We start from the raw sequence: 130,342 nt of genomic DNA on the forward strand, positions 1-130,342 counted from the left end.
TCTGCTCAGCAGGCAGTTATGTTTGATTTATTTTTGATTTGATTTTCAAAAAACAAAAGTAGTAATGTCTTCAAGGGTAAGATGGTGATGGTTACAGTAAAACTCTGTAGCACATTATTTACCATGGTCTTGCAGTTAGGCAAACTGTAGCTTGTTTCTAATGCATATGCTATCAGAAAGAATTAATTCATTTCATTTCAGGCATTTAGCTGATTCTTTTATCCAAAGCAACTTACAATTATGACTGAGCACAATTTGAGAAATTGAGGGTTAAGTGTTTTGCTCAGGAGCCCAACAGTAGCAGCTTGGTTGTGTGGCTTCAACTGGCAACCTTCTGATTACTAGTCAAATACTTTAACCACCAAGACACTGACATTTGTGTGCTTGAGCCCTCGTAGCTAGCTAAATGTTCTCAATTGGTATAATGCTTATCTAGCAGTATTCACTACAGGTTTTGTTATCAAACAAATATATGCACTGAAATACATATGCCCTAGTTCTTTTATCAAATAGATATTGCTGTATATTACTTTTAATGTCTAAAAGATTTATTTCAGTATGTTTTTTCGCCAGCAGTATTTTGACATTTCACAACATGCACGGCAGCCTCATCTGCAGGGAGGGGCTGTGGAGGCGGGGCTATGGATGTGGGGGAGGGGAGGGGCGTTTGCTCAGTCTTTCTGACTGCAGCTTTAAACAGTATGCAATTTATTATACACTGTTAACCTGCGTACCCTGAAGTTCTTCTATGCTGTAGAGCCTTTTTAGTGTGCCACCCCAAGATTTCCACTGACCACATCATCTAGACCCCCCCCCCCCCCAACTAAAGATTTTCTGTATGTGCCACTGATAGAAACATCCAAAGCAATGAATATGAAAGTTGGAGTAATACCAAGGTTTGTATGAGGAAATAGGGAAAACTCCCAGGCCTCTGGTGGAATGCCTGAGTGTCAGTAAAAATAAGATGACCACCAACTTGGGGAGTTATCTATATTACATATGGCTATATTATTCTATATATCTGTTTAAAATAAACATTCACATATTAAAGGTTACTATAAATGAGAAATATCTCGTGTTTTCTTTTACCACTTTAATCAGAATTTGTAGGCCTACACATGCTTACTTCACCATCTGTCAGAGTGGAGCACATCAATGATGACCCCGTGTAAAAAATACAGGCCTGAACTGAAAGTAATTAATGGCAATTACACGCCTATGCAGTCGCTGTTCCTGTACTTTATGTTAATCATAATTACTCTTCCTGATGAAGCGCGAGATACAGCCGTAAAAGTCCTTGGAGAGTGCACAAAACAACACGGCCCAAGCTGGCTTTCATTTCTCTTTATGCACAGATTTCTGAATATGACTAATTTGAAAGTAATGCTGAGAATGGCACCTACATGTTAATTTCACAATATAGCTGTATGGTTAATTGCCTTCTTGTAATTGGTATTCCAGCTCTGTTTGCAATGCTAATGACTGCATATTTTCAAGGATAATTTACAATTAGATCAGTTTCTAAGAGACAAATGATAATAACCAATTGATAGCAGTTGCTAGAGTATAACGTTATTAAACTGAGCAGTCTGTCTCAACGATGCTACTGAGCTTCGATCAGAGTGGCTGCAAGATCCCCCCCCCCCACCCACCTCCGCCCAGTCTGCACAGACTGTGTGGTGTCGTTAGCATCAGATGTGCTCCGCCGTGAAGAGAATAACAATATAGCATGAACTCTCAGGTCAATACTTCTCTGTGGCGTTTCTGACATCAGCGGCATAGCACACAGTGCTTCATGTCATGTGGAGAGGCTATAGAGACTGCCCACACGGGGAGACCACTTTAGTAGCAGAGAACATACGGAACAAGAGCCTTCATGCTTAGGGCTGTTTTTTCGTTTTATAATTTCTGAGAAGTTCCATTATTGCTGCTAATGTGGATGCCGGTGTCAAATGAGTGTTTACGTTGTCCCTAGTTCAGCTGTGGCTTGCTGAGTTTAAGTAGCCCAACAGATGTTTTTTAAGGCTTTGCACTAGCCTAAAGTAAACTTAAAGTAACTGGAAAAAAGTCACTGTATATAAAAAACCATTAATAAATATGTAAACTGTGGTCCTTAGTTATGTTTAATGAACCAGTAGCATATTAATAATACATAAAGGACTTTGGCTTGTCTTGTGTGAAAATTGTATCAAATAACATATCAAGTAGCAACAAGAGTCAGAATAGGGTCAAATGCTATATAGATCCATTTTCTTTTCCATGAAGGACTATTTCTCTAGTGTGTGTTTATAACAATGCACAGATGATTCAGGTGACTGTTAATTATAAACAGCAATCTGCAAACTGCTATATTATAATGCACTGTAAGTTATATGAGGAGCTAAAATAGTCAATGAATCAGGCTTCTGTACTTTGCGCATAGTCTACACTCACACACCACAGTGATCTCTCAAGTTGCCTGGTATTACCTGAGCGAGTGGATGACTTTTTCATTAGCTCCGAGTGATTTTAGTAGTAATGTACAGTGAAATGCACTATGCAGCCTTGACCACGGAATGAGAAATACTCCACCGGGCCATCAGCACTCCTGCACAGTCCATTCAGGCTTGTGATGAAGCTGATGCTCCTCGTGAATGGCCGCAGTTTTCTTGATATGACCCTTAGGATTCGACTGGAGGAAGATATGCACATTAGAAGAGCTTCACTTCATCTTAAAGCCCAAGCAGTGAAAGTGTCCCTGAACGTGGAATCAGCAGACATGTAGCCACAGCTCTCATCGTGATGGATGTGTGTACTGTACGTTAACCCAGCAGTAGTGTAAAACCCAGAGGGACGGCGCTGGGGATGCATTGATTTGTTTGTGCTGCAGATTGAGTGTGCCGAGTGCCATTAAATCAGTCATGCAGATAACCAAGCTTGTCTGCGTGCAGCTCCGTCTCCATACACACACACACACACACACACACACACACACACACACACACACACACACTCACACACTCTCACTCCCACACCCACGTGCATGTGACCTAATGTGTCAGTGGCTCCACCGGACGTGCCACCGTCTACACTCAACTGTGCGCCCATATCTCTCCATCCAAGGATCCCGCGGGATCCATCATGGCGTCCCGACACCCAGCAGGCTGTGCTCATCTCCACCCTGCAGACGCCGTTATCTTTCGCCCGCTCTCGGAATCGGACCTCCATCTTTATTGCCAATGGGCAGAACTTAACAGTGAGGCATAGAGAAGACGTGTAAAAGCTCAGTTCTCACATGGCAGTCCATTATACAAATGCAGATGGATTGAGGGATAGAACACAGTTTCAGCAATCTCTTCCACATCGCCTGCCTGTGGACCTGCATCTGGGCATGCTGTGTGCACACACCCCATTTCATTTGTACAATTTATTGCTTTTTGTGCACTGGTATGGGGTCTGCTGAAGAGATAAACAAGAGGGTTTTAAGAAGTTTTTCCTCATTTGCAGAATACCAGGAATGCAAACACATGCACTTCCTTGTTCACGATAACACCTGTGACCCTGACAATCCATTTGCACTCTCGTGACCTGTGACCTGTGGCTGTAACACCATTTTCTCTTTATATAACCATGTAAATCCTAATATAGGAGCTTTGTTTTAAGAGATTGTTTTAAATCCCCAAATAGAAGCGTCTCACATATTAGAAGTAGACTCCAAGGTCCTGTTCTCATCTGGTGCAGCTGCAAACCTCGGAATGTTAAACAGTGGCTGGCCAAGCTCTTCCTGTTGAAATATCACAACATACGAAACAAGCGCTCTCATTTGTTTCGTGCCACTCATATTGTCTGCAGTAATTTGCAATGCGGCTCATTCAGAAACCTGCTTATTCAAAACAAAAGTCAATTTGCATCACATTGCATTATACTACTTTCCCATGTATTGACTTTTGTTGCAGTGCTACTTGCATTGAGAAGAAATCCCACAATGCATCTCCAGTTCCAACTTGCATTATGCATGGGCACACCTGTCAGCTTCACCCAATCACTACACTGTAATTGACTGTGAGTGCAGGAAGTGTCTATATACACTGGAGGCACCTGTGCTGACTCAAACCTAAAAGCATAGTTGATAAATCAATCAAAGTATGTCTCAGCTGACTGGTCATACTCAGTGTAAATGGAAAATCGTGCAAATTAGACTGTCATCAGTCATCCTCACGCGTCTCTAATTTGTTTGGAGATTTTTGAAATGTGTGAATATTTGGATTAGGTCTAATTGTACAAATTAATCGAGGCCTAGTAGCAGCATGTCATATGGCATGTCTTAAATCATGACCAAGAAGAGTAGGACTAAACCGAGCAACATATGGGCGTGCAGCCTGTTTAAAATCTATATCCGAGGCAAATGTTTCACATAAAATGCAGCGACTGAGGAAGACTATGCATAGTGACATCAGTCACTAGCAAATCAAATCAAATTTATTTATATAGTGCTTTTTACAACAGATGTTGTCACAAAGCAGCTTTACAAGTGTCCAAATCCAAGCCCCCAGTGAGCAAGCCAAGGGCGACAGTGGCAAGGAAAAACCCCCCAGAACATGAGGAAGAAACCTGGAGAGGAACCAAGACTCAATTTGGGGGACCTGTACTCCTCTGGCTGACATAAAACAGTTCTGAAAACCAGGCTTTAGTGATTAAAGGAAAGAACCATACAGACAAGTAGAAATCCTACACCAGTTCTAAGTGTTTATCATAGCCAAAGTGTGCCTTGTCTTAATGAGGCACAAGCTGCGAATGAGGGAAAACGGCAACAGCATTTTAATTGCATCACTATTGATCCTCGTTCATACCACCAGGTACTGCCTGATCTGAACACAACGGCGTTATTTGGAACCAAAGCGCTCCCTTATGCTGAGCTATAGAAGAGGGAGCGTTTGGCATCTACCCAAAGCCCCTGCTGTGAGGCTGTCAAACTATGACAGACAAGAAAACGTTACCTTTTCTGTACTCTGGCAGGTCAGAGCAACCAGCACGGCCCCGGAGATCCCACACCTCGCCAGCTGCCTCACCTCTCCAAGCAAGGATTTCATATTCATACTAATACTCAACCAATTTGCAGAGCTAATGAAATACAAAATTATGAGAAAATTATAAATTTCTGATGCCATGATAGAAACTTGATGTAAGTATTAAATTGAATCATCAAAATAACTCATATTAAGAAGCACAGGAAATATGGGATATTGGGAAGTCCAAAAAAGTTTAGCTTGTGAATTTTCATGGGCCTTCATTAGAGCATTAAATTAAGTTTTTATTGTTTTTCACACAGTAAAATGCTGGCACAATAATACACACTTGTAGAAGAGGAAGGAAAGAAGTCACACAAAGATGTGACACTTTCTCCAAAATAAGTCTTCACACCCTTCCTAATGTTTGTAGCTCACCCTTAACTTTGCTAACATTTTTCCACAGGAGGCACAGTCAGTTTAAGAATCTATCCATATTGTAAATGTACAGGTTTGTGACTTCTTCCAGCACCTAGGAATCTGGCATGTTGCTGTGACAGTTCTCAGCATTATGAGAGAGAATTCTCGTATTAATTTTAGGGATTTCAGTTTTGTCTTCTAGACGACAGTGTCTTGGTGAAACTGGAACATCATAACCAAGCCAGTTCCCAAGAAGCTTTAGCACTACTTTTCTGAAAGCTTTTTGCATCCCGGTAATACAAGAAAATATCAAAAATACCAGTGTCTTGTTTACATTTCCAACACATATTATCATTCAGTACTCTTATTTTATAAAATGTAATGTCGACATAGCACTTTATATTGCTCCTTGCTTGTCTTATGTGTGTCCCATTATTAAATAAACCTCTACCTCAATTGTCTTCATCAATAGCACAGTCGAGATCCCTTTGTCATATTAACCTTTCACAGCCCCTTTTCAATGACTCTGGAATACTGTCCACTGAACATAGATGCCTTCTGGAAGTGGGCTGGGTCACTCACAGTACTCTATTCTATAGCATTTGATTCTTGTTTGAAACAAGTTATTGCTTTTAGGCAATTTATGATTCCAAAAATGACCCCTGCCCTCCAAATGAAATTTGACAACAAACCCTCCACATTAAGTATGTGATTAAAGTTACATATTCCCTGTCTGAACCATCTTGCTAAGAACACTTTCATCCCTACGTTTAACAAATGGGATTATTCCATTGATGGTGATGTGAAGTTTTGTACTTTTTAAAATCCCTTTAGAGTGTAACAGGATCAGGTTAATCATGTCCCAAATTTTGCCTTTTACCAAGGACTCCGAGAGCGCTTCTGTTGGTTGGAAGGGGAAAGTAAGTTTTTGCTCTATTGTGATTCAGTCTAAGAAGGAATTGGTGTCAAGGAAGCTTAGCTGCTTCAAACCACATGTATTTACTTGCATTAACTCTGGGCCTTTTGCCATTCCATAAAAAAACCTTTAATCATTGTCATATAATGTATATATTGTGATATATTTACAGGTACCATTCTGGAGATATAGTTAAATTGCTGTGCCACTGTCATTTTTATTATGTTCACTTTTCCCTACAATGACAAGTTTAATTTTCTCCAGCTGTCCAATTTGGTCTTTTTTGTAATAAAGTTAAAACCTCATTGTCATAATGCTTCCAAAATCTGAACTTGGTTGTATGTTTAGGTACGTAATTCCCTTGGGGATCCATTCAGAATGAAAAGCAGTTGCTGCAATAAGAAAGCATGATTTATATATGGGCTTGGCTTCTGGTTTGTGCAAATTGATTTTATATCCAGATAGTTTAACATATGCATCTATTGTATGCGGAAATGTCTGCAATGAATCAGCAGGGTCTCTAGCTGTCAGTGATATCTGCATACAAGACGAGTTCATATCCCCTCCCAACTGTAGGTGCACTTTCGATTTCTGGGTTCTGTGATAATAACTGTAAGTGGCTCCAAGGCGTGGACGGAAGTGCGCTCAAAGAGCATCCTTGCCGTGTAGATCTCGATGCATTAAAAACATAGTGAGATCATTTGTTGTCACAGCTGCTTTAGGACCTGCATAGAAAATCTGAACACACTTAATAAATTTCCCAAAATAACATATTTTTCAGGACCACGAACAAGAACCCCAATTCTACCCCGTCAATGCCTTTTCGGCACCTTTTAGTTCATCAAGATAAGATGCATAAACCTTCTCATATTGTCCTTTGAAGACCCATTTTTAATGAATCCCTGCAATGTCATTTCTGTAATGTTAGTTCACAAAGCCCTTAGTTAGCACCAGCATGCAGTGTTTAGACATTGTACACAGTTTGACTGACACCTGAGGGAGAACTGGGATCCCAGCAGGAGAGCTTTAGGGCTGCTGCCATTGCTCCAGACCTGTCTATCACATTCTCATGTGTCTGCCTGCCACTCCTCTTATAGGCCAGTCATACTGTCACGTGAGGGTACACATCTAGAAGCAAAGTTGGCATTTTCTCACCATAAAATGTCATGGATTGGCATTAAAAAGCATTTCTTGGTTAAGACTCTAGGTCACTGCTAATGGAAACTAGTTTGTAACGGGGAGGACAGAATGAAGAATATGCAACAGTATTTATTTTCTGAAGATTTAATAATCACACACACACACACACACACACACACACACACACACACACACACACACACACACACACACACACACACACAATGCATTCAAAACATTTCAGAAGTTCCTCAATCTGTACTGAGCGTCAGACGCAGTAGAGAGAAGGAAGGACTTATGTATTTTATTTATTCTAAGCAGGGGGTGTTCAAAATATTTAGATTATTAATTGATTGTCAAGTTTGTGATGAGGCAGCACAAATCAGCTGCAGACAAATCAGAATCCATGCTTCTGGATTCTTACACACTGAGGCCAGTGTACTCACCATCTGTTTAGGTCCCGTGGGCATTAACATTTACCCACCCTTATAAAATAAGTCAATACAATTTAGTCTGCTTGTGTTGTTCAGAGAGAAATTTTTCAAAAGCTGAATGGAAAGCTGACATGTTTGGACACCTGCTGCTTTTGCTAGTGCATGCCATACAAACTGACTGAAATGCTTTATTCTCTACCTGCTTGGCTTGGATTACCTTCTGAAAGACATATGTTCATGAATTCCTGTTATATCAAATCCAACCTAGTGTTGGTGTGGGATGAATCACTTAGTACCTCCCCCAACATCATCTGGTACACTGGCAAATTTTGTCCTTTGAGATTTTAGTGCAGCCTGACTATGCAAAACAAAGACACAGCGCCAAGTGATATCACAACAGGACAATCTTTTCCAAACGCAGCCAATGAAATATAAAATAAACATTTTCTGTTTTTCTTTAAGCTGCATGATATCATATTTTACCAGAATGCAGTTAAATGAAAAATTAGAGAAAATCCTGCAGGCCACATGGAAGACAAATGCTTTTCTAGCTGACTGTGAGACATGAAGGATGCTGAGGTAACTATTGATTTCTTGTTGTTTGTCACGCTGCACTGGCCTACTGTGTTTGTTTTTTGTGTTTCATTTTTTTTTTTCTGAGACAGCCTTTGTGGCACTACATGTGGTAGTTATGCAGGATGAGGGGTCTGAGCTAGACCAAATTCGTAATGGCTGCAGAAGCGAAGCCACAGTGGGTTTGTGTTTAATCGGATCAGGTTCTGTCCTCATGGTTTTAGGGAAGCCATAAGGAGCCTTCCTCTGATTTATAGTAAATGGGTTTCCTGTGATCTAATTGGCTGTGGGCTGAAGGAAGTAGTCATATACTGTATTTAAATAATCTGTATACAATAGAAATCAATTACCTTCACTACACACTACAGTCCTGTGAATCAACAAGTGATCAGTGATCAGTAAGTAAATCAGTACTTTATGCGGGTTTTAAATGCAATATGCAGAGACAAGAATCTTAGGCATGAATTGTGTCTGTCCTGTCTATAACTGTCATCGCTTGCACTATTCCAAACATATTCTTGAACATTTTATGAGTTACATATTTATACTGTACTTTGAGAAATTAATGGGTAATCTTATTTACTGTTTTGTTTGTGCAGTGTGAAAATATTAATATTGATGAAATATTAATAATGATGTTCACCTGTTTTCACAAGACTTCCCCTACTGCCACATTTGTATCTGAGGCATCAAGCACTTAACAGAAAATACAGTTGTGTTAAATGTGAACAGAAATGCCACGGTTGACAGTATAGTTCGGAGGAGCCCAGTGGCTTTGCAGCACCTGGGCATCTTATATGGTCTGTGCCGCCTGTCTCCTCCAGTGTTCCAGGAGGCTTTCTCCAATTTTCCCCATAGTGAGGGATCCTGTCTCCTCATGAAGCCTGTAATGAGTGGGAATCAGCGAATTGCTGGAGCCTGAAGAGCCAGACCTGGATGCAGTTGACTGGCCACTGTCCAGTGCTGCTAGGCCTCTCACTGCTGCAGGAAATCCAATTACGGAGCTGAAAGTCATCTCCTGTCCGCACCAGTTCTCAAAAAACCCTCCCCATCTCTGCAGGCCTTGCAAAAGTATCTGGCACCCATAAAGGCAGACGCTGGGTGCGTTATGAATCTGATTACAGAAATGGCTAATTGGTCCTCAAAACACAGACTTCCCACGTAGCTTCCATCTGCAGAGACCTGGATTTGCATAGTTGCAATTTTGTTTCTTTGAGTCGCTTGGCGAGCCTGTCAGTTCAAGTATGTGGAATGAGTTCATAACCAAGTCAAAATTAATTAGTTCATAGCTTGAATTAATTAGTTTACAGTAAGAAATTCGAAGGCCACAATTCTGTCATAAAGATAAATGAAATGTATTTGAGAAGTGCATTTTAGAGTTAGCTTTAAAAAATAAAAAAATGGCATAACTGAATGAGCCCGGTGAAGACACAGAGTTCAGAATCTGGTGGAAGAAAATTAAGCTGGCAGCTTGCATCATTCTTTACAGGCTTGTGCATATTACCAGTCCCTGGTGAATTTAAGATTTTGTCTGTTCTTGCTAATGATGCACATTTAATTAAATAAGGACAATGAAATACACACGTCATTAATATTTTTCTCACTAATGAGAATTAATCAGTTGCATCACTGTGTACTTTGTCCTTTATTTGGAAAAGCACTAATTAGTTTGAGTAGACTTAGATAGACTATTGGCTGTTTATCCATGAGGAAAATAAAGAGCTGAGATGGAGGGCACTTTCGTAAATGTTTTTGAAAAGCCAAAGTGACCCCCACAGCTTCATTTCTGACTTGATGGACAGACGGAGCCAACTCGCTTGTTAAAAATGGCGGATACAGTTGGCCAGTTCACCCTGTTAGTTAAGATAAGGTAGGGTTGGGCGGATTCTCATGGGGAGGGGGTTGCTTGAGGTGATTTAGAGAACCTCAAAATGAGAAATGATATCTTCTGGAATGCTCTCTGGAGTGATAAGATGGCCATCGTTAGAGCATTTACAGGCTTTTTTTTCTGGCATCCCTGATAGACAGGTATGTCACTTCACCTGAAGGGATTATTGCTCCCTTTTTGGAACATTCTATTTCCTCAGCATAATCCTGAGGATGATATGAAATGGCTTTTCCCCCATCACTTAGTAGACATAGGCATCCTATAGCACCATGTCCATGAGGTTGTAATGTTCGTAAGATTACAGATAGGGTTTGGTGATTCTATTGTAAATCACCAGGGAAATGAGAAACTCAGGCAGACAGTCATCTGCAGACAAAGCGGATGGAAGCAGGAGCCGGCGGGGAACCCAAACAAGCATTTAAGATTCCGTCACTACAAAGCCCTGCAAACCCCAATGACAGAGGTGAAATTGCATTGCTGAGATCTGCGACTGTGCTACAGGCTATTCTGTTGGGGGGAGGTGGGATCACAAAAGATCAGTGGTGCTAGTGCCAGAGCTCCGTCCTGTGTCCAAACGCTCACTAAAACCAAACTGTCCCATGGTAGCGCCAGGAAAAGAACGTATTATTTTTTTAACAGACTCTTCATAACCCCTGGGTCGTCTGTCTGCACCAGCCAGCTGTCACTCTGGGGCAAATAGTGGCTGTCAGGGCATGAGTGGTGCCTAGCGAACCCTGACTGTCTGGTCACTGAAGGTACCAGGAAACAAGACCTTGCTCTGCCTTACATGAGTCCAGATGGTGTACAGTGGATGGTGCATGCAGGTAGATCACCACAGGCCTTGAAAGGACGACCAATTCAGCAGGCCAGGCATGGGTTTGAAGTACTTGAGACGCAGTGTCAATGATTAAAAAAGACCGTTCTAAGCAGACCAGTGTAGACCAATGGAAATATGAAGACCGGAGACTACCGGTGCAAACACTCATACCTGATTGGTGCATAATAAGATCAAGGATTCTTCTCATTTTGACTATATACGTGTGAATGGGTTACTATCTGAAACACTGAAATGACTTCAGCACGCAAACTTCCAGATGGTATCGTGATGAAGCATGATATTACACATTGTCGTTAAAGATATTGCATTTATATTACACAGTGTTGTTAAAGATATTTTTTGAAAGATGATGGTTGACTATAATTGAAAACACAGCAATGCTTCTTCAAGCCCACCCCTCTCATGACTCATAGGATGCAGCTTCCTAGCTCTGTGTCGCTGTGAGAACGCTGGTGAAGGATCATCTGCAGATATTTTTCAGAGTGCTGCACCAGAGATACCTGGTGGCAGCAAACCAAAAATATCAGGACTTGGTAAACGTGTTTAACAAATTTCCACAACAAGTATATCAGCAAATCAGCAAAGAGGAAGCCAGAAGGTCTTTCCAGATGAATGCTGTCAAAACAGAGGCTACAGACTGCGTGCAGTGACAAGCATCTCCGTTTAAAGTTCATTATGTAGATTTCTACATGTTAAAGCATCTCTATTCCCAAATTTAATTGCATATTCTGCAGTCTAATCTTTGGCAAATCCATTATACGTATGCAAAGAGTAATGATATTATTGCAATTTGCGCAGTGATAAATCTTGCAGTTCTTTGCAGGGTTGTTACATTTCCTGCCTTTCATTAAGCATAACGCATAAGGATTAGCGGTACTTCTTTAATCTTTAACAGGATTAAAATTCGACAGACAGATTCACTTTGTAATCAACATTCCTTGGTGGTGTACAGAACACATGGAGACATGTAGTAGTCCCCTACAGACTAACAGCGCTTACCTGTAATGGTGATGTGGACCAGAAACAAAAACAGTAACTGGAGCTGTGGAGTTTACCTGGAACATGCAGAGGTGCAGAGTACTACAGAGTGCTACTACACAAGCACCATTTTTGGAGCAATCATACTTCACATGGTTATTTATGCATTTGGAGGCTTTGAACTTTTACTTCTCTCCGTTAAAAGAGATGTCTCATTGTTTTGACTCCACTACTAGAAACTTTTATGAGTTCATAAAGTGTATATATAAGTGTATGTATAATTTTACATAGTGTATAGATTAACCTCTGTATCACAAGCAAAAGTACTCTAAATCTTGAAACATTACATCAATCCTTTGTTATTCATGTGTTTTAATGCATATTGAAATTTTTGAGCAGGCTTTTTGGAACATTAGTCAAATGCATTTGTGAATGCTTAGCTTTCAAGTAATATTGCATTACGTGTGTTATTATGCAGGTGTACCTGTGTACTTCTCTAAGCCATTAACATTTACTGGGTGGCATCTTGATTAGAAATCCTCCTCAGAGTAACAACAGAGCAGTTTGTCAAAAGATAGAATATGTTTCTAATACAGCTCTCCAGTGGTGTATTTATATACAGGACATGCTAAAGCCTGCTGTAAGTGTGAAGGTGTAACAGTGAGCGGAAAGGAGGTGAACGCATGTGCGGAGAAGAGCGAGATTTATTAAGGGCAAATCCAGAGTCATAGTCCAAGGTCCAGGGTAGTCCAGGATCATAGAGCCAACACGGAGAGTCATAGAATACATGATAAACAAACCAAGGGCTGGGATACACGAAAGCTAGTAATCAAAGAACACAAATACATGAAGGCAAACAGGGAGCAGACTATAACAAAAGACGCTAGGAAGAACTCAGACTAAGAAAGAAAGAAACAATCAAACACAAACAAACAAACAAACAAACAAACACACACACACACAGGTTTTAAATATCTGGACTTAAACAAGGTAGAAACGAGGGACAGGTGTGGAAAATCAAATGAGGGGTGGAGAAAACCAAACTACGGCATTAGAACTAAAATACACAAGACAGGAAAAACATGGATCATGGAAGCTGGGAGGGACTAACCGAGGCAAAAGGTCATTGAAATATTGACCACACTGTTTACTTTATTAAACTTTTTTACTTTATTAAACACTCAAACAGCTATTGAGTGTTATGAAATGTTGATTAAAGCAGACAATTTAGCAGTTCATAAAATTATGTGTGAATTTACAAATGGCTCAATGCATCAATATAATTCAATGCAACATATTTTTCCTGTAATTATATATTGTGTTAGTTTATGCGGTGAGGATAGTCCAGATTCATTTAGATCGCTGGTCTGATACACAACTTCAACTGAGGCTTTTGATTCATTGCCATGCATTAGTGATATTCCAATGCCTTGCAAAAATATGTAACCCCTTAAATGTAATCTGATTTGTCTGGATTACAATGATACTGATATTTTGTGCAGGTCTGTGTTTTATTTTAGATGACTGACCCTTAAAATTAATCGACTTAAAGAGTTATTAGTTTATACAAAATAATATTCTGTGACAGAAGCAACTAAACTGAGAAATGCTGTTTGGCCATGTGTTCAACCCCTGTGCTGTGGAAGCTCAGATGAAAGTCAGTTTACACAGATGAAAGATGTTCCCCTGTTGAGGACATAATTGGCTTACAGTTGGCCCCAACTTGTGGATCATTAAAAAATTAATCTTTTCTCGATTAAAGAACCCCTTGACACAAATACCATTCAAACTGTGAACCTGACGGAACACTGTGAAAATGAAGATCAATGACCATTCTGAGAAAATTAGAGATAAAGTTACAGACATGCACAAGATAGGAAAAGGCTACAAAATTACATCCAAGTCTTTGGGTATCTCAGGGAGCACTGTTCAATCAATAGTGTGGAAATGGAAGCTGCATCTTACCACCCAGGCAATGCCTAGACAAGGTCATCCTTCAAAACTTATCAGAGCAAGAAAGGGCCTTGTGATGGAAGCCACAGAGAGGCCAGCACTCACTTTAAAGGAGATACAGAGTTCAGTGAGACTGGAGGGAAAGAGCACTAGTCAGTAATATTAAGAGCTCTGTATTCAACTGGCCTATATAGAAAGGTGAAAGGAAGAAGGAGTCATTACAGGAGAAAGAACACATCAAAGAACATCTGGAGTTTGCCAGGAAATATCCCAGCTAAAGTGTCCCAGCTAAAGTGTCCCAGCTAAAGTGTCCCGGCTAAAGTGTGTGGTAATTTTTTTGGGGGTTAGATGACAGAAGAATTGAGGTTTTTGGCCAAAATTCAAAGTGGAATGTGCAATGATATTCACAGACCTAACCCAATCCAATTGTGAATTAAGGGGTGACTGGGTATCTTGTTAAAACTGAAGCACAGCTGGAGGGTGTGGGAGAACAGGGAGATTGTCACAGGCGATGAACTTGTGGAAAATGGGTGAAGCAGGCAGGAGATTCAAACCAAGGATTTAATTAAACAAAGGAAAAACTCGTAACAAATGCTCAAATGGAAAACGAAACAAACCCAATGTAACATCAGTAACACAACAGTCGCAGAAGAAAAGGGTTTTATGAGGAAGAAACAAAGGAATAGTGACACGCAGGTCACACGTCAAATAAAAAGGGAATGTGTGTCACCTGTGCAGGGGCATGCCACAAAAACCAACACTCAAGCACGTGGACCTAAAAAGCCATGCGGTGGCTGCCACCGCTAGGTGGAGGCTGTTGGTGAGGTAAAACTGTCACAGAGATACTGCCTAGCTTGGGAGAAACTTTCACCAAGGCAGCGATCCCAAGCACAAGGTTTCAAGCAACACAGGAATGGCTGAACAACAACAACAAATGTGAATAGTATACATTAGCCAAGCCAAAGCCCACATCTCAATCCAATTTAGTATCTATGGCATTCTTTTACAACTATGGTCCACAAGCATCATCCAACCACAGTGGAGCACAGCCTGGAGCAAATGTGCTAAGATGTCACTTCCAAACAGTGAGAAAAGCTGGAAGAAACCTTAACAGACATAAAGATATTGCAGCCAAAGGTGGCTGTACCAAATAGGAGCTGAATACTTATGCAAGAAGTATTTTTCAGTTTTTAATATATTTTTTTTTTAAGTGCTGATGATGGATAATGAATTTTGACTTCTTTAGAAGCGTCTTAGCTTTTTAGCAATAATACTGTCTGGAATGTCACATAAAAGAGAAGTATCTGACGATAAGAGGGATGAATGTTGTTGCAAGGCACTGTACATTAAAATTGTATACACTGTGGCATGGAAGTGGAAGAATGCCTTTTTCAGTGGCTCTAGCTCTAAAACATCTTAGAATGTTTTGTAGCACACTTCAGCAGAGATTTTGAGCAGATGTTTTGTTGCACACTTCAGCAAAAGGCTTCTGAGGTCATAATACATTCTTTATGATGCATGAAAATTTGAATATATTTCTGGAAGTTGTTTCTAGTTGAGCTTGCCCTTGAGGTGCTCTGGCATGTTTGGTGGTTAGTTCATTGAAAACCATCCTACAAATATTTGAAACAAGAGAACTGCATTTGAGTAGGTATTCTAAAGATCTGAATGTTGGGTATACCAGTGGGAACAGTTTGTTCATATGCCATGGCAGGGTCTGAATATTTCTTTACTCATTCAGGGTCCAATGCTCGAACCATTCTCACCATTTGAAGGGTTTCTTATTTGTTGCAGACTGATTATGTATCCTTTTATCTATACACAACAATGTTAACACCTATAAATAATTGCTGCATACACTGTTATGACTATTGCATGAGAGAGACAGAGTGAGAGAGAGAGAGAGAGAGAGAGAGAGAGAGAAAGAGAGAGAGAGATAGATAAGAAAAAATGTGTTAAAGGATCTTTTTGCCAGAATTCCATTTTTAAAGTAAGCTTGGTCTAGCCTCTGGTCTGCAGCATGGTTCTATCTTAAATCTTTGACACATTTTCAGTATAGGACACACATAATCATATCCAGTGTTTAGGGGTTTTTGAGACTGTGTGGACTTAGTAAGCCTTGAAAATGACACCTGGGCATGTGTTGGTGCTTTTTACAATGACCATCCTTTTTATTTGTGTCCTTAAAAAGTTCCAGTGCTGTAGTACATTTCAGTCCTCCCTTTTAGTGTTGAAATCTACTTCCAATATTGCAGTCTCTGCTTTAGCACAGTGAAAAACCTCTTACTTCCACCACTGATCAGACGATAAGTTAAATTGACTTTTGTTGCCCAATTCAAAACTTACATGCTAAGTAATTTGAATTCAAACTTTCCTGCCAGGTTTTGCTGCGCACTTAAAGCTTTTTGGAAGTGCCCCTTCGAAAGAAACTTCGTGCCAACAGTAAGAGTAATTACAATATTAGCATTCATTACATACTCTCATTGTGGGCCTTTAATGAGAATTCAATGAGGAACACAGTGGCCTCAGCCGGTCAAGCCTGTATAATCACAGGCTGATCATGACGCTGCTGTTTACATAGTGCCACTAGAAAATCAGCCACTGGCCATCGGGGGCGTATCATACAATCTGGGCTGCCACCTCAATGTCAGAGAAACAAATGGCTTGCTCCTGGCTAAAGGAGATTAAGTAGATATTATATGCATTATGGATAAAATAGAACTTTATCTTGGCTGTGCTGCATACATGAGCCAGTTCAGGCTCGCTCTCCTGGGAGCTTTGGGCATGTTCCTGCTGAATCAAAACTAACTTCCAAACGGAGAGGTCACAGAAAATATGTGCTCACTGTAAATAAGTTCATAATGCAGTACAGAAACAGAAACACAACCTATGCAAAGACGGTGCTGCATACATAACGCTTAAAGTGTCCAGATCCTAAGAGACTAAAAGAGTCTTTGCTGTTGGCATTTAAAATGCCAACAACCACTGCACCTCATTGGCTGTAAAGCTAAATCTCAGGGCTCACAAACGATCAGGCAGGCGCAGACAGCTGCTGCACTCTTCATAATTCCTTCATTCATCAGCCTTACCTGAAGCCCAATGCTGACTGCCATTTTCAACACACAGGTCTGTCTAGAGTCACTGGAAGTGGGCTGTCAGGTTCTGAGCTCATGTTTTGGTATTATCATCTTCCAGGGCCTATTAAAAAAGCGGTTGGCTTTAAAGCAGGGACAATCACACTGTGCTAAAATGAGCGTAGCCCTCGGCCTTAGTGGATGCTGATGCGTTATGCTTTGTCACCCAGTTTTTTCTCCCAATTTAGGTTGAGAGAGTAATTTACGGGACCACACCCTCTGCCATGGCTACAAATATAGAGGTACAAGAACACTGAACACCTGGATAAAAATACAGCCATGCAAATCGGTTTTGGTAAATGTCTCGGAAGATGTGAAAAGTCAAGTGAGCACAGGGGAGGAAGAAGATTTCCGGCAGGGAAGAGCACAGAATGACATAATGCAAGTCAGGTAATTCTGCAGGATAAGAGGAGGCAATTAAAGGATCAGACAGCATTTCCTGAAAGGGGGCAAGGGGAAGGAAGAGTGAACTTCACCTCCCTGTTTGGCTAAATTTCTAGCTGAGGATTAGTGTGAGGTTTGATAAATGGATCAGAGTTTGCACATTATCTGGGGCAGAGGCTAAGATGGAAACATGGGGAGTCTTGGTTTCTACTGGCAATCTCATTTGCCCCTTGGAGATACATGCTGTTTTAGAGAGACTTGGGGAATCAGAGATGTCCATAAACACAGAGGATATTTATCTGTTTGTTTGGGAACTTTTTAAACTATGTTGAGCCCTATGTTTATGTGGGTTTTTGGCAAGTGCACATGATCTTCTACTATCGTGTGGGGTTAAAATTAGATTCATTTACAAAACATAACTATAAGAAACAATTCAAATAAGCAGATGACGTGAGAGGGTTTAGTCAGGGTTGAGAGCTTTTGAGGAATGCATCAAAATGCCGGGGTGTGAGACATTCTTCATCCTTTGTTCAACTGTGTCCAACAGCATTCTGGAGAAAAGGCCATTTCTTCTTCTGTGAAATGCAGAATCCGTCACTGTCTCGTGTAGTCCAGTGCCCTGCAAAATTCTAATCCATCAAGAGTTCCTGTCTTGCAGTGTAGAGCTGTGACCTTGGGCTGTAAACAGCACCACTGATGTATTATGAGCAGACACTGAATAATTATCTGGAAACAGTGTGGCCCCCTAAACACACAGGACAGGAGATATGAATATGGAAATCAGACCGGGACTCTGATGTTGTAAGGGATAGGCATTTTCTAATACCTGGGGCCAGCTTGATAATACCTCATGGTCTGAACCCTTTTTTGCCTGAACACCGTAGGGGTAGATTTTTTCTGCCATCTGAATAAATCGTATTAGGTGATCGGTGAGTGGGGGGGACAGGAAGAACGAAATGCCCTGGTTTAGATAAATGAACTGCCATCCACAAAATAAACAACATTAAAGTCAAATTATATAACGCAATAGGCATGAAATAACATTGGTCATATTTTTCAATATTATCTATATATCCCTTGCATAATTAAATTGTTGACTTAGGTGCTATAGCTGTTCAATAAGCCTATATTATTTATGCTAGCAATCCCAACCCTAATAACCCATTCAAGTAGTCTCCCATTTGGCCAAATACTTGCCTGCTATATGGCTTAATATTTCATGAAAACTAAACAGAAGAACCCAGGCTTTAGTTGCAGTTGGTGCATTAGCTGATGTTTTGACACTCTTAGACACTGAGAGTACACTGAATTACAACAGACCAGACTGAACTAGACTGGACCACACTGAATTAGACCAGACCACACTGAATTAGAGCAGTGCTCTTGCCAAATACTAGTTTTTGAGGACAGCATGTGTCAGGGTTCCTTATAAAAAGTGGCCAAACGGTTTAGTCCACTTTTTTAAGATAATCAGAACTCAAGACACTTGCAAAATCAGCATTCAGCACTCGACACACTAGGAACTAAGTACCATTTCTTTGAATATCAGTTCAGAAACAGTCTTAACCACCAAAAGTGAAAGTTTGTGCCAAAACAGAGAACACAAAACACTCACCTTCATCACAAATCCATCTATTCATTATTCTGACACAATTCCATGCACATTTCCATGCTAAAAAGCAAAATGCAGATGACAGGTGTTAGAAATAATGCAAGCTGCAAAAAGGCAAATATTCTAGTAATTCAGACATTGAAACATGTTTTACTGTCTTAACCTTTCTCTTCCACATCCCAAATCCGAATCGCAATTTCCTCTCCCATAATGGATTTGATAGAAAGAGGAAATTGAACAATATTCCACATTATAGACATGGTGATTGCTATTTTTATCTCCCAAGCCAATTCCATTCCAATCTAAAGGTATCATTAAGTACAGCCAGAAAAAAAGCAAAGAATAAAAAATCAGTGTACAGGATATGGAAATAAGCTGTAACTATGCAATTAAGCAGCTCTCTGGAAAAGGATCATTTGGAACAAGGAAGGGAACAATGCATGCACCCTTGTCTAAAACTTATCAGGCACCATGTTCCAAACCAGCAGCACATGGGGAAAGGCGAAGATCAAGCACGTGTGCAATGCAGGCACCATTTTATTTGTTGTTTCTTGCTTGTGATGTATGCAGACGTTCATGACTTTGCAGGTTTGCAAATTTTAAGACATGGCAAGTTTAAAACATGCTCTGTATTGGTCTCTACTATGTTGCTATGAAAATATGATGGTTAAAAAGTAAACTATAGTTTACATTTTGAAGATTGCAGTGGTTTATGGAATTGTGTCTATTACTTTAAATGCGAAATATATCTGCTTCGTTCTTGCATGCCAAAGTCATAGACAGCAACATTCCTCTGATTGCAGTACTTTGCTGGCAGATCTTTAAGATGAAAACTGTGACAATGTGAAGTCCTTTTATTTGTTCCTATATAGTGGTAAGCCTTACAGCACAGGGCTCCCACCTGAAGCCTTTTATACTGGGGTATATGAAAACTGAAGATTGTTCTAGCATGATTGAATTTGGTTGCTAAGTGTGGAGTGAAAAATACTTATCGCCACATTGGAGGTAAAGGTGGTGACCATCAATAAAACATGAAATGGAGGAGTTTCAAATCTTAAGGATCAGTCTTATTTATGTAGTTCATTTGCCGTTTTCTAAGATTCTATCTGTGTCATCCAGAAAGCTGTGATATATGGCCTAAGAGTTATCAGATCTCTAGGGGCTAGGCCCACTGCAGCAGTGAAAGATGCACAGAGTGTAGCTTACTTAATGCTTCATATCTTCTTGTTCTCTACAAAAGGAATGGCCAAGATACATGACAGTTTCATATTAGTGCTCTGCAGCACCTGGAAAAAGAGGTTTAAGATGATATTAAAATGTTTCCAAGAAATCAATTTATTATCATATGTACTTTGTTGAACATGGCATGGAAAGGGGATTTTATTGATTCAGAAGCTGGCCGTTGGAGTGCTTAATCACAAGCACAGGGGCACAATGCTTAGAACATCAGGCTATACCCTGACAGCACACAGGATTACCAGAGATGAATGACAGGCCATGAATGAATGACTGAATCAACACAGAATTCACCTGGGTCTAATGTGCAAGGTAATTAAGTCCCCAGTGCTATTTGGCTGACCCCATATTCTGACCCTTCCTCTGTAGAGTAAAATTAGATGCAGGCGAAAGAGATGCATTACAATGTATAAATGAAGACTTCACCGGCGGTAAATTTCACATGCATTGTAATTTATTCGTATAGGAGAGAATCGTCCCCATAAAACACTGAATCGGTCTATGCTTCAGTTTGATCGAGTGTGTTCCCGCACATTTCATTTCCGTGCTTGCTCATCAAACAAAAAGAAATGAGAACAAAGAGAACTAAATAAAGATAAATGTCTTCTCGTTTTGTCAGAGCAACGCGGCCCCCGGAATATATTAGAGTGAAGTTGAATAGTAGAATGTTTTTCAGTGTTCCGTTTGAGACTGCACTTTTGAACGCCACCCAATGACCCGAGAACAGCTTCAGCACACGCCGTCAACAGCTATAGCTTGTCGTCTGGCGTTGGCTGACAGGCAGACGAACAAAAAGGACCAAAAAGAACGCTGTCGTGCACTGTGGGTCTCTTTTGCATCAATAAATGTCATATTATTATTCTCAGTACATAGCACGTGATGATTATGATGGATACAAACTGACAGCGCTGGTCTGTAGTGTCATTTGTAATTGGCCGGTGCGTGGAGATGTTTTCCGTGTACTGTTATCTCCCACGGGATTGTTAATCAGATACCAAACTAAAGGTAATTATACAGCCCACCTACACTAGAAAGAAGAGCCTATTTGAGGTATTAGAGTTAGCAATCCCTCAGACATGGTCCTATATTTTTAGTTCGTTTGACACCAGCCATTTGAGTTTAATTTAAGCCTACATTTTAGCCAACATTAAAAGTAAATAACGGCCATAATATACATATAATACAATAAATGTAATATAAAGATAAAATTATCAAGATGAAGACAAGCTCAGCCGGAAACCGATTAGACAACTTCTGCTTTTCATCCCTGTAAAGAAAATAACTTTTATAGGTTGTGGTCCTATTGTCCTCAGTTCAGTATGTACAACTTATCTACAAGTCCACGATTTATCTGGGCCCATCATGTGGTAGTTTAGTGTCTGTATGTTTATTAGTAAAGAAAGTAGGCTCATGTAGCATAACAGAAAGATGAATGTATTGCAAGATCGTGCCGCAGACGCTTTTAAATTAATGGCACTACTGTCAGCGTTCATGCAGAATAACACGGCTGCAAAAGACTAAATGGGCCCGCGCTGTCTCTGGCCTGAAGCCATAGCATACAGGTTGCTGCGGAGAGTATCGTAAATTTTCTGCTTGCCATAGCAGAAACTGCACACCGATTAAAATAGTCAAGGCACGGTTTGTTCTCGATAGAAGGGCGCTTCTGGGCGCTCGACACGCGTTTAATCAGTTCGGTTCTTAGACACTTCGGGGTTTTCTCTTCTGTGCTGGTGACTGAGCTTAATCATTAAACCAGTTCCATTTTAATACATCTGACGCAAACTGACCCCCCCCCCCCCCCCCCCCCCCACCGCAGGCTATGTAAATGTAGCTAATGACCGATATGAACTTCCGGTCCTCTCTATAAATGTAACTTACTACTGTAGTTTTCACATGGCACTATTTCAGGCTATTTAGGCTACATACCTTCGCTTTGATTAGTTATTTATATATTTGTTTAGGCTACTTTAATGTTCTGCAGGCCAGTGTACATATCACTGACTCGCAGGTAAAGGTGTACGTGAAACGGTATTTAACATGTATGACATCCCCGCACCTGAGAACAGTCTGCTAATGAGAAGGCACAGATGAAAGTTTGGCACAATCGCACTGCACAGAAAAAAGTGTCTAAAAAAAGGGCATCCACTGAGCAAATGTATTAAATTAAGGCCAGTGCTCAGCTGGATGCCTTTCTCCCACACTGAGATCAACAGGAGCAGCAGAAATCTCGGCAGATGTTTCTGGGTCTCACTGACTCGAATGCTCCATATCGGGGTCGAAGTTGTGCAGTCTTAAATAACTTATGGATTCGGCTCCGGGTGAAGAGGCGAGTCGCATATGCTTTACTTTATGCAAACTTTCACAATACAAAGAACACCCAGACCTCCCAAATGGAATAAATGCATATTTAGTGAAATGACTTTGTTATGCAGTTTATCTTAAATGCAAAATATGCATACGATAATGCATGCATACTGTCACTAAGAGCATATTTTATGAGACACTTGATAAATATGGCTAAAGTGGAATGCTTATATAACCAAATGACTAAATTCAGTGCATTTCAGGAAAAAAGGCACATCGATTAGCATGCATGGCACACTTTTATTCACTTGGCATGGAGAGACTCATTAATCCATAAGTAGGGGGTTGATGAGGGGATCAAGTGATAGAGCACCCTGCCCCCATCAAATTCCTCAACGCTCAGTGAGGATCGGCCATATGGGAAAAGCAAGAGCATTTACATCGGTTTGCCATTCGCAGTCCATTTCCTAAGGTGGCAAGTACCTCAGGGAAGAGATCAGCAGGTCTTACCAGGCTCGATCGCTCCGCCGGCTCGACTTAACGCGTGCATCAGCGCTCCCGACGGCCCATCGATTAGCTCTGTCACCTCGCGGTTTTACGGGCGACCCCTGCGTCAGACCGACGGCGCATACATACAAAGCACTCTGTCAGACGCGAGGCGGGCTCGAGGTGGCCCGCTCCCACAGCATCTACCGGCTGCTGCACTTCTGACAGAACGCTAATTGACCACGCGGAGCTACCGAAGGCTTTTCAGCTTCAATCACAGTAGCGACAGTTAGACATTTGTTTCCTCCATTCAATTGGAATGTACATCCTACAGTATAATTGGGGCTATTGGAGCTATATGAGCATAAATTCCTCAAACGCATAATTGGGTGAAAAAACCGAATGTGCATTTATGTGGATTAATGAATACACCTGCCTGCACACCTGGTGACTAAAACGTGAAGGTGTTGGCAAGGTTTTATGGCTGCGCTTTATGGTCTCCTGCAGTAGGAATGACCTCTTGCTATTGTGGTCCTGGGTCTTTGTTTTGTATCACGAGGTATAGTGTTTTCATTCCTTGCTGTTCGGCATAGTTTAGCTGTCTATAAAGGCTGAATGAATGAAAGATTTTACCATACCTGACAGGTCTTTGGGGGTTTTATAGAATAATAAACATCAAGCCTAATCCATAATAGTTTTGCAGTTACAACACATCACCAGTGGTAGTGCCTCTTTGGACTCTTTTTGTTAAATGAAATTGTGTGTCTATGTAACTTTTGGTTTGAATGTGTGTGTTTTAAATTCAGGTACATCCTCCAGGAATGACATTTTGTGTCGGTGAAATAATAATAATAATAAAAAAAAATCAATTTGTAGATTCACATTACAGTCTTTCATACCTGCTGATGACAAAATCTTGAATTTTGTAATCTCACTAGCCTATACTTTTCACATTTACATGTTTCTAATCATTTTTGTTGCTGCTTACTGTAGCCAACAGGCTGGGCTCTGTGCCTGAGTATTGGAAAACCTCATACAGACTTTACACAACAAGGTTCACTGCGATGACAAATTATTCAATTATCAAATAATAGACCCTGGATGATCTTTGTGGTGACACACAAAATCATTCTTGCACTGGAAGATGATTACCTGATATGAGCCCAAATGAAATTATCAGATTTCTTCATCACATTTAACACATTGGGACATTCAGTTTGGTGGACTGATCATCACAGGTCTTCATAAGACTGGACCTTGCCAACCTCAAGGTTGTTTTTTTTTACTCTCATTTTCTTTTACGCTTCACAAACACACAAGACCTCGAGCGACCGAGTATTGATTAACTATTTACAGCAACCTTAATATAATTCTATAGTGTATGCCCATAGGCATTCAACCCTGAAACTTTATTAGTACTGTGGGGTTGTTAAGCTTCCCTAATGGAGTGTAGGTGTCACTACCGGATGGCTGTTCAGTTATTCTTTTTATATCACATTTTCTTAGCAGGTTTCTGATATGCTTTTGAAACAAAAAACATCTAGAGTGATGTCAGTCATTGACTGTAATGTAATGATGTCAGTCATTTTACTACAACAGGCTAATGTTTTCTGAGCATTAGAAACCTTCTCCTCTGGACCTTTTATCATGCTGTCTACTCTGACACTTTTAAATGACCCCTTAATGGCCAATTCCAGAGCTGTCCTTAGAGATGTTTTGCTGTCCGTCTAAGCATCAACTTCATTAAACCTTTTCCAGTACTAACGGCTCCTTTTTTGCACTCAGTATCCTTGGCTTGGGCCGGATTGCTTGGTTACAGGTTGTGGATGGAGGATATTTGCAGCCGTCTGAACAAGGACACGCGGGGTAGTCATGAGGGAGGTTAAGCAGTGGTCATACAAACGGCAAGCAAATGACCAATATGGGCTAAAATAAACTGCTGAGAGTTCCACTTTTTTGAGCTTTCTCTCTGCATTATTACATAACACACATATGTAACCTATTCTGCTCCTGAAGACATTTTCAAAGCTTTGAGGTCTTGAGGGGCTCTTGGCTCTTGTTTTTTTTTGTGGCTGTTCTAAAGGGATTCTAATGTTCTGCTTGGTTCTGGTGCAGGTTCCCATGCTAGCAATGCGACATTACTCTGCACTCAGTTGGTCTCGACCTGTCATGAATAAGTTATGTATCTCCTGGCACAGTGGAAAATGAAACACTGAGAAACCCCTTGGAAGACAGTACTGATGCTGTGGGGACAGAAGGAGACCATATGAAAAGACAGAGTTTTTAAGAATTTGCATTCATCCTGATCAGAACTATTATAGTTTCCTTGATGCATTGCCAAAATGAGTATGTTGGCATGATATAATTTTATTAAGATTTTAAAAATATTAATGGTAGCTTAACCAAAAAGATGTGTCTAAAGATGTCTAAAAAAATTCTCGAGTAGGTGACACTAGAACATTTTTTTATAAGGCAGGGAAAAATTGCTTCTTGTATATTTCCAAATTGGTTAAGTTAGCAAAGGGCACTTGCATGTCTTATGGGTGTTTGGGGAATGAAACATTATGTTTTTCTGCTTTTTAACAAAAAAACAAACAAACAAAAAAAGGAAAACCAATCAAACTTACAAAACGATTTCACAAATCAGCCTAGCATCAACATAAAACGTGCCACTTGAAACAAACATTGACCATCCTTTTAAGAAATAGTATAAACTGAGTTCACAAACAAATGCACATAGAGCACATTGCATTTTAATATCTGTGTAAATTGTTTTGAGTGAGTGAAACAAGTTTAGATAATTCCATCAAGAAAAACAGTAAAGTTCAAACCCTCTGACATAGGCCAGAGCCAAATATAATATTTTAATCTTGAAAAATATTGTCTATAGTGAAACAAACAGCTACTACTTTACCACTGTGTAACCCACTTAGAGAACACTCTGGTGGAATGGAAAGCTTGTTTCATCATCCACCTTCATCAGAGCCAATTATTTTTTAATGTGTCGTGGCAAAGAAAATTTGAGTAAAACCTTGAACCACATTAAATGTCTTTAAAATCTGTGACAGACTGGCTAATGGCAAACTGTTAATCAGTTGTTGACCACTGTCTACTCAGAGGAAATAAATCTTCAAAGTCACATTACTAATGTCTTATTTCCTGGCAAATCAAGGTCATAATAATGTGTGTGTGTGTCTAATTGCGGATAGACTTGATTATGTTAAAGATATGCAGTAAGCAAACAGGCTGATCTGCTTTGCATCCTAAGATGCTCCATTTAGCATTCATGTTCTTGGTTCTGTAAAGGCACCACATGAACAAACTATTTCTGATCATTGAAACAGAACAGATTAATTCATCATGTGTTGATGGGAGAGTTAATACATAGAGTGATGGTAGTTTTAGGATATAGAGTGATAGGAGTGTTTTTAAAATTCTGGATATTTAAATCGAGAAGTCTGCAGACTTTCACAATCATTTGTCCTAAAAAATTAGCTCGGACTTGAATGTGGAAACTTAGAATCCATTCCTGATTGAAAAGCATCCATGCAGTATGCTTGATCAGTTTACCGATCTGGAGTTGTCTGTGCTGGTGTTGTAACGCTAGCCCACCTTGATATCAGCACAGCTCACCCTTGCTGCAGAGGGTTGGTGAGCATGCCAGTGCAGTCAGTTACAGCCTTTTACACATGACAAACGAGCTGTGTGTGCCTTGGCTTATTTTTATGACCAACTTTAGCCACAGCGAAACAGCATGCAAAGATACAGTTGTAACCATAGAAACTGTAATTGCCAATGGGTGGGCTCCTTTGAGCTGATCCAGTATGTGAGGAGGGAAGTGAGATCTCCAGCTCATTGGTGGATTTGGTTTGGTGTATTTACATATGCAGTGTTCCAGGCATCTGACGTGCAAATTATTATTAATCCCACTCTGCAAAACTGGGTATTTGAAGGAAAGCAACGTCTTCTCCTTTTGCAAAATTTAACAGGTGCAAAGTGATAATTGATTGTTCGCTGTAACTTTGTGAGCTATCTTCTATTTAAAAGATATTCTGACATGTAATTATCAGTTCTGATCTATGAAGCGCAGGAAATATGAGATCACGCTTATGATCGATATTTCAAATGTAGTCAGATATCTTTGTTAAAATGTGATTCATGAAAGAAAGACCAATAATTGCACTGAATCGTTTGCCTAGCCAGTGACTGAACCTTGAGATTACTCCTGCCAGTCAAAGAAAGCTGCCCAGTCATGTGGAACTGAAACTCGCCTCACATCATACACACTCCAGCTTCAGATCACTAATAACAGCTCCTCCGGATTCCCTTTAGGTTGTGGGCCACCAAGTTAGGCTTGGTTGATGGAGCCGACCACTCGGCCATCTGTCCTGGGACACTGCCAGCTGGCTGGACAAACAAGCCAACACAGGCCAGATGTATGCCTCTTTCAGGCTGGTGGAAGCTCAGCTCACAGCCAAAAATGACAATCTTCAAGAATAAATGCAAAACAGGTAGGCAAAGATGTGAGAAATTGAAACTTTTTAAACTACACCAACAATTACACACGGGTAGAATAAACCAATAAGGGAAAATTCATAATCCCTATTCATGTAGGAACCTTCATTGCAAAAGCACATTTTAAAGCAAGAAAACCATCACATTAACAGATTTGGTCAATTCACAAACCTGGGCCTTCAGCACACCAGTATGAATCTGTCCATTAGGTTATATATAAAAGCAGAAAGAACTTTCATAAATAATGGAGGTGAATACTGTAGTGAAGTCCAAGTTGCTAGAAGCAGAAATAAAATATCACAGTATTTTCTACTTCTATGAAAAAACATAATAATCATAATAATAACAACAATAACATTCTTCAGTTGATGTGACCATTTACCTGCAATTAAGTAATTTTCATTTAACTCCCCCCTTTTAAAATGTATAAATTTATTTTCCATTTTCCACACAACAGTACTGATTATACACAACTCACTGTAAAGGAACAGCCCCAACACTATACAAAGTCACCTACATCTTACACCTCACTTGCCACTGTAGTTGCCAATATCCTTTTAGGTTGCTATATCAGTACCAGTTCATGAAAAAAGTTTCCAGCACCAAGTGAACATTTGGAACATTTAAAAAAAAAAATCCAAATGCTCCTTTCCACCCAGTTTATTCATAGTAATGTAATAGTGCTCCCACATGTGCACCACCCAGGGTGTCATCTCCACCGTGCACCAAACACTGCATTGCATCTGCAGATTTTGACATTCACGGCCACACCGCACTGTCGCATGCCTCAGTTACCCACATAGATGCTCAATCAGATGGTGCATAGCTTAGTGACTGGGGAGTGAGGGAGCTCCTTTCCCGCTGGCAACGCAGCTACTTATGTTTTCGAGGAGCCCTGGCCAAACACAGCTGGGATTCAAACGTGAATCCAAGTCCCAGCACTCACTTCTTGCACTTGGTTTAACTGGGCACACCACTGAGAAATGCAGTATTATTAAAATTGGCGAGCTTAATTCAAGGAGATTAAGCCTCCTTATGGAATTAAATTGTGCTGTCAGTTCTCCACTGATGTGTAGAGCTTCAGTGCCTAATCTGTGTCTGGCGCGTTTGCCCATAGAGAAACTTTGAGTGAGAAAATTTGGGTGTCCATCATTAAAAAAGAAGCAATGCTGGTACCATTTTCCAATCCACACAATACTGAAGGCCATGAGGTACTGTATAACAGCGCACCTTTACCATTTGATCATTAGAAGCATGGTACTTCCATTTTTAATGGTGAAGATTCATGGGCAGAATTTTTATTGTAGTTATAGACTTAACACTGATCTAAATAGAACTGCCCTTGATTTTCCAAATCTTGCTGAGATCTGCAAAACAAGCGACTACTTTTCCAGTCCAAAACACTTGATGCCAAAAATTCACCTTAATACCTAGTTAATGTGACTATAACAATACAGTCATTACAAACAACCACACACCACCACACATTTAAATATCCTGAATGATACCAATTACACAGGTTTTTTTATAAGGTATTGGAAATTAAATTGTGGTTTGTTCAGTCTTATACAACTGATTATCTTTAGAATTTAAAATAACAATATTTGGCAATTTGACACTTGGTTAGACTGTCAGTACCATTTACTGCATGAACAATCTGGCCTCCCAAAACATAAAAAAACTAAACAAGAACAAACAAATATGCAAGGCTATTTGGGAAAATTATACTGCAATCTTAGAATGTATAATACTTCAAACTATGCCATAATCATGGTGATGATTTATGCCACAGGGGGCGTGTTTCATGTGCTTCACATTTGCTCTTTTTGTACTGAAAAAGAGTCGCTAGGTTCTCACATCCAAATTTGAAAATGAATCCAGGAACTCATCCAGAAATTGAAGCTAAGCCAACAAAGTTTATATGCTGTCAGCCATATTTCTCATGGGTTTATAGCCAAAACCTGCTGAAACCACCATTAAAAAATGGCTTGACTTGACGGCTTAATATTCCTGATAGGACAACAGAAGATTCAAACATATAAACCATTAGAGAACCCTATAAGTCCGCTTTTCAGCCTTTGAATGGTGGCAGTAATTATTTGTTATTTTCTGAGATTTAGTGAAACAAAACTTTGAAGGGAGGTAGTGCAATTTTCAATAATATCTCGTCGGCCTTTTATGCATCATAGCAGCATCTCTTCTGTCGGCTTTTTAGCTTCTGCCTCTTAAAGCATAGTCCTCGATTCTTCTGAGTTACACCAGCTGGTTAAGTGGTGTACTTTCTCTGGATGAACATAAAAACATAGAAGGCATCTATCTGTGTGCAGTGAAGGTAACCGTCAGTGAGAATGTTTTATTGGTTTCCCTCTCTCCCTCTCCTTTTTGTGTTTTGAACTCTTATGAAAGCCTCGTCACAGCTTGCTTCTGGAAGTGGTTTGCCATGGTACTTGACAGCAGTAAGAAGCAATTTATTTTTAATCCAGGAAGTGCACAGGAAGCAAGAAGGAGCACTTAGAATGCTTGCTGAGATCCCTCCCGCCACCCCTGTCTTTGGTCTAATAGAGATTAAGAGTGGGCCAAAGAAGCTTGCTGTCTGTATACAGCAAAACCCCCTAGGGAGTCAATTTATGAACAAGCACGCGAGGAGACATCTACACAAGAATCAAGGGACATTATTTTGGTTTTGATGTTTAGGAGAATTTGTCCATTACAAAATGGACACACCTCAACTTTCTGGAGAGACAAACACCTGCTGAAAGTACCACTGCACAGTTCAGCGGGGTTTGGTTGTTCCAACACTTTTTTTTTTTAAGCATAGTGTGCACATGACGCATGTTCATTATTTCACATACATTTCATTTACCACTTCAAATATTTATTTTAATCAAGTTATATGACATCTGAATCTTCTAGATGTAAATCCATTAAATGTAATGCTGAATAATAAAGGCAAAATGTGAAGGTAACCATTAAAAAGATATTATTTCAACATGTACAGTTCAAAAGAATATTTATAGTTGACAAAGATTATTTTACACACCTTGGAACCAATGCTATCTGGGCCAAATGTCTGGACTTTTAAGCCTATGTACAAAAAAAAAAGAAGAAACATCTCAGTGTTCCTCTTCATGTCTTGATCAGCAACCTCTGACAGTTTCAGAGGATTTATTTTTCTGTGGAGCACACCATGAGTGTTAATGTCTCTAGGCTTGGCAAGGCATTTCTGTCCCTTGCCTGACTGGATTAGTCCAAAGGTTGGATGGGTGAGGGGGGCTCCATCATATGAAGTACTCTTTTTGGTTGTCATTGATTACACCCTGCGAGTTGGGGTCATTGCTGAAGAGGGTTTCAGGACTGTCCTCTGACTTGACTCCCTTGGGCTCCTGGGTCGGGCACGTCTCTTTCCGCCTGTACAAGAATCTTGCCATTATGGCCAGGGCAGCCAGGATCACAAATATCACCACGGCGATCACGCCTGTGAATGTAGAACATGGCATTCAACATTAATAGATAGTTTATGCTATAAACAAGATTCCAGAGGACAACACTGTGTCAGCTCTGTGCAATATGTATACAAGTGAAGGAGCCATAACTGTTTCCAAACCTTTTATTAAAAACCATAAAATGTTCTGTAGCAATATAAACCTTCAATTCAACTGGCAATCCTTTGTTTTGCAATGGCTGCTCTGTGACATTGTTGTGAAGGTACCATGACAGCGTCATTACTTTTGCATTCTAATCTACACATGCAATGTAAAGAGAGAACGGCAATTCAGTGCAATTCACCTGATTTGTTTAATCTAATTTTGAAGGCAGTGAAAATAACAGACCACCCCAGTTTTCCCTGACAATGGAGCAACCCAGCTGAATGAAGCGGTAAAGGAACACTCACAACTCACATTCTGACACAGATAACACTGAATGATTGCTGGTCTAGTTAGCATAAGCTCATTTGACCTACCTATCAGCAAAATTAGCACTTACGAATAAAGTAGGCATTCAAGGCTCCATATAAAATTTAATTTAATTTAAATTGATTTAATTTATATAGAGTGTTTTATATTACAACAGACACGGTCACAAAGCAGCTTTACATCCTGATCCGGACTCCTAAAGAGCAAGGTTAAGGAGACAAAGGAAAACTACCAGAGATAGCAACAGCAAGGAGCCTAACAAAGATACTGAAAAGGGCTGAAAAGGCTTGTGTTCCTATGGGCAACACCAGATGGTGGAATCTGACTGGAAAAATTATGCAGTCAAATTAGACAGTGCACTGCGATCAGTCAGGGGATAGCGGGCAATAATGTAAGCCTGACACGGAAATGGTGAACTACTGCCCACGCTGAACGTATACAGCTGTTAGACAGGACGTTCCATATGTGAACAGGAGTGTGAGTGTAAGATTTAAGACCTCATAAATAGCGGGACAGTTCACAGAGTTGGAATGCCATTCCTTGTTTATCATGAGGCATCCAGAGGAATGTAATCTTTAGGTGAGGTTATTCTCTGAAAGGCTCAGGCAAATTGTTCCAAAATGATGAATGGGGTCCAAAGGCTAGAGGCTCCATATCCAGACTCACACATCAGAATTCAAAACCGATATAAAATTTTATTTAACTGTGTGAACTGACTTTAAATTAATTCAAATATATCAGGTAAACTGCTTTTTCAGGTAAACTGTACTGCGTAGTGCAACCATCAGTAAGGCATTACTAAACTCAAAAACAATTTAGATGATCCAGTAACCTAACCAGCGCTAGACTACTTAGAGATCTTAGAGAAATGTCTAGAAACTTTCATGAATTCAGATTTGTGTTTTTCAGTTTTTCATTGTCTTGAGGATAAAAAAATGAACAAGATTACCCAGTGAAATCAAGCAGAACAATTCAGATTACTTTCAAAACAGCTCACTCCATTTTATACAACCACATCAAGCTGCAACCCTGTCATGCATATAGATTTTATTTAGCTTCGCAAATTAGCCTAATTACTGCAGATCTACTTTACCTGCTGTCACAGGAAGACATTTGCAAAATGGACTATTCTTTGAATTCAGGTAAGCATGGTACATTTAATTTTGGTGGGTAAAAGAAATGTCTAATTGAACCACCAAAAGACATCTCTACCAAATTTAATGGCACATTACTGTGGCTCTGAACAGGATAAAGCATTTGAAGATAGTATTAAATGCCCCTTAATCAGGAAATAACGTCTTTAAACGTTTAATTAGTTTTGGTGTTCTTTATGTATTTTTATCTACAGATAACTTTGCACAACATTTTGTATTCAGCTAATGAGCCATTACCTGATGCCATAACATTTATTATAATTAGCTTTCACTTCACAAATGTTTTTTTTTTTAAAATAATTTTTTAGATAGGTACAAATCACTTCAAATACACAAAGTCTATGTACAAACTGGAAATGAATGAAAATAAATGATAACTTCATGATATATCTCAGCCAAGCTCCTGATCTGCTCCTAAATATGCTGGAGTCAGTAACAGATACGCGCCCGAGAGAAAGACAGCGGAAGTACGGGAAAGTGGAAGGGGCGTTGTCAGAGGCAGGCAGCAATCGAGAAAGCAAACAAAATCCAACAACCTTCCCACAGGAATAAAACGACAGAATTTCCTGGCAACGGCCGCCATGGAGCAGCGGTCATTTTCTCATCAAATCAAAATGAGTAGAGTGCACTAGGATCGCGGTTACCTCCAATCAAAGCCGAGTCACTGCTGATAGCATTGACTACTGGCTCGCCTGTGCCTACCGTACCAAATGGATCTATAGCAGAGAGACAGAAGAGAGAGACAGAACATCAGCATGAATCAAACACTCGTCATTCCGAGGATGTGGCTCAGCGAATAGTACATCTCCAAGCCCAAGAAAACGCAACAGAGCGTGAAAGTGGAAATAGAGAGAAGAAAGATTATGCAAATTCAATTCTCTCTCATGCAGATTAATAAACTGATAGGCCACGTTTGAATCATTATGTTACTAATTTAATTAGAGATGTGGAAGTATTCAGTGAGCCATTGATGAGTTTTTTTTTTTTAATGAAAGGGTTAGAGAAACTAAATTTAAAAGTAATGGTTGCACTTTTGTGTACTTTAGAGCAGTGTGCTGAACTAGCTTGTACCCTCATGTGTGCAATGCTGTGATTATTTAAGTGGATAATGCAAGCCAGACTGGAAGTTTTGGCCTCAACCTGTGCAAATTAACCTGCCTTACCCAAGAGTGAGTGGGTGGTCTCAGCTGCGTAGGGGCTAGAAGAGGAGGAGGAGCCACAGTTGGATTCCGTCAGAGTCCCTGAGACGGTGACAGTACTGGTGTGCGGATATAGCAGTGCTGCCTTCAGAGGAGCTACAGCGTTAAACTGGACGACTGACAGGCAGCCTGTGAAGCCCAGGGAATTCAGCCGGGCTATCTCTGGATCGAGCTCACTCGACTCTGCACACACACACACACACACACACACACACACACACACACACACACACACACACACACACACACACACAGAAAACGAGAAAGACAGAAATAGACAGATGGATGGAGAGAAAGACATATAGAATATGAGTGAGTGCATGAGACACAGCGAGAGAGAGAGAGAGAGAGAGAGAGAGAGAGATTATAAGGAGAGTGAGTGGAGAACCGTTGAGAAATGACATTGATTTGCCAATTAAAAAAAAAATAAATTCAAGTACAGTACTCCTAACTATTGCAGTTAATGCTGTAACCTCGATGGCAGCACCTGGACAGGCAATACAGTGTATGAGATGTTTTTGTATGAGATGTTTTTCGTGTAGGGCGTTTGCATCCCCCTCCTGAACTGAAATACTGTAGCTCCCATTTGGTGACTAAAACTCTGTCCGCTGCCTCAACTCCTCGTCCTGAGAGTATAAGCCACATGTTATACATTTCAAAGCCTGTTTGTAAAGCTCAGCTATACTGTCTACAGACATTTCTTCTTGAATAATTCCTTTCAGGCATCTCTTGTGCTAGGGAGAAAAAACATTTCCTTTGTGAAGAATTATCTGAAGGTTTTCACACCTAACAACAACAACAAAAGAGATTGTGTGAACAAAGTAAATAGAGCTTTAAAATGTGTATCTTCATGTTATTGCCTGCTGGCCTAGACCTCTACAACAAATCTGATGGGACTTTCGTCACCTTCAATCCATTTGCTTTATAGCAAAGCAAGGCACTGGGCTCTGACTCTTGTTCAAAAATGATAGGGAGTACTTCTGCGTCTCTAGTTTATATATTTCTTGCTTCTAATAAAACAAGCAGTATCCGGTTTCTCCCCCGGCATAGGTGTCTCAAAAACTGATTCCAGGTCAGGCAATACTACTCCGAGAATGCCTTATGAATACAGACCCTGATAGCAGAGCTCATCACCAGCCCACACAGGTGAGACACATCATACATGTTTCATGTTTGATTCTGTATTCATTAGAGCACAATTTGGGAGGCAAGATCGATGGAAAGCTTTGTTGGGAATGTCGGAGAACCCACTTACATGCTCTCTAATCCCTGACATGACACAGGCTAATGACACAAGGTAAACTAATGCCTAAATAGTGTGGCTACTGCTAAAAGCAACATCCTTCCTTTGGCTGCACACACTTTAAATCAGATCAAGCCAGACCAGGGAATCTATGTAATTTGGTCAGCTGCATTGTTGTAAACAGTGTTACACTGAGTCACACAATACTGAGGTCCATGGAGAATGGAGGGCTTTATGAGAAAAAGCTAAGTACCAACAGCCCAATGTGACTGGACAATGAAACTTTTTGTTTTTTTACTTTGGATCTGCACTCCTGCACTTTGGAACTGAAAATGCATTCATTTCAAAGTATAGTCCATCATCTCAGGCACATTTTTATACAAGTTTATTCTGTTTTAAGTCTCTAAAATCATTTGATAAAAAACAACAACAGCTGTTACACTCTGTTGGACCACCAAGCGAAACTACAGCAGATGGCAGGAGAGCATTCTCAATTATGAAAGGAAGCAATTGAATTGTAGTTTAGCTCATCAGGAACAACCTTGTGTTTTAAAGATCATTCTGTGTGGGAAAACTTCACTTGTGAAATGTCGGAGGATAAAATAAACACCACGAGTAAGTCCCAACCACCACCAGTAGCCCAGAAAACACCCAGAAGGATTTTTTTGACAGTCTTTTATATCAATGGGACAAATGAAGTTGGACCACAATATTGAAAAATGTGTAAAAATAGGAAAATCAGACAACCTTCTGAAGCAAACCACATCACTTACAACAACATGGCAGAAGTAATGTTATAATCTAGGCATATGTGCTTGACATTAGATCTAGCACAAGCGTCTTCACAGATGACAGCACTGCTGGTGATAAAAAACAAAAACAACCAAAAAAACCAAACACAATCTCTGAATTGGAAACTGAAGTGGTAATCATAAATCACCACTGAAGAATCCTTTCACGTCTGGATTTAGACGTAATCAGGGTCTGGGTTTGTTCTTCCTTGATGTCATTTTAACACAACCTTTTGGTCTTAGTTTAGGAGCTCATATGATGTTGCTGCTGTTCAAACATCAATCTGACCCATTTCTCAACCTCCTAGACAGTAACATGAAATCACAATGCACTTCTAATTTGTAAACACACCTGGCAATTCTGCATGCAGTGCTTGACTGCACAAATGATCCCTTGATGCATGTTCCTTTTCCCAGCCAAATGAGTATAGCTCCAAAATGCACATAATAACTCATAATGATCAATTATAGGGGGATTCCATACTTATTTCTTTGAGGTCAGCACTCAGCAGTGTCTGAAAGCATGTACCAGGTTAAAAGCAGGACCCTAAAAGCATTTTTTAGCATATTGAACACTCTCTAATAGCCAAACCCAGATAGCTGAATGCGGCACTCTGTGGCCATACTCACCATGCACTTTCCCAATAACAATGGCTTTGATAGCGTTGAACTCTACATCTGATGACAGGTTGAAGTCTTCCCTCATATACTGGTCAATCTAGGGGATGCAAAACAACTTCAATAAATATCAAGGATTGTCATGTGGAAAAGAACTTTGGCACCTTCATGTTTTGAAATATCAGGAGCCTGTTCTTCTGTGGTGAGCATTGTTTTTAATTAAACCTGCTCTTCAAAGACATTTAAATGTGGTGTTGTGTAGCACTGTGTCTCTCGCCACTCTACGGGAAGAGGGGTGCGGGGTGGGGAACACTCGTGTCGGGAATGATTTCCGAGCTGGGCTTACATATTCGAATGTGATTATCATGAAGGCTTAGACTAATTGGTGGGGGTTATCTGCTGAGCACCACTCTGGCTGGGACTTGTTTCAGCTTAGCGGAGCAGATTGCCTATTGACTGCAACTCTGCAGAAGCTGTAACTAAAGGAAGGCCAACTGCTCACCGATCCACACACTTCACAAGCTACAGATGCAAACGTGTAGAGCCTTTTGATTCCATTGCAAAATACATCATATTTGTTCTATACTACATGAGGTACTACATCAAGTCCACTCTAGTCCACTCTAAATTTTGTCCCCTTATTTTCCACTAATAACTGCAGCTCATTTCGATGCCATGTATAATTTATTGACCCTTCTTTCTATTCTTATCATTAGCTTTTGACCACAGAGATACTTAAGGCTCAGTGCTGTAGGGACACATGTAAAAACTCCATTAACACTGCTGAGTTTTTTGTAACCCCTTCTACCAAGCCATGGTCAGGGTGTAACTCCAACTACCAAGCCATGGTCATGGTGTAACTCCTACTATCAAGCCATGGTCATGGTGTAACCCCATCTACCAAGCCATGGTCACGGTGTAACCGCATCTACCAAGCCATGGTCATGGTGTAACACCAACTACCAAGCCATGGTCCTGGTGTAACCCCAACTACCAAGCTATGGTCAAGCTAGTGTGGAGGAGGTGACCTGCCATGCACAAAACAAGAACTCACCAGAAGCCCAGTGGTCAACAACTAACCAGTGATGAACAGGGTAGAAGGTGGCTGTGCATGACAATTACTATAAAGTGCACCCATAAAATAGTCAGCCTCATAATGTGGGAGGTGAGCATATAAATAAACAACCAATACATACCTTTTTACATGTATGTAAATTTTCATTTACATCTCTTATTCTATTACTTATCATACTACAGTGCACAGCAGTTATTCACCTGGATTTATATGGAAAACTTTGTACTTTACTACAATTTACTACAATTTTGAATATCATTTACTACAATCTCTCTCTCTCTCTCTCTCTCTCTCTCTCTCTCTCTCTCTCTCTCTCTCTCTCTCTCTCTATATATATATATATATATATATATATATATATATATATATATATATATATATATATATATGTGTGTGTGTGTGTGTGTGTGTGTGTGTGTATTTCTAAATGCAGCTTGCATAATTCTAAATACCAATCATAAGGCTCAATAGCTTATTAAGTACATTAACTTTGTAGCTACAGTGCAAAACCAGAGAAGCTAAATTTGGAGAGCAAGAATGTCTGGCAGATCCAGTTTATTGTGTGTAGTGTATGCAAATTTATGCAAATATGGGGAACAATTATTTTAAGCGGATAGTAGTAGTTAGTAGTAGTGGTAGGAACATTTTACTTGGCAGTGGACAACAGACTGTGATTCTCAGAGACTTCAAACCCAACTGTGTCTCCCAGCATAATAAGCACCGTTAAGGTAGAAAGACTGTTAAAGGTGATACCCCCTTTCCAATTTAATACATGCCAACATTTAAATTAAAATATTTTGTGTGTTGAAACTCAGTTAGATGCTAGCTATAGCCTATTAAAAATCTGACTTCACTGGCTGTCAGACATCTGGCAGGAGGGTAAGATCTGTCTCACCTGAACACTGAGGCTCTCTGCATGTCTCCTGATAGACACTCGGTGCAGTTGTCCATTGGCCAGGTTCCTTGTGTTCGATCTGAACACCTCAGCCTCTTTGTTACTCTGTAACTTGTACTTGACATCCAGCTGACCTTCAGGAGCAGAGAACACCCTGTTTCATATCAAATCCTGCCTGTACCATCTCTGCTTGTGGTGAACAGTCATAGTACATGATCTGTGATTCAAGTTAGGATGGGAACATCAACATGCAACAACACGAGCTGGTATTTATGACAACTACAAAGTTGTCATTTAAGAGGATTAATATTTAATCCCCTATCAATAACATACTAAAACAAATTCATTTTCACAATTTTAGGGAATTAGCAGCCCATGTCCCCATCATTAACACACCGAAATAAGAAAACAGAGAGAAAAAAAACTCTGCTGTGAACCCAACACAGGATGTAAACACCCTCCAGCTCAGGGTTTCATATTTCTAGCCAATATTAACATCTCAACATCAATGCTTCAGGGTAACCTCTAAAGCTACAGCTATCATTAATTAAACAATCAATTGCCATCTGGTGAATTTAACACTCAGAAGAAGGGGGAGGTCTGGTGGAGCACTCTCAGAATGAGACTTCAACGTCAATAGTGTGGAGCAGCTCTCATGCCTGTTGAGTGTGTCAACGCTCGCGAGAGTGCATGTCATTGGACACATCTAACATGGGTAGGAGCTGCTGGCTGTCAGGACACAACTCAGGGGATCTGCAAACTGTCTAGAACTTTTTCCTTCATTGGACTAACAGGTATTAGTACCATACACTCTCAATTGCTATACTGCCATGGTAACACTAATGCACCGAGCTGCCCACATTGACTGTTGGGTCCAATGAGGTTCTGGTGGCTGTATAACTGGAAATGCTTCCAGTTGAAAAAAATCTGAGACATAGTGACTTGAGACAGAGCGGGAGAGAGAGAGAGAGAGAAAGACTTAGAGAGTCAGACATAGAGAAAGATAAATAGAGAGCTTTGCATAGATCACGTAAAGCCCTAATGATCTTGCCTACACGATCAAACTTACTAACCCAAAAGGTCACTGCCTTAATCATGCCCCAAAAGCAACTTCTCCATCATTAAATATCACTGGAATATTATTAGCAGATTTATGCCATCAGCTGGAAGTGCGATACTAGGCAATGGATCACAAATTGCAGCTTTTCTATTTCTCCCTTTCATGAACTTCAACAGAGCACAAAGTAATTTTCTCTGTAAGAACTGCACATTGGCGTCAGCGGCAGTCGACATGCCTACGCCTTCAGAGACTCGGAGGCTTTTGCTCTAATCCAAACGAACGTGCTTAAGCTGCATCGAATGAAATGAGGTGGGTGGGGCATGGTTGGAGGGGTTGGAGGATTAGCGAGGTTTCAGACCGTTCCTGTTCAGGAAGACTGCGAGGTACTCTCTGTGGTAGGAGCTGACATAGAGCAGCAGGGCGGGCGTCTGGCTGGTGCTGAAGCTCAGAGAGACGTTCTCTCCCCTCAGTGACAGGTCCGAATACAAGTAGGAGGACTGAGTGCTGGCGTTCCCGCTCAGCTCCCTGAACACGTAGGTGACCGAGGTGCCTGGTCGAAAGTATGCAGAGACCTCTGAGGAAAGAGTTACACCAAAGCAAATCTTAGCTACCATGGCCAGCCCTGGGATGAAAATCAGGAACGGTGAGCGAATAATTACAATGCAGAAGAATAGTAATGCCACTCGAAAATGCTATTGTTCAGAGTAAGTGAAAGCAAATGAGAACTGGTTAGCATGATCTGATTTCCATAATGGATAACTAGGCACTCATTAGCTTAAATTAATCTCATGCATTAATTTAATTAATATCAATCTTATTATTTTTGGTGAAATGGCTTTTTAAAAATGTGAAGCTTAAAGATGCAGTCTAGCTGTCGGCTGGCATTGATTTTGCTGTGCTTCTTGTAACATGCGGCACCTCTAAGTGCGTCAGTGTGGAGGTGGCTCAGGAAAGACCCCTCCTCCACTCACCTTTGTGGCAGAAGGTGCCTGTGTATGCCGAGACACTGCAGTCACAGGTGAAGCCGTTGTGCCTCTCCACACAGTGACCCTGGTTCTGACACAGACCCCCGTAAGTGTTGCAGTGCCCCGGGCAGCCCGGCCGCACTCCCGGGGTGATATTGGCCCTCTCCTCCAGATCCAGCGTGTTCCCGTTAAGCTTCAGTGTGCGGATGCACCCCAGGAAGCCCTTCTGTCTCGAGGCGGTGCCACCTAAAGACCCAGAGGAAAAAAAAGTAAAAAAAAAAAGGCAAAACACCTTTCCCTTCACATCCTGTCTTTTGTACCCTCTTTTTATTTCCCTAGATGACAACGTGATGGGTGCGCTACAACAGAGCGACTAGATCACCGCCCCGCCATTCACTGAGAGCACATGGCTGTCAGTGCTTTGTGAGGACGGTGAAAGCCATTTGAAATGACAGCACGATGAAAGCCAAGTTGCGGGCGGGAAAGATGCGTATGGCAAAGTCGGCTTTTGTCAAACGCCCATCTCCCATTTCTCCTTGGCGTGCCGAATGCTCCTCCGAAGAGTTCAGCCCTGGAAGAATGACGATTGTTCTTTGAATCTGGGCGAGCCTATTCTAAACAATTGTGACAAAGCTTCTGTCATTCCTCCTGTAACCCATTCAACACCTCGCTGTCCTTTGTATGATAATTGCTGGAGGGAAAACATTGCCTTCCGAATGCCGCCATTGAAGCAGTATGAACGATATTCAAAAAGCTATTCAAAAGCTATAACTTATGCGTATCGGCTCCACCTTTATATTAACCTCTTTTTGACATTAATGAGTGAATGTGTGGGTGTTACCTGTATCTTTTACATAAAGTCAGGTGGTCATCACACCCCACTGAACAAGAGAGGGAAACATGGGAGAAGCTGAAATCCATCATCCCTAAGCTTCAAACCTTTTTGACAACATTAAAATGATAATCCAACCCCTCTCAAAGGATTGCAGATTAATCAAGTCCAAAGGCCAATCTCAACTGCCTACAAAACGTCTGATGCCTTTCGTCAGCATGGTCTATAGTCAGTATGTTTGTCTTTGGCAGATGGACTGGCTCTTGGTGTGTTTTTCCAGTAAAGCTGATTTACACTGGAGGAAAGCAGTGCACAAATCCTTTATATTTGGCTTTAGATTAGGTATCATCATCCGGCCTTGTTTTCCTAGGGGTTTATTTTTCATAACTACTATCCCCAGAGATTATAACCAGTTAGGCAGATAAAAGCCGATGGAGAGACCGGTAGTGCTCTTCTTTAAATGGTTTTAAATGAGTTTGCTGGGAACTGTGGCAGTTATCAGTTCCTTTAATTTGGTTTGGGATTACCATATTCTGACTGCACAAGGACTGCTCTTGCCTTATTTATAGAGGGGTAGCAGATTGTCAATACAGAAGCAGACAAAAGAGAAGATATGAGGAAATATTATGTCTTTTAATATTTAAGAACATTGACACGACTGATTTATCAGGGAGTGTTTGATTCTGCTCATTGTACTCATGCTTCCTGTCTAGCTGACTGGGATGAAATTACACCCCAATTAATTTTATATAAACTTTTATTAAAGCAGATAACCTTTCAGTAATAATCAATATTTAATTGCTACACTAATCACCAACATAAATTTTATATAATAACTCCACTATCTGGTGACACCCAGACAAGGATGGGGTCCCTTTCTGAGTCTTAAGGTTACTTAAGACTCTAAGACACTGTTCGTCCTGAATTGCCAGTCTGGGGTGTAGCCCAGGACTTCTGCAGGGCTTCTTTGTGACGGTATCTTGTATAAAACGTGGTCGCTGGGGAAGTGATAAGGAAACTGGCACTTTTTATGTGTGGTTGAGCCATTTCATCAAGAAATGACTGATAGAAATGACTAATTCCTGTCAAAAAAAAGTCAACATGCCTCAGACGAGCTTGTTGCAGCTAACACTACCCATCTACAGGTGTCTTTGGTGAACATAAAGATGCCAGTCATTGGAACTTCGTACAGAAAAATCCACAGAGAACATGTTAGCTATTGGCTTTGTTGATTATGCACTGTTATTTGATATAGTTAGTTTTTAGTATACTAGATCAACCAATCATTTAATATTATTAGTAGCTTTGACAGTATAGAAGTGTATTAGAGTCTAAAAGAATATCTTGTACAAATTAGGGCTTGTTTGTTGTGCTCAGTTACATTTCTGTAACCTAGCTGGGTTACCACTTGAAAGAGTATAACACTTAATATTAGTAGCACTCTTTTAAGAAGTGAGGTAAAGGAGAGTTGAAATAGGTAGAAGGACGTTCCTAAATGACTGTTGGCCACTGGAACTGGTACTTCTTAATTTTCAGGTCATAAAAGTGTTCATCCTTTGAGCGCCAAATATGTTATAAGGACTCAAGTGATAATTCACAAATGTGGTACGGTGAAATATGAATTCGCCACTGCAGATAATAAGACTTTAGTCTAATAGTGGGCCCTTTTTACCTTAATGAAATGTGACAGACAAAAAAATAAAAAAAATAAAAATAGAAGTGCTATACTGAAGTTAAAGTGTTAACTGTCAGAGCCCTAATTTGTGTATAATTTGCATAACCGTAAAACCTATTTTGTTTATTAAGTCTATGGCATGGAGAGAAATCGATGGCCACTTAGTCTCGCCACGTCATATTTTATTTTATATTGACATATTGTTTTGCTTCTGTTATTTAATTCTTTTCCTTGTTTAATGCAGTATTTTAGCAGTAAAGCAATATAAGTAATAATCTGACACAACCAGTCAGCACAAGCAGTCAGGCGTGTATTCTAGAGTTACGCTGGTCTGACTGGGCCTGAGTGATTTATGATGGGAGTTGCTGACCCTCCTACCTACAAACAGCTGGCTGTTGAGCTGAAGGTGGATGTGCCCATCGGCTGGGGCCTTCTGACGTGCGCCAGGGAGGTGGTCCACGTGGAGCGAGGCCTCTTTCACGTTCCGTTCTGCCCGTACGTGGTGCCAGCGCTCGTCGTTCAGGTCCATCGGGGTCTCAACCCGCACCTCAAAGGGCCCGTTTCCAACGTCGAAGGAGAACACGATCTCGGTTGGCGCTGGAAAAAGACCGGACTTCATTTGAGCGGGTAGTGTGGGCCCTACTGAAAATGTCACATAGTGTAATGTATTGTCAACACATTGTCACAGGCCAATAGCTGCATTCTAAAAAATTTTTTGTAGTGTTCACGTATCAAGCAGAGTTCATTTTAAATGTGGCGTAGGTGTGGGTGGGTAATTGCTTTGCTTTGTTAGAATAATAAGATTCGATTATCAAAAACATGAGAAATACAGTCAAAGGAGAAATGAAATCAGGGTATTTTTATTTCCTGAGTGACAGGAGCTGTGTAGCGACTTGAAAATAACACTGGAAAAAGAAGATTTAGCGGCAGGTCTAAGAACAGAAAGCATAAAGTCTTTAATCTTGGCATGTGTTTTTTTTTAATCTGTCTCTTGATGTGAACCCCCTGACACTTGAGATTTACAGTGAGAGATGAAAGAAACTTCACACTTTTTATAGCCAGCAGACTTAGCTCTGCTGCACAATTTCCCAAACAACATAAAGCAGTTAGAGCCACATTACCTTTGGTTGTCCTCTAAAGTCGGCTTCAGGCTCAATGCCTTGTAGAGATATCGACAAGATCGTCCTTAATAACAAATGTCTGGCATTCACTTCTGCGTGTTTGTAGTAGCCATCCATAGGACATGCATGCTTTCCAGCACCTTTTAATAATTCATAATCCCTCTTTCCCCAGAAAGTATTTCTGAAGCAACTAGTCTTTTCATTCTGCACATGTGTTCAGCAGTCCTCCCAGGTTTCAGCTCATCTTAATGTTCAAACTGCAAGACACGCTTGGTTTTTAATGCACCTTAATGAGGGGGGTCCTCACCCACGCTGAGAAGGTCTGCCTTCTGTCCGCAGCAACCCTGACGGCACGCGCAGCTGTGCGAAAAATGCTGATCGCGTGTTACTGCCTCCTTATTATTCACGGCGTGCGGCGTGGCCAAACCCGGGCCCCGAGTGGGGCAGCAGATATGCAAAGGTGGGATGACCGAGTTATCCAAATAACGATCGCCACGGCTACGTCTTCACTGCGGGGGTGCCACAAGCGAGGGCGTTGTGGAGGGCCAGTGATCTGCTGCTGATTTCATTGCACGCGGTGACCACGCACTCAGCACTGTCCTTTCTCACCTTCTGCTGTGGACCGTTTTGGGTTAGAGCCTTACGTGACCAGCCTCAGCCCCAGACTCCTGACTCAGTGAGAACATAATGAGAGGTTAATTGAGCTCTCTCAGCTAAAGGATTTGTCATTACAGAAGAATGAGCATTCGAGCCCTGTTATGGTCCTCCCCTGTGCTCTGCTCATCCATCACACGGGCCTGTTGTGGCTAAAGAATTTAAAAAATTTTTTTCTCATGCGACCAAACACTGTAGACGATCTCGGCAGTAGACGTAGGTTTTTATGGGGGTGACGAAGAGTGTGGCGAGTTGCTATGAGACCTCGAGGCCGAAGACGAACCAGTGAAAGAATTGTAGGTGGTTATGTACACTCAAGTTATTTACACTCTCGTAACAGCACAGAAGAGAACCTACAGTCCATGGTGCATATCAGTAGTGGCAATGCAGCAAGTTCTCTTGGGAGAATGGTATCTTCATTTGGTGGATTCTGAAGACTATTTCTCCTCTTGTAATAAGAGCCATGAACATTTTATAAAGAGGGCAACCAAATAAAAGGCACAAACACATGAAAGAAAGCAGCCAAACGCCAGACACACACACACACACACACACACACACACACACACACACACACACACACACACACACAAACGCATTTCCTAAAGCATACTCAAAAGCACACAAAATTGTAAATGCTTTCTACTGCCCTAGTTTTGTTTGAGACAACTTCATACTAAAAGCGCTCTGATTTTCACTCAGCAGCTTGCCTTCACATACCAAAACTGAAAGAGTACGGTATCTCCTACAGGAGAAACATTACCTCCGGGAAGCAGAATCTTCCCACATAAAGGCGAGGCGGAGGGTGTGGGGGATGGGAAGAGGTGGTAGGGTATACTCACAGCTCAGTTCGATTCGAATGAAGTCTTTAATTCCAAGGTTCTCCAGGAACACGCCGGAGGAGGAGCTGGTCTTGAAGAAGAAGGAGATATCAGCGCTGAGCTCCCCATGGAACGTCGGGAAGTGGAGGTAAGAGGTCTCTTTGTTGAAGTAGGCTGCATTCCAGAAGTCCTCTGAAGGGAGAAGGCATTCAGGCCACACAGTTCACTGGACGTTCCAAAACCCACAGCCCCCATTTGCATTGCGGTCACTCCTTCTATGCAGTAAGGACAGCGACACAAAGTGAACGTGTTGGCAGTCTACCTGACCGTGAGACTAGCTGTGGCTACTGCTGCTTTGAGGACCATGAATGAAGAGAGTACTTACTGTCACCGTAGCACTGTAGGGGACCCACTCTATATGCCGCCTCCGAGCCCGGCCTGTTGATATCGCCCACAGCTAAAAGTCTGACTGGCAAATGATCCTTATGTGAGAGGACACCCGAGTCATTCGCCCTGTTCAGTATGAAACCGGAACACATACAGACAGTTAGGTGCCAATGACATGAACTTAACCAAACTCAAAAATAGTGACGTGTCGTCATATTTCTAACAAAACAGAGAATGAATTCTGACAGTGGATGTTAAAGCCCCAATCTGGAACTGCGCAGGAATTGCTAGAGCACTATAGACACCCCACAGCTAGCTCTAAGCATAGTGAGCATTTTTAATAAGAGCACAGCAGTTACTGAGCCTCAGTAATCAATGGCTCTGCATGGGGGATTTGCCGCCAAGGCGGGTTTTGGTACCAGGCATCCAGGTCACTGTCACAGTTGCAGAATCGTGCCGGCTCTGCGCAGTCATCTTGGAGTCCACAGGCGCATTGCTGGCTGCTTGGCAGTGCCCCTCCCCAGTAGGTGTGGGCTTCCCCCAAACGGCCCACCCACCAGGTGAACGGTGCCCCGTCTGCGGCAGCAAGCAGCACCCATAATGCAACAGAGCAGGCTACATAACAAGGCCTTCAAAAGCACCGATGGAAAGCAGGGAGATCCCAAGTGGCTTTTTGAAATAATCACATGCAGACGCGAAACATCATCTTGATATGCTTAGAGATGGGCACGTACGCCACGGCAACTGGAAATGATGGACTGGGAGCTGTTTGAGGACACGCATAGAAAATGGGCACATGTGTAAGCAAAGTTTAAACAAAGCGAGCATGAAGAAGGAACGTCAGTTTAAAACCTTAAGCACAGGGCTGAAGCTGGGAGAGAGATTGGCATTGATTTAACTCTTTCATCTCTCTTCTCCTCACCTCCATCCATCTAAACTTGTCTGTTTGGGTTTCATGAGAGCTACACACTCGCCCACCTCCATTACTCTTCATTTGGCATTTGGAACATTATTTATTTATGTCTGACATTGTCTTTCTTCTCAGCTCATCAGCATCTTCAATAATGAGACGAATAATGGACAGCAATTTACGGTAGGCCTGGAGAGTGCTGGGCTTGGGCGTCCTGTTTGTTTAGAGGGCAACGAGAGCTATTATTGAGTTACTCGACCTCTAATAGGCCCTGATCATTACCACCCATTATTAAACCCACACAAAATAAACAAATGATAAACAGACTCCAGAGATACAGTGAAAAGGTAAATGAATACTCTGCCCTTAAAGGAACACATCCACACTTAATGCATTGAGATGTGAAATTAAAACAAAAACAAACAAACAAAAAACAGCTAAATGAGTTTGCGAAACAAAATGGAGTGTAATAATCGATTGTTTTGCTGTCTGCTTTAAGCTCTGTGAGAAAGGCCGGCTCTCTGTAGCTCGAGCTGGGCCTATTTTCTTTAATAAGCCTGACCTTTTTTAGGGAGAGGAGGGGATCAATACTCTCAATAAAAAGGGCTTACCTGGCGTGTTTAGCAGCCGTGACTTTTTGCAGTGGTAGGAGAGTTCCTGCTCGCAGTACTCGGCCTGGGTAATTAGGGCCCCAAGCTGCTCAGTGTCGGCGGAATAGTTAAAGTGGGCTAAATGCTGACTTATCCCAGAGGACGCTCTTAATTTGGTGAGCTCCGTGTTATTGTGTTGGATCACCATCCACGCTTTATCTGTGGGGAGAGCATCACCGGAGAGGCAGAGGGGAGTCATTAGATGCAATTATGCAAATGATAACGAGGCCAGAACGAGGTGGGGGAAATGAGATGTTTCCGATAAAAACGTTGTCCTCAGAGTGCTGGGGTCCAGGATGCCGTGACTTGACCTTTTATTTTGACAAGATACGGCCAGTGACATCATTTCCTAAATTACAGTACACTTCTGTGCCTCAGAAAGGTAACATATGCAATGTAAAGAAAAGCTGAGAGTTCCTTTTTCCCCCTCCAGCCAGTGATACACAGCTAAAAGGGAAGTTGATGTTGACTTGGGTGTTACTGAATTTTAGATTCATGGAATGTCTTCCCCTGTGGTGTGTCGTGCAACATTTACCTGACATGTTGCAGTAGATTAGCTGGGGCTTGATGGGACCACTGCCGTCCACATCGATGTGATAGAACCCTGAGGTGTTGCCCTGGTGCTTGTAGGCTTCACACGATGGCTCGTAGATGGCTGCCGAAGACAGAAATCCCAATCACCTCCAGTCCCATGACAAATGAACACCATGGAAACAGCTGCAAAGTGTCCCCTCCATAAAACGTCTAAGCATCTCACCATTGACACCTCATAATGAAAATATATTTCGTAGCAGAGATAATGAAGTGTGGCGGTTCTCATTAGACACTATGTGGAGCCTACTTTTTTGGAGAGCAAACAGCTCAATATGCGTCAACTTCAACACAGCAGGAATTTGAATGGGGTCAAAGGGGTGGGAGGGGGCTTGTGCTAACACTGCATTTATTTTACATGTCTGCTTCACACCTGAGCACAGAACCTACACAAACAGCTGAGCCACACTTCAAACACAACTTCTGCTTTCGTGCCTGAGCATACCAGATTACCTGGGTGAGAGGGTGTGAGTGGCTGAGGTCTAAGGACCCCTCCTTAGATTCACTACTGACATTCCATGTTTCGAAATCTGTTCACGTTTGGCTACGCTGCAGAATTTAAAGCTAACTTTTATTCTTGTATCCAAGCTATGCCGCCATTTCTTATTTAAGAGCCGGGATGTAGCGCCGAGCTGTCTCTGTCTGTACTGGTTCAGGTTCTCTGGCACATCTGACCCAACTCATTAAAGCTTTGGTAATGAGCTGACAAGCTGGGTCAGATGTGCTGGAGCAGGGATAACCTGGAACTGTGCGGCTCAGTAGGGTGCCAGTTGAAAACTCCCGGTCTTTTTTTTACCTAGAGCAGTGTGCGTCCTGTTGTGTTGTCATGGCAGCTCCTGAATGGAAGGTTTTCTGGATGTCCCTACATATGAGTCCCACTCCCATGTGAGAGGCTCTATTCCGGGTTTGCTCTGTTCAGGTGTTCTGCTAGCTTTGTTCTGGCATCACCCTCCAGAGACTTCTTGAGCGACTTGGTAATGCACCTTTATAAAGTGATTATTTACAAAACCACATAATTAAGTGTTGCCAATTGCTTTGTGCATTTCATACATGTTTCCTGTATTAGTAACTGTATGTGTTTCATCCATGTTTGACCCACCGCAATTCTAAACATTGATTTACCTGTTATGACCCTGCCTGCTCTTTGCTTCTTGACCCTGTTACAATTGGGTGCTGATTATTGGGACTTGCCACAATAAAGGCTCTCAGCACTACTGCCTACTGCATCACACTTGTATGTTTTGATCCTGTGAGGATCGGGGCAAATGAACCCCCCCTTATTAATGACCATCTGGTTTGTAGCAGTGAACTCAAAATGAAGCATAATGAAAAGTTAATTATGATTAAGGCATGTGCAAAATCAGGAAAAAAACCCCCCTCAAATTAGGTTTTATATGAAATCTGTTTCTGTTTTTGCATGCACTACTAAAAACCATACCTATTGATATATTTTGATTATCATCTCTAATAAGGCTGAAATTAAACTAGAGAATGATATATTTAAAGGATAATGTGTCAAGACTGTGTTCTTGCACTCTTCTTGAAATTATTGAACTTTCCCTGAGAGTTACTGAGATGCTGTTAACCAAATAATTATTAGTTTGAGCTTAAGGTTATAGAGTAATTAGATCGTTGTTTCATTACTCCATACCACCAGATGGCGATGCTAAGATGACGCTCAGATTGAGCAAAGTCATACGCCGGCATATGACATTGTGAATACCGTGATTACCCTGCATGTGCCCCAACTCAGCACTTTCTCTTTTCTGGCAGAGGTCACAGAAGTGTTGTCACAGTTGGTCGATAATGAATGTCAGAAAAGCCACTCCCTGGAAAAAAGCATCAACACCAAGCAATGTCCCTCAGGAAGTAACACAGGAAGCAGGGTGCAGGCGATGGAAGAATGCACACCAGCAATAAAACGATGAACGTCAAGGCTCTCAGCTTGCAATGAAATGGCTTTTAATCGAAGCAAACAACCCACACACACATTGATGGAGAGCTGTGAACCGCAACCAATGGGTCTCCTCCTCCTCCAAAAAAATGCAACAGCAAAAAAGGTTTGCGCTTTTGTTCCCTGTTTTCCATCTGTAAACTTCCAAACAGCACAGGTTAACCTTACAAAATCTGCTTCACTCACAGCTCAAGGTAGCCTTCCTTCTGTACACGAGCAAGGTGCTTTGTATTTCTTTTCATATCAACATGATTTTCCATAATCTTTATAGAAGTTCATCATTACCTGTAAAAGGCACCAACATCTGGTGGTCAGGAATGATGACAACACAAACACAAATGTCAACACAAACACAAATGTCACAAATGAAATGCGGTTGACTGGTACAGCCTTCACCAGCCGGCAGTGGGACGATTCCAAGGGGCCATTTTAGAGCATGCACAGTTTTGTTATAGTCTGACTGTATATAAAATCTCTACTTATCCAAGGCATCTTGCAAATTACACCACTGATGCACATTTAGTATCTACAGATCAAACCACTGAGACACAATCAGCGATGCCTTTGTAATTTCATTCAAGCATGTCCCATTTAGCTGACCTGGAATACTGTAATTTGGGGCAGGACCTTATTACTGAGCACCATTAATAATGGAAAGGGAAATGTAATCACCAAGACATGTAGAATGCACGAAGAGGACTAATTAAAATCTGGAATTAAAATTAGGCTAAAATTAGACCACATGCAGCTTTACTTTTTTTTTCCTGTTGATGCATGAGCAGGAACAACTCTAGAGTGAATGTTTAAGCAGAAAATATGCATCGTTGAGACATCCTTAACCATGAGAACTCAATTTTAGTGTGTTTGCACTATAAACACTAAGTATAATAAAGTCAATTTTCAGTGTCTTTAGTCTGGCTGTAGTCTGTAATTAGGTAGTAACACAATGTTTGCTGTATTAGCTGTGTAGTTAATATGATGGGTTTGAATTTAAACAATGACTATGAGCTAAAAGTCCAGTATGTCAGCTTTAATTTAAAGGTTTTTACATATAAGGTGGCAAATCATGGTTATCGCAGTTTAAGAGTAGTGAGTAACTGAACACTTGGATACCCAAGGCCAGCTGCGTGTTCACCAAACAGCAACTAATGAAAGGTCTAGAGTTAGTTCTAGATTTTTATCTGAATGTTTGCTGCCGTCTCTCAACATGAAATCCAAAATGGTGTCACTAGGTCTTTAAGGGCATATAAAGCCTATAGTTCTTTGGACAGTGTTTCATGGACAGATCAGTATAAGATTAATCTTATAATCTTATATCCAGAGTGATGGAAAGAAGAGAGGCCCAGTAGAGTGTCTGTTAATGCCAGTGGGTCTCACTCTTCACACAGTCATTGACTTCGAAACTAAATATTAAACATGACGAATGTATTTATGATTATTATTATTCTTATATAGCACCTTTCTATTACCCACACTAAACATTAACATTCAGCACCAGACAACAGACATGGGTGAGAAGTAGGAGCCAATCACAGAGTGAACTCTCACCCAGACGTCACAACCACAGACCCCATGGAGAACTGCATCAGGTGCAGGGGAGGGGAAGGAGGACAACACCCAGTAAAGAGCACCATCCATCACTGGCATACACACACACACACACACACACACATATACACACACACACACACACACACACACACACACACATATACACACACACACACACACACACACACACACACACATACACACACACATACATACACACACACACATATACAAACACACACATATACAAACACACACACACACACACACACACACACATATACAAACACACACACACACACACACACACACACACACACACACACACACATATACAAACACACACACACACACATATACAAACACACACACACACACACACACATATACAAACACACACACACACACACACACACACACACATATACACACACATACACACACTCACATATACACACACACACATACACACACACACACATATACAAACACACACACACACACACACACACACATATACACACACACATACACACACACACACATATACAAACACACACACACACACACACACATATACAAACACACACACACACACACACACACACACACACACACACACACACACACACACATATACACACACACATATACACACACACACATACACACACACACATATACACACACACACATACACACACACATATACACACACACACACACACACACACACATACACACACACACACATATACAAACACACACACACACACACATATACAAACACACACACACACACACACACACACACACACAGATAGGGACAGGAACCCAAGAACTTAGTGTTGGGAAGCAAACATGCTACCACCAGCCAAAATTGCCTGATTAGGTTTATTTACACTATAAGGAGATATAAATAGTAATTTGACTCTCATATGACCCAATATAGCGATACAGAAAAAAACCTCCTTCACTTTAACCTCATAGTCACTGTTTCAATTCAGTGTGCTAAAGTACAAAACCAAATAAGTGTCACTATACACTCAGCAGCCAACTTATTGTCTATGCAACCCTAGAATGATTGGAAATAGGTGTATGTGTTCAGTACTCTGGTGAAGGGGAGTGGTGATGTGTGAAAAGCAAAGGAGAGTCGTGTTGCAAAACTGGAACTATGATTGGTAGTTGTAGGGTTGTGTGGCTGGAACCTGCCTTGTGCCTGATTGGGTGTTGGTCGGGACATAATAGCCCCCACCCACAAGGGGTCCGCAGTTGGCCACATGCAAGAGTGACCTGGATGATGAGGTGCAGAGCTGATGGACGTGGTGAAATGATGAAATGATGAGATGTGGTCTGGGTCTGGGATTTGATTGGCCAGCACCCAGATCCTTTCCTCTGGTCTATACCTTCCCAGTCACCCAGATACTGCTGTTTTCCCTTCACCTACCTGGAGTCCAATAACACACTCAAGGTGTAATGTGGAATCCAGGGGTTTTAAGACAACAGGCTTGAGCATCGAGACATGGTAGGCAAAAAAGGCATGGCTTCTCTCCACACAAGCTCCATCACCTTATTAATGCATCATTGGATAATGTAGAGGCTAACATACCTAGGGTCCAGTTTTCCAGCTCAAAGTTGATCAACTATTCTTTTGAATGTGATCATGGTAGATTAGAACCTGTGATGTGTTTTCTCCCAGACTCAATGGTTTCTTTCGAATCACGATTGGATGGATGGCAAACCTGAAGTGGGTCTGTTCCAGTGGTGGTTGGAACCCTAACACACACTCAAATGGTGTGAAACCGATAGAGGTGTGACACAGGGAATTTTGGGCAAACGCGGCCCAAGTGAAGAAGGCAATCTAAGTATTTGGGGTGTGCCCGGAAGAAAAATCTCAGAAATTTTCCCAGTTTCTGATTGACTTAGTCTGCCTGTCCAGTTGACAACAGATGGTCCCTCGACAAGAGGCTCACCATGATGTTATGCTTGCCTAGAAACTCCTTCCACAACATAGATGTGAATTCCACCTCATGGTCCAACCCAACAAAGGGGCGTGACAATGGGAGGGGGGGGGGGGCATATGCTATCTGTTAACACTACTGCACAGTCTGTCACCCTGGAAGGTAATTGAGTGGCTTTCACTAGGCTGCACATGTCTGCCAGATCTTGGCAGGTTGCTGGAACTGGTTGACTCTGGTTGGCATGAGGGCTTTCGATAGACACGTGTAGTGGAGAATGCAGCCACCTCTTGACTGCATTCTCACCCTTAAGATAACCCACAACACCCATCCTGGAGGACCTCCGTTATCAAGACCAGAACCCTTCCTGCACTTCAATGGGCAGGAAATCAGGGTCGTCGACAGCGCAGAAGAACGGTTTTGGAATTACACGCAGCAAATTAAGCATGGTTCGTCCAGACTTCTGTCACGCCAAGTTATTCCATTCTCTCATGCGGGCGGACTGGTAACTGGCCCTTCATCGACTCCCAAAGTAAGGATTTCTACTTCATTCAAGTTCTAAGCTCTGTGTGTCAGGCATGAGCTGTCATTCCCACAGATAACTTTAATACAGAATTATATCTTTCAACACTTTTAACTCAGATAGTACCCAGAGGTCTAACTTTCCTGTCAGGATTCATTCAGATAGGATTTTTTACCTTTCAGGGATTTTCCTCAGTTTTAAATTACTTATCCATAGTAACCTCTTGGCTAGTCACGTTAGTTCAAGATGTGTGTGATGTCCCCATTTCTATGGTTCATACAATTTAATGTTATCTTTAAATATTATTGTGCATCTTTTATTTCTTTTTTTAAATCCTTTTTATCATTTGTTAGGGGGTTCTGTAGACCTGAGCCAAGTCTGCTGATTGTATATTCCCTGCCTTATAATGTTAATACATTTTTAAAACATTTAATTAATTTATTTAATATATAAATAAATTAATATAACATTTAATTTATTCATTAAATTGGTCGTTGTGGCAAGTATTTTAACCAGTGGTACGTCACTGCACAGGACATAAACTAACCTCAGAATGAGACTGTCATGGAATGCTCGCCTCCCGCGAGTCACGTGGTTTGCCCCCCTCCGCCCCACCCACCAGGAAGAGGGTGGTTGGGTGGAGCAATCAGGACCTTCGGAGGGCGGAGCTAAAGCCAGAGTCCCCTCCCTTCAGCGGACTCGACCGCGAGACTGGAGGGGTCTGCCCAAAGCCCCGGTGGCAAACCGCCTCTGGGACGCTCCTAGAGTGGCAGGCGAGAGGAGGACTGCTGGGGAGGGTAGCACGTCCGGAACCTGGGTGGACGTGCACCCTCGCATGTCCACTGACGCCACAGACACATCAAGGCACTTGCGAGGATGGCGGGCGCCACGTCGCAGCACCTTATGTTTTTGTGTGGGCGATATTGTGTGTTTGTGTTTGAGCCTTTTATGTTTGCAGGTGCAACGTCATTAGGAGGAAGGCAGGGAAGCTGCCTCTCGCCGCGAGGTCTCCCTTGCTGGCGGCACCTGGCCTGCCTGGTACTGGGTGGGCGCCGGGCACTGCCATGCTGTTTGTGTTTATGTGTACATGGCGCCCGGAGGTTCGTGTTCAGTGGATAGACGCGTCGGGAGCCACTCGCCTCCTGCAAGATGAACTTGGGAGTTCATTAAGTAAAATAAAAGGTGTTCATTGTGTAGTGCACTTTGCAAGAGGATCTGTGGTGTTCAGTGTGATATGCCCATTCACCACAGGGCCCCCATCCAGTGCTCGCATAGCCTATGGAGGTGAGCCTCCATGTGGAGTGCCTTGACCAGCTATAGGTCCATGAAACAAGCCTCCAGACCAGAGTCCACCCAGCGCTGAAACACGTGCAGACCATTCTAAGTGCGTAACATTCATCACCAGAGTAAAGGAATGGCATGCTTGAAGACTGCCAGTCACCTTTTCCCCCCACACACACTGGGTTTGTATGCTACAGGAGGACCCAAAGGTTCAGCGGGGTGATTGGGCCTCTTGCACTGGTGCTGGTGGTATTCGCAGATGGGCAGGGGTGTGAAGAGAAAGGCGCTTCTCTTCAAAGAGCCAGTCAAACACGATTGCCTGGTCTATCACCTTGTCCAGGGAATCCTCCTCCTCACGGCTGGTCAGCTCAGCTTGGATTTCCTTCTTCAACCCATCCATGAAAATGTCGATCAATTCCTCTTCATACCAACGAGTAAGTGCTACCATCATTCAGAAGTCCAAAGCATGGTCCACTACTGAGCGAGTGCCGTGCATGAGGTGTAACTGAGTTCTCCCACAATGGTGAAACACCGCAGTTGTTTTATGAAGTTGGGGTAGTGATGTCTCAGCGGAAATTGGTGGTGACCAGTGTGGTGCCCCAGGCCTTGGCTCTCTGTGAGATGACTGAGTATGAAGGCCATGTTGGCATGATGAGGCACTGGTGGCTGGTACGCAAAGTACAGTTCACACTGGAGCACAAACCCCTTGCAGCCTTCGAGATCCATGTCATAGATCTCTGGAACCATGATGTGGTATGACAGTAACCCTGAGGCCTCTGATGCAGCAGGGTAACTGGGAGCAGGTGCGGCAGAGGAGAACGATGCCTCCATGCAATTGGCCAACCGATCCGGGCTGGCCCGGATCCACTAAATCTCTTGTAGACTCAGCTCTTTCTCTTGTAGACTCAGCTCTTTCTCTTGTAGACTCAGCTCCTTCTCTTGTAGACTCAACTCCTTCTCTTGTAGACTCAGCTCTTTCTCCTGTACTCAGCTCTTTCTCTTGTAGACTCAGCTCCTTCTCTTGTAGACTCAGCTCTTTCTCTTGTAGACTCAGCTCCTTCTCTTGTAGACTCAGCTCCTTCTCTTGTAGACTCAGCTCTTTCTCCTGTACTCAGCTCTTTCTCTTGTAGACTCAACTCCTTCTCTTGTAGCTCTTTCTCCTGTAGACTCAGCTCCTTCTCTTGTAGACTCAACTCCTTCTCTTGTAGACTCAACTCCTTCTCTTGTAGACTCAGCTCCTTCTCTTGTAGACTCAGCTCTTTCTCCTGTACTCAGCTCTTTCTCCTGTACTCAGCTCTTTCTCTTGTAGACTCAACTCCTTCTCTTGTAGCTCTTTCTCTTGTAGACTCAGCTCCTTCTCTTGTAGACTCAGCTCCTTCTCTTGTAGACTCAACTCCTTCTCTTGTAGACTCAGCTCTTTCTCCTGTACTCAGCTCTTTCTCTTGTAGACTCAACTCCTTCTCTTGTAGCTCTTTCTCCTGTAGACTCAGCTCTTTCTCCTGTAGACTCAGCTCCTTGGCTAAATCTGGGCTGTGCCCTTGTCATGCAGTTCATGTTCTATGACATCATGCGTGGCAAGGGAGCAGGATGCAAGCAGTTGAGCAAGGTTGGATCTATTAATAGAACCCAAACTGCGTAACAAATACGAAAAGTCACATAAACAACTGAAACGATAACAGACTGGAACGAGAGAACAGTTTCAGGCAGGTTGGATGCAGACAACGTGCTGTGCTGGCTAAATGGCTAATACAATGTATTGGTGATGGAGACTTGCGGGTTTGTGTAGCTGTAATGTGATTGATTAGTACTCTGTTGAAGGTGATCGGTAAGCTGTGCAAAGAGGAGGAAGAGTATGTCGCAAACTGGAGCTATGATTGACGCTCATGAGAATGTGTGAGAGGACATTGCCTTGTGTCTGCCTGGGTGTCACTCAGTACATGACTCTATACCCAATAGGTTGCTACAGCTATAACAGCTGCATGCCCATAGCTGATGGTAAATCGCTAAGCACAGCGGTGCTATCTTACAGTGACCTGTTCGACCAATTAAATCCTGACTGGATATTTTGTGCAACATGTACTTACATAAAAAACATTGTCAAATCTACAGATGAAGCTAAAGCATGGGACACGGTGCATATGGCATCTGTCATACGGAATGGGAAGTAAGCGATACGAGCAGGAAATTTAGAACCATCAAATACATAAACCCATGTTCCCTTTCTGAACTGCACAAACACTCAAGCCTTGGGCAAGCTACACTTCTTGGACAAGGTCTGTGGGATTATAACATTCCAAGGAGAGCTCAGGGGCATTTGCATACTTACTCTGTCAGCTCCTTATTTCTGGCACCCTGAAAGGGGGAGGGGGGGGGGGGGTCATACATACCTGTTAAAGGGCCCACTTAGTTTATGTTTAAATGTGTGTTTTGCCTGTGTTTAAACGACTGCGTAAACAATATTTGCAAAGGATCTAAATTTATATTAAAAGCACGTTCCTCTTGGTCCAAGTCACTCACAAAAGAAGCCAATTAAAGGCTGACAAGTTACATAAATTACAACAGTTTTGGTCAGCTGATCCCTGAATATAGCAAAGGTGTCAGAAATGTGTTGATTACAACTTCCAGTTGACTTTTATTAGAACTAGCGTAGATGCGCCGAATAAAGTGGCTAGTGAGTGCAGCATATCTGCTAATACTTCGTTAGATGCTGTTGCACTTTACATCCCGTTGACTTCATCATATCCCCCTTGTCGTTCTCTTCCTCAAAAAACTTCAATAACATTCCTTTTATTGGCCGCACTTTTCTTAAAAATCTAATTAGAGGGTAAATGATAAAGTCTTTTTCTATTGTCTTCTCACTTTTAAGCAACTCAAGTGTGAAAGTGTTAAATACTGGAGAGATTTGGTTTGAGTGACATGTGCTTAATTTCACCCCAGACTTGTTCCATGCAATTTATGACTCCAGCTCAGAGAAAAAGGCTTTTCACATCATTAGAGACCCTGTCATAATCCATATCAACAGCATGGCTTTGTCAACTGGCCCAACCCTTCCAGTAGTGGCTGGATCGCCGATAAGCATTTGACCTTGGGTCGTGCCTAAAGTTGTTGTTTGGGGACTGATTTATTGTAGGCAAAGAAAAAAGCACAACCCAACACACATTCTCGCCAGCCCTTTAAGTTCTGTCCTTGACTTGATGCCTGGCGTAAATACATATTTTATATTTTTGACAAAATGTGTGATTTAGTATTGAGGGTGATGGTGTCTCAGTGAGAATGTGTGTGTGTGTGTGTGTGTGTGTGTGTGTGTGCGTGAGTGGGCGTGTGTGTGTGCACGTGTGTGTGTGTGTGTGCGTGCGTGTGCGTGCGTGAGTGTGCATGTGTGTGTGTGCTTGTGTGCGTGAGTGGGCGCATGCGTGTGCGTGCGTGTGCGTGCGTGTGCGTGCGTGTGCGTGCGTGCGTGTGCGTGCGTGAGTGTGCATGTGTGTGTGTGCGTGTGGTTGTGTCTTGGGGGTGCAGAGGATCTGAACATGTTCTCCTTACAGCTGTGGCATGTGGCTCCAGCGTAGCCAGTGCTGGAACAGTTGCAGTGGAACGTGCTCCATGCCTGGGTGCATTTGCCCCCGTGTTCACAGTGGCTGGGAGAGCACCTGGCATGGAGAAGACAAAGAACAGGCTGTTCACTTCCCATCCCATTCATATGCTGAGTGGAGCAGCTCCTCTGAATCTCCATTCGAAGGAGAACATCTGAACCCTCCTTTGTTATTGAAGGAAATGTGCAGAATCTATAACAAAAGAACATGGTGTTCATAGATCACATCTGCTGCTGTGTCCCGTCATATCCGCAAACTTTATAAAATGTTTTTTTTCCCCCAACCTTTGAACAAAAAAAAGTGTCTACTAAAATGTGAATAGTAAGGCATAACATGACAACAGCCCACCTTGAATTACATCGCATGTTAAAGTATAAGTTTGAGAAGATTAAGACTTTCAGTGCACTCAAAAGATAGAAAAGGTGACAAGCTCCACATGAGTGATTATCTCCACCCATCACATCTGCGGCTTTTGTAATAAAGCTATTTAAGGTGTCACTGGATGTCATCATGCCCTTGATATCAAAGCATTCCACTCTTCACACAGTCAGTGCTTTCTCTCTTCCTTGTCTCTCTCGAATTCCAAAAGATTTCTCCTAATCAAACGACTCACTCTCACTATAAAGCAGATCTCTTTTACCAGATTTCCATTTGTGGTCACAATGACAGTGAATGGGTTTTTGTCACCCCTCCACCTTTAAATCTGATCTCTGAAACCACTCAGATCGCCACTGGTGTCTGGGGCATGCCAGGGCCCCTGTCTCAGGTAACTTACTGTAGGCTGAACAATCAGACTCTGATTCCCTACACCTCAGCTTAAAATAGCAGGGGGAAGATCTGACAGTGTGTATTTTTGGCACACATTGCGACTCGGCGGTGCACTGCACTGCGAGCCGTAACACACTGGCCGGCCCAAAGCGAAACCCATCTCTTGAGTCACAGCATGGTAGCCCAGTGCTATAGTTCCAGCAACTGTCTTCTGTTTCTCAGTAATCGGCCTCCACAGGTAACGAACCAAGCTTCAGTGAGGATGAGTCACACGCATGCACACACACACACACTCACGCAGACACCTACTTACTACAGAACTTCCTGGCACTCCGCTCGTTGTAAACAAACACAACTCGGGCTGGGGCTCAAACTGCTGACGATACTAGTCTTGCCGCCTGGGGTAATCTGTAGTGACATACGTTACACAAATTACTATGAGAATGTGGGAGCATCTTTTGCTGTTAATGGTTGAGAACAGAAGGCAATAAAAGCTGAGGCTAACACAAGATGAAGGAGCAACCGCAGAAAAAAAAAGAAGCAAAACAGTGAGTTCTTCACTCTAAATGCATGTGGACAGATGGGTCCTGAACTGAAAGAATGGGCTGTTAGCTAACAAATGCATGCTGACATACGGAGGAACTAGGCTGCTTGAAGCCTGTACAGCTTCTAATCTTTAAGGAAGCAGAGTCTGCAATATGCCGTGGTGACCGATGTGAGACTGCGATGACGGCGTGTCGCCAGCAGCACTGAGGCAAACCGACTGCACCCACTTTTATTCCTCAACAGCATAAGAAGGAGGAAGAAAAGACTCGAGAGCGATTGGATAGATAAGCGAGAGGAGAAAAAGCGGCATATGAGAGCTGCATATTAGTGGTAGTCCTCATTGTTCATTGTCTAGGTTTTCTTATGGGTGTGTTGGGGGTAAGCAAAATAAGAATTTCATTGTGCAGTGCAACTATTTGTTTATGCTGTGACTATGCCACTGAACTCTTGAACTTGACAGTGGAGTGGGTCCAGTGCCCGCAGGTCGGCCCATCGTGACCCTGAGAGATGGCAAGTCATCGCGCAGAAGACGAGCACAGCGGGCGAGAGACAGGCGCAGCGCGGGACCCAGCCACCCACCTTCTAACTTCGAGTGAGGCAGTTGGGTGGAGGAGCGAGAGGGTTGACGTGAGAGGTGACGGGCCTGCTCCAGCAGGTGCTGGGGTCAGGGGTGAACCGTGGGAAATTAGGAGAGACGGAGAGCATGCCCCCAGCTGCCTCGGAACATGACGGGAGGGGCCATGTCGCGTGTAGAGTGGGCGGCCACGCCGACGTCCGGAACAGATGCAGTGCGACTGACTGTTCTGCATTGTAAGTTCTGCTCACTTTAGCCACTTTGATGCTCCAGAATGCATTGAGGACATTTCTGATGTATCAGAACAGTCCCGTGTCACATGTCATTGCTACTAATCGGGGAGAGCAAAACTAGAACGTGAGGCGTGTGCTGATCGGTGTGAAGCCGCACAGGACCTCTTTGAATTGTTTTTCTTCACAGGCCTGTTGAGTACCTCGGCACGCTTGGAGGAGAATGCTAAGATGTCTGCTGCACGGAGCAACCATGTAGATGCTGGTAATCTGCATTTAGCGACACGTGTGAGTGCGGCCCTTCTGTGCTTCCTTCCCAGTGAGAACACCTCCTGAGTGGTTCTATTTTCAAGCTCTGCACAAAGTGAGCAAAAGGGTAATTAGCAGTCAGTACGCGAGGGGAGGGAGGCAAAGCATGCTCTTACTCTTGTGTACACTGCCAGCGTGCGCCAGTGCAAATGACTTCACAAGCCCAAGAGCGTTCTGGTGTCCAGGGCTGGTCGAAGGGGCACGCTCTGGAACGCCGCCTGATTTGCTGACATAACACGGTGACTCGGGGGTGCGGGGGTGCGGGGGGGGGGGGGTTGGTTCACCGTCCTCAGACGTGGCACTACAGTACCTCGGTGGTGTGAGCTTGGCGCTACTTGCAGGCGTGTGGTAAACGTTGCGTGCGTCGAGGCTCTGGCGGGGCTGTGACGTCGGCGCAGCTGTAGGGAGGGCCTTATCCCGTCGTAGACTACGCGTTTCCTGTTCGTCCTCGGCCGCTCATCTCTGCAATGCTATCGACCAACACCGGTGCGACGCAGCCTGGCCCAGGCCCTGAGAACGTACACGCGCACACACACGTGGCGTGGCGGTGTTTTTTTTTTTTTTGGGGGGGGTTGCCCCCATTGCTTTCGGTAGTTTACAGCAGTTACAGTGTTGACTCTGTGAGCAACGTACGCCTTGTAATTACAGGATGAGGCTGACAAGAGCTGTTGTCTGTGCTGGAAAGCCAGGGGGAGGCGTGCAGACACATCTTCACTCCCTTTCTCCAGGCTAATATTCCCTTTCACAGCATCACTTAGTCAGCGGCACTGTCAGAATGTTACTTCCTCGCAATGTTCCCCTTTTCCCACATTTTCTACGCCATTCTATAATCCATGGCTTGTGCATGTGCAGAAGTGACACGCTACAATTACACTTTGACTCGGTTTTCCTTCCGAGGCAAAAGTGCGAAAGCTATATTCCCTGTTGCATCAGTCGTTTTTTCATTAAGATACAGCGTAATGTCAACATGTTCCTTTTAATGGTAAACAAAACAAAACAAACAAAAAAAAAAAAACAATGTCAGTACAGCATGAAAAGCTAATATTCAACACCTAAAGTAACATGATTACTGGATTTAAGACTCATGTGTGGACGAGACGTTTTCCACTTATCTGGAATATTCTGGGGTTTGTGAGCAGAGGTCTGGTCTGCAGGAGATAGAACGGCACGCTTCACTCTAATGCTTCCCTTGTCTGGGGCCTAGAATGCAATGCTCAGTTATGGACGGGACTATTATTCAAATAAAACCCATGCTCCTCTTTCAGATGTAATAAGTGAAAAGCATGGCATCTTGTAAGGAGACTGTGCCTCCCTCCATCTCTCCCTCCCTCCTTTTCTCCCTCTCTCGGCCCCCTTTCCCCCTTTCTCTCTCTCTCTCTCTCTCTCTCTCTCTTTCTCTCTCTCTCTCTCTCTCTCTCTTTCTCCCTTGTGCATGCTCTTGCCTGCAGACATAATAACTTGCTTTAATGAGAGGAGAGAACTACTGAGATGATTTCAGCCCTAACGTTTGTGCTCCCTAAATGCAATAAGGGCGGTTGAAACAGAAGCCAGTGCCTTTTTTTGGTTTTATATTCTATGTCTAGCAGTGCCTGCCAGCTGCCTGGCTTTTGCTATGTGCCATTTCCAAATGACTTACAACAAAATTCTTGCATACAGCAACTTTAATGATGGATAAAAAAGTGTATGCTAAAAACAAGCACATTTGATGTTTTACTGTAGGCCGAAATTATTCCCTTGGACGTTAAAGAGACATTAAAGAGAGGCATACTTGTAGATTATATATGGGAACTGAGTGAAAATTAATGACTATATTATGTGTGGCTGGTATGAATTAAAGATTGAGCATGAAGCACAATGCTTTGTTTATTCTTGAATTGTGTTTGGCACTGAACATGCTCAGCAGAGCACAAGTTCCTTGCAGCGCAGATGCACAATGAACAATGAACATAAGCGGCCGGAGCAGTCAGGAAGCACGGCAGTGGTCTGTGCATGTGCCATCAGCCTTCAGCCAGTGTTACCAAGTCAGTAGAAAATACTTTTTTTTTTTAAAGTATGGTTCACATTTTAAAGTCAGGTAGGCAGTGTGAAACTGCAGCAGATGGAGAGGATAAATGCCTCAGATCGCAGGGAAAGCCCACACACAGAGGCACTTTGAGAGCTAACACATCTATTACTGAAGAGATTGTCACAGTTGTTATGTCCAAACTTCAGCTTCCACTGAACAATAACTTCAGAGCTCACATGGGACACCGCATGGTATCTGTCGTGACTGCTTCTGGGTGAATCGTTTGGTCCAAGTAATCCATTTACCTTTGTTCAAAGCACACAACAAATAAATTGTAACTGCCAGGAAAAAAAATCCTTCAGATGCAAGCTCCAGTGGACCCCTTCAAAGATGTTGCACGGCTAAATAATGCCAAACAAACAAAGAAAAACAAGATGAGAGCGGAAAGATTTTTACAGTGCACTAGTGATCTGGTCACAGGAAGAGTTGAACTGAAAGTGGAAATACATGGTGCATTTAGATCGTGGTCTGGATTTATTTGCAACAGAAAAACAGAAAACTTTAATTGATTGATAGAGCACTCCCCTATGCTTAACTACCTTGCTCTTAGTTGGCTACATTAATATTCAGTGCAAGTGTTTGCCTAATTAATGAAGCATGGCTTTATATTTATATGATGAACCTGAATGCATCAATTTGGAATGCATCTGGTTATAAATAAATAAGTGCAGCTTAATGACACAGCCAAGACATACCTGTCAATGATTCCACACATGTCCATTTGGAGATCGCTGAAGTTTCCTATCACCATCTGCTGCACTTTGATCAGATCCACTAAGGTGTTGTCCCTGTGGATGAGTCGCATGCATCCTTGAAATACACCGAAGGGGTTCCTGCACCCGCCGTCATCTTCTGTACTCGGACATCCTATGGGTGGAATCATCAGAGTGAGTCAGCATGCTTCAAACAGCAGCACACACCTGAAGAGATGGGGTGATGGTGTTGATGGTTGGAGGTTTAACAGGACCCCCGCCAGTTCCATATCAGGACTAAATCACTCAATATCCTGACATAATGAAAGAGGGCTGGCATGATTTAAGGGCTCATGTCTGCAAATCTCATTTTACATGCGATCTTCCGTGGCACGGGATTTCAGCTTGGGGCGTCACGCGCCGAGCCGCGGGAGACCGCCATGCGGGTTTGACATGATCCCCCGTGCGGCAGCAAGACGACGCCACTGGTGCCGCTGGCAATTACGGAACTAAAGGTAATTAAATCACACGGCTGCTTTTTCCAGGAGTGGGAAGAGTAGACGAGATGCCGGGGGAAGATCGGTTTCCTCCCGAGCAGCTGGAGCAATGAGCCGGCGTGTTCCTCGAGGAACAGGGACGGGAAAGCAAACGTAAACAGAAGGCCACAGCACTGACTTGGCATTGATCGATTAAAGCGATGGCCGCTACTTTAGCAGGAGGAAACAACTCGGCAGAAGGAAGTTATTAGGAGTTTTCTGTAGGAAAGGGGATCGGCTGGACTTATTGTACCTCCTAGGAAGATGTGGCTGCTTGGCATCACGGGCAGTGAAGTGGTGGTCGTAAACGTGTCTGCTTTGTCTACTGCCAGTACCAGACGATCTCGCTGGGTGCTCAGATCCACAGAGTGCCACTGGCCATCGTTTAGCGCCATCCCTGGGCGCAGAGAGTTTTTAGTGCCTCACCAGAGTAGAAACAGACGTGGTTAAATTGAATACTTGATGTAACTGATTGGCCACTTTGTTATCACAGCTGACTGCTAGATAAAAGGAGAGTAGAGAATCTGCAGTGCCTGAACTTCAAGGGCTGTGGTTTGAATACATATGTCCTATGAGAATGAACTGTGCGTACAAAACACTGACTTTTTGGGTTTCAAGTCCTCTGATTCGAATTTAGATTCTGCTCCTTAGGATCAAAGTAATGAAATAACTCAGCAGGTGTGAAAAAGGTGGAACTCCTTGATATATTTGGTTGCTCTCGCCACGCTATGTTGGCTGGGACGTACTACAGACCAACACACGAGAAAAGCTCTGACCTGCGGCCATGTCTGCGGTGACCCGCCCTGCCTTGATGATCTGGAGACGTAGCTTGGCCTCACTCAGGTAAAGCCACAGTGTACCGGCCTGGTGTCGGAGGTCGAAAGTCACCAGCAGGCCCACCTTGTTCCAAGTTCGTAATTGAAGGCTTACCGCCAGGCCGTCGCGTGCTGCCTCCCATGGTAACCGGAGGAAACTCTCCGGGCTGGCAAAAGTCACTGGCATAGCGACAGTCTCCGGGCACGAGAACGTGACATTACCCTGCAAAAATCAACGGCACATAACCCTTGAGAGATCCCTCTTATGTCTTGTTCATTCCAGATCAGAAGTTATTATACATGCAAATATGTTTTTGAAGGTAAATTACTGAGGATGTGAGCTATGATTTTTGCCTAGTAAATTATGCACAAGACCCCCTCCCAAGAGTCTTCTGATTAAGACAATGATTAGCAGGGTTTGTAATTGGTCTAACCTCTAATTCTCTAGTGAGCAGAACTAACAAAAAAAAAAAACAAGCAATGAGTATTGTAAGGGTACTGTGTAGCAGTCAGAGCAAGAGACGATTTCACAAAAGGACTAATTGCATTAAAAGATGAGTTATCTGAAAAGACACACCAAAGTGTATCACAGTCACAAATGGACAGGACGGAAAGGTGGAAGCAAATCCTAGAAATAGCAAATATCTAGCAAAGTAACTACTCTTGCCAAAGCTATTTAAGCCTTGGTGATGTAAATGAATGCATTAAAAAATATTACAAAGATGTTTATAATAAAACCGCCACTGACAAGAAAGCAAGATAAATGAGCCAGCCCTAATGTTTGTGCACAGAACATTTAATCTGTATTATCAGCAACGTTGCAAGAGGCCAGTCCCTCTTTCAGTGAATCAGCTTCGATTCCCATTTCCACACTGTCAGTGTACTGTTTCTGCTTACCATTATGGAGAGCTGCTGGTCTCTGGCCATCTCGATCACATTAACATCATTGTACAGCACATTCTCTAGACAGCCATGGAAGTTCCTTCTGGAGTGCTCACTCCCAACAGCTGGCACCCCACCAAAACTGATCTTGTGAAAGAATAACATTCTGATGTCAAATTATCCGAGCTTCATCTACGCACGCACATTTATTGAGGGAGGGATCATTTAAGAGGCCATGATGTAAGGCGTGGTTAGTCCTTAACCAAGTTAATGTGATGTCATTTTGCATCAAGAAGATACATGGATCAGTGAATTAAAAGTGATGTCTTTGAGCTGCTGAAAAGCAGGAAGCCGTCTCGTGGCTATAACCGAACTGCTGATGAATACAGGCACTTCTATCACGAAGGACTTTACATGGTGATCAACTCAGACGTGAAGCTGAGTGGTACTCATGACCATTTTTCTCCTGCCAAATGTATAAGTATGTGTGTGTGTGTGTGTGTGTGTGTGTGTGTGAACATAAGAGTCTAAGTGTGCGAGAGGGCAGTGGTGGGCGAAACAGTATGCGGGTTGTGAGTGGGAGTGTGTGCACGGGGGTGGGGGAGGTGGGGTTTAGAACAGGTCAGGGCCAACACACCTCGTTAATCTCAAAGTGACTCTGATGCTGCGGGACCTGAAGCTGCTGCGTGGTTTTGTCTACGGTGAAGTTGACGCGTCCACGGAGGTGCTCCATGGTAACGCGATGCCAATGCTGGTCATCCAGCAGGCTGCCCGATGACGCCGTGGTGTGAAAATCACCTGAAGTGCCTCTCCCTGCAAATACAAGGCTGTTAACATTCTCTGCACAACTCAGTGTATTAAGACTGGCTGGCATTTGGCAGGCAGATTTGAAGAAAAGGCTAGTGTTAGAGCACATTTGTGTTAGTACACAATGCAAGTGCACTAGGCTAGTGTTAGAGCACATTTGTGTTAGTACACAATGCAAGTGCACTAGGCTAGTGTTAGAGCACATTTGTGTTAGTACACACTGCAAGTGCACTAGGCTAGTGTTAGAGCACATTTGTGTTAGTACACAATGCTAGTACACTAGGCTAGTGTTAGAGCACATTTGTGTTAGTACACAATGCAAGTGCACTAGGCTAGTGTTAGAGCACATATTTAAGGCTAGAAACCAAAAGCCTTTTGAACAGTTCAAATAGTGGAAGACCAAGAGAAAGGATTTCCTTGATCCACAAGGTATGTGACAGTGGAAAACAATAATCCAGCGATCCATAACATTTAGAGACCTGCAGTCTAGCCGAGGGGATCAAGGAGAGATCAATGACACATGAAAGTTAGGGAGCCCTGATGATCGGAATTTTCTTTGCCCCCTCCAACAGCAAACGAGGTTTGGCTAGTTTACCTCAAAGCACTGTTCGCCGCTCATCCACACAGCCACATTTGTATTAAACTTTCATTAAGCAGCAGATTGCTATCGAACAGCCAACTATTTTGTCATGACTGCACACAAACATGCAAGTGATGGGTATTACATGTGCACCTCATCAATTATTTAGCAGAATTATGAAGTCAGGTAGATGCTACTCCAGCTATGCCACCATGGACTCCTTCTCTATGTGCATGTGTTACCATTCCATACCATTCTCAATGTCCCCCGAGACAGAGGATACATTGCTTTGCTTTGCTTGTTCAGTATTTGATCATGTATATTCAAGTTTTTTAAAATGAAAAGGTACAAAATAAAAGCTCCTTTATTTATTAACCCTGAGAGATTTGCTGGGTATATTGTTAAAAATATCCATTAATTGCTCTAAAATGATACATTGATTGTTCATGCTGTTCAGAACATATGAAATGAAAACAGAGCAGGAATAAAAGTTTGCTCTTCTCACCTCTATTCTGATTAGGCAGGGAATGTCCTTGCACTTGACAGTCTGTCAAAATATTTCCAAGCACTGTACAATTGTTTACAACTGTCACTGAGGCATGAGAAAAAGCACTCAGAGCACCTGAGAGTCCTCCATCTGCCATCTGTGTCTGTAAAAACGTCTCCTTGCTATTTAAGGCAACCGTGCTGTAAAAACACATTAAAACATCACAATAGCTTCCCTCGTGGTTTCGTTATCAAGGCTTGAAAATGATAAAGCACCCTAAATGTTGTAAACCAATCTCAGTCTCAGCTACCGTTGCATTGTTTCATGGGTGTGACAGCCGATAAGGGATGTATAATGCTACCAGAAAAACAGTTCTTGTCAAAGTCATTCATACTCCCAAATGTCTTAGGTTAGCCTTGTTAAAGGTGATATTGTTAAAAGTGGCTAAAGCACGATATATTTGAAATACCCAATCCCAATATGTTGTAGTTGTCCATAAACAAATAGACAGCACTGAATTTATTAAGGAACATATTCAAAATTGTTTTCTCCAACTGGCACCTGCACTCTCGAACACTTTTGATAATTACTGGTTGGAGTGTCATGGCCAATGGCATGTGAAAGAAGCGAAAGCCACCTCTGACATGTGTCACTAAGAAAATGAAAATGTTTCCCAGTAAATAAATTAGAAAATTCCTGGATACTGTGTCAGTTCCTTTTGCCCCAGAGCAGCCAACAATGACAAATAGAATGTTCTAGCATCACGCTGTCCCTCTCAACCCTCCTGACAGTGCTTCTACGGACCACATTTGCCATGATCTTTCTGTTGACCTTGTTCGTTCTGAGTCCCCTGTTTATTAGTTCCACCTGTAGTTAATTCCCGTGTGATTGTCTGTGCATTTATATCCCTGTGTCCTGTTTTTCTTTTTTTCTTTTTTTTGCAAAGTCTTGTTCAGTTCCCACTAGTGTGTGTGTGTGTGTGTGTGTGTGTGTGTGTGTGTGTGTGTGTGTTGTTGTTGTTGTTGTTGTTTCCCCTGTGAGTTTGTTTGTATTTTGGTTTTGTCCTCTGCCTGTTTATATTTTTGGTTCTACCAAACCTACTTTTGGCTCTGCCTGTCTTCTCAGCCTGACCTCTAGAATATGTCCTTCATTTGCTCTATATTTTATACACTTACCATTCTGATTTGACTCTAGTTAACTAGCTATCGCGTTAACATCATGCATAAAATCACTCATGTTAACAATACTATGTTCTAACTCGGGAATGCAGAGAAGATGGTGTTTACTGCAGGTATGGCACACTGAAATTATTCTGCAACATCAAAACAGTAAATGTAAATTATTAATAGTTTTATAATAGTTCTGCCTGTAGGGAATTCAGTCATTAATTCAGTAAATATTCAGCTTCTCAAAATATGGATCTTAATATTATGGTTATTCCCCCCCAGTGGCTCAAATCAGTGTACCTGCACCATTTAGGAAAAAACAAAACAAAACAACAACAAACAAACAAGCAAAAAAAACAATGTGCAGAATTAACAATTAACAAACTCAGTAGCCTCTCAGTTATCATTCAAACTAATTCAACATTTAGGTACTGGCAGCATTGTGCTTTCATATGTGAAGGGTCTGTCGCTGAGGAGTGAGAATTGGAAGCTGGGGGTTTTGAAATGCTGCATTTCTGCACTGGTATCACATGGAGCTTAATAAGCTGCACAATAACAAATTAATGCATCCAGATTGCCCGGAGTATCTGAATCATTTAAAAAGTAGGACAAATCCTAAAGTGCATCAAGGGAGATTTTCAATGCTTAGTTATATGTTATATTACCAAGTATGGACATGAAGCTAATAGATGTCTGGCGGATGCCTTTTAACAGATTTGTCTTGTTGAAATCTGTATAAACATACTCACAGATGACTTAATTACATTTAAATGCTCAACCTATCTGACTTGCTATTAAATAATGTCCCTAGCACCATCATTATGCAGTCCAAATCGTCCAGGTCCCTGTGTGATGGCCTATATAATATAAAAGTTTATTACTAAATCATAAACATTCTTAAATATGGTGCATGTCGTGTTGAGGAACTACGCAGTCCTTCCCTTCCAGAAGGTGACGCTGTTATTGCCAATTCCAGATGATCTTGGTGCATGTGCTTGGGGCATGAGCCAGTGCTTTCATCCCTTACCATTTGGTTGTGCCACCTTTGGCTTCCATAACAAAAGGCACAAGTGTGCGCAGTGCTTTCTGAAAGAACGCGGCAGTGCTGACTTAATGACAAGCCCGTTGATCAGTGACTCGTTTAATGTTTGAAGTCATGGCTTGCCTCCAAAAGCTTTACTGATGATTATTTACGCAAAAAAAAGCCAACCACATGGGTCATTTGATTAAACAACACACAATGTCCCAGAAGAGTTCACAACATATGGCTACTGCCGCGGTGCGTTTATTTAACTAGTAGTTATAGTGACTGGAACGAGGCAGAGTGACCCTTCTCAAAGGTCACAGAAGACCTGAATACACTGCACATCACCATGACAGTGGGGAAAAAAAAACAGGAAAGATATGTGCTACTGGACATGATCCAAACAGATATTTTGACAAATGCAAACTGCAGACAAAATTAAATATAAAATTAAATATTTGATAAAGGGGCATACATCTTCACGTTCTCTCATGTTTTCCTGAATATTTATTTTTAGACATTTTTATTTCATTTATTTAATATTCACTTTTTTTCCAGTACACAAGCAAGTCTTTCATGACTAATATCTACAGTATTTGCACTATGTAGATGGCAAAATGCTGACATTAGGCAAAAGATATTGATCATAGCTGTTTCTTCATGCCTTTGCATTTTTTTTTTTGCCTTTGCGTTTTTTGTTGTTTTTTTTTACAAATTTTGCTGATTAAGAACGCACATATTACATCATAGTCATGCAGTTTTTTGAATAGCTTTACCTACTCATCTGTATGGAGTAGGAGATTAAAAGACAGAAGGCTTTTCCCCCGTAAGGCTACTTGAAGGTCTAAGTCCATCATGAAATAAAAGTGCTGTGTGCCATTCTGCTCTTACAAATGTTACTGTTGGATTAAAGAGTAAATAAATGGAGTCCAGGTGGTGTGGGGAAAGCTCCTCCTCTTCCTCGCCCTCGAAGACAACGGCAAGAATGGCCTACAATCACTGCTTCAGGCAAAGCAGGAAAAAACACCAAACTGAGCATTATCACAAGAGAGACTGAGACCATGCAACCCTTTCAAAGGCTCCCATTATCAGGGTAAATATACACCCCAGATCTGTCTGTGTGAAGGGTAAAAACAGACAGCTGACTCTCGCAAGAGGATCACGGCTGTTTTCAGGTCAGCAGAAGAATATTTACTCAGGCTGAAGAATTTGGGGGCTCCCCATTGTACTACTCAGATTTTCGAATGTACCAAACAGGAAAAGTTTACTCTCTTCATAAGATGCGTGGTCAAACTTTCCCAGTTCACAACATATGGTGCACAGGCTGAGGTCTAAATCAATGCATTATAAAGTTAAAGCTCTTAGTGAAATTGCCTATTTCCTCTAAATGTTCACTTTCCCCAATGCCAGTGCAAAATGTATCTGCCAGCCCCAATGTAGAAGCTTCCTTTTGTTGACTGCCAAACTCTGTTCAGTCGACCTCTTCAAAACACAGCCTTCAGACAAACCTTTAGGATCTTTCTGTGAGCAAGTATATTAATCATAGAGGCACACGGAGAAAGAAAGCTTTGGGATCCACAGAGATATACAGGATGTGATAATTACTTTGATGGTGTCAGCAGTGGAGACCTTGTCGGTGTTCATCTATTTCTGGCCAAGTGAAAGAACCTGCAATCCTGTGTCCATCACACCAAACGAATGGTTTTAATTTTAATCCCCGGGAGACAAAGCTTTTCGATTACATTTTTTTTTGAAAGACAGCAGTGCTTACTGGGCACTGTCTGGAGTTGACTCATCCCACAGCATGTACAAAATCAGTTAGTGCTTGAACTACAGGTCTGGAAACTACGCTGCTCTCTGCCAGGCAAACTTTATTGGATTGCCCATTGACTTGGTTGAGAGTCTGCTTGAACTACCTGGATATAACCAAGCAACCTCACTGCGTTTACATGCATTTTGTCATGTACATGTTATATAATAACTACATAATGAAGAGCAAGCATAATCGGGTCCTGTGCAATGACGGACATGTCAGAACCAAAGCCGACAGAGGGGACTAAGCACTGGGGAGGGAGGAAGTGCTGCTTCCCTGCTGTGCGAATACAGATGGCTTTTTCAGAGCCTGAGCCACACCACACGTCAGATCGCTGCGAGCTTCTCCTCTCGCGCGGAACACACACACGCAGACACGCCCAGTCCTGGCAAACAATAAACTCTCTGCCACAGGTCTGCGCAGGTGTTATAGTTTTAATGTGGTACAGCAGTCCTCCTAGGCAGGGACGCCATGCCAGTACAAGGGGGTGGGGGTGGGGGGTGGCGGTTGGCTATGGCTTGTACCAGCTAAAGTTATTCCTCAGTCTGGTTGTTGAGCCTTCTGGCTCGCTAGCTAGTCATGACTTGTGATACCATAGAATCCTATTGAATACTGGTAAGCTATTGTAAAAGTGATTGAATGAGTGTCATTTTCAGCAGCAAAAATATTGCAGATCTCTAAATATTCCGTATTTACTGGGGAGATGAATGAGGAAGAAAAGATAAATAATCCCTCCACAGACTTTGAACAATGTCAAATTGCAGAAAATTGTGCCATTATTTTGTCTTTTTGTTCTGGGGAAGGACACCCTTACCCATAGGATTTGGCTTGTTTGTCTTGTATGACGTCTGACCTGATTGCACCATCCGAGCACACTTCAGTCTTTGGTCGTAGCTCAGTCTACTGGCTTTAGTGTCCAGCACTCCTCAGCTAACATGGTAACCAATGAGCTCATTCAATACTGGCAGGTAACATAACTGAGTAATGCACTGAAGAGTACCTTTTCTGAGATGTAGGAAGAGTTTCCCTTTGAGGAGCTCCAGCGTGAGAGTCTGCCCATGCTGGCCTTCCACGTGCATCAAAATTCCAGTGTTGTGACGGGATTTGAAGTTCATGCTGAGCAGATTCCTAGTCGATGGACCGGTGGTCCTGAAGAGCAAGTAGCTGGTTCCTTCAAAACTGACCACATCGGATTCTGCACACAACACAGCAGAGGCAAACATTCGGTAGTACTTACAATGCACTGACTACAACTCCCACCTTTTGTCAGGAAGTGACAAGGTGGAGCAACAGCTCCATATGATGTTATGAGGAGACTGAGACAGCTGATTATGTCCCATTCTGTCTAGTTCAGTTCATATCTCTAATTTCTTTTTTTGGAGGTGAACCCCACTGCGCACCCCACTGGCAAGGTCAGCTGAGCTGCTCTTGATTCCTAGGCCAGTCAACTGTAAAACGCACTGGTTCTGAAGACATGAAGTAACCTCACCCTACTGGGTCTCCGGCCCAGCTTCTCTGTTCTTAACACATTTAGGCCGACCACGACGCCGGTACTGTGACACCGCCAGCCAGGCCGGTGTGAAGCTGGAACGTACTGCTGCACTGTAAGGCCAACATGAAGACACTGGTCAACAGGCAATTTAATGGACTGATTCGAATCAGTGCAGGAAACACTGTGCCTGCATAACAATGGCTTGCAAATATAACGAAGAGTGTGAAAACACACCAAGATGACTAATTGGTCAGCATCATTATGGGGCTGTCCTTTTGCACCTCGGTTGCCTGCTGACAATGCCCCATACATCAGAACAGGCTGAATCCGTCCAGTTTAATTTTACAAGCAATACAACGCCTTACAGTTGCACTGCGGAGGACAAATCTCAATCATATGTAGGATGTGCGTCCAACAAAGCATAAATCAGCCTTGTGAATTGCAGTCTGATTAAAGTGAGGGAAGCAGAGGAGACCTGTTCTTTAGAGATAAGAAGACACAACCTCCAAACTTAACCACATGCCCGATTTCATGTTGGGAGGTGCTGTTGTGTCATGTGGCATCGCATACAGGCATATTTAAATTCATTCAGATCATCATCAGATGCTATTATTCCTGCAGTACTGCGAAGGAAACTGCAGAACTCTGTGGGTATTCAGTGGAAATCCTCACATTGTCAATATGGTTACTGGCTGGCAGCGTGTGCTCTTGGGGCATAGTTGTGTATGCATGTGATTTTTCCTCACGCTGCACTTTAGCCATGAAATCCAGTAGACTGGTTAACAGCTCAGATGTGTCTATGTTCAGTTTCAAAAAGTCAAAGTCCTTCCATACATTTGCATCAAGTTGACTTCACTATTTAATTTCACCTGCTGGCTTGAACCAATTAGCACATTCAGACAGCTGGAACAAAATTCCGGGAGGACTTTTACTTTCTAATCTATCCACTTCTTTAACAGATTAGAGAATACATTGGCTGAAAATGCTAGTAGTGAAGGAGGGATTCAAAGTTGCAGTAAACTTCATTTATCTGTCCCTGCTAGCTTCCACACTCTTCTGGGTAATGTAGTCCTTTTTACATCATCGCATGCTTACTGTATCGGCAGCCGTAGGCCTCTAGTCTTAGCCCGACTCTTCCGTTGGGGTTCCAGTCCAACGGCAGCACGCGGAGGAACTGGGTGAACACAGGCTGCTGGAACTTGTGCATCACCACACTGTCAGCATTGGTGTTTCCAGAGAATGCCTACAGGACACAGGGCAATACACTGCACATGCTTGTGTTAAGAAGACATTCGATGTGACATATTTCTCCAAACGTGGAAATCACAGGGTACTCTCCCCACAAACTGCTCCACTCTAAGAGCTGACCGTGGAATCTGTAGGCCAAACCTGTTGCACGTTGTACCCCAGACGTGCTGCTCTGCCCTTTCAGGAAGACCCACATGTATCCTGTTCAGTGCAGCTACACAGCAATGGCAGCAATCAATAAGTGCAGGACCTGTTCGCCACTGGGCATTTCCACCATGAACAATAGACTGTGCATCTCCAATCACCTGTCTGTATTATGGGAAATCAATAACGTCCAACTTAAGAAAAAAAAAAAGTACCGATGCGCACCAGCTAAGAGAGAAAGCGCCATGTATGAGATTACTGAGGGCTGAAACGCAACTTTTTCTGTAGCAGGGAACTTTCATTTATTCTGTAGAGTATTTGCATTGAGTGCAGATGTGACATTCTTAGCGTGGTCTAATTCTAGGTTGAGTAGCATTTTCAGCGCCTTTGAAGGGATCAAGCGCCCAGTGAAGTGCATCGGTAAGCTGAACAAATTGCACTGTTTCCTGCTGAGGAGACCGAAGACGAGAAGCTTATTTGCCTCTAAAGTGCCCTCCTGAAATGTGCTCTGAGTCAAGGTGCAGAATGCTCTAATATTAGCCACGACAAAATGACACTCACCGAAGATGCGTGCAAGAAGGGGGGGGAAAAAAGGCACATTCCTAAACCCAAAGCACTTTTCCATTCAGTGCTGAAAACATGACTCACTGCTCACAAGGCTGCACTGGTACAGACTACAAATCTGTTCTGATAGGCAGCAGCAATTAGGTTCGCTTCAACATGCTGCTGGGATATTTTTTTCTTTATGATTCCTGCCCACTTAAACCCTGCCCTACAGTGTTTTTTGTTTTTTTTGGTCATGTGACATTCAGTTCGATGCCTCAAAGCGTCAGAGTACAGCAGGAGACCCCCATGCATCTGTTGCATGTTTTGAGACATATGCCGAGTGACACACTAGCGGTGGTAATGAATATAAAGCCGCAAAGTTCCCTTAACACCGCAATGCATGCAATATCCAATCGCGTTCCCTGAAGCGGGAGCAACCTTTATTTACAGTGAATGTCAAAGCTGGCACAGCCTTTAAAGGGGTCTCAGGTGGGCTCCTCTTTCCACGAGAGGCAACTTCAATGTGCACTTCAGGAAAATAATCCTTTTTGTCCTCTTTTATGGCCTATATGAATGTTCAAGATGAAGGTACGTTTGAGGTCACGCCCGTTAGCCGCTTACCCCGATGCTGTCCTCTTGGCGGTATTGCCTCCAGTTGTGGCCCGTGTCGCTGAACATGAGGAAGTAGCCGTTCACCCAATCAGAGCTGCCATATCTGCCCTGGGTGGCCACAGCAGTGACCTCTGTCCTCTCCCCCAGATCAATCTCCAGCCACTGATACTTATTGGAGACCAATGGAGACCAGCCACCCGCTCCTTTAGGAGAGATGAAAAGATTCTGATTGTTTGATTGATTAAATGGTACTCATCATATAAAGAAGGAATAAACACACAAACGATGTCACAAAAAACTTTTAAGCTTACTAAGAAACATTTTGAGAAGACAGAAATGTCCGCCTACTTAAGTCCATTATGTTCCTCAGTAAAAAATTAAAGAGTGGGTTAAGAATGAAGGATTCGACTTGTTACATGACTCTCATACAGATGAAATGCACTGAAGCAAGCTGAACAGATTGCATTACTTGTCGCTTATATCTGGAGGCGATCTGTCAAGGGATTGTGTTGAGTGGAAATAATTTTCCCAGTTTCCCTTTAGCATTGTGAAAATTGTGGAGCAATCTTTTAACAGATGATTAAGAAGCGGTAAGATTAAGATTTAATCAACATATTTCATTAAGACACAAGCTGTTACAACGTCATCATGTTCTGGGTTATTATTCACCTCTGGTGTATATTTGTGCATCAGGAGATAAGTGCAGCATTTCATAAAAAAAAAAAAAAATTAAATTAAATTTTAATGTGACAATATGTAGAAGTAGATTTCTTCCCATCCCTTTGGTGATTTTCACTGGTATAGTAAATCCATTTAGACTCAGTGCAGTAAGAGTCCATTTCCCTATTGGAGACCTTTAAAATCCTTCTCTATGAGGAACCGACTCCAGCCTTGGTGCTTTAGGAACTACACTGTCCCCTCAGCCAGTCAAGTGAATCGTCAAGCCCAAATGCCTCTGCATGGCAGTACTGCACTCCACAGAAATAAGGAACCAGATCAAGCAGCTTCTCTGACTGCTACGCATATCAGTCAGGCGACTATTCAGTGGGTCTTGTGAGACCACAAGTGCGCACTGCTTTGTGGCCCCTGGGACGAAACAGCGTGGAACCCATGTATGTTGTATTGGGGGGGGGGGGGGTCAGGAAAGGCTTGTTTGGGGTGTGCATGCGCACAGCTTGGGGTGGCGAGAGAGGGAGGTGGTAGGGATGCTGAATCAGGCCGAAGGAGCAGATGGATTCAGCAGGATCAGTCTAGGGAGTGAGGTAAAGCTCTCAAAGACTTATAGGATGTCTATGTCACACATGGACCAGCTAATGCTCAGCTATGGACACAAGACCGTGTCCTTACATCAAAGAGGATTTTAGAGAAGATAAAAAAAAGGCTGAATTTATGCAATCAAGAATGCATAGAAAACAGATAGGAATCTTTAGAATGCTTGTTAACAAATGAGCCTATAGAACAAGTTTCTGTAAAGGCTGTTCTTTGAATTACTAAAACGGGCACGTTAGCCTGCAGCTTGTGTTACTCTGAACCGAAAGCCAAAGCAGAAGTCAGCTTTTCATTTCTGCCAATCTAGCACTGCAAGGGTTAAAACCTGACAAGTCCATTAATCATTAAATTGATTTGCATATAGCAGCGACCCCATCGCCATGTTTCCCTGCATAATGCCAGTCTCCATTAGAATGCACAGCGCATACAGAGTTCACTGCTCATCGTGGTTAGTTATATTTATGGCAAAATAACAAGCCTGTTTTGGCATTTAGGACAGCGGCGAAAGGCCAGGCATAAGTACTTTGGTAGCAAGCACTGCCACTGACACTGAAATGGTGGGAGAGAGAGCAGACACATTGACCTTTGTTCATTCTTGTGAGGAGAGTAGGACGTGGAGGAGGGGGAGACACCGGAGGCAGAGATGAGACAACATGAGCGCTAAGCTTCTGCCTTTTAAAATTCAGCTATGGCGTCTAAAACTATAAAGAAAAAGTGCAGCCAGCCTGATTTTAGTGAAAAGTGATAAAGCATCTATTTCTGGCTGTTCTTCAAAGGCCTTCCATGGACCTGGGCTTCTTACAACCAGATAAAAGAGGAGTTTGACAAAAAAAAAAGGATGTAGCCTACATGAGTAGGGAAGTAGTTTGCCTGGTATAACGTAATATTTCAAATTTAAAAAAAACAAAACTTTTTTTTGGTCATATTTTCTAAAATATGTGAAAAACTTGTGAAAAAAAAAAATCTCTTTTGGCTCCACTTAGCGCTCCTAATACAATCTGCGAGACTCCACTATGGCCGAATCAAAACAACCAATCAGAGACAGGAGGAGTGTCTGATGTTGTGCCAATCACTGCTTGTGCACGCGTATGCTCTCACTCGGTCAAGCTCGATCAGTGACCAGCTTCAGGGGCTTTGCAAAAGCAATGGAGGAAAAACAAGCACCATCAATAAAAACAACTGCCCAACCATCCTTTATCAACAACAACTTACATGACACAGATAAGTAAACACAAGATGATAAATGAAGAAACGTAAGCCACAAAGAAAGAATTAGACCGAGCCAGAGATAAAACAAGGATAAACATCAGAGTGACTTTTCACAAGTAGAAGGAGCTACAGGATCAGAAAATAATGTTGCAGTCAGGCTAAGGTTAGCTTGTTTCTGATGCTAAGGCTACTGGCTAGGGTTGTTTTAGTTGCTGAAAAGATCTTAGTGAAGTGCCCAGGCAAGTCATATGGGTTTGGTGTTTATCCTGATATTTGCCTCTGCTCTCAAAGTTAAATGTTCTCAAGTGGTATACTGCTAATTTAGCACTATTCACAACAGTTTTTGTTATCAAACAAAGAAAGAAGCACTGAAATAAATGTGTGCTAGTTCTTGTACTGAACAGGTATTGCTGTAGGTTACTTTTCATATCTAAAAGATTTCTGCTTGTTTGTTTGCCAGCAGTATTGACATTTCACAACGTGCACAACAGTCTCCTCAGTGGGGAGAGGATTTGGAGGCGGGGCTGGAACTCATCTGAGAAGGAGGGGGAGGGGCGTGTAGTTGAACTAATTTAAATTTTTAAGATAAGACCACTCTCTCCTCAACCCCACCTACTGCAGCTTTAACCTTTTGCATGTTTAACTACTATTGCTTCAATAATGCAAAGCAGCAATGTTGACAGTGCCCTGAAGTTCACAGACAAATAAAGTCGATTCAGTATAATAACTAACTTAGCCCTGGAAGGTACTGCTGCCTGGTATTTCACGGACACAGCATCTATCCTAAATATTGCCGTATGGCTTATATGAGCACAATAGTTCTGAGACCACAGAATTATCTGAGTACATGTGATAACGCCTCTATATAATATATTAGAACATATTACACATAACCCTAAAAAACATAAAATGACTCTACTGAAGATCCACTGTACAGGATATAAAGGTTTACCTAGTAGCTAAGGATGCTAAAGCTAAATGCTTGCTGGGTCAGTGTGATGCAGTGTAGTGTCAGAGTACTCAGTGAACAACACTTTTCTATGGAGTCTCATACTGCCCACAGCATCCCACATCATTAGCAAGTTAAGCAGCATGGAACTGAATTACCAGCAGTCTATACTGCATCAGAAGACAGCAGTTAACTGATGCTTCTGGTCAAAGCGCTCTGTTAACCAAATGCTGGGATAGTCGTCGTCCCCCCCCCCCCAAGAACAGCTTGGGGTTAATTGCCTCAGGCACATGCCCAATGACAGCAGCCATCAGCGAGGCCTCTTATCCATGACGCCTGTCGCTATCACTGAGTTATATTGCTATGGCCACTAGTGTATTTGTGCTATCCACTAATGCCCACCAGAGTGGTGTTTCATTTATTTTTAAGTATCCCTTTAAAATAGATAAAAAAGAGATTAAAATGTCCTATTAAAGTGTTTTGACTGAAGTGTAATTCTAATTAAGTACTCTGAGTTCAACTTGAGATGAGCTCATTTGCTGTTCATCTGCCAGTTGAAAAGTCTTATTTTTGCTCTTCTCTCATTGACTAGGTTAGACAAGTAAACAAAGCAAACAGGGTTAATGATGGGTCACACACATGAGCAACATACTGTGTTTCTTACACCTTTTTACTTGTCTGTATCTTCTTATTAAATCAACCAGTCCAATACACCACTAATGTTTAAGCTGACAAAAAACAGGCAAAAAATATCAAGTGGACTTCCCAAAATGTGCAAGAAAACCTTATTCAAAACCCATGGAATTTTTGAACATGATAAATATGTTAGTGTATGTAATATATGTTAATATGAGTTGCAATGTAGAATACACAATCAAAAAACAATGCCATGCCACGCAAGGGTGCAAGATAAACTTGCGCTAGGACAAAAGTCTAATTTATTTACTCCTTTACAAGAGAAGGCAAATCACAGTTGACACAAGTCTGGCATGACAAAGGTATTCCAGTGAAAAGCAGATGCGTGTCTAATGAACTGGTCATGCCTTTATCAATAATTTACAATCTCTGCACTTGTGTGAGTGCGAAAACAGAAAAAAAGAGGAATTCAGTAAAACTATCCAATCAAGGTAAAGTGCAAAACAGTGCAAGTTGTTTGGAAGGGCATTGCCCCCAGTGAGTTCACATATAGCACAGCATTTGTTTGATGGTACCTGGTTTGTTATTTATTTAAAACCATTGCCTTCTATTGGATTAAGCAGCAGGGAATGACGTAACACTAGAGTATAGATGTGACGTTAGGAGCCTAAGCAGGATGCGGGAATGAGTAACATTAAACAAACACGTTTATTTGTACACAACACAACACAACAAAGACGTAGCACACAGGTTATCTTGGTCAAACACCAACAACACAAATGCATAAATGATAGACTTTTATACATGTATGCTAATGACACAATGAGGAGCAGCTGTGAGACACAGGGAGGGTGTGGCCACTTTGACGAACACACACACACACACACACACACACACACACACACACACACACACACACACACACGCACGCACACACGGAGGTGTTCAAGTGGAGCGGCTGTACCATGACAACGGAGTGCATTCAATTCTGGACAATTACCTCCATGGAGATCATTAAAAAAGGGACTTGATTAAAAGTTCGTTTAATTTCAGGATCTAATCTTCTTTTTTTTAGACTGATTGTTGAACTCAGATCCACCTACAGCCCATTTCAGCATATGTGAGTCATCTCAGTGTAACACAGCCAGTATAAAATGCAGAAGATGAAATCATTTTAAAAGGTAAATTACAGCTATTACCATTTGCAAAAGCAGTGAAGCGATCTAAATATCCACTTGAAAAAATGACACTGAGACATAAAAAGGACTCGAATCAAGGCTAACTTCCAAAGCGTGTTTGAAATTGTACATGTGTGTATGCATGTGTGTGTGTGTGTGTGTGAGAGTAAGAGAGAGAGGATAACATCTAGATTAATAAGATATAACCCAACCATGTAATGTTTATGAGGTGGATATAATACTGCTATGATGAATGCCCTTGAAGATATTTATTGCCTCAAGATTGAGTCTAATTTTCACTGCCAAGTTACTGATAGTTGGTTTCACAGAGAGACACAATCAGATGTCTAAGTTACATTAATCAAACTGCTCAGTTTTCTCCACTCAGCTAGCCATGAAAGAAGACAGACCTACTGAGAAACTAATAATAGATTAATAGGAGTCTATTATATGGGTAGATAACAGAACACCTGATGATGGATGCAAAGGGAAACATTTCTAAGAAAAGCTGTCTCTAGATAAACCTGTGAGATACAAAGAATTAGCACAAGAGGACAAACCAGTTCAGGGGGATTTCACCAGCTCAGACAGATTTGTTCAGAAAATCTAGCGTGCAAAGCTACCCCCTGATTAAAATACCACAATGGAGATTTTCTAATATGTTCATCATTGACCCACAAGAGGAATGAATTCTTTTGAACTTACTAGGGGTTCATTGCCGCTAGACTGTGCATTTATTAGACAAAATTTGCACGAACAAGCCTCCTTAGGATCATATACCAGCTGTGGTAACAGGTCATTGTGGAATTGCCGATTCCACCATGTGTGCTTTGGTGAGATGGATACATTGATGAAAAAAGGTTTTATATAAAATATTCTTCAAAACTATAGGATTATCACCTATAACCTATAAGATAAACTGGGGGTGAAATAAACATTCAAACAAAGACATTATAAAAACGACAGGGGCCATGTGAATGGCTTTAGTCAATGCTGTTCAATTGATGACCTAACCTACAGGAAAAGGGTCATATTTAATATGTGAAAAGAATAATTTCACTCTGTCAGCAGGAAGCTTTGCTCTACATTGGCAGCAGTAAGAATGGCAGCCTGAGATATAGAGCATAACATTTGCACGTTGATCAAACTGAATACCATTTTAGATACATGAAATCTCTTTTTTAAACTAGTTAGCCTTGTCCAGTGATGAGAAGTCTGCTTCAAAAACGTCTACAATGAAAAACCCAAAGCTGCTGTTTTAATGTTAGTTGAGGAAAGAAGGAGGACACGGCCCTTTTAGTCACATATTCTTGATAAGTAATTTGCCTAAACACCCAAGATTCTTCGGAAAGTCATCAGTTATCCTATTTATTTAGTGCATGAGAGGACATGGATGGGAAAAGGATGTGTGATTGCTTTTTCAACGTGTTTGACAGAAGTTATTTACATAAGCAGTGTTCAAGCCCTTCACGATTTGAGTCAAAGACAACATTGAACTGAGCTGTGCAGTGACCTTTTTGGACTGGGGTTTGATGACCACGGTTTCGATGGCTGGTTCACTACTCTGTAGTTCAGGTGGGACAAATTTAGAAAGTGCAATGACATTATTTCCTGTCTCCAGTGGTAAGAGCTTCCTAATGAACATAAAGCACATATTTTGACCACACATATGACTGAAGGACTAAATGATAAAATGTCCATTTCCAGGAAACTGGACCTCAGACTGATTTTCAAGTAAACAGACGTTCATCAACTAAATATATATTTTATCATCATTAAGTAGTTACTTAGTAAAATGTGGATACAGAGCCTTAGGCTACTCATGACCAGTGTGTTACGACCAAAGTGTTACGACCAGAGTGTTACGACCAATTCTGTTCTGTTGTATCCCATGGCAAGAGGTCAGTAATGCCTCTTGAAACACCATGTTCCATGTACACTATGCTCCATATACACTAACTCTGGGAAGCGTGCATACGCAAGACTGTCCTTGTGCCCACCAGACAACGTATTCTGTACAACAGAGAAGGGGGATTAAACAAATTTATAAGAGAAGGACTATATTAGGGGATTTAGGTTAAAACTTCCCAGCGGTGTAGTGGAGACTGACCTCAGGAACCAAGCCTCTAAAACTGACATATTCCAAATCCTATCTGGAGGAGGCAGTGTCGTTTCAGTGCTTATTATTAATTCCACACCTTCTTGCCTTCCATGCAAGAAATCTATTTAAGGGAATAGAAAATAACAAAAACTTGCAAATGTGGAACCCTTTACATATCAAGGGCTGGCTGCCCTGACCCAGGCACCCTTCGGCATGCCGACCACCACTCTGGCAAATACAAAGAGATGGGGGCAATCTCCAAACCTCTTACAGACTGAATAAAGAAAAGATAAAAGGTGAAATTCTCGTTCTCATCTGGGCTGTTTCATTCACACGGCATAAACAACCCCTGCCACACCCTTCCCAGTCTCAAAAATAGTGACTATAGTGCCTTTTTTTAAAAAAAATTCAGGTGGCTGGAGTTTAGTGCTGAATTAAAAGAAGCCTCCACCTGGGATGTGAGTGGAAAGAGGCAGCTGTATTTCTTACTTTTTTTTTTTCCAGTCCAGCCTTTAAGTAGAGACATCAGTATGTAGCCTGGCTTCAGCAGCACTGCAGAAACCTGCCTTTGAAGTGTGCTGTGCTCCATCCTGTGGGGAGTAAAACTTCCTGCATGGTGTGTGTGCACGCGCTGGGGAGAAAATAAAAGCACTGCTCACTGTGCACTGTGCCAAAACTCTGGAGGCTGATGTTCGCAGGCTCTTTTGAAGGCTATTTTTTGCAGGCATAAGTAATTACAACTTCCTCCCGCTCGAGTCAATGACATTTTTTCAACTTCTGACATGGATGAACGTTCAGACGTGTTTACTGAATACTGTGAAAAGATGCCATGTTTATTGTTCTGATGGCAAATGATGGCCTACAAATCCATACATTATCCTACACCACTGCAGACTAGCAGCTGCAAATTGAGGAAGCATTCATATTCATTACCGCTGCTGAGAAAATGCCTTAACACGTCACTCTAATGTACTATAATAAGGGACTCGTATTCAGCGAGAGCCACTAAACAGCTCAGTACAAATGGACATGGTCAAGCACAGCACAGTGCCTCAAAACGGGGCGCTCCAACAAGGCAGTGAGTTATGAGAGTATGCATCGACACATGCTCCTTCCTTTTCCATATTCAGGAAAACTCAAAGCCACATAAACCTCAAAAGAGCAATGGATTTTCTTCCCATCAAAATCAAAAAGCATCTGCAGTTTTTGTGCCATGCATTTTCGCTATATAAAGGCAAAAAAAAAAAAAAAACCCCACTGACCAAAAAGAAATTGATTTGTTTTCAAAGCTACTGTATTGAATCCCAGAGGCAACTTGGTATTATCGGAAGGAACGCTCAAGTTTGTGAAGCAGCCACACTGGCCAAGAGGCTGCTCATCCAAACCAATCAAAGTGCCCAGGGCTCCCATCTTCTCCTTCAGATGCTCTAGAAACAAGCGCATCGATCGATTCACTAATCACGATCACTAAGAAGGGTAGAAAAAGGGGTCAAAACTTTGGACTGGTAGATTCTGGTAGTTTTTTTTCTCCCACAACTGCCTATTATGTACACTGACACTCACCATCTCTTCTGTTGAGTTTTGCGTAGCCTGGACCGTGGCTGTTTGACAGCTGAGATGAACTTCTGAAGGCAGACTGCGGCAGATTAGACACCAGTGGGCTGTCACAGGCTTCTGAAAACAGAGGTTGACAGATATCAGCAAAGCACATGGTCATGCAATATCATTATATATCTATGATAAGTTTATCAGATATCCAGGTTAAGGTTAAGTTATATAATTCCACATTACGTTCATCAGAACCTATAGAGAACCTATAGAATTCTATAGAGAATTTACAACCTGTGCAAATTTAACAACAAATAATCACAAAGTTATTTTATGATTCCTAATTTGATACGTTCACAGTTCAGGAAAACAACGTTTATGTGATGGAATAGATTGTGTCATATAGTTTAGACATGGTGTGAAGGAGGGCGTGGTGGAGCAGGAGTGGCAGGAGCATGCAATTATGGTGAAAATGTTTCTTTAACCTCTATAAACGAGAGTTTGAAAATGTTTGAAAGTCTATACAGGTTATTTGACAATTGATAATCAAAGTAAGACTGTACTAGAAAAAAAATGTCTGTGCTTTCTAGCTATAAAGAATACAAAAACAAAAAGTTCCAGTAGCTTAACTGGACTGGTCAATTTTATGCTAACTCGCATTGTTTGGGTTATATTGAATATCACTCAGTGTAGCTTACTGTTTTTCAATACTGAAGAAGTCAGCTATTTCCCACTATAACTGTGTCACACGTGGAGGCTTCACACAAAACCAGATACTGCTCTGAGTGTTCAGAGTGGCTCAGTTTCATCAGAACTATCATTCACACCATAGTGCATGCTAGGAGACGTTAATACTCTAAAACACACATGAAATATCATAATTATTTATTTCTGCTCATTCAGTGTGCAACGGCTACTTTAGTTTTAGGCCTTAAGGTTCTTGAGCATCAATACAGGTGCATTTCTTTTACTTTTTTTTTTTTTTAAATCGGTATTTATGTATTCTTTCAGTTATTATTTACAGTTCAGTCATATATTCTAAGGTACAAGAATACAGAGGGGGAAAACAAAATAATTAAATTAGCAACTAAAGTTAGGTTTTTAAAAAAATTTAAATCAAAATAGGCTATAGTATGAATCAATTGAGTAATATACATCATCTATATTACTGTTCATATCTATACTAATTTATACTAATTTAATAGGTAAGATGTTGTAGGTTGGTGTTATATATATTGCTTATGCCAAAGAAGGTGGGTAGAATCAGTCAATGATCTGTTAGAGTGCCAAGGCTCCCAGTGAGAGTACCACGTATAAATACTTGAGACCTGGAGTCGGCCCCACTCCAGCTGGTGTAAAGAGACCTTAGAGAACTTTCTGGAACAAGCCACAATTGTGGTAGATGAGTGTGACTGTGCCAATAGAGAAAAAGGAAAGAGAATTCTTGAAAATTTAAAAGGCCCAGCATTGGAGATCTCTCAAGCAGTAAGAGTAGCCAAATCAGAAGCTAGCCCTGTAGAATATATAGAGTCTCCTGAAAACTGATTCAGAACAACAGAATCTGGTGAAGAGCTTTACTAAGTTTTTAGAAGGATTTGACAACAGCAGGTAAACGTCTATCAGAGCTTCTTAGATGCCTTGAGAGATCTCTTTCCAAAGCAGCGCCGAGAGGAGGTCTTTTACCCAGCTCAGCAGATAAAGCTTGGGTCGAACAGTTGCTTCAAAGGGCAACTGAATCTGACCTCGAGCTACTACATCTCAGACTAAGAGAAAGAAAGAATAATCCTCCCACTTTCCTACAACTCCTTAATGAGATACATGCAGTTCAGGCAAAGTCTGAAAAAGATGAACTTTTAGATTTTAGAGCTGAGATTAGAGTGTTGGAATCCCAGATAAGAGATATGACTGCTAAGCAGTCTCCCACAGTGTACTGTAGCCGCTGACTCTATTCAAAAGCCTAAAAAGAAAGGAAGGGACTGAATTTCAAATACTTCAAAGACAAGCACATGGACTGCAGAGTTAAGCAAATCTGATGATAATCCACAAATTACATTTTCTCTTCAATATGTTGGAAGGGCAAAAAGTAACATCTAAAGAGACACTGGACAGTAAACCTGTTGTTGGAAAATGTAGCTCCTCAAAGAAAACTGACACCTACTTTTGTGACAGATGTGGGGAAGATGGCTATATTGCTACTAAATGCAATTTCCTTACTGGGACAAATGCAGACTTATTTAAAGGAGTCATTCAGGCTCTTCAGGAAGACTGCTGGAGAACATTTTAAGTCCTGAGTCAGAAGCAGACACAGGACTGGAAGCAGACACAGGCAGTGTAGTTGAGAATGTGATGTGGGCTGGGCCTTGGTCCCTCACTGAGCTCTGTGCAAAGTACAGTGCTTGCAGCCTAAAGGTCCAAAAACATTCTTCTGGTCAAATCATCTTCAACATTCACTCGTCTGATTGGTTTATTAATACAGGCATCAGTGTGTCCCTCTTCAGCTACTGATATGAATAATTTTACAGTACTTCTGCATAATGAATTCCTGAAAAATACTATCATCCCAAAAGGTAGTGTAAAAGGTAGTGTAAGTTTGCAAGAATAGTCTAAGAGGTAAACTAGCAGGGAATGTAATGTATTCTCATGTAATGTGTAGGATTCTGGCTTGGACCAAGGCACAGAGCATCACATACAGCTAAGAGACACTAGACCAATAAGAAAGATCATGTGATTTAGAATATGCTGAGATAAACAATGTGGAGTTGCTGGATGCAAGAATAATCAAAGAACCATGCAGTGAATATATCTACTCAACCACTATAGCAAGTAAAATAAAGGCAATGTGAGAATATCAGTGGATAAAAATCACTCTAAACCAATGAACTATTACCAATCAACATGTCCCACATCAATGGATTGGATTTCTTGACCAGGAGCAAATATTTCTCTGCCATAGATCTTGGAAGTGGGTATTACCAAATTGCTATAACAGTTGAGGAGAAGATGACACCTCCCCCAGACCCCCCAGTTGAGTGTATGAGTGTGTGCTACAGGAGATGACTGGGGCTCTTGAGACATTTCAAAAGCTCAAATCAGGTATCTTCTCCAAGTCATTGTCTAACGTGACAAAATAATAGTACTTGGAAAAACTTTAGGGGAGCTTGAGGAACATCTCCTAAAAGTTCTGAATCTACCTGAAAATCTTAATTGACAAATACCAGTGTTGTCAGGTCAAGTCTATTGGACATGCGTCACAGGCATGCATTTCCACTGACTTTGAAAAGGTGTCAGCAGTAACACACTGGAAACAACCTACTGATCTTAGGTCTTGGATATCAATTTTCTATTTCTGTATGTACCGTCACAGATTTGCAAATTATTTTGCAATAACCAGACCATTCACAGAGCTCACTAAGGGTTATTCACCAACACAGAAAGAAAGAGGTAAAGTACTACAAAGTGAGATTGTAGTATATAGATGCATCATATACTGATGCATTTCCCAAAAGCATTAACTGCTTTATCCACACACTGGTGCTAGCCTTCACATGCCAGCAGATGGAACAGAAATAGGCTGGGAGCTGGCCATAATCCATAGGATTTAACTACAAGTACTTTAGTGCTTTTGAACAGGGCTCCCTTGTCCACCAACTAGAGTTTTTGGTATTTATATGTCCAGATTAAGATCAATTCCATGATTATTTATTTAGAGCCTGGTTTACAGTCAGAACACACAATAACCCACTTAGATTCTCACCACAGCTAAAATCAATGCCTCTGGTCACTACTGGCTGCCAGCTCTTGCTCCTGTGTCTTGTATATTCAGTATCGGTCACATAATGTCACCACTGACAGATATGAAAATTGAATAGCTCTGTAAATGAAATGGACCCTGCCATTGGACCAGTATAACAAAAAGTGGGAACTGGATCATTCTGATATTGCACTCTTGGGATGAGAAAGTGCCAAGTTAATAATTAAAGATAAATTGCAACGTTTATCTGCTAGGGAGGTCCCAGCTAGTTTTTCCGGAGACCCTCAATCAAAACGACACAGTCGTCCTCTTGTCAATGCTTACAATGCATGAACTTAGCACACAAGCCAGCTTGTACATTTGTACAACTATATCAAAAAGGATGCCACTGTTAGTCCTTGTATTAACTCGTGTTCAGTGGAGAAACTTGCTAACCATCTGGATGTTTGCCTTGGCACTTCTCTGGATGGAGAGGGTGATTTCAATTACCTACAATACATTTCCAAAGTGAAACAGTCCCTGAATTGGGCTTATCAGCTTGCATCAAAAGCAACTACCAAGAATCATCAGAAAAACAAGGCATACAATGACTAAAGAGTTAGGACCACTGGAGGGTGGAACTGGAGTGCTCATGTGCAACACTGTCTTAAGGGGCATAAAGATGCATTACCTACCCAAGTAGCATGTCAAGCCAGAGAGAGGTACTGGAGTGGTAAAGACCATAAAGATGATATTTTGTCTACTGAGTATTTGATATGAATGCCTGAGCTCTCCACAAACAGAACTGTGGCACTTAGACCTGTATAAGAGAATTGTCCACAGGCAGACACTGTGGAATAAACCTAAGCTTCAGACTTTGTCACTAATGGGCAAGGCGGTGAGACTTTTGAGCCTGAAGCTGAGTTATAGCTTCTTTGTTTAGTCTCAGATGACTTGCACTCATAACTGGGAGAAATGTCAGGATGGCAAGAGCATACTGCCACGGTTAACGAGAATGGCTTACATTTCAGCAATGGTGAGTTGAGCTTGTTGTTTCGGGACTATTATCTCAACAATAAAGACTATTTTGACCATTTTTAGAGTTCAGACTGTTTATTGACTATTATCAGTCAGGCTTCAGTACAGCGTAGTTTTATCATAGCTCCACATGCAGCCTGTAACACACAGAACAATACCGAACCCGCCCTTTGACATCATCAACAGGTTTAACACTACAGTTTACATTACACCACAGGGCGTAGCTCCTGTACAGGATGTAGTTCCTGTAGAGGATGCAGAAGCCACACCTCCACTTCTTGTAGAGGATGCAGAAGCCACACCTCCACTTCTTTCTGTGGCAGACGCAGAACTAGAAGGGAGAGATAGCCCTGATTCTGGTATTTTAGTGGAGGACGCTGGACTTTCTGATTACTGTGCTGTTTATCCAGACAAGAAAGGAGACTAATCATTCATCTATGCTATAATAAACCTGGGAAACCATCTGACTATAATCCAAAATGTTAATTTCATTCAACTCACTGAGGACTGTAGGAGTTGAGATACAAACCCTCAGTAGTTTGCTCAGTGTGCTTAGCTAAACTAAATTAAAGCCTTTACCACTTAAAGGCCCAGACACACTAGAGAAAATTTGTTAGAAAGTGTAACATCTAACAAGCTATTACTTATTTAGAAATGGGAGGGTGTAGCACTGTGTGACTTTATGAATTTAGTTAGTGAACTGTAGTTCACAATAATCTCTTATAATACATTTTATACTTGTATAGCTCTTGGAGAAAAAGGTTTACATGATGGGATAGATCTTGTAGTGCAGATATGGTGTGAATAAAGTGAGGGGAGGGGCAAATGAGATTGAGGAAGAAGAGAGTGTGAAGAAGGAGGGTGTAGTGCAGCAGGAGTGACAGGAGTGTGCAGTTATGGTGAAAATGTTTATTTAACCACTGTCAACATGAGGTTTAATGAGTCTGAAGGTCTGTACGGAATGTTTCATTTATGATTTGTAGAAAAGTGCTTGTGCTTACAGCTGCAAAGAGTTGGACTTGTTCGGTTTATGCTAACGTGCACTGTTTAAGCCGTTTTGCATACGACTCTGTGTAGCCTACCGTTTCACTTAAATTGAGGAAACAAGCTATTGCCCTACATCTTGAAGATTTACATGTGAATGACATAATGCTCGGAGTTGCCTAGTGGCTCCGAGTTCTTCAGGCTTAAAGGGGTTTGATCAACACAGTCATGCACATTGAATACATAGTCATATTTCACATGAGAAGAGTTTGCTGCTAGATCTCAGTTACTTACAAAAGAAGCACCTTTACAGTTTTTTTCCTGTTCATTCAGAGTGAAGTGCCCAGTTTAGTTTATTGCTATTATATATTTTTTAATTGCTTAATAAATTTAAAAATTGTGACAATTTAAGAGATGGGCCTACGGTAAACTAATGAGAAGTTTCATTAACAAACAAAGTTAAAGCAAGCTTTTCATGAATTAAAATCAAAACTACAGTTTAGTATTAATTATTCAAAGTAAAATATAGTAGGTTTCTGTTATATATTATTTTGCAGATTTTTTTATGTATATCTGTGTATTTTTCTGCTGAAATGTGAAAACCAGCTACTATGTTGGGTTTAAATGGAAAACTAACATATTGGTGAGATTTAGTAAAGAATTTGTTTTAAATTAGTTTTGACTGAGATTACTTATTGTTATTTCAATGATTGTTCTAGTCCATACAGCAAAGGGGAACAGAAGAGAATTTAGCACTCTTAACTGGTTGTAGAGGTTATAATCTCTTAAAATAAAAATATATCAAACTCGTCAAAGAACATCAAACCCCATGCACATTTGGAGTGTTATTTTTTTCAACAATGAAATTTAATTTTGTGTCTTGAATGGCAATATTCCTTAGCCTTAACAAATATCGATCATTAACCCAGCATTGTGGGGTCCAAATTGTTAATTTGGCTAACAATAAACAGAGTTAATGGAGCCGGTTCATAAGTGCTAACTGTCCCTCCCTCCCACCCTTTTGAGGTTCTTCTCATTACCCAAGACAGAATTTTAGGGTGAAGCATTCCATTACATGCATCTTCACACTTCACAGATAACCACAGAGCACCGGTTCTTCTACAGTATCTAAGTGCTACCCGTTTAGTGCCGAGCCTCACACGAATGGGCTGTAATCTGGGCACTTGTGAGGATGGGGTTTCGAGCTCCATGCACCATCATGTTTACTGCTGATAAGGGTAAAATTTACGACCACACTAAAACCACAGACACCTACAGCCATGCTCTTAGAACTGGGCCACTTGCTCTGCACAGAAAATACATAGATTTTCTGTAGAATAGTAACATTAAACACACAATTACTTTTACAGCAGTTTTAACCTAAGGAGACAAACTGACAGAAAAGCAAAATTTGTTTTTCCAGGCTTCTAGTACTACAGATAATTGTCTTATTGTATGTAATACACTGTAAGATATACTGCTGCTTTGTGTATTTTATTGAGTTAAGCAGATTGCAGCAACTATGGTGTCAGGGACCATTACTATAATTGCCTTATGGTAATCTATGTCAGCATATTAGTGATGTTTCGTTAATTAGTCTGAGTACTAAAATAAGAAGTGAAAATGAAGCAGTTTAGCTGCAATAACTATCAATAATAAGTCCATTTGGACAAGGGGCTGTGTCAGTGGGAGTGACTTCAAATTCATGATGGCAGCAATCGCGTTCACCCTAACAGGCGATCAGGCAGTGTGTGTTGGATTCTGTGAAACAGCAAGTGAATTTCCATTACTGAGGGGATGTCTCATCTGGCAAAATCAGTGTTTCTCATGCAGTCAAGGCACTGGGCTGCAGGTGATTACATTAGCCACAAACAGCTCTGAAGGTGAGCTTTTTGTTAGTTCTTAAATACACCCTTGGGCATATAGGACTTTTCTGTCTTATCTCCATAGTGAAAGGCAATGAAGACAATGATTTATCTTTTTTTTTTTTAAGCTTTGAGCCCCAGTGCCTAATCTTGCTTCATATACCAAGGCCATAACTCACAAGGACATAAGGTAATTAAAGTAGGCATGTACCTGGCAATTCTGGTAATGACTAGATAATTGGAATTTGGAGAACTGTCATGATGTTTGATAAAGTCTCAACTACAGTGAAATGTGGTTTGGGGTGGCTATCCTGGCGAAGATATAAAGATAGATGCCAAACGAAAGGCTACTTAGTGCTGACACTCTGTGGAATCCTGCCATAGACAGGATGGAGATAACCTTATCTGATACAATACAGACACTGTAGGGTCACTCATGAACAAAAGGGCTGAGAGGAAAGTCTAAGAACTTTGTCCGCTTTCAGCATTCTGCATTTGTGTTCATGCCATTTCTGCACATTGCTGCCTGTCATGACTGCATTACCCAGTTGATTTAGTTAATTAACTGTACCTGATGACTTGAGCTAATTAAAGAACTGAGGCAACTGGAACAAAATCTTAGGGAGGACTTTTATTGGGGAGGTTAAATAACATTGCATTCATTTGAGATGGATATCAATAAAAACATTTTTTTAAAAACTAAGATGGGTTTTTGTTTTTTTTTACGCCAAAGAATTGTAACCAACAGAAAATAATTTTTCTCCACATGTACAAATGAAATTAGTTGTCCATAAATGCTTGTAGTTTTTATTATGAAACTGTTAAGGACCCTGAAAATAAAATTGTCAAAGCCTGAAAAATAACTTTGATCACTATTTAGAGGGCATCTCATCTCAGGATTCAGTCTTCTCTCGCTCTTTCTCACTCTCAATCATCTCTTGTTGTCCCATGGTGTCTGGTTTTACAGTTTGTGCAGATAATGATCTGATAACAGTGTGATAACAGTCTGATAACAGTGTGATAACAGTCTGAAAATAGTCTAAGCATCTAAGTGACAGCATGAGAGTAGAAAAGCTAATGATGGCGATCCATCATTCAGCACTTGGTGCTAAAATCCCCTTGTAACTTTTAATAGTGCTTTTTGAGAAAACTCTGGAAACAGAGAGAACCCCAAAAGACAAGTGCTGTAAGCCACCTTCAGTAGCCAAAATGTATTAAACAGTCTAACCTTCTAGTTGAGGCACAGTAAAGTATAGTAGTAATTGTGGCTATGGAAACAATAATAATTCAAAACATGAGGCAGAAGACAGCACACGTCTGGATGTGGGATTGTTTTGTACAATTCATTAAGCAAATCCTTTGGAACGTCATTAAACAGACAGACTTAGGAGTGGAACAGGATGCAGACATTGGTTTCGCCATTCGGACCGCATGATGGGCAGTGATGTGTCCAGGGGAAAGGAACCAGGATTTCTTCCCCGTGTGTGGACACTGGTCACGTTAGGTGACTACTGATGCAACCCACACCACTGAAAATAAAAAATATGTGTAGCAAATGCGTAACTAGCCTCCAGTCCATCTGAGCATGAACTTATTGACACATGATTCGCAGCAGGAACGTTTAAGCTCTGACTGAAAAAAAAAAAGCCCAGGAGCTATCTCTGACTTGTACAATGAAATATTTTCTGCACTGAAGTTGCACCGAAACTGTGCAGACAGCCTGGGCTGGGTTTCTGATGCTCCAGATCCAAGCAGAGTGCTCTTTCATCCACTGTGTCTTTTGAGCAGACGCACCTTGAAGTAAAACAGAGGTGCCGCCTTCCTTTCCAGCAAGCGATTCTGTTAAACAATGTTATACAATTAGGCTAAATGTCGCAATAAGTAGCGCACGCCTGTTCACTCGCAGCACGCAATCCAGGTATGACGTGGACACGGTGAAAATAATCAGCCAATCAGCTTTCACGTTTCAACTCGGAGAGTCCCGCTGGGACAAGCTCAGCACCCTTACTAGGATTAGCATTATAGGAGCAGATAAAAATGTAAAGCACGAGAACAATGCGTCTGCAGCTTTCCATATTGAGTCATGTGTTGTTCATCATTATTGCTCAACATTAAAACATTATGAGAAGGACATCGTGTCACACCCTTTAATTATAGCAGTTCTTCTGTGAGCATTTTCCATTCTTGTGTGTTCTGTATTCTTGTCATTTGTGTTCTTGCCTTGGCGATGCAAATCGAGTAAACAGCTACTGCAGAAAGTGAGGTCCCAAAAAGCCGAGATGCTCTCCATCATTCTCTCTCATGCTACACACATACAGTGTTCTGTTAGCAACGTTAATTGAAACTGTCCATCAAACTGAAATGCAAGCAGTTCATTTCCAGTTTAGATAAACTAATATTCCTTGGTAAGCGCAAAAGCAATTACCTATGCATTCAAAACATACAGAGGTCTCATTTTTAGTGAAGCGTATGATGTATGTTATCCTCTCTATGAGTGCAATACATATGCACAACCTCTTTTTGGCTAAAAACTGGCACGCTATTTATAATTCAGTGCTAGTTTAGATTATCATAAACTTACAAGTTAAGACTCATGGGACAGGCCTGGCCTGTGGGTGGTAAAGCTCATGTCTTGGGGTTGGATTGATGGCTTTGAAACTTCTAACACTTCTTGATCAAAGGAATTGTTTGTTTATTTATTTATTTTGCACTTAATTTCGCTGTCCATCACAATAAATTCCTTTATGGAGAATCACATGATCTGCTGTGGACGCAATTTTAAAAAGAATAAATACAGGACATCAAAGGCATGGTACATAATAACAACCTACTACAAGGCCACCATCTTTCTTTTAAGCCCATTAATGGCCTGATTTGCTCGAGACATAATTTTCATGTCCAGTTGTTTCATCTGCATTCTGCTACAGAGATGTTCCACAGCTCTTTGGTTAGCGTCTTATCTGCACCTGTGATGTGCCCAACATTTTTCATATGATGAAATCTTCTTGTTCTAAATAAAATCTGACAGGAGTCTGTTTAAAATGCATAATGAATCCTCAGTCATTATGGGCCCCTGAATGTGCAAGTTGGGGTGGGGGTGGGGGATAGTGGTGGATTTACATGAAGATCATTTGCAGAGTGCATGTTGTAATTGCCTCTTCCAAAAGCTAGCCTCTATCAGGAATACAAGCATTGCTCTTCAGCCATACAGTCAACGTAGCCAAAGCTGGTGAAGGATTACATGTAACAAGTAACTCCAGCATGCAACTCCTACACGTTACAAGTAACTTCAACACGTAACGTTAGGGTGGAAAGATGTGCTAAAGTAAGTTAAAGATCAAAGGTTTCAGTAACATTATGTGGACTGCATCTTAGTCTGCATCTTGTGATTGCACCTACGCTGACAATACCAATGGCAGCAAAGCTTCCTCAGCACTTTCAGACAATGAAAAATAAGGCCCTTAATAGACTCACTAATTGGTTTCTAGGGCAGATGAATATATCTCAGACAAACGAGATGACAGAAAAGAGTTTCTCTGCGAAAGTCATTCACTTTGCAAGTTTACACGCGGGTCTGAGAAAACAACAAATGGCCCAGCCCAACATGGATGAGCACCCAGGGAGCCTTTTGACATGCAGCGGAATGTCTAACAAATTCCCCCTTCACTGGGGAGAAGGGCGCAAAGGGTCCCCTTTGACCCAGTTTGGCAGTTGGTCTGTCTTCCTTGCTGGGTTGTCCCAGGAGAAAGCACTGGAGAGTGAAATGGAATACAAGCACTGAATTCCACGCAGCTTTGGAGGTGTGTGGGGGGGGTGGGGAGGGGAGCTATAGGTGGGACAGTCAAACTGAACTCCCATGACTCTTTGTTCCTTGTCTAGCACATTTCTGAATTTCCTAAATAACTTACTGTTCAACTGGAAGTCAAACAAAATTTCATTAAACACCTTAACAGGAGGGCTGGGCGATTGATTCTCTTGTAACGATTAAATTGACAGGACTGCAATTAAAATATTTCATGTGGAAGGAGCGTTTTATCATGCTGTACCTTAATCAAATATCTGTTTAATCATTCAGGCATATCTGCATAATCAAGAAATTCTTGAAACAGAAATATAAACAGAGATATACTGGATATTTTGCTCTTTTTGTGCACGGACCGATTGTGGGTTTTCTTAGAACTGAATGTAAGTTTCCCTTTGCCCTCTATGGTCTCTCTCTTTTTCACATTCATAATTTGACTGACATAATATGCTTGCTAGCCAGCTCAAGTTCACAGCTTGCCTAGAACAGACAGATTCACAGCCGTTCATTCACGCAAGAGAACATAGCTAATGATGAGAGCAATTTTCCACTAGATTTTTAAAAGTAAGAAATTAGCATATCCCATGTGATTTTGTGTGTGTGTGTGTATATATATATATATATATATATATATATATAAGCTGTGCAAGCAAACAGGTTCCTTCATTAGCTGTGCAAGCAAGTTCTTCTGAAATATTCTTCACACACACACACACACACACATTATATATATATATATATATATATATATATTAAAGAATATATAGTAATAGAAATATAGAAATATATAAAACTATATATATAAATAAAGAACTGAATTATACTCCATGAATTAAACCCCATGAAATTAATGTTGTGTTCTCAAAATCTGTTTTCTAATATAAAAAAGATCCACCTCTTTCAGAATGTCAGAAGCACTTTGCTTGCACAGCTGATGAAGGACCTCTGTCCGAAACATCCCATTTCTCTGGAAACCTTGTGTACTTCACTACATTTTGCAATCTCTACATGTTTTGATAGACTACACTGCTGTTACCTGTTTGTGTGTGTCTATACACACACACACACACACACACACACACACACACACACACACACACATCAATATAACGGATATTACATAGACAGGCACAAACAGAATATGGACATTGATTAGGTTTTATTAGCCTTCTGGGTAATTTGGTTACAAGCACTTAGTGATTAGTGTTACCAGTTACCAGCCTGCTCACTGTGAGATTATTGACTGGTGTACACTGCATGAAACCTGATATTTGTGCTGCTTTGTAGGCTATGAAAATTGTGTGGCAAAAAGATACACTGGGAATAATTCCTTGATATGGTTTACAAGTTCAAGTCATTAATCATTTTATACTTTATGATCTTATGCTTTTTTAAACCATGCAGTTTGAACTCAGTTAATACAATTTAAAGCTCAGTTATATTTTTCTCTATAAATATAGTCTTCTATCCTTGTTTTAGCATAATGTAACATACACTGCCTGGCCAAAAAAAAGGTCACACACTTAAATATTTCATTGGACCACCTTTAGCTTTGATTATGGCACACATTCACTGTGGCATTGTTTCCACAAGCTTCTGCAATGGCACAACATTTATTTCTGTCCAGAGTTGCATTAATTTTTCCCCAAGATCTTGTATTGATGCGAGATTTGGACCACTGCACAAAGTCTTCTCCAGCACATCCCAAAGTTTCTCAATGGGGTTCAGATCTGGACTCTGTGATGGCCAATCCATGTGTGAAAATTATGCTCTCTGAACCACTTTTTCACAATTTGAGCCCGATGAATCCTGGCATTGTCATCTTGGAATATGCCTGTGCCATCAGGGAAGAAAAAATCCATTGATGGAATAATCTGGTCATTCGATATATTCAAGTAGTCAGCTGATCTCATTCTTTGGGCACATATTGTTGCTGAACTTAGAGCTGACCAACTGCAGCAACCACAGATCATAGCACTGCCCCCACAGGCTTGTACGGTAGGCACTAGGCATGATGGGTACATCACTTCAGCCGCCTCTCTTCTTACCCTGATGCACCCATCACTCTTGAACAGGGTAAATCTGGACTCATCAGACCACATGACCTTCTTCCATTGCTCCAGAGTCCAATCTTTATGAAGCCGTTTTTGCTGGTTAGCCTCACTGACAAGTGGTTTTCTTAAGGCACACAGCTGTTTAGTCCCAATCCCTTGAGTTCCCGTTTTGCATTGTATGTGTGGAAATGCTCTTATTTTCACTATTAAACATATCCCTGAGTTCTACTGTTGTTTTTCTATGATTTGATTTCTCCACACGTTTAAGTGATCGCCCGTCACTATTATTCAAGATTTTTTTCCAACCACATTCATCCCTCGAAGATGATGTTTCCGCACTGCCCTTCCACTTTTCAATAATGCATTGGACAGTTCTTAACCCAATTTTAGTAGTTTCAGCAATCTCCTTAGATGTTTTTTTCTGCTTGATGCATGCCAATAATTTGACCCTTCTGAAACAGATTAACATCTTTTCCACGACCACAGGATGTGTCTTTCAACATGGTTGTTTAACAAATGAGAAGCTTATCACTGCATCAGTTTGGGTTAAATAACTGGTTGCCAGCTGAAACAATCACCCATGCAGTAATTAACCAATGGGAGGCTCTTCCCTATTTGCTTAGTTAAATCCAGGCAGTGACCTTTTTTTTGGTGAGGCAGTGTACATTATAGATTGTTCATGTCTGTGCATGTGTCTGTGTGAATCTTACTCTATAAGACAACAGTTAGTCTCCCCAGAGCAAACCTTATATGTAGACTTTAATGTATGTAGAATAAAATATCAAACAAGTTCCTAATTATTTATAATGTGGCTTTACATTGGCAGCTAAGGAAATATTTTCCCTGGTGCAGTATATACCGTGACACAGAATCCGTGCAGATGATGAATTCTCTTCCCAGTATCACCTATCAGTGGTGACAGGTGTGGAAGATGAATGTGTCCAGCTTTTGGTGTCTTTTGAGGAATCTGGCCTTGAGAACAAACAGGGGCCATGAGTCACTGACAGGTGCAGCGTGACTGTGGGCCAATTTTCATCTTAAATACTGCACCACTTATTAATAAATGTAGATTCATGTGTGCCAGCTTCATGGTCAGGGGGATGGTTTGGAGGAGGCTGGCCCCCACTGACACTATTGTGTAACCTTGACTCCACAACATTCCCATTCCCGGTTTGGCTTTCCAATCACATAGTTTCACAAATGACAGCAAAGAAGATGCATGAGGGCGATATATTCTCCCCTCTCTCCTCCTGTTTCTTTATCCAAGCTTTTTGAGATGCACCACAGTCATGAATCATAATGGAATTTGCGCTTTGCAGTGAATTACACAAGCGTTTGCAACAAATTGATCTTATTTGAGTTTATGTACCTCTCCATAGAAACAACAGGCTCATTGAAAAACAATTAATTGTGATGGGTCTTGCCTCGGACTGCATAAGCACCCTGTTTTTGGGACACACATCTAATTTCCATATGAGTTAATCTTATATGAATCTCCCGTGGCTAATAACAGCACAGCGCAAATTGCCTGAGCAAATGGACACACGCAAACACAAAAAACGAACAAAGGCGAAAGCTCGTGTTTAGTAGAACTATCTCTTCCCACAGCACCTTAAGGTAGCCAAAAAACGACAGCTAAAAGATGAAACGAAGACCTCTTCACTTTTACACTTGTCCACTGTTCCCACAGTGTAATGGATTCGATTACTTGCTTTTTGTAACCCGTGCCAGTATAGGAAGCTTCACAATTACTTCACAATCACAAACACCGGGCCTCTCCTGTGCTTCGCCATGACTAACTTTTATCATAACACATGCTCATGGAAGATACTGAGGCAGACCATAAGCTCCCATACAGTCATGATTAAATTGAGCACTTGACTGCCTCTAGTCGGCTTTTGGCAGCGATAAACGCCCAGAAAGTGATGATAACAAGAGGCGTGAAAGTAAGTCCTCCCAAGATCTGATAGGCCGTCCTTAAATTCTGATAGGCTGAATGGAGAAGTGCAAAAAGCGAGACAAGCTCAGCACAGATACCACTTTAAATATATCCGTGTCTGTTTCTCACTAAAAAAGTGGGCCATCGGTAATATTAAGAAGAACGATTGGTGTCACACCGCTGTTTATTTGCATAAACATTTGCTGGGTCTCCCAAAGACAGGAAAATATATGAAGATTAAATAGCACTCTGTAACGCCACATTTAAAAAATCGCCTGTAAATGTGGGATTTTAGTTATTCGTGTGTGGTCTGTGTGATGCCACGCGCCTGAACCTCAGCTGTTGCATCACTGGCATGTTTCCAGACACCTATGGGGTTATATATTGCTGAAGCAAATGATATTACCTGCAGGGACACTTTCCACTCCCATAAGGTTGAGGGTTGCCCTCAAAGTCAATATAGCAGCAGCAGCAGCAGCTCAGATCAAACCCATAACCTTAGGAATGACATGTAATGTGGCCAGTTGGGTGTTATTGCCATGTGACACGAAGTAGGTCCTCCCGTGGTTCCATTTCTGGAACCTTCTTAAACTACGATGGATGGCGAGTCACCTGGCACAAACAGTAAACAGCAAATGTTAAGCTCCAGCTGTGAACTTCGGCTCAGCTGGCATGAGCTCAGCCTCTTTAATGGGCCTTCGGGAGGACCCACCAGTATATAGCATTGCTTTGATTTGCTGTCCTGCTTTCTGAGACTTTCCTCAGTCTCAAGCATCAGAATATCTGAGCTCCTCCAAAACCCCAGTGAAGTCACTTTCATTTTGGCCACTTTATTAAATGAAAGTTATTTACCTTTTTGACCATCTTGAGCTATTGCGCTTTTACTGTTTTTTTGTTTGGTTTTTTTTGGGGGGGGGGTTCAGTAAGAGCATCCCAGGCAGACAAAAATAAATAAATAAATAAATAAATAAATAATCAGGTTAACTTTTGTGAAAAACACTAAAATGAAAAAGGAGACTCTTGGAGGTCTCTCTACAGCATCCAAAGAGACTCGCTGAAGAGATAAGGGGCTTACAGATACTCAGTAAAAAATATCTCAGTTACGAGTCAAAGTCTCCAAAAAGCGTCATTAGGCACATTTGAATGTGTTGCTTTCTATTAACCTCAGGTGGGTAATATAAAAAATAAATCTCCCCTTTTTAAACTCAGCTAGGCGGATGCAGTTATCTCACTTTAAGAATCAATACTGGTAGTGAGCTGTACTGCATCTGAGACGCTGGCAGTGAACTGGAACTAAACAGTGGGATCTGGTCACTAATGCAGGCACAAAAGAGAGCATTTAATACGCTCTAAGAATACAGCGTAGGGAGTTCTCAAACATTTGTGCATATGCTGCGGACTGGTCAAAGCCCATATGTCAGAGACGTGAGGGCAAGTCATTAAAACGCGAGAGAATTAACTTGGATATAATAACGATGCGGAAGCTGCTAGAAAATGTACAAACGCGGTGCTTTTCTCCAACTGGCCTCTGTTGGCTGGGCTGAATCGGCACGACGCGAAAGATCGAATGACAATCAGGCAATTTGCACCCTTAGGACTTGGATTAGTCTGTTCATTCACCGACAGCGTCCCGTGTTGGTGCAGTTTTCTGTTTCCGAATCCTCGCTGTTTTGGGATCCTCCAGTTTTGTCATGCTTCGTTATCTATGACCATTTCTTTTAAACGATTCTTTAATCTTTCCCGTTCATATTGTTTGAGCTTTTTATAAACAGTCTTTGTCTCACCACAGTCAGGACCACAGTAAGATTCGCCTGACACCAGCCCATCCTGAAGCCCTGTAGTAGTACCGAACAAATACTTAACCGATTTAATCTATCATATGTCCACACATCTATTTAAACGTTTAGAATACAGGCAAACGTGCTGATCAAAACACTTTAAAGCAGTATTATGAAAATGCCCACATTATTGGATTCTATGATGCAGAGTGATTTGGGAAAAGGCGGCATTACTTGCACAGGGCAATTATTCTATACTGTCAGTTTCAAATATGCACCACTTTAACGAAATAATTCTCTAGTTTTGCCAAGAAAATAAAAACCGATTACAAGTTTACTCTGTTAAATTAGCAACAAAGTTTAAAAAAACAACTTAAGGTGTATTCTAATCAGCTCACGCATGTGGTTTTGTATCGTTTGAGCCGTGCACCTGCAACCATTCAGCACTCTCAAAATAAGGCTGAAACCAGCGTAATCTTACCTTGGCCGGCTGATGCGCATACCAACCCAAGAATCATGGACAGTCCTATAAGCAATCCACAATGATTTCTGAGCAGCATATCCATGTTTGCGCGCGGGATGCTGAAACAAGGCTGCCTTCTCTCCTCCGCCAACGTAATGAAGCGCGCTGTCTACCGTGCGTGTGCTCGGAGCGGCACTTTTACGCCATCCTACTGCCGAAAACATTTGAATACATTCTGCATGAGGTCCTCAGACACACCTACAGCCCAGCCTCTGTCTGAGCGCGCAGTCCGGTGAACATACGCCTAAATCTTTGGAGTTGGAATAACGTGGCCACGAGGTTGTTTTCCAGACGGATTAATTTTTTTCGCCGAGGGAAAACTGTTAGAACTGACAACACGGGCTTCGTTACCAAATAATTTATATCAGTATGTTGTCACTTTTTCCTTTGCCAATTAACGTTTAAGGTGGCTTTACTTTGAGAATGAACATTATTGTATTAAATAATATGACAAATGCAAATGCTGCCATGAAATCGGTTTTACGGTGCCATATTTTTTTCAAGGTTGCCGTTATTACTCTGCAGTTTATGCCAAGATATTAAAACATTACCAACATTAAAATTAAAAAGGGTCTAAGGTCACGGATTTGAATTAAATATATGACTATTAAAAACTTTATTAAACACTTCATAAATGTTCATAGTCATTCCACAGTGTTTATTGCTACTGATTTATTTAAAGGGTATTAATCTGTTCTGAAATACAGCCTACCTGTGGCTGTCTATAGAAGTGTTTATTATTTAGACCCAAAATATGTAGAGAGTTTCAGTAGGCAAGTAAATAAATGAATGAAGAGACTACACATCGACGCACTGAATAGGATGTTTGTCATAACAATGCATCACTGTAGCACAAATCAATAGGCATCAAATTGGGGCTCAGCTGTTGTGGGAAAGAGAGGAAAAGGGGTTGAAGTATACTTAACAAGCAGATCACATCTGTGGGAAAGGACTACTCATAACCACCTAACCCGGTAACCTGACACACACTCGAACACATGCATGCACTCCGGCCCTGCTGAGAGCGTGTTGTGACATTGAAAGAGAGAGGCACACTGCTCCGGCAGGCTTTAGAAACCCCACTCAGCTTCATTTAGTCGAATAAAAGAACTGTGCTGGGAGTGTTGGATCACTGAGCAAAAAAGTGAAGGCTGGGTCTTGATATGTGGTCAAATTTGATAAAAAAGTGCCATGTTATATGCTCAAGACAGACAGGTACATTAAAGTGAAGGACATTAGCGAAATCCTAAAAGATCCTAAAATGATTTTTTTTCCATCATGGGTACAAAAATCTATGACAACAAACATTTGAGAGTGTTGAGATTGGAAAGAAATTTGCTTTGCACAAAATATGGTGGGGATGTCTGGCTTTAAAGCTGCATTTCTTTGGACATCTGGGAGAAAGAAAGACAACTTTCAAAGTCGGACTCCATACCTGTGGCCAGTACAGCGCCAAAATGCCAATATGAGTGGCACATGTACACGAGTCCAACAACGTGGACACACAGTGGCATAGTGCAAAACATCATAGGAAACATATACTTATTCTGAGGTGTCAGGCAGTTAGGCGCAATCACTCTGGTGCCCACCAGCCAGTGCTGCGCATGCACCTGAATGGTGGCATGGGTAAATAATTAAAACCATTCGTCAGCGCTTATGCGAACAGTGGCATGCACTGTTGCTGACGACAGATGGGAATCGTGAGGTCCTTGTGTCTGCAGGCTACAGTCAAGCAACTGGGATTTAGCACCCGTAACCACCACGGTCCACTGTGCAGCTGACAGGCTGCTCTCACTGGAACCACTGGAGTATTTAATGGACATATCAGGTGTTCTTGCTGGTATAAAGGCTATTAAACAATACAGGAGGAACCTGAGTGACACAGTGGGAGAACATAAGCCTCGAAGGGCAGCCATTTTTCAGAGGAAAACACGGCATTAGCCATCCATTATGGAAGGCCTGTCTTGGCTTCAGATTACCTGGACTGTATGTTTAGAATCTTATCACAGAAAAATAAGACATGAATTATTGGGGTTCTTTGGATAAAGAGATTCAGTATTTAATACATATCAAAAAAGGGCTGCCCAAAGATGTTTTAATTTAAAGATATTTATGGGTACTCCCCTCTTTATATGGAGTCATAACATGTAAAAAAGATAAAGATTTTTCTAAACGCATTATTATTTCTCTCTGTAAATGTTGTGTACTGTATTGTTAGAAAGGTCACTGAACAAAATTAGATCTAGCGAAGAGACAGCAGAGATTAGTTAATGGACGTTTCTGCAGCACAGCCTGATTCATGGCCTCTGACATACAACCAGATGCTCAGATAAACCCACTCTCATTCGGCAGACTTGACTGACATGCTGTGTGTCCTGCCAGCCTAGTGTTGAGAAAGTAAAAACCTTATTTGTCTTAGGTCAGATGTACAGGCCAAGAACTATCTGTCTATATATCTTTAAAGACCAGTTTGTGTCAGGGGGGATATGTGTGAATAGAGGAGTAAAAGAAGAAACGTCTTGAGTATCATGATTATATATCCACATGATTACAACTTGCATTATTATGCATTTTTGTTGATCGAATCACGTTCAAATTTCATTTGACCACATGAAAAGCCAGGTGTAAACAACCACAGGAAGTCTTCAGATCACTCAGACTACCTTTGGACATGTCAAACACAGATCTTGACTCAGTTTAATGCTCATTGACTCATTGTCTGGTCACAATGGGGATGTATTTTAGTGAGGCATGTAAATGAAAACCATCTATAGTAGTCCATTATGTAGATAGGACAGGACATGAAACCCATGATAATGCAAGGTGTAAACAGACCCCAATTATAAATGCACGCAAGAGTTTAAATCCGATCGCTAAACCACATCAGGAGGCGGTGTATTTACGTATTTAAACCAGATGTTTCAAACCAGATCCGCCTCTCCGAGCCACATTTCACAATTTGCATTTTATAATAGCTAAATAGCAATCAGATTTCAGTCTGGCTAACTGAGACGCATTTTACTAAATGGTATATATGTACCTGTGCTACTTCCAGGGGGAGGTGTAGGGAGAGAGAGAGAGAGAGAGAGAGAGAGAGAGAGAGAGAGAGAGAGAGAGAGAGAGAGAGAGAGAGAGAGAGAGAATAAGGGAGTGAAAGAATGGCGTATAAGATGAAAATTATGAGCCGTGTTTATGACATCATGAGTTATCTGCATGTTTTTGTGCGCCTGACAATGTTTAAAGCAAGAGGCAAGAATGTGAAAGGGTTATAGTCCTCATAACAGACTAGAGACATGAAATACTCCATACTCAGGATCGGTATATTTTTCTATTTTTAGCAATACCTCTTCTTTCAAGTTACGTAACAAAGCCGCAACACAAGAAGCATTTTACATGGCTTTTATAGACTTCAGGAGATATGGCGCAGTCATTAATTAGCTCGAGTTAATTGCTGAACTGCATTGTGATTATATGATCGTATTGTATATTGATTATCCTCGAGACCTAAAGCACATCCATACATGCAGTTAATTAGTCGCGTACCACGACCGCACCACACATAGGCCACCGCATCCACATGCGCGATCGCTCGGGAAGGACGACGCTGCAGGCTTCTCTGCCTGAATCAGAGTCCGAGGGAATGAAGTTGAACAGAGGCATGGCCTGTTACGGCGGCTCCCCGCCGAGTTGCCTGCCTTTGTAGCCAGGGATCACGCCTGCCGTTTTCTTTTTTAGATGGCTATTTCCCATGGTAACTCCCTGTCCCACGAAAAACAGAGATGTTGAAAGGAGTTCTGAAAAAGAATTACGTGAGAGGAATGTAGATGACCGCAGCTCACAGTAGGTAGTAAAAAAAAAATCCAGTGTAGAGCTTTACCACGTTCAATAATATCGCCACGCTTCTTCTGCAACCACGTGACTTTCATCCTCTGTAGTTTGGCACTGGACAAACCGCTTTTGACAACATTGCATCCGGAGCCATACAAGCAGATAGACGAGCAGAACAAAAATATCCAACACTGTTTCTTCCGCCTAGCAGGAAATAATCAGTTCATGTATAATCAATAATCATGTATTTATAGTCCGAAATGTTGTCTCTGCTCTGTCTTGTATGCTTTACTGTAATCATATTTGCATATCTGTACGCAGTTCTGTGCACAAGAATTGGAGGCAGTTGTCATGAAAAGGTTGAAGAAGTAATGCTTAACCCGACACTCGGCTTCTTTTGTTTAATGTACTCAAGGAAGGAAATCGCTCAGCAATAACGATGTCACTCAAATCAGCGATGAATGACTTTATTACCTCAAGATTAAAATCTCAGTGCCCTGGTTTGAGAGTAGCCTATAATAGCCTGTACTCAGACAAAGGACCTGCAGAATTAAGTCAAGCATCATCGCCATATATACGTAACACCCTCAGTAATATATATGCAAGATGCTAGCCGGCAGAGCATACATGGAACGCCATAACCAAGTGGCTGGCATAGTATACAGAAACACAGAAGCATCCGTGCCAAGTACAGCTGGAAGTTCCGAGGTCAAAGTGGAACACACCCTCGAATGATGGAGAATGAACGAGCTAAGATCCTGTGGGACGTCCAGATCCAGACTGACAAAATGGTAATGGATAACCAACCAGACATAGTAGTAATGGACAAGGAGCAAAAGAGCACCGCAGTGATAGATAGAACAATCCCAAGTGTCTACAACACCTATATATATATACACCTATATATATATATATATATATATATATATATATATATATATATATATATATATATATATATATATATATATATATATATGCAGAGAGAGAGAGAGAGAGAGAGAGAGAGCACTTTGCTTGCACAGCTGATGAAGGGCCTCATATACATATATAAATGGCATTGCATTACATACATTTATTGTGCTGAGCAAAATAACAGAGAATAGGATAAAATGTCAATTGTTCTTATCTAAAAGACAGTTTTGGGTATGGTATGATTGGGTATGACACTTCAGTATATAGAACAGTATCTGATGAACAAGTTGTCTGGAACTTTTGACTGTGTGCAGCAGGTCCTCCAGATGAAATAATCCGTTGGTGGATTAATTCCTTTTAAATATCACTGCTGTCCACACCACTTGTGACGTTATGTATCACAATGATTGACCTATAAAAGGCAGCACTACTTAACAATGCTTGTTGAGATTACCTTAAAACCTCCTACTATGTATTATTTCAATACTTTAAAAAAAAACATTTGCAAATACTTGTCTGCGTATACATACTTTTAACATTGAATTAATAATGAATCTCTATGCTCTTCTGTCTGAAGTCAGTCCAATGGAGCCAACATTTCTAATATATATCTTGTGATTCATTTGCTTCTGTATGTTTTGTAATTCTATAATCCCTGTGGGGGATATTGTCATGTCCTCGGCCTAGGAAGGATATGAGAATGTCACAGTTTCATGAGAAGGGATTGACAAGATCAAGGCATTTTCGGGGCCCTTTGTGCAAGTGTGTCGAAATCAATAATCAAATCAGCCATTGAGAAGATGGGAAGTTTCACAAGGATGCACTGTAAATTAGCGGCTTTACTGTAGCGTGGAGGTCACTCGGTGGACAGTCAAGTGCTGTGAGATACAAAATGTATGGAAGGTTCCAATCTGTGGACGAACTGTATGCAGCCTTTTGAAGTCTTTATAAATTCGCGGTACACAATTCACATCACACGAGAGACGACCATAAAGCCAGGGAGGCCTCTGTGTATTAATTTATGATCTCACTTTACCATTCAAGGAGAGAGGCCGCACCCAAGATTATTTACCTGGGCTACACAGGCGTCTATGGGAGCGCCAAGGTCTGGCATATAAAGGGACCCTCCTTATAGATCTTAACAAAAATCAATTCATGTAAAGCAATTTTGCCAATTAAGGACAATTGAGAAGCTTGTTGAGAACTCTGCTGAAGAATCCATGTAACCACACCAAGCCTTGGCGATTCAAGGGAATTCGTATTAGTGGCGAACACATTCTATGCAGCTGGGATTTTTCAGTTTTTGATTAACCAAATGTTCACTCACAGTCTACAATAGTTATTTAGTGCTAATGAGCAAAAACCACCAATTTGTCAGGATTCACACCAAAGAAAAAAGCACCTTTTTTTGCAGAGATATAGAAAGATGTGTCACTAGAGAAGTGTCTATTTACTATGCACTGACGCCTGTACATGGAAATCATTCTTATGCTATGAGTGAAGTTGGTTAAAGGACACAGGTGTCTGGAACTAATGTGAATGACATTTAAATGTGTGAAGGGGAAAGGAGGCTTGTTCCAGTGTGCTGTGTAAATGTCACCCCAATGGTAGCTTTATGAGAAAATGTAATGTGTGTCTATGAGCCGTAATACCCCAGTACAAACACACCCTCCGTGACCACTGTGGCTAGTGTTTGAGTGGATAGCTTCAAGCACTTGTTTCTGGAAACTTTACTTATGGTAAGCTTAGTAACCAGTGTCTGACATACAGTACAAATTGTGATATGGAGTCAGTTTCCTTTATGAAATGTTATATGTTAGAACTTATTGACCATGTGGAGTTCTCAGAGGAAGCGTACTGGTCTAGGATCAGTTTTTGACTGTTGGCCTAACAAACATAATTCTGTGTGGCAGGTAAAGTTTGATCCCAGAGAAGCAATCTTGTGCTGAAACGTTGTGAGCCACTGAACATAGCAGTGAGTTAATCTACATTTTATTTATTTTATTTGGGTGAATACTTGGCAGTGGAATAAAGAAATGAATTCAATCTGCATGTGATGATTTACGTTAGAAAATGTGCAAGGGGCAAGAATTCAGACTTCATGAAAAACCAAACCCATGCTTCTCTATAATTTCGATGTTCCTAGCATTTATCCAGTATGATTTATATGATACTGAATCTGAGGATAATGGGAGGTTAATGCTATACTGAACAGTTGAGAGAGCTGCATTATCTTTCCTATTATAATTACCTAAGAATACTTATTTGTTGTGTTAGAGTTTCCCCTTAGACTAAAAGATAAAATGCCTGAAGCGATTATATCTAATCAAGGCCAAGTTGAGCAGAATTACAAAACAGATTCAACAACACAAGGATGTTTTCAAACCCTTAGAGTCTGATCTTGTCACTCCAGAGCAAAACCTTGTTTTAGGCAGAAAGAAAGTATAGTAACATGGCAAGAATATTCACTTCAGTTCAGATATTAATTATCAGTCACTGTGAGGGACTCAGCATATCCACAACAGATCATAACGACAAAGAAATAATAAGTAAATAATACTAATAAACAAGACTAAACAAAGCATCATAATATGTAGCAGTTATACTATATTAAACTACACACAAAAATCAAGATATCAGAATGAAGGTACCAGAAAAACTCCTGCCTTAAAATGACTAGATAGGTGTCTTGTACTACACGTTTTAGATTATTTATTAGTATTTATTAGTATTCCCAATATGCCTTCTTTTAACAATGTGCGCAAACATTATAAGAACACCTCAATAATCAATATTTTCAAATATATATATTTTTTCAGGTTAGAAAATAAGATTGGACCCAAGATAAATCCCTTGTAATCTTAACGAAACTAGTAATCTCAATCAAAATCATCTATGTACAGCTCAAAGTTGGGTTAGATAACGTCATCTCACGCTAATAAATCAAAAACTTAGGGTTGAAGAGTTGTGTGCTGGAGTTCTGTTTCTCTGAAGTGTTCCTTAAAACACTGCTCTTTGGTTCAAAGAACAATGAACCCAGGGAGATGGTACAGTCAGAAAGGGCAGTGGAGAGGAAAAAAAGCCAAGCCTGGATCTAAGCCCGTAACTGCAGCTTGACAGAGCTTGACATCAGCGGGTAAATGGCACTGGATCATTTCTCGGGCTATTCATCATGGGCAGCGGACCAGTCAAATGAGGCCCTAACCTGTGGTCACATGGACGTGTTGCACATGCTCAGTTCAGATGGCCAGTGGCCTTTACCTTTTCATGCTGGGTGCAACAGAGGACAAGCTCACATAGGGACCACGTGTTTGTTCCTTTGAAGGACTGATGGTCTATTTCTTGAGGCCTTGAAATTTTTGAGCTCTGCAGTTTGATGTTATCCGCTTGGACACTTGAACTGGTTTGACAGTAAAAGGATTTTCAAAAGAGCAGGTACACATGCAGATACATACGCATGCACAAATGTGCGCACACAAACACACACACACACACACGCACGCACGCACACACACAGGCCTGAATAAAAGAAGCTTTCCTTTTGAATACTGACTGGCTTCTTTTGTTATTCCACTTTAGTTGATTTCTAAAAATACAAAGCAGTAGACATTTGAAGGTCATTCATTGAAGCAGCCTTTCTGATTTTACTTTGTACATACCTTTTTTGAGACTAATGTAGTGTTGAAATATTACATCTTCTAGTACTTTATTAATAAAGGCACATGTTCCTTCCAGAGTAGTTTTTCATGTACTTGAATGCCTGCATACACTTATAATATGTCTGGGTAAAAATTAATAATGCATTTGCAGTTCACAAATCCATACCTAAAATATCTAAATGTTGTAGACACTTAAAATGTGTATAGCATTATTGCTCTGTATTGTGTACTCCAGAGTGCACAATTTCTCTCCTTGAGCTGTGCTGCCTGCACAGCAAAGACTCTTTGTGTGGGTGTGCACAGGCTGTGTGATACGGAGCATGAGATGAAGACTATCTGGCTGTGTCTCCATCCAAATGAGCCCTCCCTTCTGTACGTGAGAGGGAGCGGAGCTGACAGACACAGACCTGTGGCAAGGCAGAGGGCAGTTACATTCTGGCCCTGTTTTTGCAGGGTTTACTCATGTGTACATGCATGAGTCATTGTCCCATTACACAGCAGTCTGTCTAACCACCAAGGTTGACGAAGGCGGCATGAACAAAGAACTAAAACACCTTAACTTACCAAATTAATGTCTTATGTGATGCATGACTCATTTAGACGAGGAGAATGAGTCTGTCAAAGTTAAGAGAAATAAATAAATAGATCATCGATAAATAAGAGCTCACTGGTTACAACGTGCAATGTCAAATAGGTGACGTGTGAAGATTCTTGAGGGTTGATCTTCATTTTGAATAGGCAGCTCTATCAGGATACTACAGATTAATAAATAAGACACAACACATAAGAGAGTATGATAGTAAGTTAGCACTGTCACTTTCTTGGTTTATTGATCAGCCTTCACAATACGTTGTGAAACTGTTGAATTGTTATCACACATGGCTTACACACACATGACCATGGGTCTGAGTATTCAGTTGTAAAGGGGCAAATTCCATTTTTTATGTCTACAATCTGTCGTGTTAAAAAACCATATCATGGTTGTTAATGTGTGTTAATGCACCTTAGGCTCCTTTGCCTCGATCTGATTTAATTTCCTCTCTCAAAACCAATTTCCTTCCTTCCACTCGAGATCTGGGCAGGATCCCTCCAAATCTGCCTCTCCTCAGTGGTCATTTCCTCGACATGACTCTCCTTGTCTGGACTGACACCTGTTTCCTCTTTCTAATCTACCAGTAACAAGACTGGCGCTGCTGTGTGCAAACAATTTTTCCTCAAATATAAATAGCCATTACCCCCAAACAAACTCTCTAGACACAATGAGCCCATACTATTCTTTGCGTGCCAGGCCTCCACAGCTTTGGAAGGGCACGAAAACGGTCCAAACAGTCTGAAGAGGGCGCTATAGCTCCCGCTTTATTTAGACAACAGTGGGCTAAAAGCAAGTAAGGTTGGGGCTAAATTCAGACCTTCTGTGATCTGAAATAAAACACAGTACATGTTTTTCTCCATGTGCAGCTTGGGTTTGACAGTGTACTGTGCTCCTAATGAAACCTCTAATAACGGGTCACACAGATGGTGACAAGCCTTTCATTTGTGTTTATTCATTCGCTCACTGGTTTACATATTATTCACAACATTAAGGCAAAAGCTTCCCAAAATTGACCAGTTAAAAAGCTTTGGTCAAACGCTTTGTGGTCCACCCCACACTCATCATCTTTTTAGCAAATGCGCTATTGAACTTTTGATTGAACAAGCAAGACTCTGAAAGATCATTTGATCTTTCGTCCCATTTTTTTTTTAATGTGGGCAATCCTACTGAGTGTAAGCTTAGCCCCTTTCATCTAAACCAAAAGTTTTCTGTCACTGCCCCGTGATCAATGTCATTCAGTTTTGTGGACCCCTGCCAGTTCTGAAGTTTGGGTCTGTGCTGTCCAATTCAGAATTGACTTAATTTGAAAGTCTTTGCTCTCCAGCCAGAATGAAAATGAGGGTGAAAAAAAGCAAACAAGGAAATGACAGTGCTTTGCACCTGAAAGTATCACAAATACTTCAGTCCTCATCGGTGGATGCTATATGGTTCTCAAGCAGGCCAATTATTTCTAGACACTTACCACTGCCTGCATGTTCAGGTGGGTCAGTTATTTTTCTCTTGGTGATTTCTCTTCGCTATTGGAAAAATATCAAAACCATCAATTTGGAGTGGTGCATGATCAGGTTCAGTACCTCACTAACAAAATAATGCAGCCTTTAATGTTAGTGACCTACACTTCGTAAATAGAACATCCAACAGAATGTAAATGCCAGTTTATTACAAGGATTACCAATCTGATGACTGATTGTGGTAAACCTTCTTTAAGGTATTTGCAGTCATGAAATGGTGTGTGACAGGGGGACATGTCACAATCATAGCATCTCCCAAAGCTATTAGCCTGCAGGGGCAAAAAGCATTAGGTCAAATTTTTACCTAGCTTTGGAACATGTGAATAAGATCAGAGCATGGGATGTAATGGGTAATGGATACCTGTCAGTCAAATTGATTGATCTTCAGTTATTCATACACTGATATCGATATCTAGAATGACAGACTTTCAATCCTGTGCGCTGCTCACTTTGTGCTGGGTCAGGGTCTCATTCAATATTATTTATTATCTCACTATGGAGGGACGCGTTGTGTTGATGCCATAGGCCTCCATGCATTGTTTTCTGTCCCTGTGTGTCAGAGGTGAATAATGCTTCCTGAGGTGGGGTAAATAAAATCTTGTGTGTCCCAGAGGGAAACTGGGTCGGAAACCTAAATGGGTTCTGATAGCAAGAGTGAAGTCCTCTCTAAATCCTAAATGATGACAGAAGATTTAATCAAACTTTTCTAAATCATTTCCCTTGATTGAAACTTCTTGAAAGAATTCGATGCAGTGCCAGCTCCAGGATCTGCTGACGGGACACATTTCTGTGGAAATTTCAAAGGTTGCCTGGGCACCCTGACAAGGACTGCCAGCTCAAAAAGAAAGTCAAAGTATTCCGGTAGCTTTGGAGAGGTTTTTCAAGTGGCATTAATGAGAACTGGTCAGGATATGTTTTCTTGAAAAGTAGTTTCTTGAAAAGAAGTTATGAAAGTGAGGCTCTTTCTTTGCTCAGACAAAAGGCTTGGATTATGCTGTCTATACAAACATCACTCTTTCACTCTTTATCTTCTGACAGTGGTTTAGTGTTCTAACTTTAAAATGAGTAATCAATTTATTAATTAACCTTCACTTACATTAATTAGCATAATTAACATGACCAAATCTGTAATCGCCAGAATAGCCTCATTTTCCCATTTGATGGCGAATGTAATGTAAAAGGGGAGAATGGGCTCTGTGCTTATGACACTCTGAGCATTTTGAATGCTAAGACATAAAACATCCTGCAGCGGTCTGGCTTGCTATGAAAGAGAAACCAGGTTTCACATCTTAGCAGGAGGTCAATAAACTGTGTATATGCTCTCATGGCCCTTATTCACTGCATGAATGGGAACCTTCAGGGAATTCCCAGCCACATAATCCAGAGTGACTCCTCCATTCTTCCCTCTTGATAAGCAAAAGGCCAGGTTGAAGATTTCTATTGTGCGTGGGCTCAAAGAGCCTGATAGCTATGGGAATCTAGACGTAGGGTATCGCAGGAGCACAGTATGCCAGGCACAGTTTCGGCAATCACCCTGATGACTCTGGAAAAGATGGATTATACCAACGGGTAGCATCGAGGCAGGGAAAGTTAAATTTTTTCAGAAATGCTTCATGTAGGATCAAATCACCACTGAATAGTTATATAAAATATTTGATCAAAGTTCCAGAGCATTAACCCTGGGTCAAAAGATGCTTATTGAAGAGTTAGGACAGAGAACCTAGTTTTTCTAAGTGGCAAGAAAGAAATGTATAACATATCAGATTCTCCCATCATAATTAAGCTCTCATCACCATGTCTGCTCTGTTTGCCTAATGATCAATACACAGATTGTGTTAAGTAATACTTGTTCAAAAACATTCCTAACTATATGTTTTATCCTTAAGTTGAGCGACATGTTGAGCGGCATGTGTGCTTCACCTGTGGAAAAGAGTGAAACCAGCAACACTTGATGACTGGAGACTTCCACATGTTATTTTGAAGCAATGTGTTCTGACATGTGGTTCTTCATCAGGGTTGTGTGCTTCACCTGCCTGGTGCTCTGCCAGCATGGCATCCCGATGGTGCAACTCCCTCACTTGGAACTGAAGCAAATGAGATGCTCTGGTTCCTAGTACTCCCTGCCCTCTTGATCACTTTGATCCATCTGCATGTGCCATTCACCCTCCTGTTGCGACAAACTGCCTCGCCTAGATGCTCCAGAGTCCCATAACCCCACCCGGATGGTCCAGAAATTAATGAATAGCCATTTCAGTGAGCTCTGAACTCCCATGACTTTTAATTAGCCACTGATATGCCAAACCCGAGTATGAACTCCTAACCTGCTTCTTGATGTGCCAAACCTGTCATGCTCCTAGTGAGCTTGTTACCTTCTCCATTCTCTCTGGAACATTTCAAAATGCCTGCATTTGTCCAACCAAATTTGTTGTCCCCTAGTTCTTTTACAGATAATATATGGTAAAGAAAATAACAGCCTGGTAATATATGTTATGTTTTTCCTATTTGTAATCTCAGTATATCTGTTTTAAACATGTTTTTGTAAAATGTATGTCAACTTCCATTGTCTGATGTTACCCAGAGAAGGACAGACTTACCTCAGGGTTATAAGCTCCTCAAAGGGGTTCTTCTATGTGACAGTTTTAGGAAGCTTTCTCTTTCACTGCTACCTTTGGCTTACTCAGGCATCTGAGCCTGTTTTTAAAAAATTGCAAACATGCAAAAAAATGTTACAAACCTGCAAAAAAACTGGACTTAACCAGACTTTGGCGGCTAATTCTTCAGCACCGCTGCAAGCACAAACCCAGAAGAAAGGCAGCAGTCAGAGTGTTCATCATTCAAGAGCCATCACAGAAGATCATATTTCCTCACTAAAATCAAAGCAAATGAGACGATAAGATAGCTGGCAGACATCAAGATAAGAATTCAACACTCAGAAATAAGACAGAGCGATAAGGACCTACTGGCTCTCTGTATTCATTGTTAGTCATGAGATGAGGTTTTTTTCCCACCATTATTGCTTCATTTCTCACATTTCTTGGCCTCATCACAACTCTGTGCAAGACTAGAATATACAATAAGTATATTAGTCTGGTCTTGGTGAGATGTCTCCTGAATGACAAATCCTAAAGAGGTAAACCTGTAGATGCCACCACCACCAGTGGGCTCGTGGAAGAAACAAACTTCCCAATTAATCTGCTCAGAGTCTTCCCTTGAGCACTTCCTCTTTCTGTAGCTTAGTACTCTACAGACAGGCGAGAGGAGGACGACAGCTGAAAGGAGAAGACACCACAGTAATCAGGATGGACAGACACAAAACAATCCTCATTCGGGGGCAAAAAGAATCTTCACACAAATCGGCAGAAATTGAATCTTTCATTTTAATCAATAAACTGGTGCCATGGCCTTTGCACACAAAGTTCTGGCACTGTTAAAAAGACGTTTTATGCACTTCCTATCACTTAGGTTTTTTTCTGGGTTTGTTTCCCTCGTTGCAATATGCCTCTTGCAAAGTGTTGATAAGAAATGCAGAAAGCTGGGTTTTGGATCTTGTCCCAGTTGTTCTGAAGTTATGCTTTTTTCTCTGACCAGTTTAATGCTGTCCAGCATCCTTTAGTTTCACAACCATTTCATGCTGTATTTCATTCTGTTGATGCCACAGACAACAGAGACATATGTGTGTGTGTGTCTTTCTTCTCTCCAATAAAAAAAAAACACAAAACCACAGAACACATCTTTGATTACAGTGGGGAGGAAATCGCTGTTACCAGGCAGTGAAGAGCTTTCACTGATTTGGGGTTCTTTCATTTTTCCAAGGTACTGTCTGATTTAGGAAGATAGCCTCCCACTCAAAGCATAAACAGATCATCAGTGACTGAACAATTGCTTGCAGCCCAGTCCTTGTTTATTGTTTTGAAATGAAAGTCAGTTCTTCAGCTGGACCTTTTAAGGGTAAACATTTTTCAAAGAAACTGCGCCACTACAGAGTGAGTTATGGCAAGCTATATCTTTACTGCAGGTATGTCGTTGATTTTGTTGGTGACACTGTGGTGACACGGTATATTATGTTTTGTTATTTTCGGTCAAGTGTTTGTGTCTAATGGAAAAATGGTTATGAAATGGCTCATGGTGAAACTTTTGGATTAAGAGTTTTTATGTTTTAAATAACCTTCTTGTCAACATCAGCTGAGATTTATTATCAGCAGTAGCAATATCTTGTAATTCAGTAATCTATCTATCTTGAGAGGCTTGCAAAGCAGAGACTAAGTATTGTGAGAGCAGTTCCAGACTGACATGTTACAAGATGAGTAGAGTGAGTGCTAGGACTTCAGGGGCTCTAGATATAGTACCAAGCCATTTAGACCTAGGAACTATTAACTGCAAAATGTGGACTCTAGAGACTACCGAACAAGGACCCTAGCAGGGATCTCCAATCCTCCTCCAGAAGAGATAAGATTAGCTGAATCAGATGAGTTAGGGTTGAGTCAGAGCTATGCTCCAAGGGAAAGTAGCTCTCCTGGAGGAGGGATGGAGATCACTGCTCAAGAGACTTTATTTGGCTGAAGACAGGGGCTCATATGAACACCAAGATAAATCCTAATAAATAAACAATATTGTATTTTGCATCAGAAAAAAAAGTTATGTTTGTGTCTTGTGTCAATAGAAAGAACACATCATAAATAAATGAACCTATATGATTTTTCTCTCACCTTTTTTTTCTAATGCTACATCTTCCTTGTTGTTCCCGTATCCAAGCCAGCTGGGGCTTTTGACTAACATATAACAATAGGAAGAGTATTTAGAAGACATGCCAGAAAAGCATGGAGTCATTGCCAGAAACAGGAATATTGTAGTAGGCAAGAGCCAATCAGAGATGAAGTTTCGAGATGTGTTCAAGATGCATTCAAATCCCTGTGGATTTAAAACAGATGGGACTATTAATATTATTCAAATGAGGATGTTACATATCACAAGTGAGTAATGAATCTGTATTTGCACAATTGCAAATAAGCAAGCACTGAAAATAGTTAATTTATAATAGATTCAAAGCATATATTCATGATCATGAGTAAAAATAGAAAGTATTCAGTTAAAGAATTCTATAAATCGAACCAATCTTTTTCAGACAAATTTGCATATGGTCGATTATTATGAACAGTAATTTTGCCTGTACACTGAAAAGAACCTGAATTTAGTTGCACCCGCAGTAAGTTGTGTACATAGACAATACGCTACACAGAATTGAGAGCGCAGCAACCCTTCTCGTGAGTCCAACATTTATTAGGAAGATGCCAAATGACATGTTTGAAGTCTATGTTATGGTGAAATTTCCCAGCAGGTTTTTGACAGATTCACTCGGCTCTCAGAACGGAGCCGTGGCGTGTGAGTAATTAGGGGTGTGGTAACTATTTTGTTCTTTAATCGAGGGGGGAGTAGAAAACAGTGGAAATCGAGGCACATCTAAACAAAATGTTAATCTATTTTTTCTTTCTTTTTGCCTAATTTCACACGAACACGTTTCAAAGAGACATCCTTCCCTCCCGGGGAGTTACCTGCGTACCTTCTATTCCATTTGCACACTGGCTGATTTTGCTGTTGTAACTGTTATTCGGGAAGACGAGGTAACACTTTTGTAATAAAGGTCTGTTCACTTATTATAAAGAAGGAATTGGGCATTCGTGTTTCGCACTGTGATTATCAAAAAGCGCTTATATTAATGACTTCGGTGTACTTTGAAAGTTCAGAGAAAGTAACACTGAGAAGAAAGACAACGTAGCATGAACTGCGGTTCCGATGCAGAACTGGTGCTTTAAAAGTCTTTCCCACAAAGGAAAGGATTGGGGAAATATCATGGTGGCATGTTAGTCACCAGCAGTGATCCCTTATTACCAATAGGGAACTTGTCTTCAAACCTGAACCAATGAAAAATGAGCTTGTAAATCTTAGTAGGATAACCCTGTTGTAACGCGCGGGGCATGACACAGATTTTCTCCAAGGTGAGTGACGTTTACTAACATTAAACGCAGGTAACATAGGTGGCACTCCCATAAGACATTTACGGTGAACATGATTACACATTAACATCGAACGAAAAACAACATACACAGACTAACGTGACGGCTACAGCGATGTTTACATAGATCGACTTTAACACACGGACAGGGGTTTAAATAGTCAAACTAACACGTAACATTAAACCCTGTGCACACGTGTGCAACCCCGGGGGGGGGGGGGGGGGTTACAAAACAGTGCGCCTATGAATCCCCCTGCACTCGGCGGGTGTACCACGTGACTTGTGGGGGGCGGAGCGTTCCCCCACATACCTGTTTATGTAACATATATATGTAGGTATGTAAAGCAATCGCACATTTGTTGCAATTTCGCTGCAATTTCAGTTTCTGCTAATGAACATTTTTCCCCCCTCATGTTAAAGGTTATGAATAGTCACAGTGTTTTAGAGATCAACAAAATGTCCTAACGAAAATGAAGCCACTCTTGAACTAAATCACCAACCATTAAATTGTCATTTCGATCAAATCACCACCGGTCCCCGTCCCAGTGTGCTAGTAGACGCAATTTGTCACACATAATTAGCACAGCCGAGGAGGTTGGCGCTTGTGGCAGTCCTCTGGTGATAAATGATCCCCTTACGCCACAAAGGTGACATCAGATTCAACACCAACACACACAGTATTTGCACGCAAGGACTGGTCCCATCAAGAACTTCATTCCCCGGTTACCAATAAGAGACAACAGTCCACATGACCTACCTGGGTAATTCCCGCATAACTGCCCCGTGTCTCTGAAACATTTAAAGTGGGATGAAAAATATTTGTGATGCAGTGGACCTAGGCATTGCTGTAAGCGGCCAGGAAAAAAAAAAAAAAAAGTTTGATGATGCCTTGGCATAGCTGACTCTAAACAACACCAGCCGCAGCAATAAACGAAGCATTTAGCAGCAACATTAGCCTAGTCATTGACATCAGTTTTACTGTTTCTAGATTGTAACAGGTGATAATTAAGTCCAAAATTAAATAATGTTTCACAATATACATCAGGTTCCAAGGGAAACTGTCTAACATCACATAATTAAAGGACAGTGTGGCAGCAATTCAGTTACTACAGGCAAGGGCATGTAATGAAAGACCAGGACAATTATAGTTGCAATGAGTGCTGCAAGATGGTGTTAAATTTTAAAGTCAGCCAGGTGTACAAGAGAGGGTGAGAGCACAACAGAAGATGAGAGGTGTTTCCGATAAAGAGCAACAAAGAGCTAAGATTTAAGATGATCTCAGGTTAATAATGTATTATGCATCAAATACATATGATGTAAGCCATCCCACATAGACATGCACGTGACACATCCCACACACATACTGGGTGTTTGGGAAACAAGCTCATAGTTGATCGAAGGCTTTAAAACAGGACTGAACTCCAAATAAACCCTTCTTCTCTTAAGACGATGGTTTTTACCGTGTCAGGAATCCATCGCTCTCTCCTTCATCCACAGACGCAAACACTCCCAAGAACTGTAGGCATGTGTGTACATCCGGGTTGTGCTTTGGCGTGCGGTGCATAGTACAGATATGACATATTTTCATGTCATTACAAGGACTTTTGCTTCCCTGTACTATTTTGAGCTGATACTATGAAGGATTATGGAAGAAAGCAAAATTGCATTTTCAGTTACCAAGGCGAGCTCGGGCCTTTGAAGGAAACATTACATTTCACATAAAAATGTAGCTCACTTCTATGTCTTGTCAGCTGTACATGGCGCAGTATTAAACTATCCTCCTGACTTTTTGTCAAAGCAGCTGAATAATCTAATGGCTAATACTAAGCTCCTACAGAACAGGCTTCATTAATCACCTTGGGCAGGAACAGAATAGTTAATGTCCCCCTTATGGAGTGTCACGTGAAGAAGTTAAGTTTCCCCAGGGAGAAGCTTCATTTTTCAGGCTCTCGCTGAAATATCTGTGGTACCTTTACAATGCTAATGAGGTTACTGTTTTTACATCTGAGTGAATCCATGGAAAGATATTTAATAATGTCTTAACTAGAGCCATCCTGAACAGTCACTGCCTATGTTCAAATCCAGCTAGACCCATACCAGCATGCTGATTACTTTCCTGGCATCTGACAGCTCTTTAAACAGAAGCAGCAGCACCTCCACGGATTCTTGATTTTTCACTGGAACGTGTTCGTATCAGAACGAACTAAGGGTTTCTTTAAATAGATCCATTTGGAATAAGCGCTATCTTACATCGCCTTACTTCACAGAAAGTGCAGGCATGATCTTTCAAGCCAAAAATCAAATTATTTGTTAAAGCATCATACTGAAAGCATTTTGCTTCAGGGCATAAAAATCAGTCCGTTCAAATTTGCAGACAAGTTTCTCTATACACCTTTATACACATTCACTTACTCACTCACTAACCCACCAACTCCCCAAAACATGTCATGTATGGGGATATAACAGTGTTCTAAGATTTGCCAAAAGTATTTATCCTGCCTAATTATCATCCTCATTCCTTGTCCCTCTCTCTGGCAGTGTTTGAGGACCATCTGTTTGAATTGGGAGGTCATCTGTCAGCTGATTATGTTTTTGCTTTTGGGGAATGAATGCTTTCAGCTCCAACAACTCCCGCCTTCCCACCCCGACCCACACATACACACCTCCCCCACCCCTTTATCCTCAGTCATCAAACAGGCTGAAGAATTATCATAATTCCTCATCATTCAAATGCATGCAAATATGTGTCAAGCAGAGGAAGAATGCTGCAGTTCACACATTTAAGGGGAGGGTGGCTGGGTTAAAAGCATCATGTAATTTTAGGTATTCATGCATATTTGTTTGGTCGCTTAAAGTTATGTGGCACTGTATCTGCAAACATCCAACCTGTGGTAATTGTTCCAGTCATGCAAGAGATGTGCACAAAGGGTTATATAATGAAAAGCAATATCAAAGTATGCTCAAAGTAATCTCAAAGTATGCTCAATTCAATCGCAAAGTAAGATCAAATTAATCTCAAAGTATGCTCAAAGCAATCTCAAAGTATGCTTTTGATGTGATGATCACATTCAAAGCGCTGGTGGCTATTTCTTCTGCTCTCAGATAATTTGAAATACTCATGACAGTTTTGTCAATACCATCGATGAACAACACAAATATACTAAATATGGCAACCTGCACCTGCAGAAAGGTGGGAGTTTGGGTAAGGACCATATTACACAATACCTACGAGCGTGAATCATTGCTGGTACATTGGAACAGGCAAAACCCCCAAACAGGTGCCATCCTGCATTATGTGATGGCAGTGGTTGATGGTTTATTGGTAAATCCATATTCCATTGTTCTTTATTTTCCTAAATGAGTGTAGGTGACTTCTGCCAGTGTACTGGGCAGATTTTATTAAATGTATGTGCTTAATGAATTTCCTTGTTGTATATTAACGTCTTAAAATTTGTTTTTTAGTTGTTAATATTAAGGCATATTAGCTAGGCAGTGGGAGCTCAGTGGTTAAGGTACTTAACTAGTAATCAGAAGGTTGCCAGTTCAAGGCCCTTAATGCTCAAGTTGTGCTCAGTCAGAACTGTAAGTTGCTTTGAAAAAAAGTGTCAGCTAAATGCTGCAAATACCACACATTATTCAGTAACTACACTGTAGTTAACATAAAATGTATTTAGCTAGAAGAGTGATTACTGAGAGTCTGGACACACTGGTGGGTCCTTGGAGTGTGAAGGGTTAAAAAACAAACACATTATTTACCTCTCAAGTAAGAACTACACAGTTAATAAAATCAGATCAGCATTGTAAAAGTTACTCCCCCTTTACAGGTGAATCCAATATTACCCATTATGTTATTCCAGTTGACTTTAACCACGTTGGGTTACATACTCAGCTGAACACTATTGTTGCTGATTAGACTGTGTAGTTCTGTATTTGAAGGAGACTGACAACTGAGAAAGTGAGTTCATAATGGTAGGGAACACGACTGAACAGAAAAGACACGCTGTAGGAACACTGATGAAACCCTGATGAGACAAGGTGCCAGCAAGAGGTAGCATCTTGTTTAGAATAAGTGACAATTTGTCTCTCAGGAGTTGATGAAAAAAGTTGTGGAGTGTTTCAAACATTTAAAAAACTTTGCAACAGATCCCTATATTGGAATGCCTGAAACTGATCTCGGCTGGAGATTTCTTTGTAAGGACCCATGAATGTTTACCATGCTGTGTGCAGTCTAGAATTGTGTCGTTTTTCTTTAATTAGATGTCATTGTTAATCACTGTGGCCAGACATTTGTCCCATGGCGGCTAAAGCAAAATTGGTCATTTACTTAAGAGACTTGAACACAATTTAGTAGAAGCAGTTGGTAGATCATTAATGCATAGTTCCATGAATAAGTGCAACACTCTGCCCCTCTTTAGTAATTATCACTGAGTCCTCTACCTTTAGTCACCAAGTCATAAGTTATGCCTTGTGCACAAGCTTATGCTCTTGTTCAGTGAACCTGTGCACTAAATACTGAAAACAATTAGGTGGGGAGGATTTAGTGTTCAGTCCTGTGAACTGTGTAGAATTAGCATAGACATCATTCTGTACAGATGGAAATCAACCATTTATTCATTCAGCACAATAAACAAATGAGCATTGCCCTTTAAAGAGCATAGAGATGATGTCCTTTACAAAAATGGGTGTTGATAATTGCAAATTTGAACTTGGATTTCCTTTTCATTTCCGATAATTGGATTTACGCAGCAGTTACTTATTTCATTCCCATATAAACAGCGCACACCACACAGCTGAAATATGAATGGTGCAACCTGTAAGGACCCCTGAATAATTACAATCACTTCCTGCTGTGGGCAAACTGGTCTTGGAGTGGCGACGAAGTGAGCGGGTTGTGCCAAACTAACCAAGCAGCAATAATTTACATTTACAATGCCCTAACCCACCTGACACTTATCGCGATCACATCACGAGGAACATTTTCCTAGAAACGTGTAAAGAGCAGCTGAGTGCAAACTCCCACCAGCCGATGTATTCGCCCCAGTCAGGAAGCGATATCTCTATCTGCCTTCTTTGCTATGCTTGTCTTATGCTAATATATTTCCCTCACTTACAGCCAAGCTGCTTTGAACAGATTTCCAACCCTGCTAGCAGAAAGACAGAGAAACAGTAGAGTACATTTGGAAGCTCGTCTTGTTGCTGAGCTACGCTGTAGCTTTACAGTCCGCTGGCTGCCAATTGAATGCTGTCAGACGTTGTTCTCGAGCAAAGCACTATCAGCACCAGGCAGCATCCAAGTGACGCCATCATGAATTTAAGAGGTTTGTTTGTTTGTTTGTTTGTTTTAAAGCATCATCATTTTCATTGTACTTCTCGTAGTCGCTGTGGATGGTTGTTAAGAAGATACGGATTTCTGCAGTCTTCCATTATCACATGTGATCACATTATCTAGTAAACAGAAATGCAAATAATATTGCCAAACTTGGTTTGACCCCAGTTCAAGGACACGTTCGCCATTACCATTTAGTGGCATGTGCATAAATTCCACTGATGCAGCGCCCAGCAGTGAAAACTACTACATTTCAATGCTCATTATTAATGCAATGCTGAATCCGTACTTGACCATGAAAGATCTCCTAGAAGCCTGGGCTTAAATAAATTTTTCTTTTCATTATCAAGTGGAGGACATTTAGTGCCTCCCCTTTTGTGAGGCTGTAGTATACTGCTTGTAAACTGCAGCAAGTTTAAATTAGAGAAGAAGAGTAAAGCACTGGAGCACCGAGTCTGCTGTGGAAGATGGAGTCCAGTGATGGAAAAACAATGCAGTCTAAATGGCCTCATTTACTATCAGTGGCTGCAGGCAGCTCGGAATATCCGCATCATTACTCTGGAATACACTCTCTTCATCTTCAGAACGATCTCTGCCGGAAAATACGACGTGGTAATAATAAAGGACTTTGCATCCTCCACAGATGTTTAAGAGGTTTAATTCTGGAGAATGAACAACTGACATGGCTGCACTGTTTTGTTGTTGTTGTTTTCTTTTTTTGCCCCCTTCCCCCATCAATTTCAGAATGGATGTCCTCGCCCGTGAGATCCGTTCTGCCATCTGAAAATCACTGTTTATGACTTCATTTATAGACTAGGACAATCTGCTGTGGCTCCAGTCAGTTCCTCAGCTGAATTCCCACCCACGGTGTGCAGGCGTGCGGTACACATTGCATTACTCAGTGAGGCCATTTTGGTCTGCGCTGATGTCACTGATGTGAGACCCTGCCCTACTGTGAGAATCTTTTTTCAGTCTTGGAAAGAATTGAACCAACAATTGCCTGTGACATGTGGTGAAGCTCAGGCATGACTGTATCCTAACTGAACTGGTGTAATGATTTTAGTAAGTATTTGTGTTATATGCTGAAAATAATGAGTAAAATAGCTTCTTATGGGGTTTTAGCTCTGTGTACACGTAATATATAGATGAATGGGTTAATAACAAAGCTTTTACTATAACTGTAACTAACACCAGTTTGCTGTATATACAGAGTATTTTTCATAGAAATATAAAGACATGATGACAGAGCCTCACTAACTCACCAACACTATTACAGATCACACTTTTATAATACTTTGACTCACAACAAATCCAAAATGAAGTATGTATTGTGGCATAACTAGGGATAGCGACATGAAATATTTTTAGTTAATCGACTTTAATCCATAAGATGTGAACCACAAGTTTTCATTATAGTTTTCATTGTTTCGATTTTTATTACGACACCCTGCTGACATTTCAGAGTCGTGTAGGTGATTCATTGCTCTTGCCCTTTTATGCATTGTATGAAATCTAAAATGAAATGCAAAGAAATTTAATGCATTTCTATAATGGACTGACTTAACCACACTTGGAATTATAGGTGAATCTCTGCAGTCCCTACTATGACAACCTGATCCCACACCACTCCATACCTCACCCACCCCATAACACACCCCACCCATACCCCACCTCACCATATCCTATACCCACACCACCTTATACCCCACCCACCTTACCCCATATCCCATCCTTTACCCCATACCCAATACCCTGTATGCCATACCTCACCGCATACCCTATACCTCACCCTATACTCCATACCTCACCCCATACCCCATACCTCACCCCATACTTCTTACCTCACCTCATACCCCATACTCCATACCTCACCTCATACCCCATACCCCATAACTCACCTCATACCCCATACCTCACCTCCTACCCCATACCTCACCTCATACCCCATACCCCATACCTCACCTCATACCCCATACCCAATACCTCACCTCATACCCCATACTCCATACCTCACCCCATACTCCATACCTCACCCCATACCCCATACCTCACCTCATACCACATACCCCATACCTCAACTCATACCCCATATCCCATACTTCACCCCATCTCACAGTTCTTTAAAAAAAGCTCCTCCCGGTGGCTGCAGATATGTGAAGATACTTCACAGATGCGATTCAGGCACAGCTGGGTGCAGTGGCGTGTGAGAGTGTTGTTGTTGTTTGAGAGGTCCATGGTTACTGTATTCCTCCCTGATTACAAATGTTGGGAGGAATTTCAGCTGCACCAAGCTGCATCCTATGACAGCTTGCTGACATTTCAGGCTACCTTATGGACACCTCTGTTCTTTCCTCTGGAGGAAAGGAAACGGGCGTTTACAGTTTGCTAAAAGAGACAACTGAGTACATTGTGGCTAGTTAGAACAACAGCTGAGCAACATAGAGGTCTTTAAAAGTGTTAAAGCATCCAATTAAAATCTAGACTAAAAACAATGGAGTCTAGCTTTTAGAAGTGTTAATAGTAAGCTCTGACTGGACACATTAATTGGTTAAATGTGAAATAGGAGTTTTCAAGTGTGACTAATAAAATTCTGAGCTTCTAGTGCTTCTACGTCTCCAAATGTTGTGAAGAAAAGGCCCTCGGGAAGCAAGCAGGAAAAAAATGAAGAAGAAGAATTTGTAAGAAACAACACACAAACATTCTATATGCAAAGATGTAAAGATCAATCCAGTCTCTGCTCTTTAAGACAGTATGGTAATATACTGGTAGCTGTCTCCAATGAGACACTGGGAGTGTATTAGTTTGAATCACCAGTCCAGGTTTGTACAACGTGATGACATGCCTGCTGTGTCTGGAGAACACCCTGCCTAGGCAGAACAATACTGGCAGTGAGAGAACATTTCGCCTCACTTCCAGTACTGCTTGGCTTTGAAGACCCCCTGGGAACAAAAAAAAAAGTGAAATTTAATAGGCACATTTGACCAAGCCTTTTACCAGATTTCAAAGCACAAATAAAATGTACAATAGTTTTCTATGATGGTATATTGCTATAAAGTGCTTTTTCTAACATGCGAACATCACATTGATTTGAAAGAGTAAAGCAAAATACACATCCAAACTCCAATAGAAAAGTTGGCTGGAAAGTTTCAGTGTTTGGAATGTGATTGACTTCTGTCTTTTGGAACTACTCTGCTGTAGGAGATTGCTCTTCCATGATCATAGCTGTCTTTCACAATAAATCTGTATAATAATGCCATGCAGTTGCTTGACAGCCAATGCCAATCAATTAATCCATCCCTATCCACTGGAACAGCCTTAGCCAGCCAGGACAGGTATTTGTGCTGTTGACGAGGTTATAAATAGTTTATTTTGGACTAGATCAATACAGATGCCTTTATTATTCTTTTCAAAGGTCTTGATGTGTGTGTGTGTGTGTGTGTGTGTGTGTGTGTGTGTGTGTGTGTGTATGTGTGTGTGTGTGTGTGTGTGTGTGTATGTGTGTGTGTGTGTGTGTGTGTGTGTGTGTGTGTATGTGTGCGTGTGTGTGTGTGGGTGTGTGTGTGGGTGTGTGTGTGTTGTGCTGAAGTCCAATGTCTCGTTGAAGTCACATGCTCTGTCTGCATCTCTGTTGTCTGTTCTGTGCCAAAAGTCGGACTCTTGCCTTAAATAATTTTTCTCCCACAGCGTGAATGAGGCTTAAAACTGATCAAGGTTAGCAAACGTTTACAAGCGCTCATGCACTAAGTGGCCACTTCTAACAGCAACATCAGAAATGGCTTCTTCCAGCTTCTTTGCATAGAGTGTTTATACATTTCTGCGGAAGTCTGAGCTGGTCTATCTCATGCAGTAGATGTTGTTGCATTATCCTAAACATAGTTGAAAACCTGTTCAAAATCTGACCACAACAAATAAAAGGCAAATCATCAAAAAAAACCCAAAAAAAAACCACCTCCCAGCAGAGTCTATACTCAAGAAAGCCATCATATTCCCAGTAGTTAGCCTGGAAAACAGTCAACCAAAGCAAATAAACAAATAAACAAACAGTCAAATCTTAAAAAACAAAACAAAACACAGGGATTCTGAGGGTTTTGAACATTTAGTGCATGGAGCATGTCCATTTTCTCACAGGTGTTATTGATCAAGCACCATCACAAGAAATGTCACTTGTCACATTACCTCATGCTTTAGCTGAGCCTTTGGCGTTAAATCCCATTACGGAATATCTGAGCATTCCTTCTGTCTATCACAGCATCGGAATGTCATGAGAAAAAGTGGCACCTCAGTACCATATGCCTTATATGACAAACCAGAGAGAGAGAGATCCAATATTACTCTTTAAAGGAAAGGCTCACTACACGCATCTTTTTAAATCTATAAGGTGTCAGAAAGCTCTCCACATTATGTACATCTTAGCTGACCTAACTATCATGATCTAACTATCATGTTCTATTTTTGTAGCATTTTTGTTTTTGTATCTTAAGATATAGGCAAGGTGATGTTGAGTTGATGATAATGAGTTGTGTGTGTATATAACTTCTGTTAACAATACTAGAGTAATTTAGCTCTTGAAAGCACTTTACAGAATAATCTGTGTATGATGGAATGATAACGTGATACACTTTTCTGGTCTTATATTAATAAGTGCAGTCTGTTTCTCATAAGATTTGTTCCATGTCAAGATGCAATAATGCCACCATTTGGGTTGCAATGCACACACTTCAGGATAGATTCCATATTCTCATAAGACGTGGTTGCTATAGTCGACACCCTACAATGGAAACCAAACAGGTCAGTTCTATTCAAAAAACATTTACAGAAATGTTGAGGGGCAAAAATAACATTTCAAAGTTCAGTGTAAATTGCTAATTTATTCTATTAATATGTCATTATTCACATTTTGAAGCTCAGCAAATTCTACATTGGTTTATAAGTGTATATATATATATATATATATATATATATATATATATATATATATATATATATATATATATATATATATAGAGAGAGAGAGAGAGAGAGAGAGAGAGAGAGAGAGAGAGTTGCACTTCCTTTAGCCTTCAGAACAGCATGAGTGCATGGATTCCACAGGATGATGCTTTATGTAGGAATGCTGAACCATGTAGAAATGATTCCATTGTTCATTTGCTGCAGACTGCATGTCTGCACAGATTTGCAGCAAGCAGCCCTCTTCATATCATTGTAATGATGCTCAGTAGGGTTGAGAATCAGAAACTGTGTATGCCAGTCAGGCAATAAAAAGTCGCTGTCATGCTGTAGTCACTCAGCGATAATACGTATCTTGTGACATTATTATACTGGTGCATTATTATGCTGTAAGTGTCCATTTGAGT

General features: G+C 41.4%; 1 protein-coding gene across 2 annotated transcripts; it reads right to left on the bottom strand.

The window, feature by feature from the left end:
- Window positions 1-27,803: 27,803 nt before the first annotated feature.
- On the bottom strand, window positions 27,804-103,333 carry cntnap3 (contactin associated protein family member 3). Of its 2 annotated transcripts, XM_027003516.3 has the most exons (24): window positions 103,106-103,333; window positions 85,450-85,560; window positions 76,554-76,747; window positions 75,090-75,237; window positions 73,503-73,697; window positions 67,263-67,438; window positions 66,641-66,772; window positions 65,705-65,966; window positions 65,182-65,325; window positions 64,396-64,567; window positions 59,159-59,265; window positions 48,296-48,415; window positions 47,722-47,919; window positions 46,620-46,776; window positions 46,199-46,326; window positions 45,835-46,005; window positions 43,596-43,814; window positions 40,717-40,956; window positions 40,104-40,319; window positions 38,686-38,819; window positions 36,728-36,815; window positions 34,028-34,246; window positions 33,509-33,580; window positions 27,804-31,271 (listed from the first exon to the last, which is right to left on the bottom strand). In XM_027003516.3, the coding sequence occupies exons 1-24, from the start codon at window positions 103,188-103,190 to the stop codon at window positions 31,075-31,077; spliced, it is 3,885 nt and encodes a 1,294-aa protein (XP_026859317.2). In that variant the 5' UTR covers window positions 103,191-103,333; the 3' UTR covers window positions 27,804-31,074. The 2 variants fall into 2 exon arrangements, with proteins under 2 accessions (XP_026859317.2, XP_081558618.1); XM_081702492.1 differs by lacking the exon at window positions 33,509-33,580.
- Between the last annotated feature and the right edge of the window lie 27,009 nt (window positions 103,334-130,342).

This window comes from Electrophorus electricus, chromosome 19 (assembly GCF_041902795.1).
Source record: "Electrophorus electricus isolate QZ-2024a chromosome 19, ASM4190279v1, whole genome shotgun sequence".
Lineage (NCBI taxonomy): Eukaryota > Metazoa > Chordata > Actinopteri > Gymnotiformes > Gymnotidae > Electrophorus > Electrophorus electricus.

Coding starts and splice junctions, on each gene's coding strand:
- cntnap3 (XM_027003516.3), bottom strand. CDS start 103,190: ATGGATATGCTGCTCAGAAATCATTGTGGATTGCTTATAGGACTGTCC. Junction 85,561..103,105: donor ATGCGCATCAGCCGGCCAAG/GTAAGATTACGC, acceptor CTCTGTTTTCAG/AAGCCTGTGACAGCCCACTG. Junction 66,773..67,262: donor GTCACTTTGAGATTAACGAG/GTGTGTTGGCCC, acceptor TTCTTTCACAAG/ATCAGTTTTGGTGGGGTGCC.